General features: G+C 41.1%; 1 protein-coding gene across 4 annotated transcripts; it reads left to right on the top strand.

Annotated features, from left to right (window-relative positions):
* Nucleotides 1-60203: 60203 nt before the first annotated feature.
* Nucleotides 60204-137815, top strand: SLC22A4 (solute carrier family 22 member 4). Of its 4 annotated transcripts, none has more exons than XR_014174127.1 (10): nucleotides 60204-62299; nucleotides 99335-99438; nucleotides 100811-100965; nucleotides 110488-110659; nucleotides 117546-117672; nucleotides 120576-120673; nucleotides 122291-122505; nucleotides 130492-130595; nucleotides 131561-131696; nucleotides 134337-137815. XR_014174127.1 is itself a non-coding variant. In XM_081938737.1 (10 exons), exons 1-10 carry the CDS (start codon nucleotides 61907-61909, stop codon nucleotides 134416-134418), a joined length of 1665 nt encoding a protein of 554 aa, XP_081794863.1. In that variant the 5' UTR covers nucleotides 60204-61906; the 3' UTR covers nucleotides 134419-137815. The 4 variants fall into 4 exon arrangements, 2 of the variants coding, with proteins under 2 accessions (XP_081794863.1, XP_081794864.1); XM_081938737.1 differs by having other exon boundaries at nucleotides 130492-130674; XR_014174126.1 differs by lacking the exon at nucleotides 120576-120673 and having other exon boundaries at nucleotides 130492-130674.
* The last annotated feature ends 6364 nt before the right edge of the window (nucleotides 137816-144179 follow it).

Here is a 144179-nt window from a genome sequence, read left to right as displayed (position 1 = left end):
TTAAAACCCATGCAATCCATTAAGGACAGTCAGCACTGAGATCTACAATCTAATGTTCGAGAGGTAACACAAAAATCAACTTTGTGATGCAAACCATGTGTTCTTTCTCTAACCTTGTGTCCTCTTGAGAATACAAATCTCACCAGAGCTGTCAACAAGATATACAGGTAACCCTTGACTTACAACAGTTCATTTAGTGACCGTTCAGTTACAAAGGCACTGAAAAAAGTGACTTATGACCATCTTTCACACATATGACCATTGCAGCATCCCTATGATCTCAAGAGCAAAATTCAGACCCTTGGCAACTGACTCCTATTCATGATGTGTCCCAAGGATATGTGATCCCCTTTTATGACCTTCTGCAAGGAAAGTCAATGGGGAAGCCAGATTCACTTAACAACCATGTTACTAACTTAACACCTGCAGTGATTCACTTAACAACTGTGCTAAGTTGTAAAATGGAGCAAAGCTCATCTAGCAAACGTCTCACTTAGCAACATAAATCTTGGGCTCAATTGTGGTCGTAAGTCCAAAACTACCCGCAGAGCTTTGATCACACTATCATACACAACATCTTGAACTTAGTTCTTGTTGAGAAGAGTCAAGGGTGAAGACTGAATTCAGTCTTCTCCACAAAATGGCTGTTTCTTCATTGCTAAGGGCACCAGAGAAGCCATGGGAGGGAGGGAAGGAGGGAGGGAAGTAACATTCTTCTTAATGCCCCAAGAACCTCTTAAGTCACTTTATGCAAGGCAGAGCCATGCATCCATGTGTGTACACGCACACCCCAAGAAGTGCTCTCAGACACCTACACCATTAAATGTATCTATTGAATTCAGTATCTTACCCAGCGTTGTGGCGCAGAAGAAACATCCTACAGAAAGTACTGTAAGCTTTTACCACAAGAATAACAGCTTGCATTCCCTCTTACTTTTGATGCAGTTGATAAGTGTTGCAAACACACACCCAAAATCCATGTTGTATTTTCTTCTGCCTTGAATACTGCATGTGAGTTTTATTATATATTCCTATTTGTAAGCCACCGGGATTCACAAATGGGAGTGGGCAGCATAGGCATGTTTCAATCAATAACTAACCCCCAAATTCACTTCTGCACCTTGAGCTTTGTGCTGGGTTGAGAGCAGCTTTTCCAGGCCTGCACAGCACAGCTGCAACAATCCAGCCAGCTCAGTCAGCAGCTGTTGCTGGTTTTTCTGAAGAATATTTTCCTCTTACCACATCTGTCAAAATGTTTCTCCCCAAGCATGAAGTCACCCTCGCTTAGTCATTGAAGCACATCATATATCCCAGACCAATCTTCTGTGATAAAGTGTTCTAAATTTAAAACTGAAATGGAGGCAGTGACATGAGGAGGCCTTTATTATTTGTCTTCATGCTTTGTCATCAGCTGGATTCCACCATGAAAACTCAAAGAAAAACATAAGTGGATAGAAGAGAGAGATGGACTTTTTGAAAAAAGATGCTTCGTGCGTTTTCTTTGAGGAGTGCTGTTTCTCTTCACGCAAATGACTGGAACTTTCAGTGTTTCTCATCTGGGAGCACTGCTTCTGGTTTATCAAAGGCAGTGAGGACCCTTCACCTCCTAAGATCCTCTCATCACCATTAGTGCTGTACATATTTTTACCCCTAAAAACCTAGATGGTGAAACACTCTCTTTGGCATGATTATCCTGAGCAGTTAAAATATATATATATATATATAAAATATATATATACAGCAGTGGTGGGTTCCTGCCGGATCGCACCGGATCGCGCGCGCTCCCTTTCAGCGCTCCACCTGGCTCGCGCGCTCCCTTTCAGCGCTTCACCTGGCTCGCACGCTCCCTTTCAGCGCTCCACCTGGCTCACGCGCTCCCTTCCGGCGCTAAAACCGGAAGTACGGTCTTGCCCCGCCCCTGGCGAAGCGACGACGCCTGCCTGCGCTCCACCAGCTCGGCTGGGGTAGCCGAGCTGGTGGAGCGCAGGCAGGCGTCGTCGCTTCACCAGGGGCGGGGCAAGACCACTGATATATATATATATAACCTAGATGGTGAAACACTCTCTTTGGCATGATTATCCTGAGCAGTTAAAATATATATATATATTATATATATATATATATACATGCTGGTTTTGTTGTATTCGGGTCTTTACAACCTTACACGGGAAAAGACCCAAATACAACAAAACCAGCATACCTACACCCGTGAAAATCTACGAAAACATTATATATATATATATATATATATATATATATATGTATGTATGTATGTATGTATGTATGTATGTATGTATGTATGTATGTATGTATATATATATATGTATGTATATAATTTATTTATTATATTTCATCGTGCCTTAGGTTATGTTTACCCTCTTGAGTTACTTATAAAGTAACTCAAGAGGGCAAACATAACCTAATAGTCTTCCTCTTCCTACCGGTATTTTCCCCACCACAACACAACCCTGTGAATTTGATGAGGTGAGGGTGGTTTGGCCAAAGCCAAAGCTGGATTTCATGCTGTTGGAAGAAATGTCTGTCTGGGTTCAGTTCCAAGTGGGAGAAAAAACACTGGAAACATGCAAGCTGTTTGGAAAGACGGTTTAATGGTGGACATGATAACATGCCTTGGAGCTCCTGGATGAAAAGGAAAGCGATGCTGAGAGTCCCTGAGTTTTTTGCCCTCTCTGGGCTTTGAACTTTCTGGGGCACAGGAAGAGTATCCTGATTGGTTGCTGTCAGAGGTCATAGCTAGCTTTGTAGGTTGTCTGTGTGCTAAGTTTGGTTGAAACTTGGTGGGTGGTGCCATGAAGGGCAATGAAATGGCTTTGCCTGAAGGGGTTAGATCTTTGTTATGTATTATAGACTGGCCCAGGCCTTAATGGTGGTGGTGGGGGGGTGAGTTTCTGCCTCTCTGAGTTTCTACTTCTCTTTTTAGGGGAAATATTCTGCCTTTTTAATATTTCCTAAAATATTTCATTTTCTAGGAGAGGGGTGGGTTTTAACTTCCTACAATGCCTAAGGTGAGACTAGAACTCACAGGCTCCTCGTTTCTAGCTTGATGTCTTAACTACTGCACCAAATTGGCCACTACACCAATAGATTATTAGGAGTTAAAGAAAGGTGCTCTGGTTCATTGTACAACAGTATACGTATATATTTCACCTATCTTTTCTAAATAATCCTGCGAGAGGCAGAAGAACAGAGATAGATCACAGGTCTCGATTTTAGCTGGAATCTTTGAACCTGAACTGGATGTTCTAAAGATACTGGAGCACGAGTTCTTCCCTTGGCTCCCTGCAGATTCAGAATAATTTCAACTATGTGGTCATCACCAAAGCCACATGACATACTTCTTTCCCTGCCAACAACAAAGCCTTTAACTGAACTGAACAATCACAGGAGGCATGGAAAGAATTAAAAGTAATACAACGCCACTCATATGTGCCTGTGTGTTCATTGTCAACTTGCCCATCTCCTTTCTCCCTGCTATTCTCATTTCTGCCTCTTTTATCATTCTGTTCCCTCATATTTATTTTTGTAAGGCACAGGAGGCCTGTTTTCATTTTTTTGAAAAGAAACAAATAATGCTCATGTTTGTAAAAATATACATTCTCATTCTTATGAGTTTAAAGTAACCTTTTCTTTTCCCAACATTTGGTCCCTCTTTATATTATAACCCCTAAGGAAGGCTTAAGTCTCAAGACCACAATTGCTTAATTGTGTCTTACTTGGTTCTTATGATGCCGTGTGTTTATTATGTCTTAGACAAAATTCTTCTACATGGACATGGTTTCTGCACGGTTTAAAACTCTAAAATATGTTAATAAATAAACCAGGGAAAACAGGCTTCTTCTAACATTAACCTGAAATAATGCAGGGGACACAGCTATTTTATCAAAATGATGTTGGCAAAAGGAATATATACTGGGAAGTCCTGAGTTGGGCATTGCAGGGCAATCATGGAGACTCATTTCGTGTGTTCTATGGTTTTAATTTTTCTCTGTATGTACATTTGCTTTGCATTGTTTTTTTATTTTATATTACACTGCTGGAAATCTGCTGGATTGTGACAGGGTAAAAATCAAATCAATCAAAGAACACCGGGTAATAGACACAAAGACTCCCTTCCAGGTAACATCCTCTGAATTAGCATATACATTGATGAAGGCAACAGGAGTCTTGATTGTTTTGTTCAGCTTAGTATACCTTTTCATAAATTCTTCAGGCAGTTTTTTTCATAGTCTCCTAAGGTCTATGCTTGTCAAATCCCATTATGGTTTAATGTAATGTGAGGTTCCCAACACAATGTGTTACTCTGATTAAATCTTAAGACTGCCATATTGATTTCCTTTCAAAATCTTGCGCTAGATCAGACTTCCTCTTGAACAGTCCAATTAAAGTAATGGGATTTATTTTAAAATGGTAAATGTGAAATAATAGTGTGACTATTTGCACTCGTGAGAAAGTTTAGAGGAGGCTGTTACATTGTCAGCTCATTAAATGGAGACCCATACTATCACCATATCGCATTCCTGTTTTAAACACCAATGCTGTAAATTTCAAGCAAGTGTTAGAAATGAGGGTATTCTAGTTATTATAAAATGCATTATCTTGAACAGCAAAATGGGGCATACAATCAATATTAGTTTCTATAAGGAAATTGTCAATGGTTTTGAAATATTATTGTCTTACATATTTTTGAGATGGCTAAATGCTGGATTCATCCATTACCTTAATTCAATATTATTGCAATGAATTTAAGAGCTACCCTGTTGAGTTCACGGAACATAAGATTTTGAACAGTGAATACCACTGAAATAAAGCACGATAGCCAACTACTTATATTGCATTTAAATGTATATGGAGATTCTCAGTCATCCAAGTGATGATTGTTTTCAATAGGCAACTGGACTTTCTGGTTTTTCCTTGAAGACATTTTGCTTCTTTATCCATGAAGCTTCTTAAGTTCTTGGATGAGATGAAATGAAGAACTTTTGCTTCTCATCCAAGAACTCTTCAGCTTCTTTAAGGAAAAACAAGAAAATCAAATTGCCTTTTGAAAAAGCACTTTTGAGATTACCTTAAAGTGCGCATTTAAGATGTTTGTACCAAAAATATAAATCATAAACATGACAGATTTACTTGAAACTACCTAGGTCCCTCAAACCCCCACAGCTTCAACCTTAAAGTCTCTAACGTGGACATCACCCCATTCCTAGGAGGTCCGTAAAGCGGGCGTGCATAACTGCACCAGCGTGCCTACCATCCCTGTCCTACTGTCCCCACTTACTCATATTCATTTCCTTTGTTCATGTCCATGTTCATACTTATGCCTACTATCCTGTACACGTTTAATAAACTAATAAATAAAAATAAAATAAAAAATAAATGGAGGCATATACTATATATTGTGTATTTACTGGTGAAGGTATTCAAGACTGGTTGTGCCTACCAAAACCAAGGTAGATGTTGTGCACCCCTAGAGTTTTATTCTTTGATCTACAGTGATTTGCTACCTGCATGCAAGTAATCTCATGAGGAACCTCTTGCTGGTAACATTGTGCACAATGAGATTAAACATAACAGTAAAAGCAATCTCACATTTCCAATTACAAGTAGGAAAGCAAGAGAACTGACCAGACCAGGTGATCAAAGAATTGACTGCTTATCTGGAGATACATCAATTTATATATCTCAGAATTTCCCTAGAATAACAAAGTTGTCCTCAAGTCAAGCTTGACTTTCCTTGGTAGCATTTTCAAAGTGTTTCGTTGTTGTCTTCCTTTAGAATTCTTCTTCTTCTCAATCTACCAGTTGTTGAAAGCAAAAGCACACACCTCTGAAGACATCAGAGAAAATGCAGTAGCAGCCAATGAGCATGATATAATCCAAACTGGTGCACTTCTCCTCAACTCTATTCAGAAAAGGCTGTCTACGATATTGAAGGGTTAGGGGGAAGGCTCTGTTTTAAAATAAACAGTTGAATGTTCCTGGTTACACATCTACCTTGACCGCTCTGGTAGATGGAGGGAATCTATAGTACATTTTAAAATAAATATTAGGGACGCTCAGTAAGTATGCGTTTTGAAGAACAGAGCTATCAGATCTGGACTGAAAACTCTAAACCAATAGAGGAGAGCATACAGCTAAGATTTTCTGTATTGCTTTGCTGCCACCATTTGGAATTTTGCAGTTCTGATCTGGTTGCACAGCCAAAATAGCTTCACTTCCTTCGTCTTTTTTTAAATATTCTGCTACTTCCACTTCTGCACTAGCATGTCCTGCATGTTTTCTTTTGTGTAGATTATCAGGGGCTCCCTTCAATCTCTCTGTTCTGGCTTCACAATACATTTCTCAGCCATATAAAAGCCTTCATAAAGCCACACCTGGAATACGGTTTCCAGCTTTGGTCACATTACCAAAAAGATGTTGAGACTTTGGGAAAAGTGCAAAGAAGAGCAACTAAGATGATTAAAGGCCTGGAGACAAAAAACATATGAAGGACAGTTACAGGAATAGGGTATAGAGAAAAGAAGGACTAGTGGGGACACGGTAGCAGCATTCCAGTATTTGAATACTGCCACAAATAAGAAGGGGTCAACTTATTTACCAAAGCATCTGTAGGCTGGACAAGAAACAATGGATGGAAACTAATCAAGGAGAGAAGCAATCTAGGACTAAGGAGAAACTCCCTAATAGTGAGGACAATTAACCAGTGGAACAGCTTGCCTTCAGAATTTGTGGGTGCTTCTTCACTGGAGGTTTTTAAGAAGAGACTGGACAGTCACTTGTCTGAAATAATATAGGGTCTCCTGCTTGAGAAGGGGGTTGGACTAGAAGACCTCCAAGGCCCCTTCCAGTTTGACTCTGATTGATTGAATGATCATAGATTGCTCCTAGCTTATGGGGTGACCCAAACTGGCGTAGAGCCACAGCAGAGGTGGGTTGCCAATTTTTCCACTACCGTTTCGGTTGCGCTCCCACACTTGCTCACACTCATATGCACTCACTCTGCATGCGCAGAAGCATCTGGGTAGGTGGGCGGAGCCTGCCGCTGCCGCTACTACCGGTTCACCCGATCAGAGCCAAACTAGCAGCAACCCACTTCTGGGCCACAGCTAGGTGGAAAGCAAAGCAATGATTCATTTCCCAGCATATTCAGATACAGCCAAGGGAAGCCCCTTCTGAAATCCAAATACAGCCTGTGGTTTGATCTAAAATCAGCTGCTCTAAAATCCGAACAAGCAGAAGGACATTTTCCATATACCTGGGAAGACTCATTGAAACAGAAAATGTAGCTCAGAATAGCTGCAGTGCCTTGTTGCTGTTACCATGTAAATGGATACTATCTGAAAGTATAATGGCGCAACATCACACAGCATAGCATATAAAATGAAATGAAATAAAGTAAACACACACACACACACACACACACACACACACACACACCTCTAGCTCTGTGTAGGCTTGCTGATCTTGGAGGTGGGACAGTGCCAACTGGACTTCTGAATTATTGGAAGTAATCATATTTACCATTATTTTGGAGAGAGAACAATAAAGTTCACTTTCACAGAAAATAATTTGGAGAAGGAACCTTGAAACAATCAGTCCACCCAGGCTTGCTGCTTTGCTATTTTTCAGAGGCCAAAAGGGAAATATTAAATGTCATAGTTGAAAGGATGGAATCTTGAATTTGTGGAAAAAAAACCTTTCATTTATGAGAAAAACATTGGATGCAAATGTGCAAAGCGGAGACAGGGCCCAAATCCCCAATGTTGTTAGGGAAAACTCCTCCGCTTACAAAAGACCGTCTGCTTTCAGGAAACCAGACTAAATATTAGTATCTTTTTCCAAAGGAAAAGGTGGAGAAGGAGAAATAATTGGCATGAAACAAAAGACAAAAAAGAAAATACTCCAACCTCAAGTGTTCATTGATCCAATCCACTCTAATCCAGTCCTTTCTCTCCAGCTTTAATCAGCCTTTTGAATGGGCAAAGAATTCACTGATGGATGGCATTGTGGAACAGAATGGATGAAAGAAACTGGGGGACTCCTACGCCTCTTCTACATAATTAGACCTGGAGTTAGAACAAACTTTGAAAAATACTGTAAATTGATTTATTCTAAGTGGCTTTGCAAACCGCAAAGTGACACACAGCAGAAAAATATATTGACTCTAAAGAATGTACTCAGTTGGCATTCTTGACCTTAAGGAAACGTGTCTTTCCATTGTACAAGCATTACAAAACAAGTTTAAAATGGAATTGCCATCATTTAATCTTGGATGATGCTGGGCTGCTGTTCAGATTTTTTAATATACACAAGCAACAAAATAATACTTGGCTCAGAGATAAATCAAGACTTTGTCTTTTTTTTTCCTCATGAGATATTATACAGTTTGTATTCTGCCTCGGTTACATTGTCTTTCTGGGCAACACCCATCTAGTTTACAAAGCTCTTATTGCTGTCTGGACCAGGTAATGAAATGGAAGTACATCATCTGCATTTATTTCAGCTAAAAGGCCAGAAAAAACAGAAAGAAAGAAAAAATCTACAAAGTGAAACTATAGACTCAACTCCATTACATTCAATTATGTGTTTGAATAACATCCTTGACTTTAATTCACTATAGTTCAGCGGTCACCAACTGGTGGTCCTTGGACCACTGGTGGTCCACGAGCAAATTTCGGTGGTCTGCAGAAAAATATTTGCATTTTTTATATTGCACTAAATCACGGATCCTCAAACTACGGCTCCTGGGCTAGATACAGCCCGCCAAAGCAATTAATCCTGCTCCTAATCCAGCACTTCAGTGAACGGCACATGAAACTTCAGCCGGGCTCCTCAAGAGACAGAGTTTGAAGGGGGCCGATCTAGCGCCCAAGCTAGACAAACAGTCATTCTTGGCCTTATTTGAGATTCCTAGCTGCAATGGACAGCAAAGCTAGGATTGACCCCGGGCGCTTTTCTCTGCTAACAGGCAGTCAAGCTAAGTGCCTGAAGGACCCCATCCCGTCACTAATTCATATTAGTTATTAGTGGTCTGCAGGATTTAAAATTATGAATTTAGTGGCCCCTGAGGTCCGAAAGGTTGGTGACCCCTGCTATAATTGATTCAATTAACCTAATTTGGTTGGTATATACAACACGTAAAGCTAAAAAAGGTTTGACTAATTAATGGTTTATTGTGCCATGTGAGCACAACTTCTGACACACATGCAAAGCAATCAATTATTTGGACTGGCAACACAAGGGATATTGGACTCCATCTTGCAATCTGAATGCAAACTAGCCAAGGAGTATTGGATGAAAGTGCATATTTTGCCTGGCACCCCTTCGCCAAAATGGTCTTTCTTGACAGTGACAGACAGAAGTCTTCTCTTTCCTTCCCTGTTATGGAACTAAATGCTACTTCGGTGCTTCTCTTGGTCTCTAGTGTTCCTTGAAGCACCGAGGGTGAATCATATTGATAAGGAACATAAGATTGTTAATCCAAAGAGATATAATGAGGAAAACCTGTACAGGTAGTCCTCAACCTTCAACCACAATTGAGCCTAAAATTTCTGCTGCTAAGTGGGACAATTGTCAAGGGGAGGGTGGGGCTATGACCTTTCTTGCCACAGTTGTTAAGGGAATCACTGCACTTGTTCAGTTAGTAACACAGTTGTTAAGTGAATCTGGCTTCCCCATTGACTTTGCCTGTCAGAAGATTGCAAAAGGTGATCACATGTCCCAGGGACATTGCAACCATTCTTTATATAAGTCAGTTGCCAAGCCTCTGAATTTTGGTCACATGAGCATGGGCATGCTGCAATGGTCATAAGTGTGAACAACAGTCAGAAGTCAGTTTTTTAATGCCATTGTAACTTCAGATGTTCACTAAACAAAATGTTTTAAGTCAAGGACTTTCTGTATGACACTCCCCACTTGCCTTTCAGTATCTATGACTCTTTTCTCCAAAGGTATGTCCATATGATCCTTCCTCCAAAAGTGAATGGAAGCATTTTTGCCAAAATGTGGTTTTCATTTAGTTGTCTGTTTATACTCCCAACTAAGCTTGGCCCACCCAGATTTAATTGTCACCATTTTCAAACACAACAAAATGGAAGAGGGTTGTATTAAACAAAATTCCCTACAAAGGCCATAACTATGGTATCAAAAGGCCCAGTTCAAAACTCAGCTGCGTAAACTGTTTTAATTCTGGAGAAAAGTATAGTTACAAAAATGCCCTGAAATCCAATCCCCAACGCCACTCCTCTCCTTCAGCACATGTTCCTCCTTTTAAACATTTAGACTTCAAGGTTCAGATTTCCCGAGTTGGGCAGTCTTGTAATAAAAATAGATTAAAGGCTTTGTAAAAAGTGGGCCTGGTTGCATTTGCTCTCATGTACACATGAAGTCATTGTAATGTGCTTTTTCTTCCTGACTAACTCTATACTTTCCCTGGTCAGCTTCTGCTCATCTGGTAAGGATCTCTCTCCAAGGCTTCCAATGCTCCAAAAAGATGGCTTGCCAAACCCCTTTGCTAGGAGTAAACCAGTTGTTGTTGTCTAGTGTGAATCTAAGACTAAGATGACATAATGCGAGTGGGACTGATTTCAAGATACAAGCAGTAGAAATACTAGATATATCTGTCTGACATATCTAAGCCTGGATCACCCATGAAAAGAGCAAATATCTCTATCCTCAGCAGATGGAATAGGTTGAAGTGTAATTTGTGATAGCAGACATTCAGACTACAGAGTTTTGCTATTCACCTCACCACAAGATGTGTGAGGTACTAATCAGACTTGGAGGGAATTTTGATTGATCACATTTCTATTAATTGTGACTTTAATTTTTCATTTAAAAACCTCAAATTTTCCATTGGTTTTTTTAATTAGCCAAATGTCTTTTGTTTCATAGTGTTTAACTTTTCTCAAAGCTATTGGAAATTTTCCACACCAGAGCCTTAAAACCATTTTATTCCAAATCAGATGAGTTACTGGTACCAACAGATAATAGTAACAGTGATTCCTTGCCTGTCCCAAGGCCCAAATAATTTGTGTCTTACTCTCTCCCATCCATTTTTAAAAATTATTTTAAAAGAAGGGTTCTTTTGACTTAAGCAATAGATAATGGAGAACACAATAGCTTTTCTGAAAAGGTTATCTTCCCAGAAGACAAAACCAAGATTGCCATTCGTAATTTAAGACAGTACGAAAACATATCTTCCTTTTCTGTAAGTTATTACTCTCTGGAAATTGTATTTGCTTTAAAAATAGCTGGTCTTTACTGGCTCATTGACACATTTAAAGACTAATTGGGTTATTAAGATGTAGGCAACAGTCCATCAGGATTTCAATCCACTGTTGAAAGAAATGTCCTTCTGGGTTCGGCTCCAAGTGGGGGAAAAGACACTGGAGACATGGAGGCTGCTTGGAAAGATGGTTTTAATGGTGGACAAGACCACATGGCTTGAGTCCTGAACAGAAAAGATGATCACATGCTTCAATGTTGGTGGAGAAAAAGAGAAGGAAGGGGCTGAGATGCTGAGTCCCTGGTTTTAAGCCCTCTCTGGCCTTTGATCTTGAGCTTGTATTCTGATTGGTTGTATTCTGATTGGTTAGACTCCTATGGGGCCATGCAGGGGCAACTCTCTAGGCTGTGTTTTGAATCCCAAGTTTGGTTGAGTTCTCAGATGCCATGTGGTGAGTTTCTGTGAAAAGCTGATACTACCTTTATTAGGTAAAGTGGACTAGCTGGGGCTTTAATGGCTCATTGACAAAGGGGGTGGGGGCAGGAAGCTGCAGGGAGCTATTCTATCTTTAAAACATGTTTCTTCCTTTTCACATCCAGGGAAATATTCTGCCTTTTCAATATTTCCTAGGATATTTCATTTTTCTGGGAGAGGGCTAGGTGATAACTTCCTACACCACAAAAGCCCTTGTTACACTTACTACTGTTTAATGTGGCACGAGTCTTTATTTTTTTGCAACATAAACCGAAGTGTCATATGAGTCTTGGTTGCTTTTTCCTGGTAGCTACTTTTCTTATAAACTGTCCCTTTTGGGGGAACATCCAAGAGACTTCATCATTAAGCTGTTGTTCTCCTGAGCTTTCCTCTTTTTTTTTTTTTTTTGTTCCTTTTGAAAATCCATAGTCTTCTGATGCATTTCTTTAAAGCAAACTGCATGCAAATTCTACCACAGGAGGCTCCTCCACCCCTTTTCAAGTGGTACAATGTTAATGTGCCCAGCCATGTCAAAGCCCATATGCTGAAAAGTGTTTTTAAAAACTGGGCTCACCCCTTTGAGATGTCAGTTTGAATAAAATGATCCGCAAAGGTAGATGCAAATTGAGGCCAACATAATGTAGAAGTCAAACTGTTTTTTGCTGTCTAGGCTTACATGATGTTTGGCATCCATAGGAGCCGCTGGTTGCTCACACCAGATGACCCACCTACTTGTCTGTCTCAAAGAGTAGCACAGGAGGAGGCTTTCCCCAGTTATACTGAAGACCCCAGTGCCTGTAGGAAAGGAAGACATTTCAGTGGCTTAAGCAGCAAATGCAGGCCTGGACTGAAAGCCTCTGAGATGCTCAGTCATCCAAATCACGGTTTTCCCAAAGGTGTTTTTTCAAGAGGCAACTGGATTTTCTGATTTTTCTTTGAAGATGTTTCGCTTCTCATCCAAGAAGCTTCTTCAGCTCTGACTAGATTCTGGGAAATGGAAGGATGTACACTATATTGCCAAAAGTATTCGCTCACCCATCCAAATAATCAGAATCAGGTGTTCCAATCACTTCCATGGCCACAGGTGTAAAAAATTAAGTACCTAGGCATGCAGATTGTTTTTACAAACATTTGTGAAAGAATGGGTCGCTCTCGGGAGCGGATCAGTGAATTCCAGCGTGGAACTGGGATAGGATGCCACCTGTGCAATAAATCCAGTCATGAAATTTCCTCGCTCCTAAATAGTCCACAGTCAACTGTCAGCTGTATTATAAGAACGTGGAAGTGTTTGGGAACGACAGCAACTCAGCCACAAAGTGGTAGGCCACGTAAACTCATCCAACATCAGTGTGTGACCTCACAAATGCGCTTCTGGAAGAATGGTCAAAAATTCCCATAAACACACTCCTAAACCTTGTGGACAGCCTTCCCAGAAGTGTTGAAGCTGTTATAGCTGCAAAGGGTGGACCGATGTCATATTGAACCCTATGGATTAGGAATGGGATGTCACTTACAGTAAGTTCATATGCGAGTAAAGGCAGTTGAACGAATACTTTTGGCAGTATAGTGTATATTCCTTGCAGACAGCTGGTCATTTGCATCCTTTTAGAGGGTCGTTAAGGCCACCTGGAGATTTATCTGTGTCAGGGTCACCTTTGGGACTGGACTGAAAGGCTCCCATCAGATTCCCATGAAAGGAACCAATAGTGACTTCCAGGATAATAATCACCATTCTTCCAAGGGGAGGGGGGGCTCATGATAGAGGTAAAAGAGCAGAAAGGATGCTGAAAGCGAGCAAGAAGCCATCAAATCATTTTTAGGAACATTCATGATCTCTCCAATCCTCTTCTCAATACTAACCAGATTTTAGATTTCCAGGTATCTTGTATATTAATACAAGATGGGTTTGGTGTTATATCCCATAACTAATTACATGTGAGCATATCCTGCTTGTTGTATAAACCATGAAGGAACAACCGGTTTTGTGTTTTGTCACAGGCTGCATCCCTTCAGGGCTAAGCTGTTAAAAGCCACAAGATGGATGTCTTAGAAAAGGGGGCTCGGTCACCACGCCTATACTCTCTTTGATTACTGTCTTTTTCTCTAGTTGTCACTAATTTGCTGACTTATTTTTCTTGCTCTCCCAAAAATAGATGGGTAAATCCTATTATTAGTGGACTGAATTGCTTGCAGAAGGATTTTTTTTTTAAATTAAGCAAATCAATTTAAACATCACTTCCAAAACAAGGGATGTAATAATTCCATTGTATTAAATTTAGTAAATTATATAGGTAAAGGAAAAGGTCTCCCTCCCACATATGTGTTAGTTGTTCCCAACTCTAGGAGGTGGTACTCATCTCCATTTCAAAGCCGAAGAGCCAGCACTGTCCAAAGACGTCTCCGTGGTCATGTGGCCGGCATGACTAAATACCAAAGGTGCACAGAATGCCGTTACCTTCCCACCAAAGGTGGTTCCTATTTTTTCTATTTGCATTTTACATGCTTTTGAACTGCTAGGTTGGAAGCTGGAACAAGTAATGAGAGGTCACTCCATTATGCGGCACTAGGGATTCGAACCGACGAACTGCTGACCGTTCTGATCGACAAGCTCGGTGTCTTAGCCACTGAGCCTCCGCATCCCCTGTTAATTATATATCTGAATATATATACAACACACAGACCTGAACCAGAGGTGGTATTCAACAGGTTCTGACCAGTTCTGGAGAACCAGTAGCATAAATTTTGAATAGTTCAGAGAATTGGTAAATACCACATCTGACTGGCCCCACCCCCATCTATTCTCTGCCTCCGGAGTCTCAGCTGATTGGGAGGAAATGGGGATTTTGTAGTAACCGTCCCCTGGAGTGGGGTGGGAATGGCTATTTTACTGTATCCTTCTCCTGCCACGCCCACCAAGCCACACCCACAGAACCAATAGTAAAAAAATTTGAATCTCACCACTGACCTGGAAAAACACAATTATTATATCAATTAATTGCTCTACATAGTAGGGATATATAAAATTCACAATGCAATTCTGAGCGCAGATCAATGGTTTCCAAACTTTTTGTTCTACTTCTATTTGGAACATTTACTTCCAGAAAAGCCTGTACTGCCTCTGAGCAGCATACTACTGGAATGGGGGTTCAGCATCATCACAAGGGGAATAAAACACTCTCTGGAATTTTCTGAGTTTGCACATCAATAAAAACATTTCAATTATTATCTTCTACCATATCTTAATTAGACATTTTCTCTCATACCAATTATGCAACATCTAGTAACCCAGTCTTCCTGATCTAAGAAAAGAAAAGAAAATGTGTCCCTGCATCATTGCTGGCCTTTTTCTTAACTGGGTGCTGTAGAATCATATTAGCAATTTAACCATTATAAATCACAAACACTGAAGCAGAAACTCAGTGTCATTTGACTTGCAGGGACAGAAGTGCTTTAAAACCCAAGTATTCGGAAGCCTGTCTGTCAGTAATGATGACGGATAGGGCACTGTAGAGCACAAATGGTTGTGACAAAGATTAAAATGGGAGACTCACAAATGGTGTTGGTCCACTGGAGGGCAAATGTCCTGGCTGGCTTTCCAGAGGAAGCTGCGAAAGGAACTGACATAATAAACAATTGCCGCTCTAAGACGCTGCAGCACTCACTCTCCTTAATGGGCCAGGCATTCCAGAGTTATGCTGGAACACACACACACATAGAGACAGACACACAGACACACACCAGGGAAATATTACCCTCCCAGTATTTGTTTCCAGAGGGTAAGTCATCTGTGTACCAAGTTTGGTTGAAATTGCTCGAGGTGCTCCAGAGTTATTCTGGAACATACATACATACATACATACATACATACATACATACATACATACATACATACATACATACTGTCTACAGACAGACAGACAGACAGACAGACAGACATCCGATAGATAGATAGATAGATAGACAGACAGACAGACAGATGGACGGACGACAGATTGTGGACCTGGAAGACATAGGTAAATCTATATACTTGTAATGGGGGACTAAGACCTCTTCAATTCTGCCTATCCCCAGTGATATAAACATAGTGTGCAAAAGGCAGCAACTGTTAAGATCTTCTCACATAACAGACAAGAGTTATTCAAGGTCAAGGATGCTGGGAAGGCTGGGGAAGGTTTTAGCCACTAATCAAAACGTAAAACCTCTTATTTCAGTTTAGGGCATACCAGATTCCAGTCAGAGAATGACTTTTTTTAAAAAAAATAGTAGAATGGTAATTTTAAACAGTGAATTTAATTTAAACACTAATTTAAAATATATATTAAAACTGCAGGAAAGAAAAATAATAGAAAAAGAAAAATAAGGATATAATAAAGAAAAATTAACTGACTTTCCACCCTGATCACACATATAAACAATTTTAGTAACTTATAACTTCTCTTAATATATAGCGAATAATCTCTTCTTCCAATATCCCATCTCTCATCTACTACATAAACAAATCCTTATAGCCTCATTGATCAGCAAAAGCCCATGAAGGATTACAGAGATGACAACCTATCTGTTTCAAATTTCATCAAAGTAAACCTAGCATTAAAGTATTGGAACCGCCTTCATTTTTTAATATCCAGGACTGGGTATACCTACTTTATCACTTAGCAAAAACCAAAGCAAGTACTTTCATCTTATAATTCATCAATGGATCTTCTGCTTCCAATTAGGATGCTAAAGGCTTGCAATGTTCTCATTATCCTGAGTAAAAAACCACAGCAGCATCTGTAGAGACCAACACTGCCATTAGTTAACCCGCTATATCTAGGGGAGGTGCTTTTCTTTGGTGAGTCTGTTCTGTCCCACTGATTGAAAAATTGAACAACAGAGCGAAAATGCATCCTGCTGCAGCCTGTTTTACACAGCAACAGGGGAAGACAGCTGTCCTAGATTGTTATATATCTTTTAAATATAGGTGTCCTTGTGGAGCTGTTTAATCAGCGCAAGCAGCCAAGGATCTGTTGAGGAGACTTCGAGTTCTTCCAAAGCTTATCCCTACAAACAGCATCAAAGGCCAATTTTAAATCTATGAAGATAACGTAAAGTCTCCCTTGGACATATTGGACCAAAGACATATTTCTTTGCTCAGTGTTTGAAAATCAGTTAGTGGGCCATGTTAGTCATAATTTCTCTAGCTCCAGGCATTCTGCAGTCTCCATAGGAAGTGCCTGACATAAAGATTATTTACAGTAGAACATTTAGCAAGCTAATAGAATGACTGTTAGGGGCGTCTGCTTTCTTACTTTTCAGATTGGGACAAAGACAGAATCCCTGGGTATATATAGCGATCTAGCCATATAGGAAAAATTCTGCCAATGGACTGGATTTCCCAGTCCATAATATATTTTAACAATTCCAATCCAGACTGTTAACTCCCCTACTCTGGCTTAATTTATATGAAGCTTGTTAATATACTTCAGATTCTTCACAATTTCTTGGAAACTGGTAATATTCAGCACAGAAATTCAAATCACTTATGCCAGTTCCAGGTTAGTGAATAGGTAAAAAAGAAAAAAGAAAAAAGCACAAGCAGCCAAAAACACGGTTTTCTCTAGCTTTCTGTGTCAAACTGGCTAAATACTGTGACAGAATCAACAATTTTTTCATATTATTAAGTTGCTTTAAAGAGTCTCTTAAAACCTTTTTGTTTTTATCATGCAGGGTTCTTGCAGAGATAGGTGGCCACATAAGCTCTTTAAACAGAAAAATAAAATAGATAATTCTTTGTGTAATCTAAACTGAAGTTTAAATTGCTCTCCTTCTTCCTGGCGTAGACTTTCTGTTAGATATTAACATATATCGGGATAAGTCTTCCCTCTGGTCCGCTCCTACAGCGGGAAACAGGTATCCCTCTGATTGGTCGAGGGGCGTGCCCAATCCCTATAAAAGGGGAACCCTCCGACTACCAAACAAGCTGGATCACTATTATTACTAATAAAGAGCTGTTAAGTCACTTCGTGTCCGCAGTCTGTCTCTCGTTGCCCAGATCCAACATTGGCGACGAGGGTGGGATCGAGAGGCAGATAGGACGAAGAACGCTACCTTCAGAATCTCCGGATTTGATCCAGCCCAGGAATTCGGCAGCAATTCCGACAGCCATCTCAGATCACCGCAGCGCGGCAAATTCAAACAGAGAAGATGGCGATGCATGCTCCCCCCGCTCCTTTCGACCCAGCAAACGACGAATGGGAAGCCTTCATGATTCGTTTCGAGTGTTTCCTCGAAGCGAACGAATACACGGGGATCACCGATGCGAGGAAGAAAAACATCTTCCTCGGCTACTGCGGAAAAGAAGTCTTCAATACGGCCAGAGACCTCACCGCGCCTACTCCAATACAAGCAGTATCGTGGACAACGTTGCAACAGACTCTGCAAACTCACTACGCGCCAAAACCTTCCCGCCATGTCTGCCGCAAAGAATTTAACATGAGGACTCAGAAGGCGGGAGAATCCATTAATCAATATGTTGCAGCCCTACGAAAAGCAGCAGCTCACTGCGAATACAGGGATCTGGAAGAACACATTTTAGAGCGGCTCATCTGTGGGATAAGAGACATTTCGTTGCAAAAGAAGCTGTTGGCAAACCCGAGTTTAACCCTACAGACAGCGTTAAACGAAGCAAGAGCGTCAGAATCAGCGGAGAACTCATCGGTGACCATACAACGAGGGGCCAGCGTAAACCAGCCAGCACCAAGGCAAACCAGAGTTCACTACGAGGACACAAGCCCCGACTACGAGAATCCCGAGTTCGAGGACAGTCACCTAATGCAGAGCAGTCACGTGAGGCCTGGGGGGAGACCCGGATCCCGTTTGCCGCCCTGCGCAAGCTGCGGAGGGAATCACCCCAGGTCTACTTGCAGGTTCAGGAACGTTGTTTGTTCGCACTGCAACAAACTTGGGCACATCGCACGAGTGTGCCGGAGCGGAGTCCCTACCTCACGGCAGCCACCCATGTACCGCCAACAGAAGCCCAACCCAGGGGCTTGGCGAAATCAAAAAGGGCGCCCAGAGAGAAATCCACAAGTGTTTACCCAGAGAGAAAATTTCCAAAGAGCTGAACGAGCGTATTCCCAGAGAGATTACTCACAAGGAAGTGAGCGAGCGTATCCCCAGAGAGAATACACACAAAGAGCTGAAAGAGCGTTCTATCAAGACGCTCAACGAGAGTATTTTCAGGATGTTGACGATGAGATAGAGTTGACCCAGAGAGAGGAGTTGCGAACGTATCTCACCACAATACATCAGGTCCGCCCTAAGCGGCCAAAAAGGCTGAGAGTCACAGTCCTCTTGGAGGGCTCACCCTGCGAACTAGAAGTTGACACAGGATCGACCCTGACGATCATTTCATGGGCATCCATGAAACAGGCTATTCCTAGCCTCAGAAAGAGCCAACTACACGCTCCAGACGTCCTTCTACGAGACTACCAGGGGAACCAAGTCCCCATCGTGGGCCAAGGCACATTCCACATCCGTTTCAAGGACATCGAAGCCCAGCTGCCCGTGACCATCGCCAGCGCGCCATTGCAGAACCTTCTGGGGCTTGATTGGTTTGAAGCCCTGGGGTTAGAAGTCACCGGGATCAACGCCGTAAGAAACAGCAGCGCTGAACAGATTTTTAAGGAATTCGAGGATGTGTTCAGCCCCGGTCTTGGTAAGTATGTGGGTAAACCAATATCATTCAATTTAGACCCTAAAGTGGCGCCAATCCGACTTAAACCGAGACGAGTGCCTTTTGCACTCCGCCCTAAAATAGACAAAGAGATAGATAAGTTAGTGGAGCAAGGAATCCTTGAACCGGTAGATCACGCGCGCTGGGAAACGCCCATCGTGACCCCAGTCAAGCCAGACGGATCAGTCCGCATCTGCGCGGACTATAAGTGCACAATTAATGTCGCGCTACAACAGAGCGCATATCCTGTGCCAGTAGTACAGCACTTATTGCACTCGTTGGGGCCAGGAAAGGTATTCGCAAAGTTAGACATGGCACAAGCTTACCAGCAACTGCCAGTTGATAGCGCCACAGCGGAGGCCCAAACAATAGTGACGCATAGAGGAGCATTCAAATGCAACCGGCTACAATTCGGCGTTAGCATTGCCCCAGGATTGTTCCAGAGCGTCATGGAACGACTGTTGCAAGGGATACCAGGAGTCGTCCCCTATTTTGACGACATCTTGGTGTCAGCTGCAAACGAGGAGCAATTAAACAAAAGAGTCAGATCTGTTTTGGCCAGAATCAGAGAAAAGGGTCTCCGCCTTAAAAAAGAAAAATGCCAAATTAACGTGCCTAGCGTAGAATTCCTGGGTTATAGAATCGATGGTCAGGGAATACACCCCACTTCAAAGAAAATTAAGGCGATCCAGGACGCCCCCACACCACGAAATCAGACCGAGTTGCAGGCCTTCCTCGGATTACTTAATTTCTACAGCGTTTTTCTGAGACAGAAGGCGACCGTTGCTGAGCCACTACACCGTCTACTCCAGAGGAACGCACCATGGAAATGGGGACGATCCGAAGCTGCAGCTTTCGCCGGAGTAAAGCGTCTACTCACCACTGACTCATTGCTTGTTCAATACAGCCAGACCCTACCGCTGGTATTGACCTGCGACGCATCACCTTTCGGAGTTGGAGCAGTCCTCAGCCACAGGATGCCCGACGGAAAAGAAGCACCCATCGCGTTCTACTCCAGAACTCTTTCATCGGCCGAAAGAAATTACAGCCAAATGGACAGGGAAGCGCTGGCTGCCGTCGCGGGAGTAAAGCGTTTCCACGAATACCTCTACGGCCGCGATTTTGAACTGATCACAGATCATAAACCGCTGTTGGGACTTTTGGCGGGAAACCGCCCCACTCCGGTCTCCCTTTCTCCTCGAATGACCAGGTGGACTGTTTTCCTGGCTGCATATTCATACAAACTGATACATCGACCGGGCTCCACTCTTGGACACGCAGACGCACTCAGCCGTTGCCCATTACCTGACATTCTGCCAGACCCCACTCCAGAAGTACCGGTATTGCTCATTGACTGTTTGGATTCGGGACCGGTTTCTTCCTACGATGTTGCAAGGTTCTCCTCTAAAGACAATTTAATAAAACAAGTTCAAACTTGGGTTTGGAGGGGGTGGCCAAAGGGAAATGTGGGCCCGGAATTCAAAATGTTTTGGTCGAAACGGGACGAGCTCTCAGTACTACAAGGATGTTTGTTGTGGGGGGATCGAGTTGTTATTCCGCATGCTTTACGTAAAAATGTATTAGATGCTTTACATATGGGTCATCCGGGGATTGTTAGAATGAAGGCGTTAGCAAGAAGTTACGTGTGGTGGCCAAACATGGACAAAGAAATAGAGGAGTGGGTGGCCACTTGTGACCCATGCCAGGAATCGAGACCAGCACCCCCGGAAGCGCCCGCCACAGAATGGGAGAAACCCAAAGCACCCTGGTCGCGAATACACATCGACTTCGCAGGGCCATTCCAAGGTCAGACTTTCCTTATAGTTGTGGATGCATACTCAAAGTGGCTAGATGTAGTCCTAATGACTTCAACCACGGCAGAGGCAGTCATAAAGGTTCTACGGCGACTCTTCGCCACCCATGGCCTGCCAGATCTCCTCGTATCCGATAACGGGCCCCAATTCACGGCCATGCACTTTGAAACATTTTTAGCAGGGTTGGGAATCCGGCATGCCCTCATCGCGCCATTCCACCCAGCATCAAACGGACAGGCGGAGAGAATGGTGCGATTCGCAAAAGAGGCCCTCGCCAGGATGGGTCCAGGTGATTGGCAAACACGCATTGACCATTACCTCCTCATTCAACACATTACCCCGAGCGCAACGACGGGTAGGAGCCCCGCTGAACTACTCATGGGCCGTCGCCTACGATCTCACCTAGACCGGCTCCATCCGAATTACTCTGCCACGGCTCCCCCAGACTCTACAAGTAAGATCCGGTCTTTCAGAGTAGGGGATTCAGTATACGCTCACAACTACACAGGGGGGACATTGTGGATGCCGGCAAAGATCATTGGCATCACGGGTCCACGATCGTATTTGCTAGAGCTAGAAGATGGGCGGAATTGGAAAAGGCACATCGATCAACTTCGGGGTCGCCTAGCACACTCCAACCTTCGAAATGAAGACGAAAGTTTCCTGTCTACAGAAAGTCAGCCACAAGAAAGCCCCATCATAGGAAACAACGACGCCGGCGAGCCAAGCGTGGGACAAGACAACACGCACGTAGCAGAGCAACCCCCTGACAACGCAGCCGAACAAACTACTGAACGCCCGAGCAACGAAGGCACAAGACCTCCAGAACGGGAAATAGAAAAAGCACCCGATCCTGCAACTACTTCAAACCAACCCGCACCCAGTCCTGCAACCACTTCAAGCCAACCCGAACTACGACGTTCCTCCCGAGCAAGACAAACACCCACCTACCTAAAAGATTATGTTACCTACCGCAACGTCCCATCTAGGAGGGGAGGGGTGTTAGATATTAACATATATCGGGATAAGTCTTCCCTCTGGTCCGCTCCTACAGCGGGAAACAGGTATCCCTCTGATTGGTCGAGGGGCGTGCCCAATCCCTATAAAAGGGGAACCCTCCGACTACCAAACAAGCTGGATCACTATTATTACTAATAAAGAGCTGTTAAGTCACTTCGTGTCCGCAGTCTGTCTCTCGTTGCCCAGATCCAACACTTTCTGGTTGATATACAGTAAAAGATGGATTACAGATAGTCCTTGATTTATGACCATAATTGAGTCCAGCATTACAGCTGTAAGTCATGAATGGTTGTTAAGTAGGTCACTATGTGCCTGCATTGAATTTCACAATCTTTCTTGCAACAGTCATTAAGTGAATGTGGCAGTCATTAAGTGAATGTAGCAGTTGTTAAGCGAATCCAGTGTCTGCAATGGGTGTTTTTTTGCCAGAAACCAGAAGTAAACACTGGTTTCCACCACCACCACCCTCAAAAAATCATAAATTGCAGTTGTGTGACTGTGTGACACTGCAAATAGCTAGTTACAGAATGTCCAAAATGCAATCAGATGACCACGGGGGACAGAGCAGCTGACAGAACTTTGGATCCAGGTCATAAGTAACCGAGGAGGTCTGTTGTAAATTTGACAAAATGCTAAGCAACTGTCCAGGACTACCTGTGATTTTGCAACAGCAGGGATTTCAAGAGGCACAAGAGAAGATGCACATGGGATGGTCTCAAATGTTACTGGCACAAATATGGGAGCAGAAAGCTTCTCTTTGTCAAATGCCAGAGAACTCAGGATATTCAGACAGTTCAAATGAGTATAAAGATTTATTGCAACTGGCCATCAAGGGAAATGAGTAGGAGATAAGAGAGGCATTTAAGGTGGACTGGACTTAGCTCTCTTGTGGGCACGCAAGGACTTGTGACGCCTCTGACCCAGTGGTGGGATTCAAAATTTTTTACTACCGGTTCTGTGGCCATGGCTTGGTAGGCGTGGCAGGGGAAGGATACTGCAAAATCCCCTTTTCCTCACAATCAGCTGGGACTCAGGAGGCAGAGAATAGATGGGGGCGGGGCCAGCCAGAGGTGGCATTTACTGGTTCTCCGGACAATTCAAAATGTCTGCTACCGGTTCTCCAGAACTGGTCAGAACCTGCTGAATACCACCTCTGCTCTGCCCCCTCTCTCGGGCTCAGCCTGGTTATCTCCCATCTTGTCCCAGGCTTTTGGAGGCTATTGTTTCTATATCAAAATGTAGGGGGGATTGCCGAATTCATTGAAAAATTATCATTTGTGAACTCTGAGAAATTCTGCCACAGCTCCTCTAACCTTGCTCATTCTGACTGTGAGAAGGAATGGTAAATGGCTGACATTGATCATGCTAATCTTTTCTAGCTATTAGCTTCTCTGCCGAGGATAATAATTTTGGCTGTCTCATTCTCCACGCTACCATGGGACACCCCATCATAATCACAGACACTGTCATTCTCAGGCAGCACTTGAAAGTTTTAAGAAAACTATAATAAAGTAGCATTGATTTATGATTCTGGTATGGACCCTCCAAATCCTTTCTTTCTTGAGAAAATGTAGACACAGTCATTTAAAGTGTTCTTGCTTTTCAGAGACAATATTGATGGGAGAGATGTATTGTGTACGATGACTCAAAAGCAAGGTGTACTCCAGGTAACTAAAAATAATCTGTAGTTGGCCCGAGAGAGGGGGGCAGAGGGAATAATCCAAACTTCACCTCATCTAAATCATCCAAAAGATTCCTTCTTTTTATCTGCAAAGTTTTATTTGCTTGTTGACATAGAAAATGCAGTTATGCATTCAAGTGCATTATCGTCAGAAATCTCAAAACCACAATGATTAACTTCTTCTGTGAGAAGCAGCCAAACCACTGGAAAAACACAAGTTGGCATATCTTGGATAAAGAAAAGGAGGTTTTTCATTAGTAGAAAGAAGAGTTAGACATCAGATTGGTAAACAGACAGTAACGCTATTTTTGCATTATTCCAGCTTGTTTGCCAGTCAGTAATGACAAATCTATGGTTATACAGGTAGTCCTCAACTTACAACAGTTTTAGTGACCATTCGAAGTTACAATAGCACTGAAAAAAGTGACTTACGGCCATATTTCACACTTATGACCGTTGCAGCATCCCCATGGTCATGTAATCAAAATTCAGCCACTTGTGAGGGATGCAGTGTCCCGGGTCATGTGATCATCGCCTTTTGCAACCTTCTGACAAGCACAGTCAACAGGGAAGCCAGAGTCACTTAACAACTGTTTCACTAACTTAACTACAGTGATTCACTTAATAACTGTGGCAAGAAAGGTTGCAAAATGGAACAACATTCACTTAACAAATGTCTCACTTAGCAACAGAAATTTTGGGCTCAATTGTGGTTGTAGGTTGAGGACTACCTGTTACTGGAAAGTACCATATTTTTCAGAGTATAAGACGCACCGTTTTCCCTCAAAAGAGGGTGAAAATCTGGGTGCGTCTTATACACTGAATACAGCATTTTTTGCCTCCCGAAGCCCCGCCCCTTCACCAAATGGCTGTGCAGAGCCCTTAGAAGGCTTTCAGAGAGTGCCTGGGGGCTGGGGAGGGCAGAAATGAGTGAAAAACGGGCCATTTTTTGCTCAATTTTGCCCCCCCCCCCACCAGTACTCCTCTATAAACCGCCCAAAGGCTATGCATGCAATTTTTTTTGCTCATTTCTGGTGCCCCCCCTCCCCCAGGAGCACTCTGCAAGCCCCTAAAGGCTATTAATGCCTTTTTTGAAAAAAAGGGGACCATTTTCACGAAAAACAGGCCATTTCTGGGAGGTTTGTAGAGTGCAAAAATCTTTTTTTTAAAAAAATTGCCTCTTCAAAACCTTGGTGCGTCTTATACTCCGGTGCGACTTATACTCCAAAAAATACAGTTAAAAAGTTGGGTTAACAGCTAAACTGTTTCTTTCGGTGAATCCTAACATTCCTGTTCTACTCACTATTATATAGAGTGCAAAATGATTTGTTTAGTTGGTTTATTAAATATACTCTCACAGACCACATAAATTAAAACAATACATTATACAGCATCCAATAACAGTTATTCATGTCTGCACAAGACACACCTCAGGAAGCAGTGAAGTCCAGAAACTAATTGTCTCGGAGATGGGACACGATGTGAATACGTTTTTGAGACTTCCCATCCCTGATCATTCAGTAGGCCATGCACAATTGCCATAACCTCTCTTAGGTGGCTGAATACTATAGCCACAGCTGTTTCCTCTTGTCCATGACTTCAAGACAATCCACCCAACATACTTCCCTCTTGATGGTTTTGTGATGAAGTTTCTGGCTGGCCTGCTTGCCCAACTACTTCTTGGCAAGCAGTTTGAAGGAATGTTTAAGGTCAATTCGTTTTATCGCTCATAGTCAGAAGTTATTCAAAAAAAAAAGCAGTTGTGGTTTGAACTGACTGGAGACACTGATTAGCAACAAAGTCTATTTAAAATCCCTCTTGACATATCTCATTGTTCTGAAGGTTGTTTTTTCATGAGTAAATCAATTTTAAAAGAAACAGAATCAATGCCATTTACTATTCCAGCTTGAAGTGGTGATAGACATGTCCACTTTGTGTTCTTTCTAGTGCTGATTCCAGTTTTAACGTTTTACATTTGTTGGAATTAGTGAAGCGATTAAAAAGATTATTAGACCACACACTGAGTCTTTGGCTGCAGGTTTTGAGCTTGTCTGAATGCCTCTGAGTTGTATCATTTTTTTCCCTGTGGTTCCTGCATAGAATCTCCAACAGCATCAAGTTATAGACACAACAAATGTTAATGAATCATATTACAAATCTATGACAAAAGAAAATACAATTGACTGACATAATAAAACAAAACTACAATAAGGGGAGCAGCCAGTTATTTTCTATTTTCATGGTCAAACTCCTTTTTCAGAATTGTATCCAGTTTTGGTGCCATACATTTTTAAACATGTTTAATAATTTCCTAAAACTTAAAAAAAAAACTATGAGACATGGGTAGATTGTTGTCATATGTGTTGTGATGACACAATGAAAACCCCAGCTCTCTTAAGTTTGTTGGAAGTCCAAATTTAGTAGTCCATGTCCTTTGGGATCCTCTGGTCTACAGACCACAAGAAAGCCATAGACTATAGATAGTAGTAAGGAGTTACTTGAATGACTCCTTCTAACTACAGTTCTATGATTGTATGAAATTACTCTGAAGGGCTGCACTGATGTATGCAATGACACTGTTACTTCCAGGGAAGCTGAGCATATGTTTTCTTGCAGCTACTAGTGAGGCTGGGTTTGCTGATGTAACATAAGCTAGAGAGCTATCAAGCCAAGTCTGCCACAGTCATGAAAACATGAAAATATAAATGTACAACGATTCAAGCTTCTCAAAGAGCTCCATGTCAGCATGCAGGATTAGAAGTAGAATTAACCTCCTCAGAAAACATCATCCTCCACCACAAATGGCAAGGTCTGCTGAAAATAATTGCAAGGTCACTTGGCACTAAGATCAGATCACACCACATCCCCCTATCTTGACAAAACAGGGATGAAAGACATCCAGATAAGGGTGGAATGAATTGCTTAACTGCCTTTGTGATGTTATTGAGCTGGACTGTTCCATCCCATTCCATTCAGATGACATCATAACTATGCTTTGGTGTGGGCTACAGCAGACACGCTGGCACGAATACGAAGCCTTAGAATCACAAGGTGGCTTTCACCTCTGAAGAGTTGCTTTAAATAAAAGGAAATGGAAATCACCCCAAGCTGACTAAACCTTCTCTGCTTGCTTCCATGAAATTGGCCAGTACATTCTCACAGCAATACCTTGCTTCCATATTTACTTGGCTCTGTGAACCATCAGATTCAACGGGACTTCTTTCCAATAAATATTTTTCATTTAGTCAGAGTTTTGTTCCATATAGCATCAAACCTTGATTAATAATCTAAAATGGTACAAGGTTTCCTGCCTAGGCAGAGGGTTGGACTAGAAGACCTCCAAGGTCCCTTCCAACTCTGTTATTCTATTCTATTCTATTTGTGTGTGTGTGTGTGTGTGTGTGTAGGTAGGTGTGTGTAGGTGTAGGCGTGTGTGTGTGTAGGTGTATGTACATAGCATGTGTATATGTGTGTTATGTATGAGTTTGGGTAGATATATAATTTCTCCTGGGAACAGGCAACAGAATTTCATTTTTAATGTTGGCCAGTGTCCTCACAGTAAAAAAAAATGACAATAAAGCTATCTATCTTATTTAAATATGGCTAGGATTATTCTATTACGGGGCCATTGTATTCATGTTCAGTCAAAACTAAACCTTAAAATTATGGCTACGCTGTTCAAGATTGACTAACAGGTTGTTCAACTGAGCCATGCACAATGACAAAAACGCAATATTGCTGTGAAAGAAAAATGTCCCTGAACTTACGAAAATTCAACCATCATCTCTAAAAACAAGTACGCAGAAGCAAAATTAGACAAAACTCTGTGTATATCCGCTTAGGATGCAAACTGCAGATTTGTTCATAACCAACAATGTGTCCATGCAATGTACTCGTGTTTCTGTGCATCTCTACATATCTGCCTAAACTCAAACATTAAGCTGGTTTCGGACTAATAGTATTAATCAATTATTAAACTAATGATTACACTTAGTTGCCTAACATTTAAAATGATTTCATCCGCAATCTGCATTATGCTTCCTAATCTCCCTTCGTATACAAACAAACTAGTGTTACTTAGAGAAGCACAAAAGTATTACATAGACATGTTGTTTTTCTTTCTTCCAGTAGAAATAGAAAAAGAGAATAAATCAAGGAAGGGGGAGGAAGGACACCTATACCGGAAACCGAAGGGAAAGTATTGGGATGAAATTGGATAGAGAGAAGAAAGATTGACTTAACAATTTTTGCTTTAAAAAGGCACTGGCTAGGTATTGCAGAAAAATTTAAAATCTCTTTAAGTAAACTTCCTCCCACCAATTGTGCCTAATCTTTCAACTGATTTTTCAGAAGCTTTATACACCTCTTCAACAGTAATATCGTTGTGATATATAACTGATAAAGAAGTAATATACTTCCTGCTCATTTCTTGATTTTCATTGGCTTCTTCTTTTCTTATCAGCAAATATAAGAATCTCCTTGCCCTCAATATATGTCTCTACATCTTTCAGGTTAGTCAAATTAATTGCTTACAGAACAAGTAAGATAAGTAAGTGTTGTCTCAATTGGAAATAGGTTTGATTCTGGGCAATACATGAACCATTAAGCAATTTGGCACCATTTTATAGAAAAAGGGAATGTTGCATGAGCTTAAATTTCATTTTCAATCTCAGCTGAACCAGGTTTCCTGAGATACTGCTGATCTTTGTTTGTTTTCTCATTATGTTTGCTTTGAATTCTTAAGAGGCATATCCTATGCCAATAAAGCCATGGAGGTTTCAATTCCCCTTGTGATACCAGAAACAAACAGTAGGCTACAAGCTGAGGTGGATAACTGTCAAATGACTTCTTGCAGAAATGGAAAACAGCTGGGATTTTCTGGGGGGACTGGCACAGCGATAGGAGTCTAGATCACCTCTTGCTTTTCTGCTCTAAGAACTTCACACTTTTTCTCTTCTTCACTAGGAGATTGTTTAGGAAAAAATTCTAAATGTGAAGCAGTTACAGGAAGTGGTCAGTAATTCAAAGGAATGGCTAATGGGGAGCTGCAGAAGCCCCGTTATGTTTGTCCTTAAAACTGAAAAACCAAGCTTTCTCTCCAAAGGTCAAAGGGGAAAAAATAAGCCATTCCCTACCACTTCTCTTACAGAGTTGACAATACCTGTCTTGCCTTAAAAGTCACAAAAAGTTTGCATAAATAATTTGGGCTTTAAACCCAATCTGACAATTTCCAGATATGTTAGGTTTGCACGTCCCAGAAATCCTAGTCAAGCTTAGCAAAAAGCTTGTGTGAGAAAAATGTTTGAGGCTTTATGTACAATAATTTTGATTATCCTAAGCATTTCAAAAATTATGCATGTTTTCATATTTATGCACTGAAGATGATGACACACTAAAATCCTATTAGCATTCTTCTTCAAACCACACTGAAAATTGGACACAGTTCTGGAAAGAAAGTCTGCAAGGGATAAGACGCATTATTTGAATTCACTTTGCAATAGCTTTAGATGATTCTAGACTACAACAAAACCCCAAATTGATGGCATCATAAAGGCACTGACCTAGTCACTGCAGTTCAGGCCACCTTATTTTTTTTTAGCAAGGTCCTTGGTCATAAAAAAAATTCACCACTATTCTTTTTCTGCAACTAGCTGGATTAATTCAACAATGGAAGAGAATCCCTGAAGGGAAGCACGTGATTCTAAAATAACTAAGCATTATTTTACTTTCTGAAATAAAAGAAGTCTCTCTATTTTACAGCACACCCTGTTGGGCAAACATTAGACAGCAGCAAAGAGATACCAAACTTGTAATGCTATGCTGCCATCTAATGGTTAGATCTTGATGTCCTGTATCTGGTAACCTTACTCAATAAATAACAGTTAATGGGGTGTTTCTGGCAATAAACACCAGGCCACACATATAATTTCCTTTTGGAGGCATTGCCATTGGCTCAAAGATAGTATCAAAGACAAAAAGCTCAGAAACCTGATTGTGGAAGCATCTCTCAGAGGTTCAACCATGTATTTTGATTTGAGGAGATAAATTCGGTGATCTTAAACAATAAAATAGTTGCCGGCTTTTATATGAAGTAGTGAAGGTGAAGTGTGAAGTTGGGTCCACAACTTCTAAAAAGTTGGGAATCCAGATTTATATAATGACAAAAATGGAACAACTTCACATAAGACAATCATTGGTAATGAACAATAAATCAATTACTGTGAGATTTACCCCATGGGCTGCTTAGCAGATGACTATGCTATCCATTCTAACTTCTTCATCTAAAGGGTTTGAAGAGGAGTACAGAGATAGTTTTGAAGACAATCCAGCAGCTATTACAAAAATATCAACTTAGTCTTCAACAGGAGGGAGGAAGAAACCCAAAAGTTTGCCATTTTGGATAAAAAGAGGAAGGAAAGGAAAACTCTCTCAGCTTTTGAACATTCTATCATCTTATTATCACGTGAATCAAGATCACGTGAAGTGTTAATACCACTTTATAATGCCTTGGTAAGGCCACACTTGGAATACTGCATTCAGTTCTGGTCACCACGATGTAAAAAAGATGTGGAGACTCTAGAAAGAGTGCAGAGAAGAGCAACAAAGATGATTAGGGGACTGGAGACTAAAACATATGAAGAACGGTTGCAGGAACTAGGTATGTCTAGCTTAAGAGAAAGAAGGACTAGGGGAGACATGATAGCAGTGTTCCAATATCTCAGGGGTTGCCACAAAGAAGAGGGAGTCAAGCTATTCTCCAAGGCACCTGAGGACAGAACAAGAAGCAATGGGTGGAAACTAATCAAGGAGAGAAGCAACTTAGAACTGAGGAGAAACTTCCTGCCAGTTAGAACAATTAATCAGTGGAACAGCTTGCCTCCAGAAGTTGTGAATGCCCCAACACTGGAAGTCTTTAAGAAGATGTTGGATAGCCACTTGTCTGGAACGGTATAGGGTTTCCTGCCTAGGCAGGGGGTTGGACTAGAAGACCTCCAAGGTCCCTTCCAACTCTACTATTGTATTGTATTGTATTGTATTGTATTGTATTGTATTGTATTATACAACAATAAGTAAAGTTACATTTGTTCTTGTGGTGTCTATTTCCTGACCTGACCTAGCAAGGTCAGAAGAAACATCAGCTTCAACTGCACCCATCATACCCATACTTGGAAGGTCAACCAAATCCATACTGGCCAGCATCTTGACCCATAATCCTGTTATTGCTCTTTCCCAGCTTCTAGCCTCTGGCCACTCTTTGATAGGATTAGAACTGATGATCTGTGTCAACTGAGGCCTTCAATCTAGCAGGAGAACAGGCTTCCTGGGAGAAGCAGCCAATTATGTGAACACCCACATTTGGATGAGTGTGAACATTTAAACTTTGCTAAATGGCACCATTTGTGGCCTTGGATAACGCAAGGCCTGGAGGCTTCCAGAATGTAGTAGATCTGCTACTGGTAGAATTGCCTTTTCATTCTAATATAATTGGTTTTGTTGTAGGGATGTGTGGCTATGGGGTTATGGGGGTGGGGCTAAGGAAAGTTAGAGTGCTTAAATGGGGTGTTGTAGAGGCTTGGACCCATCTGTCTCGAATTGTAGGGGCCAAGCGTTGCATTTGAAGCAAAAAAGGTTGCTTCCCAATGAAATCCTGTCTTCTATGAATGCTAAAGGACTGAATAATACATGCATAGTGCCTACACTAGCCACCATGATGGAGACAGGATGAAACATGCGTGGTGACATCATAGCATAACCATTGCAACGCCAGATCCAAATATGTAAGCTGTGGAGTCTGCATCGTGAATCATGATGCATGTTTCATCACTTGTCTCCAGCCATTGCGGATGCCTATGAATCCGATTGGGTCAGATTGCATTTCCCTGCTCAGCAATTGAATGTTGATTTACTACAGTGAAGATAGGTCATCCCTACAGTGGATCTATCTCTCCATTTGCTCTTGAGGTAGGGAGATGTTTTGGTCACGCTTCCAATGGGAGAAGCAAACTAATTTCCCATTTTTGGAATGGCAAACACCAAAGGGACCTCAAAGCTCATGAATCTACACAGGTTATAAAAGGAGGAAAGAAAACATAATTTATTACAGTCATATAAGTCAAAACAAACAAAAACAGGGTGTGTAACCTTTCAGCAGAATTCTGAAAACCACTGGTGTAAACCAGGTGTATCCAACCTTTTGATTTTCCTGGACCGCATTGTGTGAAGAGGAATTATCTTGGAATATATATGTATGTATGTATGTATGTATGTATGTATGTATGTATGTATGTATGTATTTGTGTTACAACCCCTGGTATGCCCAAATATGGGAGGAAGATCACTACTCCCTCTTTCTATCCTTCGGCTCATCACAGAAAACCATCCAAGCAGAAACCCATATTTTTATTTTTAATGTTGCCTTTTTATTTATTTATTTATTTTATTTATTTATCAGCACAAATACAACACACACACATTATATATATATATAATTAGTAGATATAAATCATATAATAATGATAAAAGTTTACAATCTTGAACAGCTGCACTACTAGCTATTGGGGACCACAGGCAGCCTGCAGGTAGTGGACTTGGACTTGCTTGTTCTAAACTCTGCAGGATTTTTTTTTTTAAAAAGACTATCAAGAATGTTTGAATTCATGTCTGTGGCAATGCAAAGAAATGGAAACTTAATGCAAAATGAAAATCTGGTTTCAATAGAAAGCAAGCATTCATACAGATATTTTTAACGGTCCAGGAATGTTTTTACTGAGCAGGAATATCTGTTATAGTTATTAATAGATTACCTATAAAATTGGGTGGCCGGTATAAGTCAACATTTAGAAGGTATCTTGGAATTAAGATACGATGTCACATGTCAGCTGAACTGTTCTTTGGAAACAGAAGAAAGAAGATGTTTAAACAAGCCGTATAATAAAAACCAGGGTTTCGATAATTGGAAAAAGGAGTACAAAAAGCATCCAGCAGACAAGAGAAAGAGTTTTGGTTTTGCTGGATAATATCACCAAATGCTTTTATGCTCACATCAGGCAGAGAAAAGAATATTTAGCTAACCGATAGCAGATATCATCCCATCTTTGAATCTCTGGACGGTGATTCAAGATTATGAGATTTAACTTGTTAATGTCCAAGAGAAAAGATCCAACTAAAGAAATACTACACAGAATACATTATATTGTTGCAAGCAACAGTTTATATGCTAACAAGTTCTTTCACCACGAAGATCTAATAGGAATTGGTCGCCCTCTGGTGGCTTCTTTATTAATTTATGGTGATTATTTTTCACCTTTGAAGGTAACTTGGTGGGGGGAAACCCTTTCTGCAATTAGAAGACCTCTGTGCTTGGTATTAAACTGCACTGACTTTTCACAGTTTTCCTTGGAGGCCTGTGGGAAGAATATACACTGCTGCTGCATTAAAAAAAACCATTAACATAAATGTGATTCGTAAGACACCAGCACCAATTTTTCAGGATTGCATAGGAGTAGACTTGCTTAATTAATAGCAGAGGAGTATATGCGGGGGCAGGTTTATCTCTGTGCCTGACCCCAGGAATAAACAGTGGTCAACATGTTAAAGTTTCCTGTTCAGTCTGAGCCTCTTAAGGTTCCTCCCAATATGCAATGTCTTGCACTGGTCAAGCCCAGGAACATATGGGACTGCTTAGTCACTCATTTTTGATTCAGAAAAATCTGTGGGTCAGCTTCCTAGCTTCAGTGATTATCCTGGATGCTTAGCTGAATACCTGTCCCTAAATGGCCTTTGAAATCTGTGTCAGGAATTGCTCGATTTCTATCAGGACCAAGAGGCCATCTAAGGAAGTTACTCCAGCCCTATCCAGTCACATCTAAATAACTATGGTAAAGGTAAAGGTTTTTAGGCAAATCAATTTAAACATCACTTCCAAAACTAGGGATGTAATATTTCCATTATATTAAATTTAGTTAATGATATAGGCAGGGACGTGCGGTCAGGGGAGGCAGGGGAGGCAGAGCCTCACCGCTCTCATCATGAAAAGAAAAAAAAGGGAAAATGCACACGTGGTCCCATTCCCCGCCTTCCTGAGTCAACATGAAGGGGACCGCAGCTCGCACTCTGCGATCCCACAGCTCACGCTCCGCAGTCCCCTTCATGTTGACTCAGGAAGGTGGGGAATGGGACCACGTGTGCAGGAGGCTGAGGTTGCCTCAGCCTCCTGCACACGTCCCATTCCCCGCCTTCCTGATGACGTCACCAGCCTCACCAGCCATAAACCTCACCGCACTTCACTGGATATAGGTAAAGGAAAAGATTCCCCTTGCACATATGTACTAGTTGTTCCCGACTCTAGGGGGCAGTACTCATCTCTATTTCAAAGCCGAAGAACCAGCACTGTCCAAAGATGCCTCCATGGTCATGTGGCCAGCATGACTAAATGCCGAAGGCACAAACAACACTGTTACCTTCCCACCAAAGTGGTCCCTATTTTTCTGCTTGTATTTTTACATGCTTTCGAACTGCTAGGTTGGCAGAAGCTGGGACACGTAATGGGAGCTCACTCTGTTATGTGGCACTAGGGATTCAAACCGCCTAACTGCCAACCTTTCTGATCGACAAGCTCAGCATCTTAGCCACTAAGCCACCACATCCCTCTCTAAATGATTGCATGGTGCTAATTACAGACCTGATATTGAAGATTAATAAAGAAAAACAAGAATCTTTACCTAAAGCAACAACATTGCCTGCCAGCTGTACTTCCTTGGTACCCTTTCTCTCAGAGCTTTGGGCTTGTAGTCCTTGGCTCCATCATAACTGATCTCTTTCTTAATTTCCTTTCTTTGCCCAGGAGACCGCATCCAAGAGCAATTAAACTCCCAATTTCCTCTCCTCCTGAATCCCATCTCCTGCCTCACATTGGAAGAGAAGCAGCTCTGCTTATGGAGATCTCCTGAGGCAGCCACTTGTAAGAGTTCCCAGTCTGCCAGAAAGGTCCCTGGATCACTATGCTTGCTCAAATCCTTCCACAACATAAGCAGGCCCATATAGTCAAACAGTGTGGAAGGCATAGATAATGGCCTTGAAGGACAGTGGGAAGATCTGTAACCAAGGCAACGATGACAAGCCCATTCCAAGAAGCTAACTTGAGAAACATGGTTCAGACAGGTTCCTTTCTAATTCACTATAAAAAATTTTTTTGCAAATTCTTTTTATTTTTTCCCTTCTACAACACATTACAGTCATTATATCAACATTGTTGTCATCATATCTGTACATGTATATAATATTTCGCTTCTATATTTACACACCTTTATACACAGTTCTATATGTATTTATATATGTTTTTCGGCTTAATTAATGTTCTTGTTTTGCAGCCATTTGTACCAATTGTTCCAAATTGCATAATATTCCGACTCTTCTTTATCTTTTAATTTCAGTGTTAATTTGTCCATCTCTGCACAATCCAAAGGTTTTTTTTATCACTAATTCGTCTGAGGGGGTATTATTTTGTTTCCAGCATTGGGCAAATGTTATTCTGGCTGTAGTTAGCAAATGTGTTAATATGTACTTAATTTTCTTTGTATATTTCCCTTTGATTGTTCCCAGCAGAAAGATTTCAGGTTTGTATTTTATCTGTTCTGCTGTAATTTCTTGCACCCATTTCCAGATTTTTGTCCAATATTTTTGTGTTTCCGGGCAGGTCCACCAAATGTGATAAAAAGTCCCTTGTACTTTTTTACACTTCCAGCAGGTCGGCTTCATGTTTGGGTACATTTTAGCCAATTCACTATAAATTTTTATGGGGGAGAAAGCACTTGCAAGGTCCTGTTACAATATACAGGTGAAACTTGAAAAATTCTTCCTGGTTTTTTTGGCCAGAATTAAAGAAAAAAAATGGCAGAAAAATCCAAAAACAGATGGAATAGGAAGAATTGAAAATCATGGTTTTCCTTTTCTTCCCTCTGTTCTCTGGACAGATTAACATGGAAACATACAATTGACTTGCAGCCTAGTCGATTTCAGCCTTCAAATGTGGTGCAAAAGAAGAGAAGTTGGTAGTGGAGGAGAGGTGACATCTCTTTTAACATAGCTAATGCCTGCAGAAGGTTTTTCATTTTCATAGCTGCCTCCTTTCAACACAAACGTCTCATTCTGCTACCCCTCTGCAGGAATTTGTTTTTCTTTGCAACAAATCAGGTATAAATCCCTTTTGCTCACCAAGCACAACAGAGTATTATCCTGTTATAAGGGGACATGGAGAATAACACGCCATGAAATGAATGGATGAGATCTTGCTCAGCCAAAACAGATACCACACCTGGGACTTGGATTCAAGATGCCAGAGTGAACTGATAAAGAGCAGGAGACATCAGGGGACTACAAATGAAGCTATGGGTTGTAAAAGGAGTAGCTCCAAGGTTGTTTTCAATTTGCTCCTAAGCCAGAGTATGGATTCTCCTGGAGTCCAAGCCAAAATAGCCATGGAAGACAATAATGGGTGAATAAGGTGGGTCATACCTGGAGCAGCAACTGATTCTTGATTGGATCATCCTCAACATCATTGATAAAGCATCATAGTTTATGTCCGCAGAAAAATATTTATTTGGAGAAGAGATAAAGAGCACTTCAACTGCAGAAGAACTAAAGAAAAATGTAAGCTGCATTTATGGTGGGCTGAGGATACAATGAAGATAGCACAATGTATCCTGTCCTTTATACATTGTTAGCAAGGTATTTTTATGGCTTAAAGGAATGTAAGAAAGACTCCAAAGATCAAGAGTCTTGAAAGAGTCACTCTTATTATCAGACTTTTAAACCCTACAATTTGGGACATGACTATCAGAAAGACTGTCTCTCCTTTGAGGATTGCATTTATGCACCCACCCTAGAAATTATTTTATTAGGTTCCTTTGAATTGTTTTTGTGAGACAGGTAAAGTTGATGACAAAAAAAAATCCCCTCAAGCTACCTGTTTGAACTTTGATATAATTTAATCCTCTGATTGGAAGATTCTACTCAACCCAAAAGTTTAAAAGTTACAGCTTTGACCACATGCTGTCAAGGGAAGCATGAACAGGATCAGGTCTGGGATTGAAGAGGCAGCCCAGAGATGTCCGTTGTTGTTAGTTGCGAAGTCATGTCTGACTCATCGCAATCCCATGGACAACGTTCCTCCATGCCTTCCTTTCCTCTACCATCCTCTGGAGTCCATTTAAGCTCACGCTTACTGCTTCAGTGACTCCATCCAGCCACCTCATTCTCTGTTGTCCCCTTCTTCTTTTGCCCTCAATCTTTCCCAGCATTAGGCTCTTCTCCAGCGAGTCCTTCCTTCTCATTAGGTAGCCAAAGTATTTGAGTTTCATCTTCAGGATCTGGTCTTCTAAAGAGCAGTCAGGGTTGATCTCCTCTAAGACTGACCATTTTGATCACCTTGCAGTTCAAGGGACTCTCAGGGGCCTTTTCCAACACCATAGTTCAAAAGCCTCAATTCTTTGGCACTCAGCCTTCCTTATGGTCCAGCTTTCACAGCCATACATTGCAACTGGAAAACCATAGCCTTGACTTTACACACTTTTGTTGGCAAGGTGGTGTCTCTGCTTTTTAGTATGCTGTCTAGATTTGCCGTAGCCCTCCTACCCAGGAGCAAGCATCTTTTAATTTCTTGGCTGTAGTCCCCATCTGCGGTGATTATGGAGCCCAGGAAAATAAAATATGTCACTACCTTAATTTCTTCCCCATCTATTTGTCAGGAATTGAGAGGGCCAGGCACCATGATCTTCGTTTTCTTAATACTGAGTTTCAAGCGAACTTTTGCACTCTCCTTCTTCACCCGTATCAAAAGGGTCTTTAGTTCTTCTTCCCTTTCTGCCATTAGAGTGGTATCATCTACATATCTGAGATCGTTGATATTTCTCCTGGCAATCTTAATTCAAACTTGTGATTCATCTAGCCCCGCCTTTCTCATGATGTGCTCTGCATATGTTAAATAGGCAGGGCGACAGTATACAGCCTTGCTGAACTTCTTTCTCAATTTTGAACCAATCAGTGGTTCCGTGTCTAGTTCTCACTGTTGCTTCTTGACCTGCATAGAGATTTCTCAAGAGACAAATAAGATAGTCTGGTACTTCCATCTCTTTAAAAACTTGCCAAATTTATTGTGATCCACACAATCAAAGGCTTTAGCATAGTCAATGAAGTACAAGTAGATGTTTTTCTGGAACTCCCTAGCATTCTCCATAATCCAGTGTATGTTGGCAATTTGATCTCTAGTTACTCTGACTCTTCAAAATCCTGCCCGTACTTCGGGTAGTTCTTGGTTCACATACTGCTGGAGCCTAGCTTGTAGGATTTTGAGTATAACTTTGCTAGCATGTGAAATGAGTTCAATGGTACCATAGGTTGAACATTATTTGGCATTGCCCTTCTTTGGAATTGGAATGTAAGATGACCTTTTCCAATCCTGTGGCTACTGTTGAGTTTTCCAAATTTGCTGGCAAATTGAGTGTAGCATTTTTACTGCGTCATCTTTTAAGATTTTGAATAGCTCAGCTGGAATACTTTCACCCCCACTAGCTTTGTTGTTGCTCAGACTTCCTAAGGCCCATTTGACTTCATTTTAGACTTCCTAAGGCCCATTTGACTTCATTTCAGACTTCCTAAGGCCCATTTGACTTCATTTCAGGAAGTCTGGCTTGAGGTCAGTGATCACCCCATCGTGGTTATCAAGGATGTTAAGCTCATTCTAGTATAGTTCTTCTGTGTAATTTTGCCACTTCTTCTTAATCTACCTGAATGGCCTAGTGTTTTTCCCCTACTTTCTTCAATTTAAGCCTAAATTTTGCAATGAGAAGCTCATGATCTGAGCTACAGTCAGCTCCTGGTCTTGTTTTTACTGATTGTATACAGCTTCTCCACCTTTGGCTGCAGAGCATATAGTCAATCTGATTTCTATATTGACCGTCTGGTGATGTCCATGAGTAAAGTAGTCCTTGGGTTGTTAGAAAAGAATGTTTCTTATGACTATCACACTCTCTTGACAAAATTCTACCAGCATGTGCCCTGCTTCATTTTGGACTCAAAGGTCAAACTTGCCTGTTTTTCCAGTTATCTTTTGGCTTCCTACTTTAGCATTGCAATCCCTCCCTGATAATAAGGACATCATTTTTTGATGTTAATTCTAGAAGGTGTTGTAGGGCTTCATAGAACTGGTCAACTCCATCCTCTTCAGTACCAGTGGTTGGGGCATAAACCTGGACTACTGTAATGTTGAATGGTTTGCCTCGGATTCAAACTGAGATCATTCTGTCATTTTGGAGATTGTATCCCAGTACTGCTTTCCATTTCTTCTGAGGGATTCTTGCCTGCAGTAGTATACCTAATGGTCAACTGAATTAAATTCACCCATTTCTGTCCATTTTAGTTTGCTGATTCCTAAGATGTCGATGTTCAGTCTTGTCATCTCTTGTTTGACCACATCCAGCTTGCCTTGATTCATGGATTGCCAGTCGCTTCATTCTTTCTGGCGCTACTAGTAGTAGTAGTGCTCTGCTCTTCCCCAGTAGCATATTGGCACCTTCTGACCTGGGGGGGGGGGAATCATCTTCCAGTGTCATATCTTTTTGCCTTTTGGTACTGTCCATCGGGTTTTCGTGGCAAAGATACTGGAGTGGGTTGCCATTTCCTTCTCCAGGAGGATCACATTTTGTCAGAGCTCTCTGTTATGACCTATCCGCCTTGGGTGGCCCTGCACAGCATAACTTATAGCTCCATTGAGCTACGCAAGCCCCTTTGCCACGACAAGGCAGTAATCCTTAAAGGATAGGGCAGGTTAAAAAAATAGTCCTGCCAATGTAATGGAAGCCCTGCTCTGCTTTTATCTCTGTTGCACATTAAAAGGGGGGAGGGAACTTTAGTTGTGCTGATATGGATGCCACTGTGACCCTTTTGACACCCCAACAATGATCCTGCAACAAACCCTGAAGCTGTGTTTGAAGTATCAAATCAGGTCTTAAACGCAACCCAGGAACTGGTATGTAACTTAACTTCTGTTGTAAAAACCAGCCTGACGTTTAGATCAGACTATTTGGAAGACTGCCGTTTTTTCCCACATGAATTGGTTTGCTTTCAGGATGGATGAAAAAGCTTTCTTTTGTCCTATTATCAGCAAAAGCGGGCATGATGAGAATGTTTTGAGTATCAGTTCTCAAGCTGCCCCATTTTTTTTCGTTTCGTCCAGCCAGGAAAGACACTTTTGACCGGGCACATTTTTGGCATCTGAACTAGCCTGTTGTTAAAGTAGCCTTTAATCTAGTTGATGCTACTAATGCTTTCTGACTGCTGGGTTTTTTATATGACAGATTGTGAAGCTTTGTAGATAACTTTGCTCTGTGTATATTTCTCCAATTTACTTCAATAAATCCTTCTAGAGATATAACCGAATCTGATGTTTTTCTCTCTCTTTTTTTTAAACTGAAGTGTGTGTTGTTTGATGCATTTTGCTGAAATTCCCTGCAGTAGGTTTTTTTCCCCCTTTTGCTCCCTCTGATGGTCTCAAAAAGAAATCAACTGGTTTTTTTTTTATAAACACGCAAAGAGACAGTTTCTCTCACAGAAGAATGTGCTAATAGCATTTACATAACTTCATTGGCATATTTTTAGTCTACGAACATCAGTATTATTTTTGTCAGTTGAAGTCCATGTGGTAACATTTATTGGAATTAGCAACATAAATTTTTAACTCAATTGTGATCATAAATCGAGGATTACCTGCAGGTTTTCCCCTCCAAAACCTCAAGATAGAATTGTTCTGCATCACTCATGATGGATGGTTGGAAAATGCTCCCATGAATATTCATGCATAAAATAATATGTTATACAGTCACACGTTTACCAAGCCCCGTCTGTCTGCGCACATGCGCTTGCGCGCGCACACACACACACTTGTTATCTTGATCTAGAGGAATGAGGAAGAATCCTCCTTCCTCTTCCTCCAGGACATCTAGTTTCTGGCCACACTTCCCTAATACTGTTAGAGCTGGGGTGTCAATTTTGATTTCATTGAGGGTTGCATCAGGGTTGTGTTTGACCTTGGGAGCCAGGATGGGCGTGGTCAGCTTGACGGCACTCATGTCAGGGGCATCTGTGGTGACCCGATTCCTTTGCCAGTGAAAATGGGCTCCCGAGCTCTGTTTTCAGCCACGACGGCCTCCTGCCACCCTCTGATAGTGAAAATGGAGCTTGGGGGTGTGTGTCATGTGTGGCAGAGGGCTGCAGGAGCCATCATGGCTGAAAACAGACCTGGGGAGCCCATTTTCCCTGGCAAAGGCACTGCGGGCCGGGCCTTTGCTGTTTCTAGGGCGGCCCAGCAAGCCAGATCTAAGCACTCTGTGGGCTACATCTAGCCCCCGGGCCTTGAGTTTGACACCCCTGTGTTAGAGGGCAAACAGGGTTGCTGAGATGAAGAAATGTTATCCTTCTTCCTCTCAACCACATTGTGCAAGTATACCTGTGCAACTAATGGGTGCCCAGGGAATGAACTGCTCTTCTTAGGATTGATGGACCTTGTGTGCATATTCAAAGACAAATGTTACTTCACGCAATGCCTCAAAGCAACATAAAGTATACATTGCAAACACATCTTTCTTTTTGTTTTATGCAGTCACATTCTAGTTTGCCCAAGTGGTATTGCAAAATCAAAATATTTTCCTAATCGGTATGTAACATTGTGACTAAACAGAGAGAACTACTGTTATAAAATTCCAAAATTACATTTGCATTTGCTTTGCTCTGGCTCTTGTGAAACTGATCATCAGACACTGCGGAAATTTAATTAGATGTAGCAAGATGTTTGGTTCCTGTTTTTTATGAAAGCCAGTTTTAAAGCTCAAAGATTCAAATACCACTTAGAGAATATCCTATTCCAAAAATGCAAGGGTGCACCCCACATGCGCATGTGCATACAAAACCCCACACACACCTCCCCCCCACGTGTGCCACACTGCATGCCTCTGCATGGTATTTTACAGGAGGGGCGGGGGAGGCCATTTTTCACCCTCCCCGGGCTCCCAAGGTTTTCCTGAAACCTGAGGAGGGTGGAAACGGATCATTTCCAAACTTTTGGTTGGCCCGTTGGGTCCATTTTTCATCCTCTCCAGGCTCCCGGGGATTTCCTGAAGCCTGGGGAGGGTGAAAATGGCCTCCGTCGGCTTTCCGGAAGGCCAAAAATCAGCTGGCTGGTGCACGCAAGCACACTGGAACTGACAGCTTGTGTGCCGGTTCGCCATCAGTCCTATGCTAATGCTGGTTTGACTCTAGATTGCCTTAAGAAAATCTACAGTGGTTTAAGAAAATGTCCAGGCATAATTTTGAAAACTTTCAATGTATTACATCCAGATTGCAAGCTATTACATCAGTCAACTGCTCTTCCAACTTTCTGTTCCATGAAAACAGTGGCCCATTGCTTTTCTTCCTTTGGGAAGCAATCTTTGCATATATATAAATATACTTGTCTGCCTGTATTTGACAGTCATTTGAAGCCACAGTGGAGCTCCCCAAAGCTACTTACAATCTGGTCCTGAAGTTGCAGATGCTGCAGCGCTCCTGCAGCCGTTCATCCTTATGACCAACCGCAGGAAGACTGCAGTCATTTCCCCTCCACCCCCAATGGATCCATGCAGGTCTTTCTCCCTCGTACCAACAGTGGTGGGTTGCAGGCGGTACGCCCCGGTACAGGCGTACCGGTGTCTGCTGGGAGCGCAGAGTACCATTCTGATACGGTGCTCCGGAGGGCCCACCCACCCGCCCTCCTTATGTATTTGAGCTCTTTGGCACTTCTGTGCACGGAGCATATGGGCCGTCACGGAGCATCGCAGGAGGTAAGGATGCATGCGTGCAGTTCATGTGGTGGATGCCGGGCCCCATTGCACTGGGATCCGGAACCCATCACTGCATACCAGGTCCTTCCAGAATGCTTTAAAGTAAACCTTCCATTCTTTCCATCCTGCTCTACTCTGACAGGTTCCATCAGATTGTATGTTTGATGAAAAGAAAATTGAAAGGCCAAAGGTTTCCCACAGAATGCAAGAATTTTTGGTTAATGGAAAAGCCAGGCATAAAATTGGATTAAGACCCAGCCATATCCAGCAGACTATAATCAAGGAGAATCAGCTGCTTTTTATTAATATCAGAACATTTGGCTGTGCAGAACCTAGCTCTCTCATGCGTTGGTTCAGGGCTAGTATCACACACACACACACACACAAACACACACACGCATACACACGGTTCTCTCTCATATTAGGATAACCAATTTTGGCTTGAAGTCCATGCAAGAAACCAACTGTATTCAACAGCAATGTACATAATAAGATTGAGAGGCTACAGAAATAGTGCTGTGGGTTTTTTCAGACTTTGGGCATAAATTGTCACCCTCCCCCCCTCCAGCAGCAATATCCTTGAGAATACAGCATTTTCCAGAACAACTGCTTAACCACAGTCATCAGGCAGCTGCTACCTGAGATTAGGGACAAGGCTCCTAGACCTCCGAGTCTAGAATCTATAGGCAGGGTTTTCTTTTTCTGAGAAGCATTCTCATTTCACATATTACTAGATCTATGCCTGACCATGGAAGTATGAATGGATTCTTAAAGTCTTTGCACTCTACATGAGAAAGGGCCTTTAGCTGGCCTTTTAGCAAACTGGAGCACTGAACAATGGTCTAATCCAGAGTTCCCCAACATTTCTGGCTTTGCAGACAGGTAGGGGGAGGGGAAGAGATTTGTACAAGCAGCATGCACGCATACCTGCCACTCACTTAAGCAGAACGCTTTTATAGTGGTTTCAGTGTCTCTGGGTCATGTGATCCCCTTTTGCAACTTTCTGACAAGCAAAGTCAAATGGAAAACTAGCTCACTTAATAAACAGGTAACTAACTTAACAGCTGCAGTGATTCACTTGACAACGGCGGCAAGAAAAGTCGTAAAATGGAGCAAAACGCACTTAACAACTATTTTGCGTAGCAACAGAAATGTTGGTTTCAATTGTGATTGTAAATCAAGGACTACCTGTATATAGATGAGATTGCTGCCACTAGCTTTTGGAATGCTATTACGTAAAAAGTGGGCTCATGGTGGCTCAGTGGCTAATATGCTGAGCTTTTTTATCAGAAAGGTTGGCAGTTTGGCAGTTCAAATCCCTAGCGCTCGCGTACCGGAGTGAGCTCGTGTTTCTTGTCCCAGTTTCTGCCAATCTAGCAGTTTGAAAGCATGTAAAAAATGCAAGTAGAAAAATAGGAACCACCTTTGGTGGGAAAGTAACAGCGTTCTGTGCGCCTTTGGCATTTAGTTATGCCAGCCACATGACCACGGAGAATGTCTTTGGACAGCGCTGGATCTTCGGCTTTGAAATGGAGATGAGCACTGCCCCCTAGAGTCGGGAACGACTAGCACTTATGTGCGAGGGGAACCTTTACCTTTTAACGTAAAAACTATTATTGGATGTAATTTACTTTTTGTTAAATTATTTTTCGATTTGGTTGAAGGCCACAAAGGGCAGGCAATTACACGATCACATAAAGCAAGTGATTTTTGGAACAGTTCTCAGAGATGTTCTGTTTTCCTTTTTAAGGTGTGTGTCGAGTTTTTCCAATGAATCACCTACCTGTTTTGTTTTAAGACATAAAATTGAGACAAAAACCACACCTGCACTTATTGGCAAACAGCTGCTCTATTCTAGCTGTGTCGTTTCAGGATCAAAGTTTGGCAGCTGACAAAGGAAACAAAAAGATTTGGGAGCTCTATGTATCCCATGACTTGTTTCCCCACCAGGGTGTATATAGTATGTAATTATTAGCCTACCAAGAATTCTTAGGAAAACATACTCTGATTAATTTGAGCATGTACAGCATACATAACCACACGTACAAGCGATTTCAGCTGAAGATATTTGCTATTTGTGTTTGTACATAAAATTGGACTGCAGGATTTATCTTTTCTGTAACTAATTTAGATGATTTTCTAAGGCCAACAGCCAGTTCCAGCTATTGTGAAAAGTCCCACGGGATGCATCATAATAATTTTCTTCAAAAAAGATGAGTCAATTTGGCAGAGCCAAATCGTTCACTTTACATGCCAATGTTTTTAGTTAAATAAGAGGCTGTCCTTAAAAGTTGATTTTGAAATTTCAGCTGGTAATCAGTAGGGTACCTGGTTATTTTATGATAAATGCCAATGTAAAAAAAGATATACATATTAGGCCTAAATCCATTGTAAGCCTAACTATGCTGATTGGCAAAAGAGCAAGTTTTTCAGGGCTGGTCTCATTTATTTATTTATTATTTATTTATTTATTTATTTTATTTATTTCGATTTATCAGTCGCCCCCTCTCCGCAAAGGGACTCGGGGCGACGTACAATTAAATCAAAATACAAGTGTGGCATGGAGGAGGTAACACCAATATTTAACAGTCAAGTTCAAATAAATAACAATAAATTAAAATTAGAGGACTATGTTCAGTTTAATCCCTTTTATGTTATCATTACAGATCTTCAAGCAACTTATTCAGCTGGCCTGTAACTGAATTAAAACACCACTGGGATTGATTTATAAATTCTACCGGCTGCTTAAAAATACTTAGCAGTTCTGCATATACTTTTTGTTTTGGATTTTATGCACGGCATGGCACTTCGTGGAAGTTTTTCTTAAAGAGTAGCTTGTTATTTTCTAATGGAGCAAAGGACACCAGAAGAAAACAAACATAGACTATCGAAATTAGGACCAATAAACACAGTTTAGTTTAGCTCACTATGTTGCCTCCAGGGGTGAAATCCTGGATTTTAAAGAATATAATGCATAGTTGAAGGGACAGTGTCCTCGGATGTTTAATTATGTCATTCCAAGTAGCCAAATTATTATTATTATTATTTTACCGTGCTTCTAGACCGCCCCCTCTCCCGAAAGGGACTCGGGGCGGTGTACAGTCCAATGAGGATGAAGCCTCACGTTTTTATCAGATTCCTGTGAAAACTGATTTCTTATTACAGAACTATTCTTTTGAAGGAAAGAAAAATCCCCACTTTTATATCATTCAATCAATCAGAAAATAATTTTTAGATCCCCCCACCCCAAAAATATCTGTCCAACAAGCCTGCATTTAAATTAAAATGGTCTAGGCTAGAAAAGTGTAGTGAGCCAAGGGAAGAGGAAACCTTTCCATCCAATTTGTATGTTCTAAGGCTATGGATAGATTTGAATAAAAAGAAAAGAAATAGATTTTATTATTCATAAAATCCACATTGCTTTTATGTGGTAAGAGGAACTCATAATTGCCAGGGTGCTGTTCAGGCATGCCACTTCTTTCTGAAGCCCAGGGGTGAGTTCTAATATCTTTTATGTTTCAGCAGGAATTTATAAGCTAAACATCAGCCCAAAATCACCCATTATCCTATTCTAATCAAATGATACAGTTTAGGCTGACTTAGAGCCAAATTAATCCTATATAACACAGTTAAGATTTTAACCTGACCTGACATAATTCAAAGCCAGTTAGCTACAATATTAAGAAAAGTTTTATGTTGACCATTTAAATGGACAAAGCTCAGGATTACTACATGCAAGGTTCAAGTTTCAAAATGGGGAGGTAAAAATTCCCACGTGCACTAAGTGGTACTGTTAAACTACATAAGTAGTTTACATAAGATGTTGGATAGCCATTTGTCTGAAACGGTACAGGGTTTCCTGCCTAGGCAGGGGGTTGGACTAGAAGACCTCCAAGGTCCCTTCCAACTCTGCTATTGTATTGTAAGTATGTTACAATCACAATCACTTTATTCGTATTCTATTTTTAATCACGCTTCTGAGGAAAGTAGTTTAAAACACAGAAGGCATCTATGCAGGTAGTACTCAACTTACGACCACAACTGAGCTCAAACTTTCTGTTCCTAAGTGAGAAAATTGTTAAAGTTGAGTTTTGCTCCATTTTATGACTTTTCTTGCCACATTCGTCAAGTGAATCCTTGCAGTTGTTAAATTAGTAACCCCGTTGCTAAGTGAATCTGGCTTCCCCGTTGACTTTGCTTGTCTGAAGGTCGCAAAAGCTGATGACCCCGGGACACTGCAACCCTCCTTCAGTTGTCAAACATCTGAAGGGAAATCAAGTGACCATGGGGATGGCACAGAGGTCATAAGTGTGAAAAATTGTCCTGTCACTTTTTTCAGTGCCTTTGTAACTTTGAATGGTCACTAAGTGAACGGTTATAAGTCGAGGACCACCTGTATTACTATGCATGTTTTTAAAATACTTGTAATGTGACAATCATGCTGCTTTACATGAATGGTGCTCTGTGTAGTTTGGTGAAAAAGAGAAGAAAGTACAGGCAGTCCTCAACTTACAACCATTTCTTATAATGACAGTTCAATTAGGGCACTGACAAAACTGACTTATGACCAGTTCTTACACATATGACCACGGTAGCATCCCCACAGTCATATGATCAAACTTCAGATGCTTGGTGACTGGCATGTATTTACGAGGGTTGCAGCATCCCAATGTCCTGGGATTTTGATTTGCGATCTTCCTAGGACCAGGGGTCTCCAACCTTGGCAACTCTAAGCCTGGCGGACTTCAATTCCCAGCAAAGCTGGCTGGGGAATTCTGGGAGTTGAAGTCCTCCAGGCTTAAAGTTGCCAAGGTTGGAGACCCCTGATCCTAGGGAGCTTCTGACAAGCAAAATCAATGGGGGAAGCCAAAATGACCACAGAATTCGCTGAACAGCTTTAGCAATCTGCTTAACGACCATGGACAAAAATAGAGTGTGACTTACTTAACTGCTACCTTGCTTAGCAACAGAAATGTTGGGCTGAATTGTGGTTGTGAATTGAGGACTACCTGTGGTCTGATCTTCCAGAGCCTAGCGTTTCACATCCTGGCTATGCCACAACAGAAAGGCCTCCCCTGAACATCTGATTGGATACAATAATACAATACAATAGTAGAGTTGGAAGGGACCTTGGAGGTCTTCTAGTCCAACCCCCTGCCTAGGCAGGAAACCCTATACCATTTCAGACAAATAGCTATCCAACATCTTCTTAAAGACTTCCAGTGTTGGGGCATTCACAACTTCTGGAGGCAAGCTGTTCCACTGATTAATTGTTCTCACTGTCAGGAAATTTCTCCTCAGTTCTAAGTTGCTTCTCTCCTTGATTAGTTTCCACCCATTGCTTCTTGTTCTACCCTCAGGTGCTTTGGAGAATAGTTTGACTCCCTCTTCTTTGTGGCAACCTCTGAGATATTGGAATAATGCTATCATGTCTCCCCTAGTCCTTCTTTCTCTTAAGCTAAACATACCCAGTTCCTGCAACCGTTCTTCATATGTTTTAGTCTCCAGTCCCCTAATCATCTTTGTTGCTCTTCTCTGCACTCTTTCTAGAGTCTCCACATCTTTTTTACATCGTGGCGACCAGAACTGAATGCAGTATTCCAAGTGTGGCCTTACCAAGGCATTATAAAGTGGTATTAACACTTCACGTGATCTTGATTCTATCCCTCTGTTGATGCAGCCTAGAACTGTGTTGGCTTTTTTGGCAGCTGCTGCACACTGCTGGCTCATATTTAAATGGTTGTCCACTAGGACTCCAAGATCCCTTTCACAGTTACTACTACTGAGTAAGGTATCACCTATACTGTACCTGTGCATTCCGTTTTTGTTGCCTAGATGTAGAACCTTACTCTTTTCACTATTGAATTTCATTTTATTAGATAGTGCCCAATGTTCAAGTTTGTCAAGATCCTTCTGTATCTTAAGCCTATCTTCTGGAGTGTTGGCTATTCCTGCCAGCTTGGTATCATCTGCAAATTTGATGAGTTCCCCATTTATTCCCTCATCCAAATCATTGATGAAGATGTTGAAGAGTACTGGGCCTAAAACAGAGCCTTGGGGTACTCCACTGCATACTTCCCTCCATGTAGATGCAGTTCCATTGAGAACTACACGTTGAGTGCGGTTGGTCAGCCAGTTACCAATCCATCTGGTGGTGATGCTGTCTAACCCACATTCTTCTACTTTATCTAGTAGTAGGTTATGGTCTACCTTATCAAAAGCCTTACTGAAGTCCAAGTAAACTATATCAACGGCATTCCTCTGGTCCACTAATTTTGTCACATTATCAAAGAATGCAATAAGATTAGTCTGGCATGATCTGTTTTTGACAAATCCATGTTGGCTTTTGGCTATTACTTTGTTTGCTTCTAGGTGTTCGCAAATTCGTTGCTTGATTATTTTTTCCAGAATCTTTCCTGGTATTGAGGTTAGGCTGATAGGTCTGTAGTTTCCTGGATCTAATTTTTTCCCTTTTTTGAAGATGGGAACCACATCAGCTCTTTTCCAGTCCTCTGGTAGTTCCCCGGTGTTCCAGGATCTCTGAAAGATATAATTCAGTGGTTCTGAGATCTCGTCTGCTAGTTCCTTCAGAACTCTGGGGTGTAATCCATCCGGTCCTGGTGATTTGAACTCATCTAGGGTAGACAGGTGCTCACTTACCATTTTCTTCCCTATTTCAATTTGTGTTCCTAATTTTGTGGTGCTGCTTTTGATAGGTTGGACTGTTTTATCCCTTTGTGTAAAGACAGATGCAAAACATGAGTTAAATAGTTCTGCTTTCTCCCTGTTGCTTGTCACCTTCTTGCCACTTTCTCCTAGCAATGGACCAATTGTTTCCTTAACTTTTTTCTTGTTTTTAACATGTTGGAAGAAGCTTTTTTTGTTAATTTTTACTTTTGTGGCAAGCCTTTCTTCATTGTGAGCCTTAGCTTTCCTCACTTCATCTTTACAGGCTCGGGCTATTTGCTGATATTCTGCCTTAGTTATGTCCCCCTCCTTCCACTTTTTATACTTACTTTTTTTGTCTTTCAGTTTGTCAGATAGTTGTTTATGCAGCCATGCTGGTTTCTTTTGGGAGCTGTTGTTTTTCTTCTTCATTGGTATTGTGTTAGCCTGGGCTTTTCTAATCTCATTTTTCAAAATTTCCCAAGCTTCTTGAGTTGTTTTCCCCTCGAGGATTCTCATCCATGGAATTTTTCCCAAGCTCTCTCTAAGTTTATTGAAATTAGCTTTCTTAAAGTCCAAGACTCTAGTTTGACTTTGTTCTACTACTTGTGTTTGGATAATGTTGAATTCCAATATTGCATGGTCACTTGCCCCCAGGGTTCCTATGGCTTCAACACCTTCTATCATTTCCTCTCTGTTATGAACAAGAACATGTGGGAAATATAGCCCTTCAAATAATAAAGCCATGAACTTTATTACCGTATTTTTGGAGTAGAAGATGCACCTTTTTCTCTCAAAAAAGAGGGTGAAAATCTGGGTGCGTCTTATACACTGAATACAGCATTTTTTTTGCCTCCCGAAACCCCGCCCCCTTTGCAAAAATGGCCATGCATAATCTTTAGTGAAAAACCAGCCCGTTTTTCACTAATTTTTGCCCTCCCCAGGCCCCAGGAGCACTCTATAAGCCTCCTAAAGGCTATGCATCCCCCCCCTTTTTTTTTTTACAAAAAACAACCCCGTTTTCAGGAAGTCTGCAGAGTGCAAAAGTTTTTTTTAAAATTTGCCCCTTCAAATTCTTGGTGCGTCTTATACTCCAAAAATACGGTAATTATTAGCAGTTTCAGTTAGGATCAGGAATGAATTATCTAAATTTAGTGCAATTATAGGGAGAACTTTGGGAACACAAGCTAGATTTTTTTTCTCTGTATTTCTACCCATTCATGTTTCCTGAAACTGATATCCTTGCAAATCAATTCTATATATATATTCACTGGATGATGGCAGGGAAAATATAAATTTCAACCATACATGCATGCATCCATTCATCCATCCACCAATTGGAATCACAAATCACTACGGCCTCTCTGAAAAACCAGGGTTTTAGAGCTTTTCTGAAGGAGGCATAGTTGAACCTCCAGGTCTGGATTCCAGAGGACGGAAACAATAACATGGAACACAACAATTCCCATATCTATTACATCGTACTATTTATTCAACTTGCAGTGTGTCCTGATTAATGCTATGGGATGGGAAAAGGCAATTAGATCCAATGCCTCGCCCTATTTTTTCCCCCACGGAGCCTGCAACACTTAAATAGCAATAGCACTTAGACATATACTTTACAGCCCTTTATAAGTGGTTTACAGAGTCAGCCTATTGCCCCCAACAATCTGGGTCCTCATTTTACCCACCTAGGAAGGATGGAAGGCTGAGCCAACCTTGAGCCGGTGAGATTTGAACTGCTGAACTGCAGCTAGCAGTCAGCTGAAGCAGCCTGCAGTACTGCACTCTAACCACTGTGCCACCTCAGCTCTCTATACAGGTAGTCCTCAATTTATGACAACTGAGGGCCAAATTGCTAAGTGAGACATTTGTTAAGTGAGTTTTCCTCCATTTTACACTTTTCTTGCCACAGTTGTTAAGTGAATCTCTAAAAAGGGTTAAATGAGTAATGCGGTTAAATGAATCTCGCTTCTTCACTGACTTTGCTTGTCAGAAGGTTGCAAAAGAGGATTGCATGTCTTGAGCACACTGTAATCATTATAAATATGCCAAGTGTCTGAATTTTGATTGCATGACCAGGGGATGCTGAAATGGTTGTGTGAAAAATGGTCATAAGTCCCTTTTTTTCAGTGCTGTTGCAAAGGTCTCAAAGTGAACTATTGTGGGTCTTTATGGAGCAATGCTTCTTAACCTCAACAGTTTTAAGATGTTTGGATTTTGACTCCCAGAATTCCCCAATCAGCATTTTGAGAGTTGAAGTCCACATATCTTAAAAGTTGTGGTTGAAAAATACTGTCATAGAGGATAGCCAGCTTCCTGATTTGCACTTGGAAACCCACTGCTAATCAGGGTTTCTCACAAAGCAGAGGTATCACACGAGTGTGCCAAGGTACAACCATAGAAATGCTCGTGGCTACTTTTTGGCTGAACAGTAGCTTCTAAGTGGTCTTCAAGGCCAGTCCCATGTAAAGAGCACCATGGTTAATGGTTAAGGTCACTCCTGGGTGTTATCGAATGGAGAAGTTCATCTAAAGCTATATTTCTAGGCTGGGAGCTATACTTTCTCTCAAACAAGAGCTTCGCTTTTACTATTCTTTGATAACCTTTCAGAAACCAGAATATACCACATGAGCTAGCAGCCAGTTAAACACAATAATCCTGTTTCCTGAAACAACACATTAATATTAGGAACTGTCTGTTTCTGACAGAGTAAACAAAAGTTTGATCAGCGGGCAAGAGATTTTCAGACGTGCCAAAAGCAGATTACTGTCCACAATGATATTGTTAGGCATGATTGTTCACTCTGGGCTAATGGAGCTGATTGTATTGTAGGGCATAACTTTATGAATACCATAAAAAATAAGCAAAAGACATTTGTGATTTTTTTCTTGTTTTCTGGCTGCATTATTATCTCCTTTTGTGAGAAACATTCTGCAGCTTGCCTGAAGCTCTGATACATATGAAAGATTTGTAGGTTTTCTTTGTGAGATGATCTTGTGTTGCATGAACAGATGGCTGCAATGCCACCATGTTTATTAAAATGGGGCAATATGAGAGTGCTGTTCTTTGGATCTGTGCCAGAAAAACCATAAATTAGGCATGGAAATTACCCAAAAATTCACTGCTTGGGGAGACACGGCTCCTACGCTTAAGGGAAAAGAGATGTCTCATTGTTTGGGAATTTGTTTTCTGGAAACCAAGAAAACATGCCTGGTCTAGACATTGCTGCAGAGTAGGGACTGACCACATTTGTTAAAATTTCTTTGGGAAGTCCTCAGTTAAGGCAGCAAAAAACTAAAATCTCATAGGAAGCTATTTAAAATGGTCAGATCTTGATCCCCAAATCCATATCCAAAAAGCCATGTTTTTTAAAGCTTCCTGATGTCAGAATATGATCCTTATATCTCATGGAAGGGCCTCCTAGAGATGGGGAGCTCCTAAAGAGAATGTTCCTTTCCAAGTCTTCTCTCACTGAACATCTCATGTAGATAAGGTCTCTCAGCTGACATTCTCCACGGGGTCATCTTGGGCAACCTCCAAGCAACAATGGTCACCACCAGGGCTTTGAACTGTAACCAGAAACAAACCATAACTAAACAACTCTTTGTAGGTTTGCTCCAGCTAAATGCAAGATTCTAACTCGTTACAACTCCTAAATGGCCTTCAAGGCCAGTCCCAGGTACAGGACAGTAGTCCACCTATGACATGATAAAAGTGGTTCTTCTGGTCTAGGAATGGTCATACAACTGGCATACCAACCCTCCTTGCCAAGGCTGCCACTTCCTATTTCTAGCAGGAGAATGTTGCTTGGGTACTAGGTCTTTCTAGAGGAGCATAACTCCATCCAGAGTTAATATTGGTATTGTTCCCAAGTTGACCATTGGCTTACCTGAAGGGTCCTTTTCTGTACGCTGCGAGGAGAGTCCAAGCATGGGTTAAATTCTGTCTGACTTCCCTGGACTGAACTGAAAAATCTTTAGCCACGCCTCCTCTTCCGGTTCTTCAGATTTTTCAATGAAGGCGTGGACCTGTAACACTGTTCAAATGTGGTTCCATTGAGTCTGATATTAGTTCAAGTCAAGATAGATTGTAAAGTCAAGTCCGGTAATAAAGTCACAATCCACATCAAGAAATGCAATGCGTATACACACAGAAGCTGTGAGAGAGAGAGAGACCCTAGGATGGGGTTGGACTCTCCTCGCAGCATACAGAAAAGGACCCTTCAGGTAAGCCAATGGTCATTTTCCTGTACGGTGCTTGGAGAGTCCAAGCATGGGACATACCCAAGCTAAATGTCACCAGGGCGGGAAGAACCTGATTCAATGGTCTCCCCAGCGGAATGAACACCCCGAAGGACTTGTCTCCCAAAGGCTGCTTCCGCTGACGCAAACTTGTCCAATTTGTAAGTATGGACAAACTGGGATAGTGAAACCCACGTAGCCGCTCTGCAGATCTCTTCTATGGGCGCTTGTGTCTCCCACATCCAGCTTGTGCCATCTGCGTTCCTTAGGATGCCTTGGGTGTGGACAAAAGTCCGGAAGGATGACTTCCTGGCTCCGATAAAACCAAGAGTTGACCTTTGGGAGAAAAGAAGGATCCAAGCGGAGAACAACCCTGTCTGGATGTATGATGCACAAATCCTCTCTGACTGACCGGGCCGCCATTTCCGAAATCCTACGTGCAGTGGTGATCATGGTGAGGAATACTGTCTTGAAGGTTAGGTGCTTCAGATCACGGGTACGAATCAGCTCAAAGGGAGCCTCGACTAGAGCCCAAAGCACAACATTCAACTCCCAGGTTGGGTATCGATGAACGACCGGGGGCCGCAAGTTGGAAGCTCCCTTCAGGAAGTTGTGGATCTTGGAATGATGTGCTAGGGATAGATGGTCTCTGGGAGCGAGAACGGTGGACAGTGCCGCAACTTGGCGATGCAAGGTGTTGGCTGCCAATCCCTGGTCCAACCCTTCTTGCAAAAAGTCCAAAACTTGTGGAATAGAGGCTGAAGCGGGATTCATCTGCTTAGGTACACACCATTTGGCAAAGGCTGCCCAGGTGGCCTCGTAGATTCTGGTAGTAGATGGTCGACGTGCTGCCTGGATGGTTTGGATGACCTTTGAGGAGAGCCTATCCTTCTCTAGGAGGACCCTCTCAAGTGCCAAACTGCCAATTGCAGCCATTGGGGCTCCAGATGTGATAGGGCTGAGAGAGACCTCCTCTGGAGGAATCCTCCATGGCTTAGTGATGGAGAGGCTCATGAGGTCGGCAAACCAGGTCCGTCTGGGCCAAAATGGTGCTATGAGAAGAACCTCTGCCTGTTCTGCGAGGATCTTTCGGATGGCACTGGGAAGGAGAGGCAGAGGTGAAAACGCGTAGAGGAGACCTGGTGGCCAGTGGCATAGCAGAGCGTTGACCCCCTCTGCCCTCGGGGACTTGTACCTCGAGAAGAAGCAAGGGAGGTTGTTCTGTGGGATGGCAAACAGATCAACTGAGGGAAGGCCGAACCTCTGTGTGATCTCAAGGAAGAGGTCCGGATGCAGGCGCCACTCTGAATGATCGATCGTGGCCCTGCTCAACCAATCTGCCTGGACATTGCTCTATCCGGAAATGTGCTCCGCTCGAAGGGATGACAGGTGTTCTTCTGCCCACTTCCCTGTTCCGCCTCCGCCATCAGGGACTTAGAGTGAGTGGCCCCCTGGCGGTTGACATGTGCCTTGGTGGCCACATTGTTTGTCAACAGCATCACGTGTTGGCCCTGGATGGCCGGTTGAAAGTGAAGAAGAGCTAGCCTCGCCGCTTTTAATTCCAGCCAATTTATGCTGTGCTTGAGATCGCCTTCGGACCACCTGCCCTGGGCGACCTGAGTGTCCAGATGTGCCCCCCATCCAAATAAGCTGGCGTCCGTAGTGATGGTCAGATGATGTGGTTCGCAGAAGAGGCTGCCCTTGAAGGGAATCGTGATCGGAGATGGGGAGTTGCTCTTCTTGGCCCATTGATGGGGTAGAAGGCACCATTGCAAGTGTCGTGAGTGCAGTCTCACCCATGGTACTATCAAGAGGCAAGAGATCATCTTGCCTAGGAGTTTCGACAGCAGGACTATGGGTGCGGTCCGTGAAGCTCTCACCTGAAGAATCAGCTGTCTGAGGCTGGAGATCCGCTGCTGTGATAGAAAGACTTGGCAACCTACAGTGTCTATGATGGCACCAAGATGCAGCAACCTGGTGGTGGGGATGAGGTGGCTCTTGTCCATGTTGATTGAGAACCCATGGACTTTCAGGCTCTCATGGCTATCTGGAGGTCTCTGACTGCTTGCTGGTGGGACGGCAATTGTATAATGATGTTGTCCAGGTACGCTTGAAGTCTCACTGGACGCAACCTCAGGGACACCACCACAGCTGCCAGGACCTTTGTAAATGTTCTGGGGGCCGATGACAGGCCGAAGGGCAGGGCCCTGTATTGATAGTGTGTTCCTGCACAGTAGAATTTCAGGAACCTGCGATGGGCCTCCGAACAGGGATGTGAAGATATGCTTCTCTGAGATCTATTGAGATTAGGAGATCCCCTGGCCTGATGCAGCTCAAGATAGACTGGAGGGACTGTATTTTGAAGCATTGTATGCTAGGTGGTAGTTTAACCTTTTTAGATCTAATATCCCCCTCCATCCTCTGGAGTTTTTCGGGACTAGGAACAGGATTGAATAAAAACCTGACCCTTCTTGACCTGCTGGCACTGGTCCTATTGCCCTTATCTCTCGAAGGTGCTGAATCTCTTGCTCCATTAGGGACCTCTTGGCTGGGGAGGAGGGGGTGGGACAGTGGATGAAGTGGTGGGGGAGGGGAAATGAAGTCTAGTGTCAGACCCAGACGGATTGTCTGAAGAACCCACTGGTCTGATGTTGTCTGCTCCCATTGGGCCAGAATAGTTGCAGGCACCCTCCGATGGGAGCCGTCAGCTGGCTGTCACTTATAGCGACTGAAAGGCCTAGAGCCTGATCCGCCACAAAAGGACCACTTGGAGAAGGGCTGTTGTCCCGAAAGGGCTGACAGTCCTGTGACCGGTCCTGTCCTTGATTGTACGGACGGTGGTACTGACCGGTGCTAGTGGACGGTTCTGAGGAATGAAAGGATTGCTTCCTGAAATAACCAGAACTTTTGTGCTCTGTCTTCTTAGTGACAGACGGCATGACTTTCTTTTTGTCCTTGTTTTCGACTAGAACAGGTTCTAGGGCCTCCCCGAAAAGCTTCCCTCCCTTAAAGGGGGCAGAGGCCAACTTCCACTTGGACCCAATGTCTGCGTTCCAGTGATGAAGCCACAAGAGCCGCTTGGTGGTGACATTAGAAGCCAGAGCCCTGGAAGCAAATTTGGCAGAGTTGAGGGTGGCATCTGCAGTGTATTCTGCTGCCGCTAGAACCTTGTTAAACTCCTGCCTCAATTTGGTGTCCCCTGCCGGAAGCTTTGCCAAAATCTGAGCCAGAGAGGCCCTGGACATAAAGGACGCTGAAGTGGCTGTCTTGATGGCCCAGGCAGCCGCCTGATGGGTCTTGTGACAAGCCCTTTCAGACCTCATCCTCCGCTTTCAAGCCCTCTAATAGGTCAGGAGGTAAGACTAAGGAGGATGTAAGGGCCTGTCCCGGAGGATCCACCTGAGGAAATTTTAACAATTCCTCCAGGGAATCATCTACCGTATAGAGGTTTTTATCACTGCTACCAGGCATGGCTAGAGTACCCGGTTGAACCCACTGGCGCTGCACAACATTAAAAATTAATTTAGGAACTGGCACAATCTCCTGGGGAACTACCGGTTCCTCAAAGAGACCTTCGCTAGAGACTGACGGGTCTATTGTTGCCTGATCGGTGGCAGTTACTCCCATACGGGTGGCTGTTTTGGCCTTATTCAAGATTGTCTTGAATGAAACATGTTTAAACAAGCCAGTGAAGGCTGGTTTATCCGTGACCGCTCCCTCGTCCCCTGAGAACTTCTGCTCTAGAAGGACTTCCTCATCTACAGCTGAATCCTCGCTATCCAGCGAGGAATGGGGAGAGGCAGATCCCTGGGGAGCCTCTGAAGGGGCTGTCTTAGAGGAAGAACACCTGGCCCTGCAACATCACTTGGCACGTTGCTTGAGACCCTCTACAATACTCTGGGATATGGCCTTGGTGATAACCTCCTGCATTTCCAAGGAAAGGGCCGGCCTTTGGTCTTCCACAGGCCGCCTACGCTTAGTTGCCCGACAGGGCAGAGGATGTTGTGGAGCCAGTGATAGAACTGGAGGAGAATCCTCTGCTTCCAAGGAGCACTGGAACAAATCAGCATTCTCACCCATGGATGGCCTGGGGGAGTTGGCTGGCTCGTCAGAGTATTCATCTGAAGAAAATTCATGGCCCTCATCCTCACTATCTGACCGTGATGGGTCCTGATAAGTAGGAGTTGGGGCCTCTGGTAATTCCTCTGCAGGAACTGGAGAACTAGCCACCGGTTGTTGCTGGGCTTGTTCAGGTTGTTTCTCTGGTGTCCTTTGGCTCCTGGGGGCAACTTGATCTTGGGACTTTGATCTTTTCTTCCCCCCTGCCTGCCTCTGTTTGTTGATGGCCTCTGAGGCTGCTTTGCTAGCCTGTATGGTAAGGCTCCTGCTGCTAGAGGGCCCTGGCTGCATTGCCTCCTGATGGTTGTCTGCCATTGTGTTGTGGGCAGGTGTATTCTGATCACCACTTACCACCTGGAACACAGTTGGAGTAGCTGCAGCTGCTGGATCAGAAGCGGAGAGGTTGCTGGCTGAGTTAAGTCTTAAGGGCGCCTCCACGAGGGAATCTCTGGCACTAGATCAGATCCTCCAAGTGCCTGCAAACTGAACAGCTAGAGAGAGGCATCAGGTAAGGACCAACATCACTGTTATTTAGTAATTGCCACTTAGTGGGGGGGAGGATTGTCCGCCCGATTGCCGGACAGAGAAGTCACGTTGCCACCACTCTCCAAGGCTCGCTCCAAAGTGCAGGGAAAAATGTTGCAAAATTGCCAAACAAAATTGCCACCGGAAGTTTTCCCTCACTCAAAATGGCCACCGCAACTACTACTGCTGACAAAAAACGGTGCGAAATTCAAGCCTGCAGAAATGCTGGCACCAACAGTTGGGCCCTCGCACCACTGACCTTTGCGCCGAATGTTTCATTTAGTGACAGGCAATGGCGCAACGACTGGGTCCTCGCACCACTGACCGTTGCACCACAACACTGAAACGAGTGCCAGCGGCTGGCCCCCCTTGCCACTGACCACTGTGCTAATACAAAAAGTGAATGCAGTGGCTCCCAACCCGGCTCGCGTCGCACAGAGTTGGAGAAGCTGCGCACACCCGGAGAAGCCTGGAACAAGTGCCGGCAACAAGCAGAAGCCAGGAAATTAAAAGCAACTTTAACAGACCTTATTTCTTTGCAGAAAGAAAAAAACATTTTTTTCTGGTTGGAAAGTCCAAGTAAAGATTAAATTTCTGTTGATATGATGGAACCACTGAAAACATGTCCATTGGGCTAGAACTGAATTGAAAAATCTGAAGAACCGGAAGAGGAGGCGTGGCTAAAGATCTTTCAATTCAGTTCAGGGTAGAATTTAACGCATGCTTGGACTCTCCAAGCAGCGTACAGGAAAACAGTTGATTTCTGAAGCTATGGCATCTCCATCTTGCTAGAATCTCTACCCGTTTCTTCCCATCTAGATCTTTATAGCTTTCAGACTTCGAGACTTCCATTAATCTCCTAGGCACCCTAGGGTAAAGATGTATCACTGTGTATTACTAATGATACTGATCCCTAAATTGCTGGATGAGGATTTTGTTCTTTACCTCTAAGCCTCACCATATGTCATCAGTGATTGTGACCAATGCAGTTTCATGTCTGTGCTTGAACCCTGATTAAAAAAGATGAAGATACCGTGCTTCGTCTATTCTTTTTGCAGTAGTCAGTTCCCCTCCTCCTCCCTTCTTCTCCTCCTCCTCCTCTTTTACCGCTTCAGGTGGTGAGGGAGACACAAAGTTCTGGCTCTTGCTCTTCTGGCAGCCTCAACCATTGTTAATTCATGTTGTATTGTGTCTTTGATGTTGTCTCTTCATCTTCTTTTGGGTCTGCCTCATCGAATGTTCTTTTTCCTTCTCCTCTTTTGGTATATGCCTTGTATGTTATGGAATGACATCACTTCCTATTTCCCTAAAGGAGCAGATTAGAGACCTGGCAACAGTTGTCCAATATGGCTAGATTTAGGATCTATTGAGGAAAGGTCACACTAATATCCTCTTCAATCGTTCCACTACCGGTCCCTCTCATAATGAGATAAATCTAACTGGTACCATCTCCCTACAGAGGTTTGTGGTACCAGTTAATCCATAGTCACTAGAAAGTGATTTGTCCATGAAAAAGGTGAAATTGTAACGTCTCCTACCACCAGGCCATATTTTAACCATTCCATGGTGTAAAATAAGTGTAATGTGTAGCCTGTTTTGTGTATTAGGGGTATGATGATTTGGGGCAAACCAAGGTTGCTATGAAATCCCAACTAGCCTAAGTAGCCCAGGCAGATTAAATAGAAATCACCCAGTACTATCAACCTAGATGTCTCACCTAAATCACCTTACAACTAGGTTGTTCTAATTATAATTCAAATCATATAATTGGAAGCAAAAAGATTTAAATTTTTCATTATTTGTTTATAAACACTAACAGAGCTGTCATCAACAACATCAACTGGAACAAATGTATATATTGTGATTGGGCAGAAGGATAGACAATGTATCAAGTAGTTTAACTGTTAATGGTTGAAACTAGCTGTATATAATGTGAATGTATGGTCACCCCGACTCCGCGGTATTGCATTGTTTTTAAATGTAAAAATAATACAAATATATTTTTTTTAAAAAACATCAACTGGAGTGAAATAATTGGCAAGGGAGAAGGTAATGTTTTATATACAGTAAAACTCAAAAACAAGTTGATAAAAAGAAACAACGTGGCTTGATGATGAGCCAAGGTGACACAGTGGTTAGAGTGCAGTACTGCAGGCTACTTCAGCTGACCGCTAGCTGCAGTTCAGCAGTTCAAATCTCATCGATTCAAGGATGACTCAGTCTTCCACCCTTCCGAGGTGGGTAAAATGAGGACCCAGATTGTTGTGGGCAATATGCTAAGACTGTAAACCCGCTTAAAGAGGGCTGTAAAAGCACTATGAAGCGGTGTATAAGTCTGCTATTGCTATTCCTATTGATGCTAGCTCTTGATTTGTAAGGCACTGCATTGAACATGAAATACTGCTCTTGCGCGTAAGCAAAAGCTAGTGAATTATGTGAGAACCATTTTCTGTATCACATGGATAATACTTAAGTCACTTGCAAATACAACAGCATTAAGTGGAAACAATTGTGGGCAGTAGGCTTAGCACATAATACCAAGGCATTACCCTTTACTAAGCAATTCTAAAGTCATTTCGTCACAATGAGAGATGAACAGAGCATTTTTACATGGCACTCTTATCGCTGCTTAATTTAAACCAGGGTTTGTGGAATTAACTATTTTGGGGTTCGCGTGAGAGATTGAATCACCAACTAAGCACCAGGGTTGGAAGCCATTATACAATACACAAGAAAAACCCTGATTCAATTAGGCCTATGGAAATTCTCAGTCATCTGGGTCATGGTTGTCCCAAAAGTGCTTTTTACATCAGGGCTGAAGAAGTCTTAGATGAGAAGCCAAACGTCTTTAAAGAAAAACAAGAAAGCCCAGTTGCCTCTTGAAAAAAGCACCTTTGCCATTCAATGATCTTTGTCACAACTAGCTACGGCTGACTTCCAGCAAACTAGCCAGCCACATTTTAACCTCAGGCATTGGGTGAACCCAGACCAAAGGTTAGCTACTAGTAGCTCAATTGTGATGTAAGCCTAGACCTCTGTCTGAGCTAACCAGGAGTAACCACGCCAAGCCACACTTCAGCTTCTGTCCATTTCTCCTGCAGAGCCTTCGCGGGCACACGCGAGTCCTTTTAGCGGAAGAAAGAGCAAGAGGGGCGAGTAACCTCTCTTTCTCCGGGCCCACCGCCGACACATAAACCGGTTTGTTTACCAGCGTTTCGATGCCTTTTCCCGCCCAAAGCCTAGGCGTCGCCATAAGGACGCCTCCGGGCGGGCTCACAAGTGACTCGCCTTCCGGCAGGATGAAACCTCTCCGATCGGCTGAAGGTTGTCTCGGGCGGGGCCGATCAGAAACCAGCTCGGTGGGGGGTGGCTGTGGGGAGGCGAAAAAGGCGGAGTCTGACCGGCAGAGACCCCACCTCCGGAGGGATGCCAGAACCAGTCAGAAGGGCGCAGCGCGGGCTCCTCTGTTTCGCACCCGGCGTGGGGGGTGTCGCTCTTCCTCCGCCGGCCGTTCTTTGTGCCCGTAGCCGCTATGCGGGATTACGACGAGATCATTGCCTTCCTGGGCGAGTGGGGTCCCTACCAGCGGCTCATCTTCTTCTTGCTCAGCGCCAGCATCATTCCCAATGGCTTCAACGGCATGTCCGCCGTTTTCCTAGCCGGCACCCCCGAGCACCGGTGCCGGGTGCCCGCCAATGCCAACCTGACCGCGGAGTGGCTGAACGCCAGCATTCCCCTGGAAGAGCGCGACGGGCGGCAGGTGCTGAGCCGGTGCAGCCGCTACAGCCTGCAGGCTCTCATCAATTTCTCTGCCTGGAACCTGGTGCCCGGCCGCGACGTCAACCTCAGCCAGGTGGAGACGGAGAATTGCCTGGATGGCTGGGTGTATAGCCGGGAGGTTTATCTTTCCACCATCGTCACGGAGGTAAGCGAGTTGCCCGAAGCTTCGGGGCGGGGATGGCGGGGAGAGGAATCGGGAGGTCGCGGCCCGCTGTGTTGTTCCGGGGTTGGGCTGTGAGGCGTCGGAGAGGTAGGTGGGTGGGCAGCCGCGTGGACCGGAAAAGCGGCGACAGAGATGCAGATGCACGCATGGCCGTGTGAAAATAGGAAGCCGCCGAGGTGGAAAATGGAGTAGGTAAGGGTCGGGGCGCAAAGGCGAAGGGGAAGGGAGGGGCTTTACTGGGGCCATGTTGGACGAGGGTTTCCCACCAAGATGATGTCCCCGTCTCCAAAAAGGACCGCTTGGGCTTCTCCTGTCTTTTCCTTTTGCAAGAGAGAGAGAGAGAGAGAGAGAGAGAACGCGGGGTTTGTTGCCAGAGTGTGCTTGAGAGCACGTGGCACGCCTGCGATTGCGTAGCTACAGTGCGGTGGTTTTCAATTCGGCGGCGCCGATTAATCATTGCCAACCTCTGAAAAGGGAAGGGTTTTCGGAGCTAAGATCCTTACTTAATAGAACGGCTTTCTTGTGGGTTTTTTTGGGGGGGGGAAGTCCTCTCAGAGGCATTTGTTCTGGCATCGCTCGGCGTTTTTTTTTTTAAATATTGTAACTTAACGGGTTTTTCTCTCTCGCTCCTCATTCAGGAATGGTGGGTTTGGAAATAGCAATGCTTTTGTAATGCCTGTTAAGTATTTGAACATTAGCTGTGTGTGATATTACTCTGTTTGCCTGATGAAGCCTGTCTGAATGAATGTATAGTATTTCATACCTCATAATGCTGGCAGATTGATGTTATACAATACATATAGTAATACCCGCATTTCTACTTACTTGGGCAATGAAAACATCAAAATTACTAATAACTAGCATTTTTCCATTCAATGGTATCCATATGTGCAGAACTACATGATGCTTTTGTATATAACTTACATATCCATATACAAACATGCAACTTATACAGAGAGAGGGGGGAAAATACGGTAATCAACCATAGATCAATCAACTTCATAAATTTCCAGATGAACAGAGAAGTCTTGACCTTAACCAAGATATGCCAATCGTCAGTATTATGTCAGGGCCTTTTCTCACTTGACCACCGTTATTTCTAATGGTGGAAACAGCTTGGTCTGCAGGGGGAATCACCAGTGTCAAAATAGCAATGTGACTTGATAATTGCACCTTCATCTCTTTTTAACATGCATCAATCTGTTGTGCTTGCCATTTAAAAGTCGTTGACACAAACACATCCTATGAGCATTCATGGGTAGGGTCCTGAGATGGACATGATATTGTTCTAGGTCCCATTTAAAGTAGATCACAGTATTTGACATGGAAAGGTTGACCACTATCATCCTTATGCTAACCAAATACATTTCACTATTTTGAGTTTCTTTATATACTTCTTATTTATTGGATCATGACTTAAATATACAAAGAAGTTACACTGATGTAAGATGTAGTAACAGGTAGCAACAGAGTGGGAACTGGCTGTTGGCAGAAGTTAAATAGTTAAATAGAAGTTAAACGTTAAATGGTCTAATTAACATAATTAATTACCATAATTCTTTGCACAGTAGACATTTCTGGAGAGCATATGATGGGACTTTAAAGATTCCTGATTGGCTCAATGAAGATGCTGCTAAGTTTCTTTAGCATCTTATTCCTATACAAGGAAAAACTGATGGATGCAGCTCTGCAGTAGATGGACTGTATCTTCACAGGTGTACAGATTGACAAAGATATCAGAAGCATTGATGTTATCTTGCTCTGCGTAGGAAGAAAGGCGCTTGGTTAAAGCCAAAATATATGTCCTATTTGCAAAGTGCTTGATCAGAATGAAGTATAAATCATCTAATAAATGCAATCCTTGATGATTTAGTATCTTCTGTTATGACATTTTAATGTAAAATTATGGGGTTAATTGATAAGCGTAAGAGACTTTAAATCCATCTCTATACCATTTTTTAAAAAAGGAATGTTGTAAACAGTTTCTGTACTGTTGTTGCCAACTGGATATCTGGCTCATTTTCTAAGGTGTGATTCACTATCTGGAGACTTCCAGAGCAAGTTAATCTCTCATACACTATGTGCATGTCACAAGGAATCAAGGAGTCTATTTTTTATTTTTTTGTTCTGACCTAATTTTGATTATGACTAAATGTTTCAGTAACATGAAATGATACAAATAAAAGCATATAGATTTCTAGCCCACGTCTACCCCTATAGTCATTGGAGAAGCTAGAAGGTTCAATTTCTTCTGACAGTAATGGTCCCAACTGTAATTGCACTATATGCAATTCCAAATAGTGATGATGATAATAATAGAAAACATTGACACAAATGAAAATTTCTTTTTGTTTTATTTATAAGATTTGCATGTCTGCCACCCTCTGGACTTCTCACAACAACAATAAAAAACCTGAACTATAAAAACCATAACGTTACACACAACCAAAACCTAGTACCTATCTTATGGTGCCCCAGCAACCAACACCAATGACACTCACTGTACCCCAGCATCTAGTTAAAAATCCAGGTCTTGATGGCCTTTTGGAAGACTGCAAGTGTGGGGGCAGGTGGACTCTACTAGTAAGAAGCTGTTCCGTGAGTAAAGGTAATCTCAGAAAAGTCCTGCTTCAGAGGTCCGATGAGATGGCAACATTTTAGGGAGGAGACCTAGAGCTTGCCTATTCAATCTGATATTACAATTAACCTGATTCCATTCCTGGTAGTGCTTTAATTCAAGCTGATAATTAGCAGCTTGAATTACACTGAAATTAATAGCTAAATATATGTCAACCTTTCAAGGTATATCAGGTCAACAGATTATAATAGATTCTTGAAACCTATCAGAATTTCTCCTGGTCTGATATATCAAAGATAATCAAGGCATGGTCATCTTGAGTTTCTTTCTCACCGCCTCCACTTTCTCTGAATTGAATTAGTATTTTCATAATTGCTCTCGCATTCCTTCTTCAAGGTGATGTCCACACTGTCATATAGCTTTACAATTTTTTTAAGAAGATGACTCTAAACAATATCTCTAAAACTTTTGCTTTTCAGTAAGATGGAGAAGAGGTAAACTCTTACCAGCCATAGGTGTACCTGTCCCCTTACAATACTCTCTCTAACAGTAAATACAGCATTGCTCAGTTTTAGCACATTGGGTCAGTATACTACAAACATAACCAAAGCTCAGTTGTTGCTAAAGAATGCAGGTAGTCCTTGACTTACAGCTGTTTATTTGTTTAATAATGGTCCAGAATTATGATGGCCACCCAAAACATAGCATTACTATCCCCATGGTCATGTGTTCATGATCTGGATGCTTGGCAACCTGTTCGCACTTGCGACTGGTTGCCAAATGTCCTGGAATCATGTGATCGCCACACAATCTTTTCTGCCAGCTTCCCTAGAAAGTCAATGGGGAAGCCAGCAGTGAAGGTTGTAATATGCTACTGCCTGCTGATAGGATTTCCTCTTGTCTCTGGGGGCTGACTGAAAGAAGTGCCTGTCAAGGGGAAGTGAACTCTTTTGATAGGGTGAGAAATGGAGCTGAAATCCTGAAGATATTCAGCCGTGTTCTTGCACCCTGCTTAAGGAGTTCTCTTCGATGCACAGAGGGAAAATGGACTCTCAGAAGGCAGCTCTTATCAGCCCAGCCCCCAGGGACGAGATGGAGCCAAAATCCAAGGAGAGATGCAACATGATAAGGAGTGCAGGATGCCTTAGGCAGACTTAGGAAGCTTGGTACAGGCCAAACATAAGTGCCTCTTCGTTCACGGACTGAAAATCCTACTTGGATTTTGGCAAGGAGGATTTTCATCTCCCGAGTGGATCTTCCTAGGATTTCCCCCATCTCTGAGGCACCCTGTGCTCCTTACCTTGGACTCCACTTGCTTAATGACTCTTAGAATCATTTAATGGCCACAACTGGTGCCAAGATTGGTTTGTTGAATAGCAGTCACATGGGCATGAAAAGGAAAGGAAGCTAAAATGAAAGTACACATCAGGGTACTGTGTTTCCCTGATGGTGACTATCTTAAAAAGGTAAAGGTAAAGGCTCCCCTCACACATACGTGCTAGTCATTCCCAACTCTAGGGGACAGTGCCCATTTCCGTTTCAAAGCCAAAGAGCCAGCGCTGTCCAAAGACGTATCCGTGGTCATTTGGCTGGCATGACTAAATGCCGAAGGTGCACGGAACACTGTTACCTTCTCACCAAAGGTGGTTCCTATTTTTCTACTTGCATTTTTACATCCTTTCAAACTGCTAGGTTGGGAGCAGCTGGGAGAAGTAACGGGGGCTCACTCTGTTATGCGGCACTAGGGACTAGCCAAACTGCCAACCTTTCTGATCGACAAGTTCAGCATCTTAGCCACTGAGCCACTGCATACTGGTGACTATGTTAGGTTGTGACATAAAAGGTAAATATTTATTTACCTTTCTATATTTACATTAAATATACATATTTATATTTATTTTCAGCTGCATTGTTTCAGTATTTCACTATTTGATCTAGAGTCCTGAAAACAGGATCAACACTATTGTATTGGCTAAGTGCACAGTAACCTTAAACGAGTATTTTTAAAGTCATTTGGACTTTTTATAATGGTCTGGTTTCTACAATGATGCAAATAGATAAATTTTTGTTCCCACTTGCAAAATCTATTAAAGTTCTGCTGAACTGAAAGAAATACCTAAAATACATGAAACTCTGTTTTTTTACTGATTTGAATGAGTAGCAGACTCTGGATTTTAGACGGCACCCTTTGTACTAGCCTGCATGGTGTTTAAGATTCTGCTTAAAACAGGTAGGTTGGAAGCACCTTTTGGTGATTTATTAAAGCACTTTTTCAGAAACAGAAATCCAACTGTTTAGTGGAATCCTGTATGGTTGCAAATCATTTCATAGATTCAAAGACCAGAAGCATGAAAGCATGTGCCTTTCCAGGTTCATGAATCCAGCTCTACTTTGTCTTGAAACTAATCATTATCTTCATTGCTGCAACTACAACATATTCTTTTTAATTTTAAACAAATGGATGCATAATTCTTAATTGTCATGGTTCTTACTGAAATCATCTATGGAAGACCTGTCAAACTGATACGGCCCGTGGAGGCCCCACCCACCCCAGCTCTACAAAGGCAAAAGACGTCGCAATCCAGCCCATGCTACGATTGAGTTTGACACCCCTGATCTATGGTACATCACTAATAGTGTATGCAAAGCATAATGTGCTTTATTCACTGGAAATAAAATAGTTTTTCATACACATGGATGAAAAAAAGTGAGGAAAGCTCTATGTGAACCTTCCACCTCACAGGGATGTTTTAATGATTTGCACAGATGCCTCATTCATACTCCTTCACATTTTGAAGCTCTTCATTTGAATACTTTGCACAATGCTATTTATAATTATTGTACAAAGCAAGAATTGTTTGCACAATATCACAAAAAAAAACCAACTTGCAAGAACTGAGTACAGTGGTTTCCTATTATACAATAGTCTTTTAAGCAACCCTGAAATTATTTGGTTGACTTGGGATTTTGGGAGTTGTGTTCCACTGTCGCTGGAGGGCACAAAGTTGCGAAAACTGTCTTTACCTAACTGCATTTAACATTTTGAGAAATATATTTGCATTGTTGAAAGAATAAGAATACTAAGCCTGCGCAGCTTGCTTGACTAAGTACTCTTTGATGAATTGCTGAAATAATTTTCGGGACATGCAAAATTGGAAATGGGTTAATGTTAGGGCCTGTCAGTCAAAAGACAAGGGTCTGGTATATAGAGGTTTTTATAATAACAATAAAAGCCTCTAAGTAATGATGGGGGAGTTGGAGTGCGTTGCTTTCCAATAAGAATAGTGTGTGTGTGTGTGTGTGTGTGTGTGTGTGTGTGTACAAAATATCCTTAGAGAATCGATCAAGCTTTCCTTGATACAAATTCTGTTGAAAGGGTAGAACAGTAAATACTCTGTTTATAGGAGTCATTTTGTCAAAATGAGTATAAAATCTAACAACATGACTGTGAGTTAAGCTGACCACGGCCATAAATTCAAGGACTGGTCATAATTACCATTAATTCAGCATCATGATAAGTTCAAATAATCACTGAATAAATGATCAGTAATCAAGGACCACCTGTACAACTGCTGCATGCTGTGTTGACATGTTAATTAAACTACTGGTAATCTATTATGAAATTTTGGAATGCTAATCAGAAAAATGTTGGTCACTTGCAGTTGCAATATTTGGCACAAATATAAATCGGATGTAGGAATATGCTGTTACCCACCCAAATAAAATGCTTAGGGCAGGGGTGGGTTCCGGCAGAGACGCAATACAACTAAAATTGCTCTGTGCATGCGCAGAAGTAAAAAAAAAAAGCTGTAGGGGCCACCGGAAGAACTGGTTCGGAGGCATGACAGGCCTGGGTCACTGCCGGTTCCAGCCACTGGCAGTTCTACCACTGGTTTAGGGTAAACTTTGATACAGAGAAAGAAATCAGGGAGGCATGAAAACAGACACTATGAAGGGTAGTGAGTGGTTGGCATGATAGGCAAAAAAGCATTGGGAGCAGGAATTGTTTGTAACCAGCCATGTTGCTATTTAACATTGGACAGTCACTAAACAAGTGATCATGTAAAAGTATATGGGAAAGACCTTGGGAGACTCAGCCAAGAGACAGAGTAGCCTTCAGCTGGATTAATATGCCAGGCAAGAGGCTTAGAAGCTACTCTCTAGAGTTTACTGGGCTGTCAAGGGAGATGGGTGGGGTGGAGGGGAGATTGTACTTTCAGAAGCAAGATTCTGTCAATATAGTATTACAATAATGTGGAATTGGCACGTCTGCTTGTGATTCTTATCTGGTTTATCTCATGAGCCTGACAAGTCATAACCCAAGGATTACCAGTAATCCTGAGTGGTAACTACGGTCTAGTGTAAGACGTAAGTGCTGTGGAACCAATAGGAATCAGTGACCATACTATTATTAAATTGAGCATGTGTGTGGGTCGGAGGGAAGTAGCTGATGGAACCTATTATTACACAGTCACATTTTATTACGAAAGGGAAATTTCCAAAATGTGGATGGGATTGATAAAAAATATTGAAAGGTTAAATCAAGACAGACATTTCCCCCTATAATGCATGTATAATTCTATGCAAAAGGAGGACAAAAGGGGGGGGGGGAAGCTATAATATGCCTATGTAATACATAACAAGCAGAATCGCAGTGCACACATAAAATGGTAGAGGTTATGCTGGATGCCCCAATGCAAATTTTGTCATTTTGATGTCGTTATAGTTAGGAATCGTCATGCTGGCCACATGATTGTGGAAATGTCTTTGGACAGCACTGGCTCAAAGGCCTCAAAATGGAGATGAGCCCCCCCCTCCCCCTTATAGTCAGCAATGACAGAACAAAATCCATAGGGACTTTTTATAGTTAGGGATGGATGCCTATGTTTAGAATGTAAGAACATAATCTAATTTTTTTTTTGCTAAGAAAGCTGCAAAATCTAACAAACTTTTCTTTGATAAACAGAACTTGTTATAATAAGAGAACAAAAAAGCACTAATTTTGGCATCATAAGGTGCCAATTTTAAGGTGAGCAAAAGGAATGATAAAACTGAGCAGATGGTAAGCACCATTTCAGGAAACAAGTATAACTTTTTAAAATATATCTTTTATCTTCTTCACAAGAAATATTTAGAATGCTGTGGGAGTCTTGTGCAGAAAAATAGATGTGGAAACGGAGATATTCTACCTCAAAACAAAATTAAGGAATTATCCAATGAAGTTGGCTAGTCCCTTCCAAACAGTCAAATCCCAATGCTCAATTCACTTATTAAAAAGATGACGATAGCCACAAACTGGATGTCATTAAAGGGAGACTGGACATATTCATAAAGGACAGATATGACAAGACTATTGGTCTTAAAAGAACCATGTTATATATTGGGATTGGGGCGGCATTCCTCTAATTGCCGATTGCAAGAATATTATCAAGAGAGAGGTATCTAGTCAGGGAGAAGATTACTGTCTTACGCATCCCCCACTTCTGAGCTGGTCTGCCTCATCCCTCACCCCCCTGAAATCCCCCTCCTCCTGGTTTCCAGCAGCTGCTCCATGCCATTAATAAATGAATCCAGAAGGATATTTTACTGAAATGATCTGCACACGTTAAAAATAGTATTGTAAAATACTGTCAAGTTTATATCGGCTTACATTTGCTCTACATGCTTCTCACTATATGTATGTATGTATGCATGCGTGTATGTATGTAGAATTCACTGGTAAAATATCCCTCTAAGATAATGCTTTGAGCCAATGATACACAAAAACAGTTAACATTGGATAGGTGGTCCTCCCAGTTTCCCCCCCCCCCCAACAATATTGTTTAGAGTGGGTGGGAGGAGCTACCATTCCAAAAATTTGGGCTCCAACATGAGTGGCCTTGCTATTTATTTTTGAGTTGGGGTGGCTGTACTCAGATCAAAGTCATAACCACGAGATTGGACAAAATTAAGGTGCACTTAGCAAACCCTAGAAGGTATGGAACTCTGGAATAACCTTGCAACTATACTGACTCTATAAGGAAGCAAGGAAACTTCAGTTTCAATATCTAAATTACCTTATTACAAATACTCTCTAGAGCAGGGGGAGCCCAACCCCCAGTTCGTGGACCAGCACCGGTCTGCAGCATGCCAGCAACTGGGCCATGCGAATAAGGGAAGCCCCTTTTGCAGGATGCAGGCAGCATGCGAAACCACGCCGCCTCTGCTCTGTGGAAAAACATCTCCCCACCAAACCTGTTCCTGCTGCCCAAAATATTGAGGGCACACATCAGGTGTCCTTGCCTTGCAATATGCTCTATTTGCACAAATGACCCTGTGCCTTTGATGAAATTGAATCTAAAGCATAACTTTCTGAGGTGTAGATTTTATAACAAATAGCACTCCCAATTCAAGCCTTAAGATATAGATTGCCTAGTCACTTAGACCAGGCATGTACAGCCCGCAGGCTACATGTGGCCCTAGACAGCTAGTAAATTGGAGAGGTTCATAAACTTTTAACGTTATTATATGCATTTATATACATCAACTGTATAATATATTTTATATGCAGCCAAAGACAATTCCTCTTCACTCAGTGAGGCCCAGGCAAGTCAAAAAGGTTTAAATCAATGGTATTTAATTTTTTTCCTAAAAGATAAGCATGCAGAGATTACTCATACAATAGCTAAACTCTGTGCCCAAGTCCTAATATTTCACTGGGTTCAGACCCAACAATAGCATAGGTTATTTATATAAATAATGAGATTTTATTATATTCTCAAATTGTATTTGGTTGTTTTAACTGTAAGAATTTTTTTTCATTCCTCCTTTTATAACCTATACAGATTCATGACCTTTGAGGTTTCTTTAGTGCTTGTCATTCCAAAAATGGGAAATTAGTTTGTTTCTCCCATTGGAAGCATGATCAATACATCTTCCTACCTCAAGAGCAAGTGGCGAGATAGATCCACTGTAGGATGACCCATCTTCACTGTAGCAACATTTGCAATCAATCCCATGTACCATTTCTGTATCAATTTTCAGAACAGAACAAGGACCGTTGGCCATTCCATCAATAGTTAAAAGTTTCAGAGGATTTAAAAATAGATCGTTCTAATGTTTGGGGATATACAGTAGCACTAATCTTGGGATAATGACCTTAACAGTATTAGATTACCAACTAATTTTCAAGAAGTATGTTTTGCAAAATTTTATAACTACAGAAATTTCCAATAGGAAAAAAAAAGAATTTGGTCAAATTTATTTCAGTTATTTCACAGCTTCTCCCCTTTTTATAATTCAAGTAGAGTATCTTAATTATAAGTTGTAGTTAGGCAGCAGCCAACGTTGAGATGAAGATCCAGAGAATATTGTAGTTTCCAATGCAGTCTTGTGTTTTCTGCAAGATAATATTTCAAGTGATCTTTCAAACTTACAGGATAATTAGTTTTCTAACATGTCGTGCAAATCATTTTTTAAAACTGAGAAATCCCATAGGGCTAATGATAAGACTTAAATTCTTCTAAAGTACAGTTACTCCTCACCTTATGACCACAGTTGGGGAATTTTGGTCACTAAGTGATGCAACCATAGAATAGGACCACATTGCTTAACAACCGCAATCCCAGTAATCCCTGTTGCTGTTGTTAATCAATTTTTACCAGTTTTTAACCAAGGATTTACCTCAATCCAAACCATTCCAGACTTGGGCCTCTCCACTTCAACTCATCTTTGCCGTCTTCTCCCAGCCCTGAGCTTCAGTAAGATGCTTCCCCACTTGCCTATCTCACCATGTCCATCTCTGCCCTTTTGGCCACCAAAGCCCTATCCACAGGATGGATCGGGTACGCAATTTGGGCGTCCTCCTAGATGCCCGGCTGTCAATGGATGACCATGTGACAGCCGTGGCAAGGGGGGCGTTTCACCAGGTTCGCCTGGTGCGCCAATTGCGTCCCCTATTGGACCGGACCGCCGTCCGCACAGTCACCCATGCGCTTGTGACGTCCCGGCTGGACTACTGTAACGCTCTCTACATGGGGCTCCCCTTGAGATGCACCCGAAGGCTGCAATTGGTTCAGAATGCAGCCGCTCGGGCAGTTTCGGGAGTCGCTAGGTACTCCCACGTAACACCTCTCCTGCGCGGGCTGCACTGGCTACCTGTGGCTTTTCGGGTGCGTTTCAAGGTGTTGATTATCATCTTTAAAGCGCTCCATGGCACAGGACCTAGGTATTTGCGGGATCGTATCCTGCCCCATACAACCCTTCGGCCGATCCACTCACACAGAGAGGGACTTCTCCGGGTGCCGTCCACTAGGCTGTGCCAGCGGGCGACGCCCAGGGGAAGGGCCTTCTCTGTGATGGGCCCGACCCTCTGGAATGACCTTCCCCCTGATATCAGAACAACTACAGACCTCCACTCCTTCCGTAAGAAGCTTAAAACCCACCTGTTCAATTCAGCCGGCCTGGCCTAATCCCAGCTTACCCACCTCAAGTCTGCATTTTTAAATTCTATGGGTTGGTTTTAGGCCGAGTTTTAATTTTTATCAATTTGTACAGGGTTCAAGGTTTAATTTGATTTTAAGGGTATTTATTATGTATATGGTTTTTTTAATGTGGTTCCTGTATACCGCCCCGAGTCCCTTCGGGGAGAGGGGGCGGTCTAGAAATCAAATAAAATAAAATTGAAATTGAAATTGAAATGAAACCACACACCCTCCAGTCCATGGAGAAACCTCTCTTCACAAAACTGGTCCCTGGTGCCCAAAAGGTTGGTGGGCACTGGTTTAGACAGTTACTGAATGAATGGTCATAAGTTAAGGATACCTGTCCTATCTGTTTTGTCCCTAGAACATTGAGTATATATGCTGCGTAATGTAAAAGTGTAGTTAACTCTGGATTTCATCTGTCCTTTCAATTCCCATTAATTTTCAATATATAGTCCAAACATGCTGTATTTTGAAACTAGCATTTCTGCAAAGTTACATTATTCATCCTGATAAGAGATTTGCAGGTCAAGCTTGTAAAAATGTTTTATTTAGTTCAGTGAACTTTAGCAAGTTTGTGTAGGATTGTTGCAGATGGCAATATTTGAGAGGTCGGAGACTGTAACTCAACTTCCCAAATTTCAGGAAACCATCTGGCAGCCAAGAAAGAGCAGGCCCATCACTGGTGATGGTGAGATAACAGTAAGGATGAGATAAGAGTAAGAGGCCCAGGCAGGGTAAATCATTACTATGAGCACCTTTAAAACACGTAAAAACAACCTGAAAACAGATACTCAGTGGCCATTCTCACCCTTACTTTTACAAAATGACAACAAGAAAAAAAATGCACTCCATTTGTAAAGCAAAGAGAGGTGCAGTCTTTCTGAAGCTGAATTACATTCCTGGTGATTTCATTGACACGATTATATTTTCTTGGCAGCAATGCAGAAATAGTTTGCCACTGGATTCTCCAGGTTGTTATTCCATCTTTCCAGTCTAGCCTATAAGCTGCGGTGCCCTGGAGGTCTCCCATTCAAGTCGAAATAAAATTCAACCTGGCTTTATTTTGAGAGATGGCTCCTCCTATAGACAACATAATTGGGGGGGGGGACCATATTCAGTTGGGAACTGATGTTGACAGCAGAATATGCAATGCACAGAGGGCTCTTAATTCTGGGCTGGCCTAGAATCTGGATCAAGTTTCTACCCCACAGTGATATCATATCCCTCACATTTCTCCACATTTTTAAAATCTTGCTGTTGTCTTCTGTGGTTCATTGTCGAAGTTCGAACTGTCTATCAAGGAGAAGAAAGGCTTTTCCTCAGCTTTGGATCAGATGAGGGTAGAATAGAGGTTGTCATTCTTCCCTTTAGCTTCAGATATTAAAATACCATTTGGCTTTGTCACATATGCCAGTAACTGGCTGAATACTCATCATAGCTGTTGAGATTGTCATATATATCTTTTTTTTGTATTTCTGTCAGTTTCATTTGACAATTCAAACTTATAATTAGAAGTACTCTTCCCAAGCATAGCTGAATATTTGCCTGGAACCTTAATACATATAATAAAAAGCCATTGAGTTCCCTCAGGGATTTGTATCACTATATAAATTATACTATTTTTACTTTATTATTATATTTTATAATATCGTGTTTTCCCCAAAATAAGACAGGGTCTTGTTTTATTTTGACCCCTGAAATAAGTAATTGGCCTTATTTTCGGGGAGGTCTTGTTATTTTTGATGTGCAGGAGGCGGCGAGCATGGTCACCTCATGGCTGCTGCTGGGTTGCAATATTTTCGGAAAGGGCTTATTTTCGGGGGAGCGCATGCGCTCAAAAGCCCAATTGGGCTTATTATCAAGGGAGGTCTTATCTTTGGGAAAACAGAGTATACTAATATTTTATTTACATTATTACATAAATAGTGATTAAATTATATTTGTAGAATTATTACATAGCAGAACTTGAAACTTTAAACACTTTGAATTTTTTGAGGGGGGGGGTCTTGGAAAAAATATACATTTTTACTTATTTTTCATTTGGTAAGCTTTGAATATATCCAGGTTGTTAAACTTGATCCAGATGGAAATATTAATACAAACCACAGGAGATCTCCTTTCTCCTATTAGAAATTAAGCACACATTCTCCTGAGTCAGTGCATAAAGCATCCATGTGTGGGTTATTCTCATGTACCATCCAAAAGAACTGAGTCTGCAAAGTTTAAGTCCCGCCTCTTCCTGCTGACTTCCCCAGTTTTTGTGACTCAGCTACCCATCGAACCAGACATGCTACCCAATCTCTCCTTGAATATTGTTATTTCTTGTCCTTTTTCCTTTCCCTTACCTTGTTTTTCCTTTAATCCTAAGTTTTTCTAGTTTTGGTTTGGTTTCTCTTCACCCAAGGAATTTGTTTCCTATGGCTGCCGATCAGAGGCTGCTGATCGCAGGAGGGCATCTGCAGCCGCAGATGCCCCAGTAAGTCTCTTAGCGAGCTCCGGGGAACGTGGATAGCCGGGGGAGACGTATTTTTGGCGTTTGGAACCTCCGAGGCCACTTTAGAGCGCGAAAAAGACTTGCGGTCACCATTTTGAGTGCAGTTTGGGTGCGAAGGAGCCACGGCCGCCATTTTGGGGACCTATTCAACCTCCCTGTGCCGCAGTTCCCTATAGGGGCCCTTCCACAGTATTCCTCAGACCACCAGGCTTCTGGCAGTACCCAGGAAGGACTAGACACCCAGCTTCCCTTTACCTCCAGCGTGGCTTTTGGCACAGGGCCCTTCCTCTGTATTCACCAGGCTTCAGGCAGGACCTAGGGAGGGATAGACAGATCCCCTTCAGGTCAGGAAGTAGTCAGCCCAGCCTTGCCTTACCACCAGCAAGGCTTTTTGGCACACGGATCCAGTGGGCCACCTGCTGCGGGCTAGAGACAGACCCAGGTGTGCCTGTCTATAACAGGGGCCACCTCTGCTCTCTCGTTTACCCAGAATCTGGGCCCTGGTGTGCCCTTTAATTGGGTTAGCTACCTCCATAGCCTTGCTCCTCAGTATACCTTCAGTTGCTGCCTCAGAATTTTAACTGCAGACAGGCAGCTGGAATCCAGGATGGAAAGAGGTGAAAGGGAGGTCTCACCCCCTTTGTCGGATGACCGTCTTGAAGGGCCGTCCACCCTTTGCCTGACTAGCAGGCGCAAGTCCCCTCCCCCCAAAAAAGAGGGGTAGAACCAAGAGCAAGTTGAAGGCCATGCAGAGAGCAGAACTCAGGAGACAAAAAGCCCTAGACAAACAATTCGCCAAAGCCCAGAAAGAGGCGCAAAAACAATCAGAGGCTGTCACCCAGGTGGTGGCAGAACTCTTTCCTTCTGAGACTCCTGTCCAGGCCAAAGTCCCCTGCTCAGAGGAGGACCTATCACCAGACAGCAAGGGCTCTGAGTTAGGGGACCAGGACACAGAGGAGGCTGAACAGCCCTCTGCTCTGGAAGGGACGGACAGTCCGGGCCCCACAGGTTCTGACATCTCCCCTATGGCACGGGTCGCTGCCGGCCTGAGTAGTGGTTCATCTCCTGTCATGGCAGCCATCATATCTAAGGCCATTAGGCAGGGAATTGCGGTAGGCCTGCAACAAAAGGCTTCCTCTGGCTCCAAAAAACACAAGAAACGAAAGAAGTCTGTTTCTAGGGAACAAACCAGGGGGAATCCTGTCCAAGAGGAACGATCACTAGGGTCATCTGATAGCTCTTCTTCCTTGGGGGATGAGAAGGACCAGGCCCTTAAGGATTCCGAACTATTTGAGTATACAGATTCTGACCTAGATCAAACTCCCTTAGCCAGCCTTTTCAAGCCTTCTATGTTTAGGTCTCTCTTGATTAAAGCCCAAAAAATAGCCAATCTAGAGGCAACCTAAGCTACTAAATCCCTGACAGCCAAGAGGGACTTGGCCGGTCTAGTATTCACCGAACCCACTTCAGAAGGAGGTGGTTCCCTCCCCTCTATTTCTGGATGTAGTCCAACATTATTGGAAATCCCTGGGGTCAGGCCCCTTTCCATCAGCCAAAGACAAGCATTTTTACAATATAGGTCCCAATTTGGCCAAGGCTTTGGAGGTTTGGCCAAGGCGCTCTGGATGCTCCGATAGCAGCTTTGTCCTCCCCCAATGTAGTTCCTAGCAATCCGGAGAATGCCTTAAAGGCGGAGGATAGGAGAGTGGAACAGGTCCTCATTAAGGGCCACCAATCAACCGCCTGGGCGATCAGGGTGTCTACTACATCCTCTTTCTTTAATAGGACCGCCCTCTTGTAGCTCCAACAACTGCGAGATAGGATCCCTGTCACGGATTCGAGGTCCCACCAGGACCTCAACAAGTTGAAGGCGGCCTTTCAATTTTCAGCGGGCGCCTCCCTTAACGCGGCTCGATTTGTGGCCCAAACAGTGGCTCCTCTGTAGTGGCCAGGCACCTACTTTGGTTACGTCGTTGGCAGGCTGATGCAAAAAATAAGTGGCGTCTGGCCTCTGAACCATTCGCAGGGGACAACCTAGACCTATCAAGTCAAAGGATAAGAGGAAAATTCTCCCTTCTGTATTCCGCAGGACAGAGAACCGGTCTGCCCCTTATCGTTGCCGGTTGTCCTTTTGCAATCTGGACAGGGGATACGGGTTCTCCCATCCGGCCAGACAGTATTCAGGAAGACAGGGTCCTCAACAACAACAGGACAGAACTGGTAGGGGTTACCAACAATTCCCTCCATCTAGAAGATCTTACAGAGGTGCAGAAGGGGCAGGGGTTCTATGCTCTATTGTTCATCGTCCCAAAGACTTCGGCGGGCTAGAGAGCAATCCTCGACCTCAAAGCCTTGAACCACCACATTATCTATTAGTGGTTCAAGATGGACTCTTTAATGATCATCTTGGAAGGTGTCCAGAGGGATGACTTCCTCACCTTGATAGATCTAACGAAGGACTACCTCCATGTCCCAATCCATCTCAAACACCAACAGTTCCTTCAATTTTGCTATCGAAGGAGCCACTATGTATCAGGCCCTTCCGTTCGGCCTTTCACCAGCGCCCAGAGTATTCACCAAGCTGCTGGCAGCCTTAGCAGCTCATCTGCGGACCCATCCCATAAGGATAATATGCTACCTGGATGACATTCTCTGCAGGGATCTGGAGGACACCTTAAGCTTCCTTAGAACCCACGGCTTCTCGATAAACCTCACAAAGAGCCTCCTGGTACCAACCAAGCGTATTATACATCTAGGTGCCCTCATAGACACCCGTCTAGGCCGGGTCGTCTTATCCAGGGAGCTTCAGCAGAGCCTTCAGGAGTTAGCACTACTAGTAAAGAGACAGCGTCGGGTCCAACTTCTACAGCTGTCTCAACTACTAGGCAAATGTTTTCTTGCTTTGCAATAGTGCCCTGATCTGATCAGATTTCACAGCAGGCCACTCCAATGGCTGCTCCTGCCGTTCCAGAAAGACAACAGCAGCTGTTCATCAGTATGAATCTGCTTACTTCCAAAGGTATGCAGTTCTCTGACCTGGTGGTCATCACAGGCCATAGCGAAGGGATGCTTATTCCAGGAGCCCCACCGGGTGACAATAACCACCAACACCAGCCTGCTGGGCTGGGGGGCTCAATCCAGAGTGGATTTGGCACAGGGCCAATGGACCCATTTAGAACAACAACAGACCATCAACTTTCTGGAACTGAGGGCGATCCGTCTGGGGCTTCTTCACTTCCAGTCAGCCGTCGAGGGAAAGCATGTGTTGTTCCTTATGGACAACATGACGGGAAAGCCCACATCAACAGGCAAGGCGGGATCTGAGCTAGATGGCTGATGACAGAGGCTCAGCTACTGTTAGGCTGGGCGGAATCACACCTCCTCTCCATAAGGGCTGAGCACATTGCGGGCACCGCCAACGTCACAGCCAATTGGTTGAGCCGATCCCAAGTGGATCAAGCAGAATGGAAGATCCACACATCGCACTTCCGGGAGCTGGCCAGGAAGTTCGGAGTTCCAGTGGTGGACCTCTTCGCCACCAGCCGCAACAAAAGGTGCCCCAGTTCTACGCAAGGTACACATTCCCGGGTGCAGAAGGGGTGGATACCCTACGTTGTCTCTGGCCTCCGGGCCTTCTTTCTGCCTTCCCACCGTTTCCCCTCATCCAGCAGGTCATCAGGAAGATGCTGGAGGAATGGGCGGAATTGATTCTACTAGCACCTCACTGGCCGCGCCACCTGTGGTTCGCAGATCTCCTGTCACTGTCTGTCGCTCCTCCATGGAGGATTCCTCCCTCCAAAACTTCGCTCTCACAGGGAGCTATAGCACATCCGGATCCTCAGTGGGTCACGTTGACCGCCTGGAGGCTGAGCAGCAATCAATGACAGCAGAAGGCCTTTCCCCAGCGATCATTAAGACGATTCAAGCAGCAAGGAGGCCCTCTACACATAGAATCTACGACGCCACATGGAAGGCCTTCTGCACATGATGCCAGACCAAGAAGGTGGCCCCTCCACATGCACGGACATGTCACATCCTCAAATTCCTACAGGACAGACTGTCTGCGGGCTTGTTACCCAACACCCTTCGGCACCAGGTTACGGCCCTATCCTCCATTCTATGTACCAGGCCCGACAAGTCCCTGACTCATGAGCCGCTCATCAAAAAATTCCTGAGGGGTGCCACCAATTTACACCCTCCAACTGTACATCACTACCCATCATGGGACCTTCCCCTCATCCTTCAAGCTCTCACCCAGGCTCCGTTCGAACCATTGCGAGACACAACTCTTTTCTACATGTTGCAGAAAGTATTATTTCTGGTAGCCATGACATCCGCTCGTCGGATTTCGGAGCTAGCGGCCCTTTCCACGCAACAAGATCTATGGACCTTCTATTCAGACCGGGTGGTTCTCAGAGTGGATCTAACATTCATTCCCAAGGTGAACTCCATCTTTCACCACATGCAAGAATTGGTTCTTCCCAATTTCTGCCTGGATCCAGGCCACCACCTGGAGCGTAGATGGCACACGCTAGACGTCCAAAGAGCCTTGCGAATCTATTTATGTAGGATATCAACCTTCTATCGCACAGAAGCCTTGTTTGTTTCTTTTCTGCCGAACTCTATGGGCCACAAGGCATCTTCTTCCTTGTTGGGAAGGTGGATCAGGGCATGCATTGCAAAAGCTTATCCTTCTCAGGCACAACCCATTCCAGAACACATTACAGCACATTCATTGTGCAGCCCGGCCGCTTGGGGTAGATGGTCCACATTACATGAGGTGTGCAAAGCAGCCATGTGGACGTCACCGTCCACCTTTATTAGGCACTATCGGATTGATAGGTACACATGGCTGATGCAGCCTTTGGGAGGCGAATCTTACAACAGGTCAGTGTCAGTCAGGGGGCTTCGTCCCGGCCAGTTTCCCACCCGTAATTCTGGACAATCTTTGGTATGTCCCATACATGGATGCTGTCTACACTGACTCAGGAGAATGGAGCATTAGCTTACCTGATACGCCCATTCTCTGGAAGAGTGGAGACAGCATCCAGCCCCACCCTTCAGGTCTGGTCCGTTATTCAGGGAGAGATCGTTTCTATTTGAGCACGTCTGTCTGCATATTAGTCTTCGTCGAAAAAGCTGGGGAAGTCAGCAGGAAGAGGCGGGACTTAAACTTTGCAGACTCAGTTCTATTGGATGATACATGAGAATAACCCACAAATGGATGCTGTCTCCACTCTTTCAGAAAATGTGCGTATCAGATAAGCCAACGCTCCATTTCTTGGGAAATTGTTTTGGAAATTCATCTGGAGAGACTGTTATTGTGGAATAAATTCCTGTTTTTGCTTCTTAGTTTTCTTTGTCAACAAATGCTTGTAAAAGTTGAAGACTAGCTACTTCTTGGAATATGTTCTTTCGTGCCATAAACTAATTAAATTTTTACCAGATAGAGAGCCTCTCAGAAACCGAAGAACTTCCTTGAACCTCTTTTGTGAATTCTTAATAAATAGTTTAAGGATGTCAAACCTTAAACTTTGCCAACATACATAGATTGCTTATGTAACTAATGTTAAATAAATAGAAACATCTCCCTTCTGTTGTGTTTGAATATGTGCATGTATGGAAACAGACAGAAAGAGAGGGAATGAGAATGTTTTCATGGTACATAATGCAATGTTTATTATGTAAATATGTTTGGTAATATTTTTTTCTTCTGCCCTGACAACTGACTACTATTAAGAGTTTCATGTTGCCTACATCACAACTGCTGCTTTCTTAGACACCGGATGTTAACATTACGTTTCTCCCTTGAGCACAGGTTGAATGCAGGGGTGAAATCGACTTACCTTCACTACCAGTTCGCAAATGTGAGTGTGTGTTGGCTTCACTAGCATGTGCCACCTCCACGCATGCGCAGAGTGTCAAAAGTGGGATGTGATGATGTGCGGGTGGGCGGAGTCTCCCGCCACCATTACCAGTTCGCCAGAACCAGATAGAACTGTCTGAATAGCACCACTGGATGAATGATTATGGATCAGTCACTCTCTCACAGCCCAGCCTACCTCATAAGGTGGTTATTGTGGGGAAAGTTAAGAGGAGGGAGCACTATGGATGCCACCTTGTAAAAAAAAAAAGTTGTAAATAAAAAGTAAAGGCAGGATAAAAATCAAATGATAAAATAAAAAAGGGTTTTGACAATTCACTGGCTAATTGGAATTTTCAGAGTTACATTTAAGTTTTACCTTTTTTGTGCATGCAGTAATTTAATTTGAATATATAAATTTAGAAACTTATTTATTATTAACAGTATTTTGCAACTGTGGCTTGTGAAATTCTTGGGCAAAGAAGTGGGCTAATTAGTAACATTTGTTTGAGAAGTGAAATGCTGTGCTAAATAGATTGAGCCAAAAGTAGAAATACTGTGCTAAGTGGAATGAAGTAGAAATACTGTTAGAAATAGATTGCGCTATATTGAACATGGTGCTAGTGGAGAAACTTCTGCTTATTCAAAAGAATGATAACATATTCTGGTTATCTCCCATACAATGTAAGTACCCACGGCACAGTTCTTGCAGTCTTCTATCTCCTGCCAGTGCCGTCTTCATGGCTAATAATCTCACGGGCAGCTGAAACAAACTTTTTTTGTTTTGTTTTTTACAATTTCCCAGTCCTCGCAGTGAATGCATAAAGGCATATAAGACACCCCAGCAACATGTCAAGATACTCTGAGCAATTGGGAGTTGTTAAAAATATCTCTTGTTTACATGCAGTCCTTCACTGCTCACTCAGGCTAGTTAAATTCCATAACTTGAATAATTTGAACGAATGATGAAAGGGGGATTATGGGACATACGTGGTACTCTCCTGTTTCTGAAAGAAAGAAGACGCAAACAGCTTTGGAGGAAGGGGGGGGGGAATCATTATTATTTGCAAATCTAAATCGTGTTTTTTTTTCCTAATTATTTGCAAATCTAAATCGTGTTTTTTTTTCCTAAGAAATGCCACAGCTGTATCCATGCAGGTCTAAAACTGCATGGATTACTTCAGGAGCCCAGGTTGGAATATTTTATCTGTTATACAAAATACAGTAAACAAGCAATGTTCTACTTTTCATGTTTCTGCGCTGGCTTTCTTATATGTAAAATATTAGTTTGTGCAGATTCCATTATCGTACCCTAAACAATTTGATTTTTTAAAGTTAGTATTCCATAATTAAGTTCATATTATCCAAGCTGTAAATAACTCCATCCTTTTCATAATGTGAGGTATATGCTGAACAATGTGAAAACTAAAGTTAGTCTTCAGGATGCCACAAGTGTTGCTTCCTTTTGCTCTGACTGAGCAACTGGTCTCAGAAGATTCTGTAATTCTATAAACTGACCAATTCCAGCCCTGCTTCAACATTAATAAGGGTACAGTATCTTTATTTCAGATTTCTAAAGACTTTGCCCTATGATAATAAGAGAAACCTTCTGGTTAATTAATGGCTAACACACACACAAAACTCTGATACTTCACAGGGGCAGTTTACAAGTGCACTGTAAAAAAGTAAAACTTCTATAATTTGTATGAGACAATCATTTGAAGATTTGCAATGAGCTGGACGGGATGCACATGTTAAGAATTCATTTATAAACTGGTAATTTAGAGAATTCTTAAACTGGATGTGGTATGCCATCACTTCTAAGGCTAGCTGGCTGATTCTAGATAGAGCAGGAGGTGACAAGGTAATTTTCTTGAACTTTTCAGCCTAACTCAGAGTGGTAAATCTGAGGTCAAAGGGCTCTTCCCAATTCCTATTGTTTGCATTCCTTTGAGTCTTCTGAAAATAACTGGCAGAATTTCCAGCTATTTTTAGCAGCAAACAAGTCAAAAATTGTAGCATAAGTTCTGAAATAGTGTCACCATAATTAAAGTGCAAAAATGTCCCCTTAAATCTCTCCCAAAATCATTTTTAAAAACCCTCAAAGCCATGACTTTGGCTCCCCAACCTGTTTAATTGCCCTCCTGGCTACAATCCTCATCCTTTTAAAAATAGGTTAACTGCCACTCTAGCTACCAAAAAAATGTTTGTCTCCGATTTTACAGGTGGAATATGGAATTATCCTGTCTGTCTGTGGATACCTGCATCTGTATGGGAAAACTAGCTATCCATGGGTATATTTGGGTGATGAATATACTTTTCAATAGAGCAGCTTCAATCCTTTTACTACCCATAGAAGCATGCAAATTGGGGGCTTAATACAGGACCACAAAAATACTTTTGGAAATTGCTACAAGTTTTCAATGGGATCCCTAGGTTTGACATGTCATTAACACTGGTGGAAACCCTTGTCTACTAGCAGGCAGGTGTCGGTCTGTCATCTTACCCAGTTCCAACAAGTCGGAAGGTGAAATTACTGTACCTTTTGTTCAATTGGTCTTGTTCAGTTTTTGTTTTATTTTTGTGGGAGATTGCACTTCATCAGGGCAAACTATTAAAAACCAGCAGCATTGACAAATTCAAGTTCTAGATTTGCAAGCTTTAAACCACAGAAGCAATTAAGGACATAGTTATGTGAATCGTTCCAGAGGCCTAGCCCAATCTTATGAGTCCAGGAAGATGCCAACAAAGAACTCACAGATTGAAAATAAGTAAGGTAGCACCTTCTCACCTAGGTTACTTAGTAATTACTATTGAAGTGCTTATTGTTTCTGCTGTAACAGCCATGCTTATATAACAACCCATATACATAGTTTGTTGACCTCTTTGCTAGTTTCCATTTTCCTCCAAGCAGCCCGACAAAGAAAATCACCATTTAGTCTTAAGTCTATTGTAATACTTGATGTGTTCATCTGGGCAACAACTGGTCATCATCCTGGGAATAAGTCCATAGTAAAACTGTAGTTAGTAAAAGCTGCAATTAATCTACAGGCAATGTAAACTAAAAAACAAGTTTCCTAGACAGGATACAGAGGGGGTGAGTATACACTTAACTTGAAAGTGATGCTTATCATTTGTCTTTCTGTCATGGATGCATTTCAAGTATATAGTATATGAGGAGAAAGTTCCTCTCCTAGGTCCGTCACCTTATGGTTTCATTGAACGATTCTAGCTTCTAATTATGGGTTTTCCATTTTCTTGTTTTTATGGGGCTATACAGTATTCACTTTTTCATGACATTATTTTCCCACAAGCTAAAGCTTCTCAAACCTTAAAGTCTCGTGAGAGAAATACTCTAGATTAAATTGTGGTTTCCTTTTATTTACCTTGTTTAAAGTTTTACTGTGGCTAAGGTATACTAACCAAAATTATTCAAAGCATTTTCACTGCTCTGAGAACATAGATTTCTCCATAGTGAGGGGGGAGGAGTATCCAGGATGGGTTGACCTTATCCTCCAGCTGATTGGACTGAGTCAGATAAACTCTTGGGACACGCCCCTTGCCCACCAGGCTCTCTCCATTATTTGACTCAGTCCTCAACTGGAGGGATTGCCATCCTGGATCTCCAAGAGCAACTTTAAGAAGAAAAGAAGAAGAAATCAGCAAGCAGCCACAATTGAGCTGGAAAGCTCCCAAAGCGGCAGGAAATATTTGCCAAAAGCCCCCTTAGGGGGGCGGCAAGCTGTCCAGGCGTCTGAGTGAGACAAGGATCACTCAGGGATCGACTCTGCCGGGCAAGCCACCAAACAGGGCACAAGCCTTCCATAGGCAAGCCCTGCTGCGCTGAATCCAGAGGAAAAGGAGCGCAATCGGCTGGAAGGACAGCGCAGGATCCCACCCAGAAGGTGAGCCCGCCGCTGGAAGCTCTGTGAGGCGCCGGAGCGCTCCGCTGCTCCCCACCGGGTTGAGCAGCGAACCACGGCTTCCCCAACGCCGTGGAGCGCCCGCACCTGCATCCACGTGGCTCACCTCACCGGAGGGAGCCACAAGCAGAGCGTAGCTCCCCCAGCGCCAGAGAGAGGCAGAGGGGAGCAAGAAAACAGCGTGGGAGGCGCGCGGCAGCTCCTAGAAGCACAAGCTGCAGGCAGAGGAAAACTTTTTTAAAAGCGCGCCCTTTCTACTGCTGGCAGGCACCATTTTGACACCGGCTGGGACCACGTGTTCCAAGATGGCGGCGCCCTGCAGCCAGGAAGAAGCCGGCAGGAGTCCAGCACCTGCAGCAATGGACAGCAGCCCTGCCAGAAGCCCTGAGGAACAGCCAGAGGTAATCACCACCGCTAGGGCTGCCCAGGGAGGGGGGGGAGGAAAGGCTAAGGAGAAGAGAAAGCACCTTCCCCCCAGGGCAGAGCTGGAAGAGGGTGGTCACAATCCTGCCAAAGCCTCCAAGTATGAGACTAGAAGGCACAAGAGGCTGGAGGAGATCTATAAGAAGGGAAGTGGGCACCAATCCACCCCAAGCCTGGGACAGAAGGGGAAGGCCCCTGGAGCCCCCCCCCTCAAGAGGAGCCACAGGGGAGGAACCCCCATTGCAAGCTAGGATCCCAATTGACACCTCAAGTCTTTGGGGTCTCTCTCAGGGGTGGCAGTCCCCTCCACCTACAGCCTCTCTGGGCCCAGCCCTGCCCATGGGAATCCCACTGCTGGCTTCCCCCCCTGCACAGGTGGGCATGGCACCCAGTCAACAACTCCCCATCAGGGGTCCCCAACTTCCAGGACCTAATGATGCGGGCTTTCCAACAATGTATGACAGCAGCCTTTCAGCAGCCACAAAAGCAGCCCCAGGCGGTGCCAGCACCCAGGGTACCTGAAGACTGCTGGACCAGGAGGAGGACATCTCCAACTCCTCAATCTCATCGCAGGACGACAGCGACCTGGATTGCGAGGAGGGGGAAGTCAGGGAGGACAAACTCTCCGAGGATGAAGGTATGCCCCCTCCTAAGCCGGCCTTCACGGGGTTGTTCCAGCCCTCATTGTATAAATCGCTCCTGTTCAAGGCCAAGGCAGCAGCCAAGCTGGGAAACAGAGCGACAGAAGCCTCACCCCAATTCCAAGGGTTCTCGGCTGAGAACATCTTTGATGAGAAGGCCATTGAGACTGACACAGTGCCAACCCCCAAGGCCTTCCTGGAGTCAATCAAACGACAGTGGACAGCCCCCACAGCAGGCCCAACCCCCACATCCACTGATAAGACATTTTTCAATGTGGATAAGGACATGGCGGGGGTGCTGGCCCAGCCCTCCATCGATGAGCCGGTGCGGGCACTGCACACCCCAACTAACCTCCCAGGGGAACCAGAGGAGGGCCTGAAGTTGGAGGACAGGAAAGCAGATCTTACTCTCCAAAAGGGACATCAAGCAGCGGCCTGGGCGGTGAAGGCAGCCACCACTGCCTCCTTCTTCAACCGGATGTCCCTACTTTGGCTACAGGAGCTGCAACAGCGGATTCCCGTCACCGAGAGTAGAGCACACCAAGACATCAATAAACTGGTGGCAGCCATCCAGTTTTCGGCAGACGCCACCTTGTCCGCGGCCAAGTTCGCTTCCAGAGCCATCGCTTCTACAGTCGCATCCCGCAGACTACTGTGGCTGAGACAATGGCAAGCCGAGGTGCGGCACAAGTGGCGCCTGGCGTCAGCTCCCTTCACAGGAGACTCCCTCTTCAGGACAGCCCTGGATCCATACCTTGTAGAGAACAAGGATAAGAAGAAGGTGCTTCCCACGGCTGCAAAGGGTCAGTCCAGAGCGACACCTTACCCCAGACAGTCCTACTCCAGGGGACAGGACTTTGGGACTTCCTTCCGGGGTCAGGACTCTTTCAGGGGTTCTGAGGTGGGGTACTCAGGGGCCAGGCAGTACCAGGGGTTTGCTGCCAGACAAAGGTACCCAGATAGGCCGCAGAAAGGCAAACAGCAGAAGCAGCCCTTTCGAGGGGGCGGTGGGGGACGCTCCTTCAGCAAACGCTGAGGCTAGACCAGACTCACCTCCCATTGGGGGGCGCCTAGCGTATTTCGCAGATCGCTGGGACCGCTCCACCTCTGATAGGTGAGTGCAACACACCATCAGACATGGGCTGGCCCTGGAGTTCCTTTCCAGCCCCCCTGGGTTCTTCCGAATCTGCCCGGTGTCCAATAACCCGGCCAGGAGGAGGTGAGAGCCACGGTTCCCATAGTGCTGGAATTTCTCCAGGCAGGCCTGGACAGGGGGCTGGCCCCCAACACTATTAGGAGACAAGTCTCGGCCATCTCCTCAGTGCTGCTGTGCGGCAGAACTCAGTCACTCAACCATTGGTCAGGCAGTTCCTGAAGGGAGCGTCCAACCTCAAGCCACCTCCCGAACATAGGTACTCCTCCTGGGACCTACACAAGGTGTTGGAGGCCCTGATGGGGGAGCCATTTGAGCCATTGCGAATGGTGTCACTAAAATTCTTAACCCTTAAGCTGGTGTTCCTGGTGGCCATCACGTCCGCTAGACGGATATCAGAACTGCAGGCCCTATCCATCAGGGAAGACCTCTGCATCTTTCATCAGGACAGGGTGGTGTTGCGGTTGGACCCCTCCTTCATACCCAAGGTATTTTCGTGCTTCCACAGGGCACAGGAGCTGGTTCTGCCTAATTTCTGCCCAGACTCTTCCCATCCTCTGGAAAGGAAATGGCACACATTAGACGTGAGAAGGGCTCTGAGGATCTACCTCAGAAGAACCCAGCAGCATAGAAGGTCTGAGGCCTTGTTTGTTTCATTCCAACCGGGGTCTCTGGGCAGGAAGGTGACCTCCACCACCATAGGCAGGTGGTTGAGATCCTGCATAGCTATGGCCTACCAGTCTTAGGGCATTCAGCCACCAAGCCCCATCACAGCACACTCCACAAGAAGTGCGGCCACCACTGCGGCCTGGGCTACCCAGGCGTCATGGACAGAGATATGTAGGGCAGCCACGTGGTCTTCCCCCTCACCCTTCGTGAGGAACTACAAGTTAGACACCTTTGCCTCGGCGGAGGCTTCGTTTGGGCGCAGGGTCTTACAGACTGTGCATAGGGCAGGGGACACACCCCACCAGGCTTAGCTGGCCAGTGCCCTCAGTATGTGACCCTCCCTAGGAACGCGCTAGCTTTGGTACGTCCCATCCTGGATACTCCTCCCCCCTCACTATGGAGAAAGGGCATTGGTACTTACCTGATACGCCTCTTCTCATAGTGGGGGGAGGAGTATCCAGACCCCCCTGGTATGGTTATGTAACATGTGTTTGTTGAAGGTTGCACTGGTATGTTAAGTTATTCAATAAAAGGTTTGAAACCACACTAAGAGTCTGGAGTGGATGGCATAACAAGTCGGATAGAGTTCTTCGCCAAATAATGGAGAGAGCCTGGTGGGCAAGGGGCGTGTCCCAAGAGCTTATCTGACTCAGTCCAATCAGCTGGAGGATAAGGTCAACCCATCCTGGATACTCCTCCCCCCACTATGAGAAGAGGCGTATCAGGTAAGTACCAACGCCCTTTTTATGAACAATTCTTTTGTTAGCAGCTTTTTTTCTGATTTATTTCCTAATAATCACTAAGATTGCCTTTTCACAATAGCTATACACTTGTTCAGAACTATTCACCACTTGGAGCTATTCACTGCCAAACATCAAACCACTGAATAGAGTTCCTTTAATTCATTATTACCAGCTCAGTTCCTATGTACATAGAAGTAGTTTGGGATTTTTTGCTATAACTGATGTACAAATTGAGCCATTCTATTTTTCATCCAAATTCAGATTGTTTATGGACAAATGAAAATACATGGTCGGTAGACTCTTAAGTGATTCCACTGTTTCTGTTCTCCATTATGAAACCTATATTTTTATTGATATTTATTCCTACCTTATGTTTTCTATACTTGAATTAATTAGCAATATGGAAGAGATTTTCTCCTCTTATTCCATGATTGTTATGGACAATGAAGAATCTTAAGTGAGGGACTTTATCAAAAGTCTTTGAAAGTTCAGGAAAACTGTGCAGTAGGTTTTTTCTATTCAAGGAGTGTTGGCAGTCAGAGAAGAAAAAAATTATATTTGCATTAGCCATGTTGACTCTTTAGAAAAAAAGTTGAATTAGATACTATGCTAATAGAAATACAATACTTTAGATTCCCTCACTTCCTTTTAAAATAACAAGTGCATTCCTCTGCTATTGACGCAAATCTTAGGCAAATGTTTTTTGAAACATGCTAATTTTTAAAGGACCAGATTTTGAAAACAATTTGGTTTTTGTTGGAATTATTGTCACCAGTTATTGTGTTAAGCATTAAATCACTAGGATATGTAATAAGCTAAAAAAAATAGTCACAGTTTCTTTCAAGAAATGGTTTTTGAAATGTGTCAGCATATTATTTTATGAAACCCGGGTGCATATTATCTTGTGTTGATTGCACTTATGCTCATTCTACAGATAGGCCTTGTTTAAAAATTCTGGGACCAAAATTGTTGTTGTAACTGTGCGGTCACGAAGCCCTGTGCTCTGAAGCCTCTGCTGCCCAACTGACCTTCACTGTCTTTTTCCACTGCTGATGAGGCATGCCATGCAAGGCCTTCTTCCCAAGGTTGTGCCTGGCTGTCTCGAAGTTGCTGGTGGCCTTCCTGAAGCATCTTCTTATGAAGGTCAGCAGGGGCAGCAGAGCTCTAGGCATCTTGCACACCCTCCTACCTTGGCAGCAGCAACTCCCAGCCCAATCGTACTCCTGAAGGGCCGGGCCAGTGCATCCCTTCAATAATGGGAGGTGCAAGACAGCAAAGGGACAGCAAGGGCAGCAGAGCAGAGGGCAGAAAGTGGTGGTGAAGTATAGGGCAGCCAAAAGAGAGATAGGGGGAAATTGAAGCATGCACACTCAGTTGTAAATGCAGGTGGGTTGCCAAGCACCCAAATTTTGATCGAAGTTGCCCTAACTTTGAGAATCGGTCATAAATACCATTTGTTCAGTGCCGTTGTAACTTCAAGCAGTCATTGAACCAGTAGTCATTGAACACGGGTTGTGTGATACCCTGTTTCCCCAAAAATAAGACCTCCCCGGATAATAAGCCCAATCGGGCTTTTGAGTCCATGCACTAAAATAAGCCCTCCCCCGAAAATAAGCCCTCCCTGAAAATATTGCAACACAGCAGTAGCCATGAGGTGACCACCCTCGCCCCCTCCTGCACCTCAAAAATAATAAGACCTCCCCGAAAATAAGGTCAAGTGCTTATTTCAGAGATCAAAAGAAAGTAAGACCCTGTCTTATTTTCGGGGAAACACGGTAGCATCATGACCCTAATCTTTTACAATTGATCTGGGTATCAGATGCAAGTAGTTTAAGTCATGTAGTTGCATTGCACTCTTGGTCATTTGTCTCTCCAATTCCGCCTTATCTCACTCTGACCCCATTGCAGAAGTTTATGACTAAGCCAGGAAACTCACAAGAAGCCAAGAAGCTTGTGTGATCCAGATGTCAGCCTTTGCGAAGTAGACCAGACAGGAAGAATTTGATAAACTAATTCTACTTTATTGTAAGGTTACGTTAATGGAATCTTGCAAATCTAAATTACATTTCTCCCCCGCCCATCCCCCCTTTTCAGTCTTCCCAAATAGACCAGACAGGAAACACACTGGATTTAATAATTATATTTTATCACAAGGCTACATTAACAAAATCTTGCAAGTTTGAGGGCACAAACTTCCTGCTGCCACTTTTAACTGCTTGATCTATTAGGAAGGGTGGGTCCTTCCCAAGTTTCTTTTTCTGGTTGTTAAACCACTGGAGGTTCTTCCTTCTCATGCCTGAATATTTCCTATATAGCATCGCTTCTCTTCATCCCCCAAGGTCATCCATACATTTCATTACAACGCTACAATTCAAGAAACTAGATAGGGTTCCATCTGAACCGTTTGCCCTGCCCATATTCCTGCTGTGGGCTAAGTTGCCTTTTATCTGACCATTATCTTGACTCTGTTTCTTCTCTCTGTCTGTTAAGGTCATTCCCATATACCATTATACTGGAAAAGAGATGGCTGCTTTAAAGAACCCCAGACCTGTCAAACTGGTGGCTCGCGGGCCGGATGTGTAATGCGCAGGCCACACCCACCTCAGTTCCACGAATGGGAAAACTGTCACATGACAACAATGTGACGCCACGGATTTGACAACCGTGCCCTAAACAAATGCTATATTCTCATTTCCATAAGTTCTGAAGCACTTGTTCCTACAGGATCAAAGTATATTAATGAGGCATGAACTGATTTTAGCTAACCCTTAATATAGTTCTGGGGAAAAGTCATCCTGTTGCTTGACTAAAAAAAAGATAACAGATCAGCAATCAAATAGCAATGGTCAGCTGGAGGCAACAAGGGGGTTGGTGGGCAGAGCAGCCAAAAAGCAGAGATAAGTAGGTAGAAGGAATTGAAGTGGAGGTGAGTGTGGCAGGGCAGGAGAAGCAGGAGGTCTTTGCTTAATGACAGTGCAGTCCTAATAATTGCAACCAGTACTAACAGAACTAGTGTCACTAAGTGATGCAGTTGTGATGTTTCACGTTACAACCAATTCACTTAGTAATAGAAATGCAGGTCCCAATTAGGGTTGTTAAGCAAGGCCCACCTGTAATGTGTGTGGGTTTTTCTCATTTTCATGTTATGATGATTTATACAGCATGCCTGTGGGCTTTGCATTAGGACTCATATAGTTATCATTGGCTCTTGTGCTTTGTATTTCCTTTGCATTCACCCATTTCTTTCTAGGCATTTTTGTGTTTATCTTGTTTGTAATCTTATTTTTGGAGTTCGTTGAGAAATTAGCCTCCCAGATAACTGCATGATGACTCATCATGTAAGAAATATTGCAGATTTCATTTTTTCTTGCTCTAGATGGCCTAACATTAGAATCCATGGATGAAAATGGTAAGAAAGTAGATTTGATTAAATAAGAGGGCGGGGGAACCCTCTTAATATAAGAGCTGTTTAGCCATGATACAAGTTATACTAGATGATGGTGGGCTGGATGAAGCTGGATGGCAAACCATTGCAACATCCAACATGTTGTAAATGCCCAACCCCGCTTTAGCAAAAGGGGGGAAAGTTGCAATATGTCACGTGACGACGCAAGTTTGACACCCCTGCTCTAGTTCTATCTGTTCCTTTGCTATTAGTTTGTGTATGTGTGTCTCTGTGTGTATGCACACACACACACACACACACACACTTTGTTTGGTGCAAGATGAATGAAGTGCATGCAAAGGTCTGCAGATGTAGGTAAAAGATTAGCAAATTTTGGACGGAGGTTGCTTTTATAGGAAATGTTCCCATCTACACTTCTATTTTGTAGAAATGTAAAGAATTGTGTTTCGTGATATTATGGTCACCCATTCCTGGAAGCAAACTGAAATTCTGCATAATATGAGAGATAGGAGAAAATCTTTTTTGCCTATTTCAGATATTGTAATGATCTCTGTGAGGCTTAGAAGAAAGTATGTAATTCTGCTAACTGCTCCAGCTAGAGGGAAGGAATTAAGTAGCTTTCTTATCTATTTCCCGCTGAGCCAGTTCCTGAATTAGATCCTTCTTGATATGTATTCCGATTTGATGGCATTTATGGCAAAGAGAAATTGCACTGCTATGTATTCCTATTTATTGGCAGCTAAGGACGTGTTTCTCATTCAGAAATCCTTACAGTCTATATCTTATCTCCTATAGGGAAGGGCCATGCATACTGTTTGAAAATTTTGGCTTTAGTCTGAAAAGGAACTTGGATATATCATTGTTAGACTGATAACATCTCATCCATGTTCGATTATTGGTATCCCACAGAGTTTTAACAATGATCTTATTTAGGCAAAACCTAAAAGGTTATTAAATGGATTGTTATTTTTATTTATGATATGTTATTTATAGGCTGTCCCCAATGGAAAGTTCAATAGAGGCATACAGTATAGTATTACAGAAAGAGCCCATATATTTGTAGTTGAGAAATTAATTTGTAGTAGCTTCACTGTTTCAGAATAACGTGATCAGATCACACTGCCGTTTTGGTTTCTTGCACCTGACAGCTTCCCTGGTTTTTAGGATTGATTACATAAGGCTTACATAACATACCATATTTCAATCCCCTTTTTATATCTATATCTACATCGGAGTGGTTTGAAAATTGGTGTAACTAGTAGCAAAAACAAAAGCCTCTGTAATGTAAAAAATAAATTATGTGCTGACCTTGTTCACACATCTTCAGTAGGGTTCAGAGGCATTTATTTAGGCATGGTTGGGAACACACAGGTATCATGTAATCCCTAGTTTCTCTGCAGTCTTTCCACAGCCAATTCCCCTGGACTCCAAATTTTGGCAATGGGTCACAAAAATTCAGCTGCAGTGTGTTGAAAAAAAAGGTAACATTGAGGCATCTAGGTTTCACATATGGGTTATCTAAACACCTTCAAAAGTTGTCCTTGCTGTGAGGGGTTACTGCATAATCATCACATTATTTGAGACCTTTGGAATTTTTTTTTTTAAGTGAGGCCCGTTAGCACCAAAAATTCACCGCTCTTGCTTTAAAATAAAAATAAATAGGCTACTTTTATCACTGTATGTGCAGCCCATAGCCTCCTTAGCAAGGACCAAGAATGTCCTTCATTCCAGATTAAAGAGAAACAACCTATTCATTGCTCAACGAGAGAAGTATTTTGTTGATCTTTTTCCAAAATATTTTTTTTTCTGTGGAACCATGTGTAAGTGAGCATTATCAATATGTGGCAAGAGTTAAACTTACTTGCAGCCTGAATAAACCTCAACCTAATATGCTTTGTAAGATGGAAAAAGGAAGTATCGTAGCAGTAACTTTGGAGACAGCTCATCCGTTTCTGTTTAACACAACTCATCCGTTTCTTGTCTTTTGTATTCCCTTTTAAGAAGTCTGGGTTTTCAGGGGGAAATGTACGCTTTTTAAGAGCAAAAATAAATTCCAGAGTATTTAATCCATTTGTAACTTTCCTATATTGTCCCAGCACTTTTTCCAATTATTGTATTTATCAGTACAAATTGTGTATATTAAAGAAGAAAAGATGAAATTGCTGCACAATGCCCATAGCTTTAGGAACCTTCCATATTAGCCTGGAAGTCTAAAAGAAATACATTGCACACACAGGCTCTGGATAAAGATTTAGTACATTTAAAATAAGTTCTATATTTTTAATCAAATTTAATTAAATCAAAACTAAATTAAATCCTTAAATTAAAATCCATAAGCAACAAAGACGTTTTCCTTCTCTTTGCAGTCTTTCAGTGCTCATAATAGAAAGAACTTCTATCTTTAACCTCCCTTGCATTTCTTAATGAAAATGTGATATAAAGATATTTTATTTAGGTGTCCATTTCAATCTGACAGCCTGGTGGCATTAAGAGTTTGGGAATTCAAAGAGTTATAAAGCCTTTTAGCTGGCATGGGAGGGAATTAGGATTCTGAGACAGACAGTATTATTTGGTAGACATAGGAGATGTGCCACCGTGAACTGGGTAGCAAGCAGTTGATACTGTAAAGTCAATAAGGTATGAGAAAGAAATTCAGGAATAAACCTTAGGACAGATAAGTAGAGCAAGCTAGATTCTTAGACCCTGTATAATTTGACCTTTGTCGCAATTAGAACTTCCTGATATCTGTAAGAAAGTTACTTATTTATCCAAAGCTTGCCCTTGAATCTCTTGCTAAGGCCATTAATAAATATTCTATGTTCCATCAGTTTCCACAAAGTAAATGGCTTCATTTTAAGTTATCATCTGGCCAAATAAACCTACAAAACAGGGTGGACACTTGTTTGCTTTGCATGTTCTCTATTTCAGCCTTCATCTTGGCAACAATCAGATCTAGAATAGGGATAATTAAGTGTTTTTAGTTCAATGGATTATATATTTGTTGTCTCCTGCTGGCTGCAAGGGCATAGACATGGACATATAAATGGCTTTGGATTATTTTGAGTGATGGGAGTGTCAGTAAATAGTAAAATGCCAAAAATACCACTTAGATTTGAGTAGTTATAAGCCTATAAACAATTTTCATTGCTAGTTGTATTATTATCACTTACTCATGTCTAGGATTTTTTAAAATTTCTCTTTCAAGCTGACCAAATTGCTGCTGGGTTTTATTCAGGTAAAAGACTTGGAAAAAGGATCATGTTTATCTACTGAAAATGCACAATCTGTAGGTTTCACACAGCCCAATACTTTTGATGTACTTTCATAATTTTAAGGTGGAAGTGTGGGTCTATCAAACGCAGTATTTAATAGACTTTTCCATTCATCCTTGACAATATATGCCGACTTCAATTTGGTCAGTTGTTTATTTGAAACTTTCACTGTTTAAAATGAAAGAATTAAAATGGTCAAGTAGCCTTGTTTCATTTTCAGATTAATGCTGCTTAATGTACAGTTCATTTGTTTGTTTTTCTGAGATGGAAATATATGTGAAAAATACTGTTCGTATGGGACAAATCAACCTTAAACAACTAAGGGGAAACATTTTAAATGTACAGTACTGGGATGCACTCATTTTAGATAGTGACACACATGTCTTTTAGCCAGACACTTGATAACCTGATAGAAAGTTAGGAGTTGATTCGAAAGTCTATATGTCTTGACTACGAGAAGTAGTAATATAGTCAACGTTTATGCCTCCTTAAAAGTAAAAACAAACTACGTGGATGGTAGCCAAGGCTACCTGCAAGCTATTGCTACTTTACTGAGAACTGGCCGATAACCCGGCATTGCCTCGATATTTATTTATAGAGGGAAAATGTCCAGACCAAACATAATTTCTAATGTTGGATTTTCCCCATTACCAGAGGGAGCCCCCTTGTGGAATACTGTGAATGCATTACCATGGCATCTCCACTGCGCTGTACAGTAGAAGCCAGTAGGGCAGTACAGCACAATAGGCTGCATCTTAACAAAATAAACCCCCCCCCCCCCAGTATTTTTCTCTAGAAAAAAAGTTTTTCTCTGTATCAAGTTTGGTTGAAATTGCTCCAGGCGTTCCAGAATTATGCTGGAACACACACACACATGCGTTTTTATATGTATAGATGTTGAAAGTGGACTTGTGATGCAACCTGTACACTTTTGAGGAATACATGCAATGTCTTGATGCATTTATAAGAGGAAGGAGGCCTATAGGGGACGTTATGATGCTGACACAATACATCTATTCTTGCGTAGAAGCCATCTGCTATAAACAGGTTGTGCTGGGTTTTTTAAACAACAGGACTAAAGCAGCAAATGGAAATTATTTTGTTCTAATTCTTGCTTTCATCCCCACCATTTCTTGAGAATGAAGCAACTTATGTAGATTCATAACAAACTGTCCACCTACACTGATAACTCTTGGTTGATAAAATCAGCTACACACTGTACATACTAGCTGTATGAATTTACGTAATGTTTCTAACAAAAATGTGGTATCACTCAGTTTGGAAAGAAATAATGTATGTGTGTGTATAAGATCTGTACCCAGATAATAATTACTGAACCCAGTTTAAAGGGCTAGCGTTCCCCTTAAACATCCTAAAGGATTATAAGCATTGGATTATTTTAAAGGCAGGTCTCCTGGTATGAACCCACCCAACGCATAAGAATGATCACAGCCTCTGATCCTTTTCATAGTAGCATGCCGATAAGCGGTTGCACCATGATTGTAGAATTCCATTTCTGCTATGCTCCCTCTCTAAATATTTTTAGAAAACACTCGTTCCAGACAATACTGGTTTTAATTTCCTGTTGTTGGCTTTAAAATGTTTATCATTGTCCAGTCTGCTTCTCATGTGTACTTTGTTTTTTTCCTGTTTTCTGGTCCCTTAATTGTTTTCATCTTGATTGGATTTTTTTTTTTTTTTTGGCTATGTATTTTTAGGTTTGGGAATCAATCCCCATCCTCCCAAAGGCAAGAAGTTTTCATCCAGTCTACTGAGTTGATTTCAACTAAAAGAGACATTTTGTAAAGAAAGACAGACAACTTAACACTTGCTGCCCTGCACAATCTTTTTTCATAAATAGCCGTATGTTAGTTTTATAGAACATGAATATGAAATTCATGTGTAAAACCTAGATCTCTACCTGATTCCCTAGCACAGATTGATTCTTCTTCTTCCACATCTGGGTCAGACTTTGAACTGCTAAAACCACCCTCCTGGTTTTGTTGTTGGTCAAAAATCAGCCATTATCGATACATGTTTCTGGTAGAAGCCAACATATCAGCAGATGGGCTGGAGTCTTTGTCTCTCCACATTCGCACAGCATATTGTTACCTGCAAAGAGCCTCCACTTGAGCATATTGGTTTTACACATAGGTACACCAACTCTCAAACAATCCATGGGTCAGTGTAAGAGAGGGCAGATGGGTTAACAAAATATTATTTTAAACAATTTGACATGAGAATTAATATGTGAGACCCTCCCCTCCCCTTTCCTTTCCTTTGGGTGATATCCTCCATCCTGAGATCAGATATAGATTGATAGTATATATATGTCAGGCGTGCCTCCATCAATAACCAAGAAAGAAAACTCCCAACTTCATTGTGGAATTAAAGATACTTTTACTGGTCATGAAAAGATAGCAGCGAAAGAAAAGCAAGATCTGAGCCAAAAAGGCACGAACAAGTGCATATCAAACTTTTACCCAGCACCCTCCCCCCCGACGCACCCCAACCCAATAACCAATCTGAAACCCCCTAACGTGTCATGTGAGTTGCATCTTCAAAACTTCTCATTCAATTGGTATGCAGAGACAGTTGACCTTGACCAAGTCCAAACACAGCCATCAGCATGCGCAGAAGATGATGAGACCCAACCTCCCCTCTGATAACTCCTCCAGCACCATAAGTATCCCATCCCAAATACCTCAAGCCTCCACCCTCCCCGTTTCTATGGCAGTCGATAGCAAGCAAGTAAAGTAGAGGCTGACAATATATTTATTCTGATTACATTTCTGGCTTTAAAAAAATAATAATCTGGAATCTGGGCGGTTGTGGAAATTGGAAGCAAACCCATACTTTTCCTCCTATAGTACTTTTTATTGCATCTGTGGAAAATTCTGGAGGTAGAACATCCAAGCAGGATATTTATCCAAAATAGAAAGGAGTGGATATTTTCCACTTTGTTCCAAGTTGACCTCTGGTTGATATTTCCAGCTGTATGTATTCTGCAAACAAGATTCATGAAAAGTTGTAATCCAAGATCTATGGGAGTAAAATCTGTGGGTTAGCAATTCTCTACTTACTCTACTTCTATTGAAATACATTTGGCCCAGATTCCTGGAATATTGATTTCATCTTCACAGATGTAAAACAGGCAAATAAATGTTAATAAGGAACTCATTTTTTAAAAAACATTTAGGTGCTGATTATAAGATGTCGCAATAATCAAATTATTTATCTGTTCAGAATGATATCTTTATTTCTTCAATAATAGTTATTTTCCTTAGCTTTCTCTACTGCCAATTCATACTCCCATTATTGTACTTTTTAAATAGTTTAAACCATTGCAATATGACATTAAGTTTGCTTTGTTTTGTTTTCTTACAGTGGAATCTCGTATGTGACAACGACTGGAAAGCTCCTCTAACTACATCTTTGTTCTTTGTGGGTGTGCTGCTTGGATCCTTTATATCTGGACAACTCTCAGACAAGTAAAGTACACATACTTAAAAATAGCATTGGGGTGTGTGGGTTTTAAGTATTTTTGTAATGCTCTTAAGAGGATGCAGAACCATACTTAACTTGATGGTTAACTCCAACTTTGGAAAAAAGGATCTGAAATCAAACATTCATGGGAATATAAGTTAGTAGACAACCAAATTATATATGCATCTTCATAAACTAGTAGCATTCTACACATCTATAAGTGTGAGATATTTGTACATCTGTATGAGAAATGTGTGCTCCTACGTGGGAAATAAATGCATGCATTTCAATATTAGTGCTAGCAATTAAGGTCAAATAAAAGAGATTGCTATAAGCCATTGTCAGAAATTTTTCACAATCTGTCACTTTCTATAGGGAAGCTGTGAGGATAAAAAAGCATTAAACATTTCTGATGTTTTTTATTCTGATTGAAGAAGAATCTTGGAATACTGGTTTTGGACAGATGACTAAATAAGAAATATATTCTTAACCTTTTCCCTATTGCACATTTTCTTTTTTAAAAAAAGCTGTTCTCCTCTGGGACATTAGTATATTTATTTCAATATAAAATATAGTTTTCCCTTTAGGTTTCTGGTGTAGGGGACAATCAGTTTGCAATTCTAATACAAACCAAGCACACTACATTATATGCTATTTATTTCTAAGTTCCAACCAGTCCTTTGTAAGACTGCCTAGCACAGAACAGTCTTATCAGAAGTAATGGACTACACCTTTAATCTTTCCCATCTAACATAGAGATGGGAGTTCCAGTACAATGCTTCGGGAGGTTAGATTAGTTTGGCTGTTGGAAGTGCTGGATGATTGAACCCTCTACCTAAAAAACTAATCATATGAACAGTGAAAGTAATATACTGCCACCATGTGTTCATCTCAATACATTACAGGTAGTCCTCAAGTTACGAATGTAATGGAGCCTGCCCATTCCATTCGTACCTTGGAGGATTTATGGGAGTGAATCTCGTACCTTGAATAAGATCACTCCCTGCTTTTGTCCATGCATTTAATGTAATGCATGGGTGAATGCGCAGTTCGTTAAGTGCACATGAGCTATCTCAAGGTGGGGAAGACCATGGGGGGGGGGGCTAGTGAGGGAACAGGCTCCCAAGGCCTAGCCAACTCACTAAGATACCCCATGCTTCCCACTCCCTGCTGCGCCAGACTCATCTTGCAGAAATCTGTTCTGTTGCTAAAGTAGAAATCTGTTCACCTGATAATGGGAATATATCTCTTTGAGATCTACTATCTATTGAAAATAAAGGGGAGATTGGGTGGACCTATTTGTTCTCCCTAAAAGCAAACAATTATATTCTGATTTCATTTATAATCTTTTGGCTTGCTTGTTTTTTCCCCCAAAAGGTTTGGCAGAAAAGCTATTCTATTTGCAACCATGGGCGTACAGACAGGTTTCAGCTTCCTCCAGATCTTCTCAACCAGCTGGGAAATGTTCACAGTGCTTTTTCTTATAGTTGGCATGGGGCAGATTTCAAATTACGTTGTGGCCTTCATATTAGGTAAGATTTTTTTTCACTCTTAAACTTTACTTGCCTATTTCAATATGTTGGAGCGATCACATTTCAGAAGAAACAATACTCCCACATAAGTATCAAAACTATATTTAGGAAAAATAGCTAAATTAAAAGAAAGGCTGATAGAACCTGGGAAAATCCAGAAGTTAAAAGAGAATAAAATTTGCCAAGTGAAATAAAATACTTTCTGTCAATTTAGCTAGCTGATTCAGTGACTTAAATGACCCATTCCCATTGTATAGTTATATTGTTTTTGAGGTTTAACATAACTTAACAGAATATAACAGAATTGGAAGGGATGTTGGATGTCTTCTAGTCCAACCCCCTGCTCAGACAAGAAACCCTTTACCATTTCAGATAAATGGTTGTCCAATCTCTTAAAAACTTTCAGTGTTGAAGCATCCACAACATCCGGAGGCAAGTTGTGGACTTGTCTGGACAAACATAGACATTTCAAAAAAATGATTTCAGATTGCTACAGAGGTAACTTTCACTAGCTATTCTGAAACCTTTGTTAATTCATCAGAAGCCAGGGAAGCATAAACAGCAGGATTCTTCTGAACTCCCTTAGCCATCTTGCCATGCTTTTTTTCAGGTAGCTCACCCCCTCCCATCTTGAATAACATGAACTGGGAGTGGTTGACATATACTGGAACTCCCACCTTCCAGCAATCATAGTTAAGAAATTCATTCTTTGCTATTATGATATTGAAGGCTGCCAAGAGACTAATGTTTAAATCAATAGTGGCACTACTTAGAAAGCCTTGGTGGCCCGGCACGGGGAGGAGAAGAACCGACTTACGCAAGTTGAACTGCACATGTGCACGCCAGACCACTGCTTACGCAAGTTGGTTGTGCGCACACATGCGTCGACCAGCCACTTGCAAGGTCCGGTTCCAAAAAGACCACAGTAGTAGACCACAGCCTGGGGATTGGGGACCCCTGCCATAAAGTCTGAGGTAAAGTATATCCCCATCATACTTTTTATGCAGGCAGATCTACATAGTATCATACTAAGCTCTAAGCAGGTCACCAGTTTCAGATTGTTGCCTTCCTGGAGCCTGATGGTAATTATTTGGCTTCATGGTGGTTTGTGAGTTCAGAGTTATGTTTAGATACAATAGGGAGTTAATTTCTTGCTATTTTAGCTGGACCTAAAACATGCTCCTGGGAGTTGAATTGGCTCACTAGTTTTACTATAGCTATTTCTTTACTATGGCATTGCTTTTTTTAATGCTCTCAGCCATCAGATGACTACCAAGCATTAGCAAATTTGCCATGTTGAATGCTGATGGTTCAGAAAGGGTGTTATTGGTAGTAAAGAATATTACACTATCCCTATTTAAATGACAGTGTTTACAATTAAAGAATAAAGAGCAATGATATATATTTTGTTCCTCTTTTATATAGAAAAGGAAACCACCACTGCTTTGTGGAATAGGAGAAAAATTACAGATGATAACAGTACTGAAATTATGTTTCCTTATCAGATATACTTAATCCTCTAAATTTATGCATAGTCATCAAAATAATGCAGTTTCTTTCCCTTGCCATTGATAGAGATAAACTTTGAATCTCAGCAGGAGCATTTTTTTTTGTTTTGTTTAAAAAGCAACAACTACCAATTTGGCCATGAACTAATTAAGCAGCTACTTATTAAAATAGAAATATTTTAGTAACTTATATTTTATATTACTTTATGTATTGATATTTAATAATGGAATATTTTAAAGATATTGTTTGTCCTTAAAAACTAGTTTTCCTCTGGAAAATTTGAATGACTTTTTTTTAAAATCAACTTTTCTCTTCTTGTTTATGGATTTTTAAGCTATAAATATTTACCAAAATGTGTCAACCCTGTTCATGAAGTTCTACAGAATTATGTAACTATAATGGTGAGGAGCCAGGGAGGAGGTGAAGGGAGGACATAGAGAGGATAGTGAAGTCAATGGCTTACTATGCAGAATAAGTCTTCTATGAAGTAATCTGCAGGTGGCTACCAGATTGTGGTTGTTTACAAGCGATTACCCTCAGACTGGGTTATTTGGAAGTGTTTGAGAAAAGTTTTTAATTGTGAACAATATTTGCCTTATGAACTTGGTCATAGTTTTGCTAGTAATTCATTTAAACTTGCAATTTTTTTAAAAAAAATTATCTCGTGTTTTAGAAACTTTGACAGAAAATATATTTAAATACACTAATCCCTTTGGGATGAATAAACATTTTGGATTTATAATATAGAAAGGGCAAACTGATGTGTTCGTTTTCAAGTGCAATAGCCAAATTTTATCTCCTTGAACTGTATGACACTATTTTTTCCACAGGAACAGATTGCAAAGAAAAGGAAATGTAAACATTTCTAGAATACTTGCACAAAATGTACAAAAACATTAAAATGAATTTTAGCACCTTCTGAAACACTTTATATTTGTTTAAATAAAATGTTTACTCATTTGTAGCTATTTGGAGGCATTTCTAAAGTGTTCTCTGTAAGTTTAAATAAAATATATTTAAACTATTTTTTATTCTCTAATTATGAAATAAACTGTAAAACAATACACTTCTCTTAATAACAAATCTCTTGTATGGATTTTTCATATATTTTTGATGACCTTAAATACCAAGCATCGGAATCAATAATCAAACATGTGTGTTAATATCCTTTCCCCAAATGGGAGAAAATACATATATAGAATAAAATCCCAAGCAAACAGTCCATCATTTTAATACTTTTCCCTACCATTTCTTATCATAATAAATCATATAATAATTTACAGTGCTTGCCTCAACACCTCTTATATGCCTGCTGGGCTGTACTCAAACATGAGTCACAAGTAATTGCTATGCAATAGGGTGCAGCAATGTTTACAGGAAGGTACAGGTGAAACTCGAAAAATTAGAATATTGTGCAAAAGTTCATTTATTTCAGTAATGCAATTTAAAAGGTGAAACTAATGTATGAGATAAGACTCATTACATGCAAAGCAAGATAGTTCAAGCTGTAATTTGTCATAATTATGATGATTATGGCTTACAGCTCATGAAAACCCAAATCCACAATCTCAGAAAATAAGAATATTACATGCAATCAATAGAACAATATCAGACCTCTAAAAAGTATATGCATACATATGTACTCAGTACTTGGTTTGGGGCCCCTTTTGCAGCAATTACTGCCTCCAATGCGGTGTGGCATGGAAGCTATCAGCCTGTGGCCCTGCTGAGGTGTTATGGAAGACTAGGATGCTTCAGTAGCGGCCTTCAGCTCTTCTGCATTGTTTGGTCTCATGTCTCTCATCTTTCTCTTAGCAATGCCCCATAGATTTTCTATGGGGTTCAGGTCAGGCGAGTTTGCTGGCCAATCAAGCACAGTATCCCATGGTCATTGAACCAGGTTTTGGTGCTTTTGGCAGTGTGGGCAGCTGGAAAATGACAAAACCTAAATAGAAGTTTGTTGGTAAAATTTATAGGGCTTTTTCCCAGGTCACAATTTGCAATCTATATCCAGATTTCTTTTACTAGTTTAACAGTACATAGAATATATCATTAAGTTGTATCCATTATCATTCCATTATTGTTAATTATAGTTATTTAATTGTTAACAAATAAACATTTAATAACAATCTAAAACAACCTAAAAATTACTAAATTCCTACTTATTGCTCAACCAAGATTAATTAATTAATTATTAAGAACTTTCATTGTCAACCTGTATCTTTCCAATAACAAAACAGTCTTACCTCTCTTGCCAATTGTGGTGTCAGTTTTCTTTTTAACTCCTTTATAAGGTTTTTATAGATTTCTCTCCGCACTTTGTTGCTTAAAGGATCTCTCAGGTAGTCTCGTTGCCCTCCAATTATTTTTAAAATTAGCTTGTTTTTGGTTATCAATCGTGTTTCTGAAAGAGTTTCTCTTTTTAAATCCATCATCATTACCCTTTTTTCCTCTTCTGTATCTTGAAATCTGGGGTAGAGCTCCAATTCGTCGAAATCCCTCTTCCACGTTCCCTTCATTCCACTTTCATCCACATTTGCTCCATTAATAAATTCATCAGTTGTCTTATCTTTATCTTCTTTATCTTCATTCTCCCCTTTAATTTTTGGGGAGCTCCTTCATCTTTTGATGTGAGAAATACTAGTTTTTCCAACTTCTTCTCAATTCTCCCATATCCTTCCAATAAATTTTGAATTCCAGCCAAAATATTTTGAAATTTTAAGGTTTCCTCCTCTGAATATTGATCCATGTTTCCAAAAAAAGAAAGACAAGAAAAAAAACTAATAGCCACTGCCACTCTAGTCTTCCAAGCCTCTTTTATTTTTTAATTTTAGGTTGATTTAAGCACAAGGTTGTTTTTTTTTTTTTTTTTTGTGCTCTTCAAAAGAGAAGGGTTCTATTTTATTTTGTTTTTCCCCCCTTTCTCTCCCCTGCCAAAATAGTTCTCACAGGCACCTGCAAAAACAATTCGTGCCCTTGGCTCTTTATCAGTTTGTATAAACAATTTACAAACCCTCTGCTACAAAGTCAGTGAAAACAAAGAGAAAAAAAATGAGAGATACATCAAAAACTCCAGCTTCCGACTTTCGAGTGGCTATGTTGCTACTTTCCACTTTCACTATCTCAGGCTTAAATGAAATAAAGTTCTTTAATAAAATTTAATAACAAGTAATAGGAAGAATTGTTAAAAACAAAAGGAAGGTTTTAGTCCAAAAATCAAAAAATAAAGTAACAAAGAGCAGTAGACAAAAAAAAGGTTGATCCGTTCACTTTAAGAGAAGAAACGAACAACGTTACGAGCATTTCAATCCACAAAATATGGTTACAAAGAAAAAAAGCTTCCCAATGCAATCCAGTATTAATTAATTTCGCAGCTTAATTCTTGCTTGAGGATCTAATTTGGCTTTTTTTTTTTAAAAAAAAGGTTTCTTTGGGCAGACTCACATTCTCTTTTCACTTCCTTCCTTCCGGAGCGTCCCGACTTCATCAGCCTGGGTCTGCCTGTTTACCGCCGGCTTGAAGAACTTCCCTTGGGTCAATCAGGGACTTTGCGATGTCTCTGAGACCAGCAAGACTTTGTGTTCCTGGTCACTGTCTCTACGGGACGGTTTAGGTACAGCTGGACCGTCCAGTGGCAAAAGTGTCAACGGCGGTCTCAGAGTGTTGAGACCGCATGTTGTGTCATCACGACATGGCTCCTCCTTCTCCAGGATTACTGTGCTTGATTGGCCTCTCCATTCTTCCTCCATACTCTGGGTCCTTGGTTTCCAAATGAGATGCAAAAGTTGCTCTCATCAGAAAAGAGGACTTTGAACCAAGGAGCAACAGGACTTTGGACCACTGTGCTTCATTAAGACCAGGGTAAATGCAGCCGTCTGCCAGGAGATTTTGGAGCACTTCATGCTTCCTTCCGCAGATGAGTTTTATGGGAATGCTGACTTCATTTTCCAGCTGCCCACACTGCCAAAAGCACCAAAAACCTGGTTCAATGACCGTGGGATTACTGTGCTTGATTGGCCAGCAAACTCGCCTGGCCTGAATCCCATAGAGAATCTATGGGGTATTGCCAAGAGAAAGATGAGAGACATGAGACTGAACAATGCAGAAGAGTTGACGGCCGCTACTGAAGAATCCTGGTCTTCCATAACATCTCAGCAGTGCCACAGGCTAATAGCTTCCATGCCACGCCTCATTGAGGTAGTAATTGCTGCAAAAGGGGCCCAAACCAAGTACTGAGTACAAATGCATGCTTCTACTTTTCAGAGGTCTGATATTGTTCTATGTACAATCCTTGTTTTATTGATTGCATGTAATATTCTAATTTTCTGAGATGGTGGATTTGGGGTTTTCATGAGCTGTAAGCCATGATCATCACAATTATGACAAATCACAGCTTGAACTATCTTGCTTTGCATGTAATGAGTCTTATCTTATATATTAGTTTCACCTTTTAAGTTGCATTACTGAAATAAATGAACTTTTGCACGATATTCTAATTTTTTGAGTTTCACCTGTATGTCTATAAACAGATTAGTAGTGCTGGGACAAGAGCAAGATTAATACAAGTCAGTGAAAACTAAGGAAATTATGCCATTTTCAGAAGTCTGGAATTTTTGGTATACAGTACAGGTCAAATTGTGCAATTTTATAAGCATGTTCAGTAGAAAAGAATTATCTTTAGTTTCTTTTATTTGGATCAAACATAGATTTATGACTGAACTGGCTCATAAACTTTATTATACTAATTTCTTTAACACTGTACCTTATCTGAAAAGTATATTGTACTGTAGTGTTTTTCCAAGAAATCATTTCCAGAAATTATGAAGTTTGTACTCTGTAATGCGAAATAATTTTCAAAATGAGAATGAGTGAGAACATTCAATATCCCTTTATCATAGTTGAACAGAGGACAATTCTGATGTTTTTCCTGCTGCCCTGCCATATGGGAATGTTTTTTCCTATATATGAGCAAAGTGTCATTGCACAGTTTAGAAAAAAAAAAACTGAAAAGTTTCCTTTCAATTTTCATTGGAAAAGGAAAGGGAATCATGACACCATGTTTAGTTGGCTTAAGTATGTTGCAGTATGTGAGATTTTGATTACTTTGATTTTTTTTCCAAGTCCAGAACCACATTATTTTCTGATGGGTTAAACATACAATAAAATAAGGGAAGCAATTATCTATATTCCTCGAAATGCTTCATGAATATTAAATGGAATTCTAAAATATTTTTAAAATACTATCCAGTGAATGTAATATCTCACATATTCTGCATGGTTGTTCATGGCTTTCTAGTCCAACCATATGATTATGTTTGTAGATACTGTAAATTATTGATTACTTAGTTTAATACTTACTGTATTTTTCAGAGTATAAGACGCACCAAGGTTTTGAAGAGGCATATTTTTTAAAAAAGTAGGTAGGTAGAGGGAGAGAGAAGGAGAGAGAGAGAAAAAAAACAGTAGGTAGGTAGGGAGAGAGAGTGAGTAGTTAGATAGGTAAGGAGATAAAGGGAAAGAGAGAGAGAAATAGAGATAGAGAAATACAGTAGGTAGGGGGCGAGAAAGAGGGTAGGTAGGTAGGTAGGTAGAAGGGTAGAGAGAGAATTAGAAAGAGGTAGAGAAATGCAGTAGATAGGTAGGGAGAGAGAGAGTAGGTAGGTTGGTAGGTAGAGGGATGGAGAGAAATAGAGAGAGAAATACAGTAGGTAGTAGGGGGAGAGAGAGTAGGTAGGTAGATGTTTCCAGGTGTATTTATCCATGTGCTTGAGAAGGAAATCGCTGGAGCACCTAAGATTTTGTTTCTGCTAGCACAGCACTTGATCAATGTAATTCTCATCAACCAGTTAAAGAGCTTTCCAATAGAAAAAAAAGGTTTTGCACTCTGCAAACCTCCCAAAAATGGCCGTTTTTTGCGAAAACGGGCCTGTTTTTTTTTCAAATAAAAGGCATGAATAACCTTGGGGGGGGGGCTTGCAGAGTGCTCCTGGGGGGGTGGAGGGGCCACAAACTAGCAAAAAATGGCCATTTTTTTGCAAAAACGGGCCCATTTTTTGTCAAAAAAACTGCATGCATAGCCTTATGGAGGCTTATAGAGTGCTGCTGGGGGCTGGGGGGGCAAAAAGCAACCCATTTTTTGCTAATTTCTACCCTCTCTAGCCCCCAGGAACTCTCTGAAAGCTTCCATAAGAGTATGCACAGCCATTTTAGTGAAGGGAGCGGGGCTTCGGGAAGCAAAAAATGCTGTATTCAGTGTATAAGACGGACCCAGATTTTCAGCCTCTTTTTTGAGGAAAAAAGATGTGTCTTATACTCCGAAAGATACGGTATGTAATATTCCCTAAATAACTGGTCCAAGTGAGCATTCTCCTTCAAAGAACTCAGGTTTAGTATGTCTTAGATAGTCATTTACATATTTCTGTGAAGTGATCTGATATGAACATTTTTTATTGGAAGGAGTTAATTTCTTTTCCTAAAGATGGATGGACGGACGGACAGATAGATAGAATGAAAACATATGAGTAAATCATTTAGGCTCAGAAAACATTCTCTTGTTGCTGAGATTATTATTTTGTACAGCTTTGTGTATAGATAAGGCTATCTTCTAATTAGTCATAAGATGGCTTACTAAACAGTTTAATCAGTCAACTTCAAATGCATTAAAGTACATAGAAATAAAAGCAATAATTTTTTTAAAAAACAGTATTTTTACTAAAATGAATTAAACAATTAAGAGTGAATGAAAATAAAGATGTCCTATCCCTAATTATAGAATGAATGCATTCTTGAATGCAAGTTTTTTTCAAAGAAAGTTTTTGGCTTGTTGGCTGTAGGTTTTTTTAGCACAAATTTAATAATGAGGTTGATCCCTCAGTGATTCTTAGCAGGGCTGGAGTAAGGTATGTAATACCCTAAGTATAGCTCAATAATGGTGTCCCTTGGCCCTCCCATTGCTTAACTGGTTTAAGACACTTAATAAGTGCTGAAAACCAAAGTCAAATGTAGCAGTGAATGTGTTACAGGCATGTTGCATGGAGGATAAAACTCTGTGGTACCTTTCTTCAAGTCATATCTTAAGCCTATGCTTATTTTGCTTAATAGTTAATCCAGGGCTGATTGTTAGCTAAAACGAGTAGTTTGGCCTTTCATTTATGATAGCTAATGCTTGAGTTGGATATTTTTGTTAGTTTGTTTATTAGATTTATACCCCACTTTAATTTTGTGCTACTTAAGGTGAGGCACATAACGCTTGCTTCTTTATTTTCCTACAACAACAACAACAACAACAACAACAACAACAACAACAACAATATGGTTGAGAGAAAGTGAGTGGATCTAAGTCACTCAGCTGGCTTATATAGAGAGGACTAGAAGACCTGGTCTCCTGGTTTCTAATCTAGCATCTTAACCATTACATTTAGCAGTAACATCAGACTGTGTAGTGATTGCCTAAAAAGATAAAGACTCCATTTGTGGGACTTCTCTTTCTGGCAGCCCCAGTCAGTATGGTCAGTAGTCAGTAACTACAAAAGTTGTACTCTTAACAGTCTCCAGGAGACTGCAGTTCCATACACCAATGTAGAATTAAAACTGATGGTTATTGAAAGTGCAACCATGGACTAACTGAACCACTGACCTGCTCAAGCTAAAGCAGTTCTAATATTCTTATGCATATTACAATGTATTTTCAGTTGTGACATGGCTATATTTCAATAACCTCTTATTTCTCTCCAAAATATAACTGAAATATATCAATCGGCTAAATATATCAATTCTGATGCACAGTGTGTATTGGTGTGTAATTTAAATTAAGTTAAAGTTATATCACGCATCATATTATGCCTCAGAATTCCCTGCTAATCTTGTTCAACTTTAGGCTAAATTAATGCCATACCTCTCTTGAAAACTAGGACATGGCTCCATTTAAAAGACTGTATTTATTTTTCAAGCTGCAAAATAACATATTTTGGGTAAATAGAGTTAAATGCTAACAACACTCCTTGTTTTAAACAGGCACAGAAATTCTTGGCAAATCAGTTCGTATTATATTCTCTACGTTAGGAGTTTGCATATTTTTTGCAATTGGCTACATGTTGCTGCCACTATTTGCTTACTTCATCAGAGACTGGCGGATGCTACTACTGGCTCTTACTGTCCCTGGGGTGTGCTGCATTCCACTGTGGTGGTGAGTTTAACTGTTCTGAAAGTTGTTCAGCTTCAGAAATGACCTCTCTGTAGCTGATAACCTTCACCCTACACTATTATATAACCAGTGGGCATTTTACAGCCTTGAGTTGATGTAGATAATATTTTCCCACCTTTGCCATTTGATTGCAGAGAGCAGTGGATTGTTTTGAATGTTCTTTTAAATTATCTTTATTTTGAGTCTGATTTGGCTGATTCTATAGGACTTACCCTGTGCGAGTTCTGGATTGTGTTACTCTGACCTCCAACTTTTAAAAAATAGGTTTTTTTAAAAAAAATGCAAGTCAGATGAGTTCTCCTATTCAAATTTCCTCTTCTCAGTTATTTTTGATTCCACTTTTTTCTGTTAAGGCACCAACAGAATTTTTTGATAATCAAAAACAGCCCATAACATTTTTAAGAGCAGCTGCAGAAAGCAATACTAACTATTGTATGGCTAAATCTCTGCATTTTTTCTAGTTAGTTTTGTACGCATCAAATGTTCACAGTCATGTTTATATTTTTACGAGGAAAAATTCTAATAAATTAACTTCATGAAACTATTAAAACAAATTACTGCTTCAAAAGAACCCACTTCCAATTGCTAGTGCCAAGAAATATTGAAACTATGAAATTATATGCATTTTTTTCTCGTAAAACATTCTGAAGGAGAACTATATTACCTTACGATAACTAAAACTTGGAAAGTATATGATAGGATCTATTAAAAATAATCAATTTTATTATAAGTATAAGTATAATCTTTATTGTCATTGTACTTAAATGCAACGAAATTGGTTAAAGCCTAAGCATCTGTTAAACTGGGATCCACTTGCAAAATTTTATGCCTTATAATAAAAATTTATTAGACTTAAAAAGTAGTTCCAGACTTCTGAGTTTTGTACAGCACTTGTATCTTAAAGATCTGACTCGCACATCTCCCTCAACATTCAAGTCTCAACAAGTTTTGACTTGTTGGCCTGAAAGAATGATTCAATAGTACATTCTGATATCATATTACTATTGGTATTTAATATGTCATTTTAAAGAATTTGTTTGCAATTTAAAAGATTGCTTGCAAAGGTATAGTTCACTAATACTTACATAACAAGTTTTAGAGATTAAAAACATTGGAAAGTTACCCATTTTACATCGTTCTTAAGGAATTTAAGAATATAATCCTTGTTTCTGCATAAGTGTTATACAATTTTAACTCAAAGGAAATACTGTGGTTTCTAATATGAATATGCAATCTCCCACAGTTTACTTGATATTAAAATAACTATGTTTTAGATCTCAGTTCTTGCTTTCCAATGTGTTAGTCATTTTGTTCAAATGTTTATATTGAATTTGCTGTAAAATATATTAGAAGTGTATTTGGGGATTTATAATGTTTAAATGTCTTTGTGATTTAGGCTATATTCTGTAGAAATAGTTGTGAATTACTTTAATCAAAAACTTGATTAATTCCTACATGCATTGTTTCAAATATCAGTTGTTCTGTAGAGACGATTTCTCCTTTTTAAAAATTTCTTCCTATACTTTATTTTTCTTCTTAGATTTTTAGACCGCCCCCTCTCCCAACAAGGGACTCGGGGCGGTGTACAGTCAATGCAAATAAAATACAGTCATAACAATGAAATACATTTAAAATACATTTGGAGGGGGAGATAGACTGTACAAGAAATAAATTATTCTAAAACCCTAAAAACATCCCAATTAAAACCCCAAACCCAATTAAAATAAATCCCCGGGAGGTAAAACTAAGAAAGTGCCAGGCCAGCTGATTGAAATAGGTGAGTCTTTAACTTTTAACGGAAGGAGCGGAGGTCGGTGGTAGTTCGAATGTCAGGGGGGAGGTCATTCCAGAGGGTTGGGCCCATCACAGAGAAGGACCTACTCCTAGGTGTCGCCCGTTGGCATTGCCTAGCGGACGGCACCAGGAGGAGCCCCTCCCTGTGTGAGCGGATAGGTCGCAGGGACGTGTGTGGTAGGATGCGATCCTGCAGATAACTAGGTCCTATGCCATGGAGCGCTTTAAAGATGGTGATCAATACCTTGAAATGCACCCGAAAGGCCACAGGTAGCCAGTGCAGCTCGCGCAGGAGAGGTGTTACGTGGGAGTAACGTGTACTCCCCATAATAACCTGCGCGGCTGCGTTCTGAACTAGCTGCAGTCTCCGGATGCGTCCCAAGGGAAGCCCCATGTAGAGGGCATTGCAGTAGTCCAGGCGAGACGTCACCAGCGCATGAGTGACCATGCGCAGGGCACTCCGGTCCAGTAGGGGGCGCAATTGGCGCACCAGGCAAACCTGGTGGAACGCCCCCCTTGCCACGGCTGCCACATGGTCCTCCATTGACAGCCGGGCATCAAGGAGGACGCCCAAATTGCGCGCCCGCTCCACAGGGGACAGTTGTTCGCCCCTTATGACCAGCAATGGAGTCAGCTGGCTGAACCGAGGTGCCGGTACCCACAGCCACTCGGTCTTGGAGGGGTTGAGTTTGAGTCTGTTGTCCCCCATCCATTTATTGGCCTTTTTATTGCTTAACTATCTTCACAGTTAGCTCTATGACCCGGGAACCATATTTTTGTGATCAGTGCTATCAATAGAAAGACACAAAAGTAGAAATGTTTAGTTTTCTGTTCCAGTTTTGCAGACAAGAGTGCCAAAAAGATAATGCAGCTAAAATCTTTTTTTTATTTTATCTGAGACAGATGGGAAATATTTCTTTGGATCAGAATAAGAAAATTTTATTTCACAATATCTAATTGCTAATAATGACAGGAGCTACTTTTTGATTAATATTTCAAAGAGTAGTTGTTGCCACATCAGTATGCTTCGAATAATGTAAATAGAGATATTAATATGAATAGAATGTAAGTTATTATCTTTCCTCCACCTTTTAAAATGGATTCTTTTTGTCTTGCTTGGCCTCGCCCCTCCTATTCAGTTCTTGCTCTATTCAGTTTTAGATTTATGCACTCAACACTTCTTTGCAATAACCCTAATTCTTTCTCTCCTCCCCCCTTCTCTGTTCTTGGTCATTGTACTTCTGGCTTTTAATTGAATTTTCTTCTTAAGAATTTAGTTCACTTCTAAAGTTGGTTTACATGGTTGCAGTATGGAGCAAAAACAAATATTACAAACTTTTAATGGTGGGATGAAGGGGAGACCTAGAAGGTGGGGATCTATTTTCCTTCGCTAGAGCTACCAGCTGTAATTTGCAAAAATTCCATACAACAACTAGATTGAGAGCAAAACAATACAGAACTCTCCCTCCTGTATCCCTGCTGCTCCTATTGTTTGCTTCTGTCTAGCAATTTTTTGGATTGTTGTAGCCCAGCAATTGTCTTTTTACCCTAATATACTTTAATTCTACAAGTTACTTAGTCTGTAAAGATCCTAACCAGTAAATATCCTCTTTTTCCTAGTATAGTTATAGATACTGGTTTATAGATCAAGGAGATTATATTTTAGTGAAATCTCTTGTAAATATATTGTTCCTTCCTGTGAGTAAAAAGCTGCATACAAAGGACATATGTATCACTACAAACAACCCTGTGGTTCATGAATATTAAAATATTTAGATGAAATAGGAGTTTAGGGTTTACAGTCTCTTCTGTTTTGGTCAATTAATGAATCAAAGGTTGCTTTCCTTGAAAATTCAAATCAGAAAGATTCAGGTATTTTAAACATAGATTAAAAGAACAGGGCCATACCACAAGCTTCTGTTTCTGGCTACTATTATTGAACAAGAAAAAATCAGGTTCATAAATATAAAGTTTTAAATTTCTTCCATTCTAGCTAGTTTGAAAATTGATCGTATTAAATAAATTATATATAAATTTGGTAGCTAAATAAATATGCCTCATAATATATGTATTTAAAAAACAGTGCAATCCCAAAAAAATTTTTACCTTTCTTGAAGCAAAATAAGTCAGTACTTTTATTGCATTTCTGTGCACATATCTAGATGTAAGCCAGCTTGAACTTAGTGGAACACATCTGGATCCTCATACATACCATAGGATACTCTGTTTTGTACTGCTTATTTCAATAGGTTGTCTTAGGACTTGGGTAGTTGTTTTATTAAGTTGCGGGGACACAACTTAGATGTAAACATTGGCATATAAATTAAATATTTTTTTAAAAAAGATATGCCCATGGGCTTTAAATCCTTGCAGGAAATAGGGTGATTTTAAAAATAGCGAACAAAATCTGTGGCTTGAAATCAGATCAGAAGTGTGGACAGTTAGATTTTCCATGTGCGACAGGGATGGATGTGTCCTCTTTTAGAAAGCCTCAGATGATAGATGCATTTATAGCATTATAATTTGTTGGTATCCCTCTTAACATTAATTAAATCAATTTAATATTTAAAATCTGATATTTTGCAACACTGTGTTTATGTTATGTTGTTGTGGCAAAACTGAGCTGTTAAGATGGAAGTCGGGAGGTCTTAAACTTGCTTTCCTAGCAAATTCTAGCTCTGCCCACCTGTATTTTGAGCAGTGCTTTGGTAATTCCTGCTGCTACCCTGTTGTTTCCTGGGAACATCTTATTTGGCGTTATCTCCTTAATCCTATTTATGAGACAGAGGCCTCCCACAATCTGGGTTGACTTATTGGCAACTAAAAGGGTTTGGAAAAAAATCTATACTGTAAGCCCTGGATGTGTGGTGTAGTGACTTGAGGTTTCATCAACAACATCGCCCAAAAAAGGACCGGTTTTATCAGACTTATACTTTTTTAAAAAGAAATGCTAAAAATGTAACAACTTTAGATTATATTAAATTATACCCAGTTCAGAGATGCCTCAATTATATATGGTTCAGACATGCCTTCTGAATTATTAAGAAGAGAACTGTTGTAAAATAAGATGCAAGCCAGAACACATGATGACACTGGTTAACAACAAATACTATTGCTGTTCTTATAATGGCTAACAAATGGATTTTAGAGGCAAAACATTACATTTATGGCCAGTCTGAATTATAAATGAATGAAAGTTGACACTGAACACCCAACTTCCTATAGTTGTCCAACAAAACAAAGATATTTAGGAACCCATTAAACAAATCGAAGAATCATAATTTGTGTACTTCTACAAAAATAGTCATCTCTTGAAATTTCTGTTCCTTTTGCTTCATTTTACCTGGGAAATTCCTTTCTCTCTGAAGGCCCACTTTTTATTCAGAAGCTGCAAACTTCCTGCTCACTCCTGTTCCTAGTCCTCCATATGTCTTCCTCATTCTCTGTTCCTTTTTGACGTTATTTTCTTCTGAAAAGCCCTCAAAGTTTATACAGGTAGTCCTTGACTTACAACAGTTCATTTAGTGACCATTCAAAGTTACAATGGCACTCAAAAATGTGACTTATGACCGTTTTTCACATTTATAGTCATTGCAGCATCTCCATGATCACATGATCAAAATCCAGATGCTTGGCAAGAGGTTCATATTTATGACAGTTGCAATGTCCCAGAAACATAGCTTTTGTGACCTTTTGACAAGCATAATCAATGGGGAATCCAGATTCACTTAACAACCGTGTTACTAACTTAACAAATGCAGTGATTGATTTAACAACTCAGGCAAGAAAAGTCGCAATATGGGGCAAACTCACTTAACTAATGTTTCACTTAGCAACGTAAATTTTGGGCTCAATTGTGGTTGTAATTTGAGGACTACTTGTATCTCTAGTTGTGGTAGGGATTGCGAGTTGTCTCCAAATTTGCCTCACAAAAGGGAGGGCATTACTCCTGATACTAATTATACATTTGTCAAGCACATAAATTGAAAATATTTTTCCTTGCTAATTTTTCAGTAAAATCAGAAGACCCTATAAGATTTTGTTAATATTTCTCAACATTTTGAAAAAGTAATATTAATAATATAGTAAGCATTGTAATCTTTAGAGGCACTAGATTATTAGATTCATGATTTATTTTTCTGGACATTTTAATAATTTTCTTTCCAAGAAAATACTCTTATGAAGAAACAAACTATCATCAAGAAGACACACAGTTAAAGATAAGACCTTGCTAATTGAATTCTTCACGTGAAATCAACACACGGCTCCTAATGTATCAATTTGCATAAAATAAATTGTGATATGTTTAGTGTGGATTTCCTGTATACAACAGATTTTATTCAAATGAGTGTGATGTCACCTGTTATTTTAGTAAACTAAATCTTCTTTGAAGCTTTGAATTTTCACTACAGAGAATTAGTATTACAGGTTTTTATATATATATTTCAACTTTCTCCAAATAATAGAAAGCAGCTAGATCTATACAATGTGTCTGAATTGTTTATGGAATTATTAATCAAGGAAAAAAATTAGGATGTAAAGAAGAACATTATATTTACATATGTTAGCTCTTATACAGCATTTATATAGGTCCCAGTTGACTTACAGTCTAACCTACTGTCATGTCAAAGATACACTGTCTGTATTGTACTCACTTCCAAGCAAATATATTTATTACAAACACATTCATAGTCCACCTGCCCAGTTCAGTGGATTATACACACATTAACATAAATTGTTCTATTAGAATTAGCAAGTATTTACTCAAATGTTTGTCTGTTTATATCGAAAGTGAAGTCTTTTTTTTAAAAAAAAAAAGAGTTGCCTTGAAATGATAAAAATGTAGCAACTACATATTATATGCTTTTCTGAATTTAGTTCCCCAATCATTAAAGAACAGCACAATGCAGTGAGTGAGTCTCCCTGACACATTCCTTTCCATGCTTCCTATAAGCAAATGGACCAAACCTAAAGGGCTTCTCATATCACACTTAAGTGAAAACCCTTTCTGTCACCATGATGGAATTTATGAAAAAAAAAAAAAAAGCAATGAGATAATTTGGACTTGTTACAGGTTTATTCCTGAGTCTCCTCGGTGGCTGATTTCTCAAGGAAGATTCAAAGAAGCTGAAGCAATTATTCGGAAGGCGGCAAAAACAAACAAGATCCCAGCTCCAGCAACAATTTTAGATCCAGCGGATGTAAGTATTAGGAGTTGGTGTAGATGTTAAGGTACCTGGCTAGAAAGCTTAAGTTCTAGTCCCACCTTAGGCATAAAGCCTAGACATTCACTCTCCACCCTAGAAAGCAGGCAAGAACAAACCATTTGTCCAGGCAGTCACCAGTCATCAACAATGATTTGAAGCTATAGACTCAAAAAAGTGTATGTTTATATTTTTGTTGTACTTGCTGTAGCTCAATATTATAATAGCGACTGAGCTGGTGACTTTGGGCCAGTCAACACCTCGCAGCCCAACCCCCACCTCAGGATTGGAAAATAGGAGAAGGACATATTACATATGATCACAGCTTTGAGTGACTTATAAAGTAATAAAAGTGGGATAAAAATCAGATAGACTAAATACTGACAAATAGATAGCAGGTCTCACTTGTACCACTGGTCATGTTAAGAAAGCAAAACTCTTAAGGTAGAGCAAGTGATAGTTTGCCTGCACCAGTACTTATATCTTGAGTTAATTATTACTTATTATTAGTAAGAACCATTAGTAATTCAGATCTTCAGAAGCATTAACAATTTTTTCCAGGTGAACTTCACTATAAACCCAGTTATATGTGCAATAAAACACTATGTCCTTGAAAAGAACAAGAGCAGACAATATGCCATGGACATTGGCCTGAAAATACAAAAAAAAAACTATATAAATCTAGCTAGCTCAGTAACACAGCCAAGATCACCAACAAACCTTCCTGATTCTAAATACAATGTTGTCTCTCTTGCTTTCTGCCTATGTTCCGCTTCTATCCCCCACTGCAGGCATTTTAATATATTTCAGAGACAGCTTGGAGCTTGTTCAACTTCTATTATTCTATTGTCAGTAGTAGTTCTATCCTTGCCCAAATGTTGTGGTTTAATTACATCGCCAGGGTTTATCATTCAACCATAAATTATTATAGATTGTGTTTCTGGCTTGGACAAACATGCTGCCCATTTGTCTTAAAAGTTTCAGGATGGCTTTATACTGTCTACCTGGGGGGGGGGGGTCACATCCCTCCTCTTTTGAGCTGTAGACAAATAATGAACCACACATATCTGAACTTGATCGGGCCACCGACATGGTTGTGAAATGGACATTGGACAAATTGCATTTTCCCTGCTTCCCAAATATTTTAACAATAGAAAAAGTTGAGAAAATGTGCAGTCCATCTACTGTAGCTCATTTTCATCTTCGTTTTGGAATAAAGTTTGCTATATATCTATGCTATCAGTTTATTCCCCTGTAGCATTTTTTTAAAAAGGCTCTGGCCACATGGTGTGTCTCAGTTTATTTTTTAAAAAAACTTGGGAAGTGTAATGATTTTTGGAGTCAAATGGAACAAAAGTTGAGCAACCATCTCCAATGTAATTATTTACCAGCTAATGTATGAAGTTGTTTTCTCTCCCAATTATACATTCTTGGTGGTAGGTGGCGATAAAGCAGAAAATGGTGCTAAGAGAAAGTAAAAATTGGCAATGCATTGCTCGGCTGTTGTGTGTTTCTTTGTGGTTCAGTTTGCAATGAGTTTTAACTCCATTTAACTTTGATATGCCTTTTCTCCGAATCCAATCCAATCAGTACTTTTAAAATAAAGATTATAGAAGGAAACAGAAATGAACTCCTGTAGAAGGCCACAAACTCAGTTTTTATAGTTAAAGAAAACTCTTGACTTTGCACTCAGAAGTCCTTTAATTTTACAAGTCACATGCAAAAAACAAAGGATTTTTTAAAAAATTATAACCTAGGGACACACTTTTCACTGACATGCCCCAATCAAATTCTGGAATGCAAAATTCCAGGAGAATGTTAATTCTGCTCTAAAAATGAAATCAAATCGCTGTACCACATTACTACAGTAGTTGAGTATCTAGTCATCTCTCCTTGTTGATTGCTCTGGTTTCGTGGACACTATCTGTTTTCTCTAAGGAGCTAATAAGGACTTGCAGTTGTAGTAATTAATGAAGAAAAGAAGCTAATCTTTCAGTTATTTTTCTTTTGTTCTGAACTTATCTTAAGGACAAAAGTTTTACCTGGACAGTTTACAAACATATATCTGTTGAAGGAAGCTACAGTAGTACTCACTTTACGACTACAGTTGGGATTGGAACTTCCATTGCTAAGGGTAGTGGTCATTAAATGAGTCATGCCCAATTTTATGGCTTTTTGCTGTTATTAAATAAATCATAGTCATTAAGTGAATCTCATGGCTGAATCCAGCTTTCTCCATTGACTTTGCTTGTTGGAAGCAACTGGGAAGATTGCTGAATACCCCTAAATACATGGTGGTTGCCAAACACTCAAATTTGGATCACATGACCATGGAGATCCTGCAACAGTCATAAGTGTGGGGATCAGTCGTAAGTGCAAGAACCAGATCTTTTTCAGCACCGTAATTTTGAATGGCTATAAGTCTAGGGCTATAGTAGCTGTACTTCCTAAGGAAACTCTCCATGAAACTGGGAACCACATCAACTTATTGAGTATTTTTTTTTCATATCTGGCCAATTTTTAATATGAAACTCTTGTTGCTTAAGTATGTGTCATGTGTTCCTCAATAAACATAATTCATTAGACCTCTTTTCCCAACAATCCTTGTTAATTGATTGTTACTAATTTAGGCTAATTCTCAAACATAGACTGTCATACGATAAAGAATTTTGAAAAATAAATCAATTTTGAACTGGTCTCCAAAACAGGTTAAAATCTGTGCAGAATGAGAATGAAAATACATAAAATTGTCAGAATGAAAGCGATCAATAAGTCTCCATCTTCTTTAAACCAATGGCTTGATTTTTCTTTTCTTTGCCTAGTATGCTATCCAGGACATTTATGTTTGTTTACTTGCTTGGTTTTGGAATGTTCCCTTTTTCCTTTCTTTTCCTCCTAAGGTAGAAGATTTGAAAGCCAAGCAACATCAGGGTGTGTTTTTGGACTTGTTCAGATCACGAAACATTGCAATTATGACTTTTATGTCTCTTCTTTTATGGTAAGGTTCCGACAGCAGGCTCATGAAATGCAGAGGCCCATTAAATGCAGAGACCCGATGACCTGTTTTTTGTTCGGGGCAAATTAGGCTGTTTGGGACATTCCAATCCTTATTTATCAAATGAGATTTTATTTTAGATTTTTAATTGATCATGTTATGTTGCTGCCCTGCTTGGCGTATTCAGCTGCCCTTAACATGTGAAGTGCCATTAAAATGTGATATAGGTCAGAAAATTGTGAATGTTTTTATAAATAATTTTCCATGGCTAGAGGACCTTTATTAGATTGCTTGCTGATGCGTGTAAGTATGAAGGGATTTTGGAGTTGTGAGCAACAGAGTTCATACAATCAGAAGCACTTCAGTAACTAAACTGCATCAGAACACTTTTGCCTACTTCTTTACCGTAACTAGCCAGACAAGGCTAATTACTAACAGGATTTGATGTAACCGCAGACTAAGCAATATCACACTATTATTGTTTCCAGCCCTACAGATCTAATAGAAAAATAATAATAAAAAACAATTTAACCAAACAATGAAAAGTCAAGAAAAAAGGAAACAATTTACATTTAAGCACCGGAGATGTCCTAGTCCAGTCAATTTTTTGCAGGGTTTTCTTTTTAATAATTTTATATTATTGAAAATACTGAACTTTATCAGCAAAGGTAAAATACAAAAAGAAAGTGCCTATTTAAATAGCCATTTGGACATTAATTTTAAAGGCTACTATTAATGCAAGCACTTTTAGCACCAGATATTAATGAACATTGTCACTATACTGTAGGTTATCAGGAGATTCAGATACAAGCTATTGCATAGGCACCATTTATTGTATTATACTTTCCACAATCATATACATTTCCTAAAAAGAAGGAATCAATATCTAACTCTTGGTTCAATTAAATCTTTAGCATTTCATATACTGTATTAGATAATTGAGAGTCCTAAGAAGATTCTTGTCTTCCCATATGAGCAATCAGCATTTAAAATTTGATAGTTTTATTGAATGGCTTGCCTCTAACAGATACATGCCATAAAACAGCCCTAAAGATATTTTAGGGCAGGAATGTCAATCTCAAGGCCCAGGGGTCTGATCCAACACAAGTGATGTTGAACTGGCCACACTCCGTCCGCCCCCCCCCCGGGGGGGGGTCAAACATAACCCTGTGGGCAGCCCTCCCACGCTCCATTTTTGCTGGCAGAGGGTTGCAGTCAAAAACAGACATGACCACGTCCACCTGAGGTCAAACAAAACCCTGATGCGGCCCTCAATGAAATTGAGTTTGACACTCCTGCTTTAGGGCAAACAGTCAGCTTTTCCCTGTTGTGATTAGAAGGACTAGGTTGTATTTCATCCAGGGATTTTATGAATTTAGCCCTGTTTGATTAAGGTACCTATTTACATAAATTATTGAAGAACAGAAAAGCAGCATCGAAACATAAATGTCCAGAAGGTTGTATGTGTAATTTCCTAATGCATATTTTAGTCCATTCCAATTCAAAAAAGTGCCATCTGAAATAGTAAAATAGGAAATAAGCCTGTTCTGCTATTGGGCTGATTGTGCCAGATTATTGTATTATTGTTGTTTATATTTGCTAATTTCTCTTTTATTTCAGGATGTTTACATCTATTGGCTATTTTGGCTTGTCACTCAGCACCCCCAATCTGCATGGAGATGCCTACTTCAATTGTTTTCTGTCAGCAGTCATAGAAGTCCCAGCCTATGTGATTGCTTGGCTCCTCCTGCGGGTCTTTCCTCGGCGTTACACAATATCTGGTACCCTTTTCTTGGGAGGAGGAGTTATTTTGTTCATCCAGTTGGTACCGCCAGGTAAGATGTGTCCGTGTGTGTTCATTCATTCATTTCGTTTCATTTGTGCTGTAGTAATTAACAATACTATATGAGGAGGTGGAACAAGTGTTAAACACTTATTTTTTACACCTATATCTTATGAATTCTCAATTTTCTATTCCAGGAAAATTCATTAAGATTACGTGTAGATAGAGATCTGCATTCACAGAACATTGTAGGAATGTTTTATCAGTTTATTTTTGTGACCTCTGTGTACCACACATCTAACAAAATACGCCCGTGCCAAAAATTTTTGAGGAAATGTCCAAATGGTAGGGAGAATTTGGTGGAAAGCCAACCACAGTTGCTCAGCTTTTGCATGCTGTGATCTTCTTACTAACCTTCGTTGGATTTAAGGCTGGGCAAAAGAATAAATATATAATTGACTTTTAATAATTACATTTGACTCTAAACGCAAAGATGCTTAAACTTTGCAATTCTGCAGCTGCCCACTAAAGGGCAGTACAATCCATTTCTGGTATCAATAACATGCTTTTAGTATGTATGTATGTGTATATATAAAACTTTTTATTTTATCAATGTATTAAATACAATGAGAAATAAAAATAGGAAGTTAGGGGTAGGAAAAAAGAAAGGAGGAAAGAAAATATGAAGTATAAGGGGAGAAAGAAAAAGGCATTGAATTCTGACTCTCTTCAGCACAGTCCAAGATAACATTACAAATATTACTACATGATAGCAATAATATTCTAACATCATACTCATTTTCCCTGTAAAAGAGCCCTTTAATGCTCCAACACTGGAAGTTTTTAAGAAGATGTTGGCTAACCACTTGTCTGAATTGGTGTAGGGTTTCCTGCCTAAACGGGGTTGGACTAGAAGACCTCCAAGGTCCCTTCCAACGCTTGTTATTCTATTCTATTCTATTCTAATTACCCATGACTCTCCAAGTGACTTCAACTCACATTTGAGATACCTCAGTAATACTCTTGCAGTACCTTCAATTATTCTGCAGCTGTCATACAAGCAGTCCCTACTTATAACTATTTGTTTAACAACTGTTCAAAGTTACAATGGCACTGTAAAAATTGACTTATGAACAGCCCTCACATGTGCCTCTGAGTTTTCAATTTTTTAATAATTGCATTTTTGTAAAAGCATTAAGTGTGGAAGTGATTTGCTTCTAACCAGTGATTTCTTTACAGAAAGGAAATTACCACAACTCCTTTTACCCTTCAAGTTCTTATTCCTTTCCCAAGTTCCAGAGTTATTGAGACACAATTCAGGTTGCCACCAGGATGCCTGTTTTTTCCGATCCTTCTTTAATTCTTGCTTCATGCTCAGCTCCAATAGTATTTTCAGATCCAGTGCTGAATTTTATTTATTTATTATTTATTTATTTATTTATTTATTTATTTATTTATTTATTTATTTATTTATTTATTTATTTATTTATTTATTTATTTATTTATTTATTTATTTATTTATTTATTTATTTATTTATTTATTTATTTATTTGCATTGCCATTGTCTGAGATCCCAATGGCCATGACTTTCTTGGTCTTCCGGAAGGCTGTGAACACCTGATTTTTCCTCCAGGTGTTGGGCCAAGAGAATAGATAAACCCAACATAGATATGATTGTGTAATTCAGTTTATTCTATGGTTCCTTGGTTAATGTTATGTAATTATTTTACCTTGTTTGCTTTTAACTACCCAGAGGTGGGTTTTTTATGCTAGAGCAGGGCTGTCAAACACCATTTCATTGAGGTCCCCATCAGGGTTGTGTTCGACCTTGGAGGCCAGGTGGGTGTGGCCAGCTCAACATCACTCATATTGGGGGCATTCCTCCCAGGTTCCATTTTCGGCTGTGATAGTCTCCTGCAGTGCTCTGCCAGCAAAAACGGGCGGTCCTCCTGAGCTCCGTTTTCACTGGCAGAGGCATTGTGGGCCAGTCCCTTGCTGTTTCCAGATCTAAGCACCCTTTGGGCTGGATCTGGCCTGCGAGCCTTGAGTTTGACACCCCTGTGCTACTCAACTATACACATTTTCTAAGTACCGTATTTTTCGGAGTATAAGACACATCTTTTTCCCTCAAAAAAGAGGCTGGAAATCTGGGTGCGTCTTATACACTGAATACAGCATTTTTTTGCCTCCCAAAACCCTGCCCCTTCACCAAAATGTCCGTGCATAGCTTTTAGGAGGCTTTCAGAGAGCTCCTGGGGGTTGGGGAGGTCAGGTAAGAGCCCATTTACGGACTTACCTTGTGGCGTTAAGAGTGGCCAAGCATCAGTATTGTGCCACTCTTATTGCGTCCGCAGAGAACCGCCCTGCTGCCCTGTTTGGGGTGACCCGCTCCCTCCTCCAACAGAGGCCACGGGAAGCTCCTCTGCAGGGCAGAGCAGAGGAATTTGGGGAGTATCTGCAGGACAAAATCGCTCAGATTCGAAGTGAGTTGGTCCCTACTAGTGGTCTGGAAGGGACGTTGGAGGCGGGTCGTGAGGTCCCATTCTGGGAGGAGTTTGACTCTGTTACTTCCGAAGATATGGACAGGTTGCGTAGGCGCCTGCGAGCCACCACATGTTTATTGGACCCGTGTCCCTCCTGGCTTGTACTGGCATCCTGGGAGGTCACACGAGGCTGGCTCCAGGAGTTAGTCAACGCTTCCTTGAGTGAAGGGTTTCTTCCGGCCGCCCTGAAAGAGGCGGTGGTGAGGCCCCTCCTCAAGAAGCCTTCCCTGGACTTCCGGTTCCGGCGGCTACGGCGACGGGCAAGGACTTTGCCCGCTCCCGCTCTTCGGTGGGCTTCCCCCGTCTTCGGGGGGGCACAGGACGCCCCGAAGAGGTGCCCTGCCGAAGGAGCGGCTCGCGGAAGGCTCTGGCACCGGCGGCGGCTGGTGGGGGCTTTTCCGCTTTGCTCCAGGCACCGGGGAGCAGTTTTGGAGGACGCGCCTGCGTCTCGCCCCATGCCGATCGGAGAATGCAAAACTGAAGGAAGCAGCGGCGGTGCGGTGAGATGCTTCCTCTCTTCATCCCCTTACTTTTGAATTGAAAGGCTTTTCAGTACTTTTAAAAGTTAACCCTTCGGAGTTACTCTTTGAGGAGCGGCTAGAGGGGAGGGGGATTCCCCCCCCTTGGACAAGCGGCTTGTTAAAATTCTGCTCTCGCCCCCTGGGGAAGGAGGAGGGGGGAGAGCCAACTAACGATGCCTCACCCCAGTAAAAGTGCGTTTCATGGGACTTAGATCCAGAACTTATTGATGACCTGAGAACTTTTTGAACTTTTAAATTTTTCTATGCCTCTGAGCCCAAAGCTGGCAGGGCAAGATGGCACACTTCCGTTGTCTTCATGAACTGTGAAACCTGACTCCACCTTTAAAATTCAGGCTTCCGGTCTTTGTCTCCGAGTCACCCAGAGGAATCTCTTGTGGATTGTTATTTTCTGAACTCTTTGGAGAAAAAACTTTCATCTATTGCTAGAGTGATTAAAGAAACTCCCACCTGTTTGGATCCTCTGCCTTCTGGACTCGCCTGCCTGCTCTACTTCTCCAGCTGCCCAGTTCCTACACTGACTGATCTCTTTGTTTTATAAACCATGTCTCCAAAAAGACCACCTCCTGGAAAACCTGGCTTTGCCACTTCTGCTCCAACATCTGCAACATCCAGCCCAGCCACACAGTCAAAGATAACAGAACTGATGCAACCTAAGACTACAGAGATAGACCTTCAACAAATGCTTCAACAAATTTTACAAGGCCAGGAGGAAATTAAGAAACAGCTAAGGGAAATGAAAGATGAAATTAAAGAGAATCAAGTTCAAATTTATAAGAACTCACAGAGACTGGACCTTGTGGAGGGTGGGGTGGCGGATGCGAAAGGGGGGGGTAGAGGCTTTACAGAAGGGGAACAAAGAACTTGATATCCAACAAATGAAAACAGAGTTTGAGAGAATGTCCTTTTATCTTAGATTTCAAAATGTAATAGAAGCAGATGGGGAAAACATAAGGGACATTATGACTAATATTCTAGCTGAATACATACACAAAGATAAACAGCAGATGGAATGGGAAATAGATCTGGTCTATAGAGTGAATTCAGCATATGCCAGAACACACAATGTACCCAGGGAGGTTCATATTAAATTCCTTAGGAAAACCACAAGAGATGAAATTCTGGGTGTACAAAGGGGGCAAACACTGACACACCACGACAGGGAGATAACCATTCTGAAGCAGATTCCCAAAAAAATTAGGGAAAAAAGGAAAAGCTATTCGCAATTGGCGAATAAACTATACCAGAAGGGGGTGTGGTTTAGATGGTTGATGCCTGAAGGTATGCTGATATTCTGGGAGGAGACAAGAATCAGAATCAACACACCCATAGAGGCACAGGCCTTTATGGGAAAAAATAAAGCGAACCTAGAAAAAACAGAAGATACCACAACGGTCACACAGGACACGGGAGGGGCCGGAGCTCTGCCAGCGGGGGGTGAAGGGGAAACACTAAGAAAGCTCAGATCACAAAAATGAATAAGAAAACCACAATGTTATAAACAGACCGAAAGTAATAATGAAATTATATCTAGACTATATATCATAACTATATAAATTGATTGAAAATTATTTTTTCTAGAATTAATATGCTGATTTTTTATCATTATGTATTAATGTTTGATATTTAGATGTAACCTATGAGTTTGGAGGGAGGAGGCGTCTGCCACACTTGCAACTGCCAAAATTTGTAACCATTCCACTTACCCTTTTCCTTATAAATGTTTTAAAAAACCAATAAAACTTTTTGGGGAAAAAAAAAAAAAAGAAGCCTTCCCTGGACCCAGCTCTGTTAGCCAACTACCGTCCCGTCTCCAACCTTTGCTTCCTGGCGAAGGTTGTAGAGAGTGTGGTGGCACAACAGTTTCCGCGCCACTTGGAGGAAAATGATTATCTGGACCCGCGCCAGTCCGGTTTCCGGCCCGGCCACAGCACGGAGACGGCATTGGTCGCGTTGGTGGATGATCTCTGGAGGGCCAGAGATGGGGGTTGCTCCTCCATCCAGGTCCTATTAGATCTCTTGGCGGCTTTCGATACCATCGACCATGGTATACTATTGCATCGACTGGAGGGGTTGGGGGTGAGGGGCACCGTTTGGCGGTGGTTTTCCTCCTACCTCTCTGGCCGAGTGCAATTTGTATTGGCAGGGGGGCAGAGGTCGACCTTGAGGCCGCTCTCTTGTGGGGTGCCACAAGGGTCGGTCCTCTCGCCTCTCCTGTTCAATACATATATGAAGCCGCTGGCCGAGATCATTCGTGGGTTTGGGGTAGACTACCATCTGAACGCGGATAATACCCAGCTGTACATTTCTACCCCAAACCACCCCAACGATGCTATCGAAGTGATGTCCCGGTGTCTGGAAGTCGTACGGATCTGGATGGGAAGTAACAGACTCAAGCTCAACCCATCCAAGACTGAGTGGCTGTGGCTACCGGCGCCCCGGTTCAACCAGCTCACTCCATCACTGGCCATTGGGGGTGAACGTCTGGCCCCCGTGGATCGGGTACGCAATTTGGGCGTCCTTCTGGATACCCGGCTGTCCATGGATGACCATGTGACAGCCGTGGCCAGGGGGGCGTTCCACCAGGTTCGCCTGGTGCGCCAATTGCGTCCCCTATTGGACCGGAGCGCCCTTTGCACAGTCACCCATGCGCTTGTGACGTCCCGGCTAGACTACTGTAACGCTCTCTACATGGGGCTCCCCTTGAGATGCACCCGAAGGCTGCAGCTGGTTCAGAATGCGGCCGCGCGGGCAGTCTCGGGAGTCTCTAGCTACTCCCACGTAACACCTCTCCTGCGCGGGCTACACTGGCTACCTGTGGCTTTTCGGGTGCACTTCAAGGTGTTGACCATCATTTTTAAGGTGCTCCATGGCACAGGACCTAGTTATTTGCGGGATCGTATCCTGCCCCATACATCCCTCCGGCTGATTCGCTCACACAGAGAGGGACTCCTCCGGGTGCCGTCCACTAGGTTGTGCCAGCGGGCGACGCCTAGGGGAAGGGCCTTCTCTGTGATGGGCCCGACCCTCTGGAATGACCTTCCCCCCGACATTACAATGACCACGGATCTCCGCTCCTTCCGTCAGAAACTTAAAACCCTCCTATTCCAACTAGCCGGCTTGGCCTAATTCCACCTATCCCACCTCAGTTCTATTTCTAAATTTTTAAGATTGGTTTTAAGGTTTGTTTTTTAATTTTTATAAATTGTACAGGGGTTGTTTAATTTGGTTTTTACCTATGTGTATGATTGTTTGTATGTTTTAAATTTATTCCTGTACACCGCCCCGAGTCCCTCCAGGGAGAGGGGGTGGTCTAGAAATTCAATAAATTATTATTAATTATTATTATTATAGAAATGAGAAAAACAGGCAGTTTTTTGCCCATTTTTAGCCCCCCACCCCAACCCTCAGGAGCACTCTCTAATAGCCTCCTAAAGGCTATTCATGCCCTTTTGGGGGGGGGAGAACCGGGCCAATTTTCATGAAAAACGGGCCATTTTGGGGAGGTTTGCAGAGTGCAAAAACTTCTTTTTTTTAATTTGCCTCTTCAAAACCTTGGTGCGTCTCATACTCCAAAAAATACGGTAAATAAATAAAAATAAATTTTACAGCATCATTGTAGATACCAACTTTCATGTGGCCTCAGTCTTGACAGTATCTCTAGCCAAATGTCTTCTCCTTCATATCTATCTGACTATACTTTGGAGTTGAATAATTCTTTCTTTGCATGCCTATAATTTTCATTTTCAGGCCCAAAAAGCCATTCCTTCAGACAAAAAGCAGAAAAGAAAGAAATCATATCGAACAATATTATGGTCACAGGCTAGCAACATATTGAGCAGTTATTTTGCGTGGCTTCTACTTCAGATTTTATAGTGCATGAAATCTCTTTACCTTTTGAAGACTGGTTTTTGGATCTGTGATAGATTTAACAGATTCTGTTAAATCTATCAACAGTTCCAGTGTCCTGGTTTATTAACTGTACTGTAGATGAATGGCAAAAAAAGCTAGAAAGACTACTAGTGAGTTATATGAGACCATCATGCTTGCAGTTTCACTCAGCTACAGTTGTACAGTTGTACTTTCACCCAGGTAGCATCCAGTGGTGGGTTCTGGATCTCATTCCAACAGGTACGGTTGGAATGGGGCCGGCAGAATCCATATGGACGTGCACGCAGCGCGTGCATGCATCTTAGCACCTCCACGACGCTCCAGCTGCTCCGCGGAGCTTCGCACAGGCACTGTACCCACCATGCGGTGCGCAGAAGCCCAGAAGCCTTAAAAGACTGGTAAGGAGCGCGGGTGGGCCCTCCGGAGCACCGTACCAGAATGATATCCGGTGCTCCCGGAAGGCTCCGGTACGCCTGTACCCGGGCGTACCACCTGCAACCCACCACTGGTAGCATCTTTATGAAGCAGTATTGTTTGGATAGCTATATTATATGTCCAATGCTTGCATTAGTTAGGTAATTTTAGCCAGTAGTGATTTTTCTCCCTAGCCTCTGATAGATTGCTCTAGTACCTTTTTTTGTGATGTACAGCCATGAAGACGTAAGATGGCTATTTGTGATTGAACAAGTGATCTTTCACTCTTTCACAGTCATCTTTGCATGCATAGCCACTTCTTTCTGGAGATGTCTATATTAGTATCACGATTCTCAAATATTTTATATCATTTTCTGAGAATTCATGGAATGATATGAATTAGGTCTTAAAAGCATGCCTAAGGAGTATTCTCAGCTTTGTATGGTAGGTATTCCAAGGCAGTCATAGAATGGTTCCTACCTGATAAAAAAGCATCTGCAAAAGAGGTCTTCATCCTGCAGTGCATAGACAATGGCTAAAATAATGGTGGTGATGATGACAATTATGAACTGAAGTAAAAGTAGGAGTTGTGCAAAGTTGATAATAAAAGAAGCACTGAAGTTTTGTTTCTTCCTTAACTTCTTTCCACAGATCTCCACATTCTGTCTCTCATCTTAGTGATGCTGGGGAAATTTGGGATCACATCAGCCTTCTCCATGCTTTATGTCTATACTGCAGAACTCTACCCAACGATAGTAAGAAACATGGCAGTGGGTTCTACTTCCATGTCATCCCGGGTGGGCAGCATTATTGCGCCATACTTTGTTTTCCTGAGTAAGAAATTTATCATTTTAAATGTGCTCAAAATAAAATGCTCCCTAGTTTAGTTTTTAGTCGATGGAGAAAAGCTCAGTAAGCTTTTCTGTGGTCTCATTAATCCTGTGTTTATTTTGTAGGCTTAAGTCACATTGTCTTTCAAAAGATCTAGATATTGAGTGCAAGCCATTATTATTATTCTAGAAGCACTTGATTCCTAGTTCTTTTCAAATGGTGGATTATAATTCATGACCAGTAATTATTACCGGTAGTAAAGAACTATTTGGGATGGTAGTTAAAGGTACCAGGCTCAGAAAGGAGGAGTTCGAATCCTTCCTTAGGCACAAAGCCAGCCTGGTGACCTTAGGCCAGTAACTCTCTCAGCCCTAGGAAGCAGGCAATGGCAAACCATTTCTAAAACATTGCCAAGGAATCAACACTGATTTAAAGGCACAACAATAAACTATTCTTAATAAGATTACCAAGAAAGATGTTATTGCATAGTATGCAACACTGAAACATGGATTTCAAACATATATACATTAATTGACAACCATTCATAAATCTTACTTAATAAATCACTCTCTAAATGTCTGACGTCTTTAAATCATACTTTCTATCTAATACCAAGGTAATGTGCAGTAAAAACATCAATTAAAACATCATAAAATGTGATTCAAAGGAGCAAAACCTGCACAATAAAATCTCATAACAAAACACTGCACATTGGATAGTGTAAAATAATATAATTTTAAGTAAAGATCATGAAAGATTGCTGTTATTAAGGTTAAAAGGAATACATCCAGATAAAATCCAGGAGGAAAGGACAGGAATCAAATAGATATAGTGGTTATGAATTAATATTATAACATATGTAATAAATCTACTTTTCATCTTTTACCAGGTGCCTATGGTAAATATCTGCCTTACATCCTCATGGGCAGCCTAACGTTATTGATAGGGGTTCTCACCCTCCTCTTACCAGAAAGTTATGGGAAACCCTTGCCAGAGACAATTGATGAGATGCAACAAATTAAAGGGTAACTTGATTTTACTAAAACAAAATTCCTTACTGTATTTCATACTAGCTGAATCCCCATGCTCTTCTATGAAACTATGTGATCGGGCTTGATAAATTGATACGAACAGCTTGAAAATTAATTAGTAGTTGCAATCCGCCTCTCCTCTCCCCTTCTCTCCTCAGGCTTGCCCCATAGAAGCCTCTCCTATCCCCCTTCTCTCCCTCAGGCCGGCCCCATTGATTCTGTCCTGCCCCCTTCTCTCCCTCAGGCTTGCCCCACAGAGGCCTCTCCTCTCCTATCCCCTTCTCTCCCTCAGGCTTGCCCCACAGAGATGTGTCCTATCTTATTCCTTCCTCTCCCTCAGGCTGGCCCCATTGATCCTCTCCAAACTCCCAGCCCGCAGGCTGAATGAGTCACCTACTGGCCACACCCAAGTGGCAGTTGGAACAAATATTTTCAGGTGGGGGGGAGTAGAACGTCTTAACTCCTTAGCATCAGAGCGTGTTAATAATAATATAAGAAATACTAATGATCTGATGGTCATTTCGAAAAATCCTTTCTTAGCGAGCACCTAGAAGCCAAGAGGAGTATACGTGCCACATTTCAAGTTTGTAAGCTTTACGGTTCTGGAGATTTCGTGATGCGGCGTGAGTGGTTTTTGTTTTTATATATATAGATAAACGCATTGTGAATGGAAACAAGTATGGAAAAAACAACTGGTAATTCATTCAAAAGATCTTGAGTTTCCAACCTCAAATTGGTATGCTAAAGAATGCCAGTGGACAAATAGTAAGAGGGATAAAGCAAGAATGGAAGATTAAAATGCTGAATGCTATGCTAATGACCAACATATTTTAAAAATAATTTTCTATTTATAAGATATGCTTTTGCCAAAAGATAATTAGATCAACATTTTGTCCATTATGAAATCAAAAGATTATAGGAACTGATGGAATATCTATATAAATATTGTAAACAACAGAAGAAGAATCAGTAAACATTCAAATCAAACTATGCCACCCAATCTGGATATTGACACATTAGTCCAACAGATGGGAAGAGATCATTCTACCAATAACAAGGAAAGGAATCTTAACAGAGATTACAAACTATTGCAAAAATATCCTTGATTTCACATAGTACCAAAACGGTGTTAAAGATTGTGACATCATAGGCCAACTTGGAAAGAGAAATATCAGATATTGAAGCTGCTTTTAGAGACATTACTATTACTCAGGCAATTGGATTTTTAAGAATGCCAAAGAATACCAAAAAGAAGTCAGTAAGTGCTTCATTGATTATAGAAAGCTTTTTGATCATTCAACTACATGAAGATATGGAATGCCCTTAGGAAAATGGGAATCCCAGAACATTTAGAGTCACTGAAGTTGTTAGGTAGGCAGCCAAATGAATCTATTGAAAAAAATAAACGCATTGTCCTCATGAGAAACATACATACAGGAAAGGAAACCAGACTGTATGGAACAGGGTGAAACGGGAGTGAATATACTCTCTCCTTATTTATTCAAACTTACATGGCATATATGTTGAGAGCCGGATGGAAGAAAATGATTTTAAAACTGGAGGAAGATATATCAACCTGTGCTGATGACAGGACTCTGATAAATGAAAATCAAATGATTGTAAGCTCTAATAATGAAAATAAAGACGCATAATGAAAAAATAAAGCAGACCAAACTAATGACAACAGATGTCATAGAATAGAATTGACAAGCCATTGAAGTGATAAACAGCTTCCTTTTAAAATCCATTAGCACCAACAGCGAGTGAACCAACAGTCGAAAAATACATCACAGGCCGCTACTTGATAGGAAAAGAAAAGTATCTTGGAGAAGTTAATCAGATATCATGATATGTACAAAAGTTCAGAAATGTATTAGCAATGTTTTTCCCCCTATGATACCATATGGAAGCAAAGGTTTTGCTCTAAAGAAGCAGTATATAAAGAACATTGAACATTGATAATTTTGAATTTTTAAGTTTGGGAAAATTCCTGATATAATGGATAACAAAGAAAGCAAAAGTTATCATACGGATAGACCTTAACTTAACAATCATTCATTCAGTGAGCATTTGAAATTATGATAGTATTGAATGAAAGGATTTATGACCCGTGCTTAACTTATGGCTATTGCACTGCTCCCATGGTTACATGATCAAGAAGCCAGGCACTTGGCTGACCTTATGGTCATGGGGTGCTTCAACTTCCCTATTCCCTCCCTCCCAGTTTATGACCTTTTGGCTGCCCTACAGAATAGCACATTCATTGGCAGCAGCACTGGGGCTGACGTAGAAACTTGAGGCTTTTAACAGTGTCAGACAACTGCCACCCCAACCTGGACTTTTCATGGTATTTGAAGAAGAACATGCAGAGTTTACAGAATGAGGCTTCCATTTTAGCACCCCATTCTTGAGAGGCCAGGTTCTCCAAAGTATGTATTTCATTCAGTTTGGTGGAAATAATTTCCTACTACCTGTCTTTGAGACTGATTTAATTAATCAGAGCCACTTCTTCCTTAATAGGTTCACATTTATACCAGAGGGTATTTTGATAAGACAACATTAGTCTTATCAGTAAGAAAACTAATTGTTTGCTGCCGTCATTTCTAATGTAAACAATTTCCTATTTGTTTTTAGGTTAAGCAAAAGAAAACATCTCTACAGGGTAGAGAAATCAGAGCAAAATGAACTGACCATCAAGAATATGACATCATTTTGATCATATCAGTTGAATGGAGGAGTTTGTTGTTAACCATATTTCTAAAGATATCTGAAAGTCAATAACACTATTAGAGAGACTTTTTCTAATGATCCTGCGGTTCTCAAAACACTGATGTACCAAATATGTGGAATTGTGTTAAATTGCTGTGTTGGCACAAGTTACTTTTATCAGTAACTATTTCTATTCCTTGGTTTGGGATTTGTATTTTTGTGAGGTCTTGAATATTTTCATCTCTTCTTGAGATGCAGGTATTACGTTAATGTTATATGTGTATTTATACTTTATATAACTTTTTAGTTTTGTGTTTCTTGAACTCCAAACATCATTTTTAAGTATTCTAAAGTCTGGATTAAGATCTATAATGTTTCGCTTTAGAAAATAAATGGCACAATGTTTGTGGATAGGGCTGTATCTTCTAAGGCTCGCTTGAAAAATCTTTAAAGGAAAAATTTGACTATAATAAAATGTAACTTTAAACTTTAAAAATATATTTTTGAAAGTGAAGCACATGTTTTGAAATTAGTTTAGGTATTAGAAATAAATTATAACCATATTTTCCTCTGTCAACTAGAAAACAATTCTGAAAATCCAAAATTTAAAATTCACTATCATTGGCTTCTACCTTTTAGAAAATTTGTCTGTCAGTGCACACAATATATAGTTTTCTCCACACTTTTGCATTCTACTTATTTATATGATCAATTAATTGACTGGGCCCAAGTAAAGCTCTTTATTTTCTTCAGTGAGAAATATGTCAGGTGTTACGTTGGATTAAGTCAGCCTGCCAGAAGAAACTGTTTTATGAAACTGGATTTATAAAACATTTTAGGTGGTAAAAGTAAGTATTAAAGATGACGGTGTGCATGAGCTTGTCAGCAAATCCATTGCTGAGTAAGTCATATGATAAGATAGTGATTTAAATCAAGTATTCAGACAATTGGGTCTTTATGTATAGATCACAATTTATTGCCCATTTAATACTGAAATTCTTTATCTTTTGTCCACAAAATCACATGCTTGTATCTATTTCTTGTTTGAAAAGCTTAAAATGGCATTTTATGAAAATGTAAACTTCTGTAATTCAGATTTTGCCTGCATCATGGGCGGAAACTGGCTTTCCTGCTTTTACTGCCAAGTAACATTCCTAGTAATATATTAATCAGATTTAATTCATTTAAAAGTATGCAATCCGCTTATCTTAAATATCAGAATCATAACTGTAGCAAAACAGCAGAAGATGCTGTGTTTCTATACCATTAATCTGAACACAACATGCTTTGTTGTAATACTACTAGTCCAGAGTAATTTGTTTTGTGACCTTAGATGAATCTTCTCCAATGTGATGATCCCAAGAAAATGCTGACTATTTATGAGAATGATGGAGTTTATATTCTAATACATCTGCTGGACAAGACTATTTTGGACATTATCTGTGAAGGTTTTGTGAAGGCTGCTTTAAATTTTACTTAGCAAAAGTTTTAAATATGGCAAAGAAAGTCTTTATAAAAGCAGCTTTTTCTATCCGCTCCTTTGAAAACTAAAGATTAATAACTTCACATTCTATATGAAACGTCTGTATCTACCTTGAAAAAGAATGGCAAAAGAGCAAAGCAGCATTTAAATCAACCCCTTACTTTCAAGTGACAAATTCAGGACTAGTACCTCTTGTTCCTTGTAGGAGAATACTTTGCCTTATGAAGCCTGTGCAGTGATGCTAACATTATATGAATGTATGCTATGTTCATTTCTTTTTCTATTTTTTTATGGTTCTGGTACAAAACATTCCCATAGTCTTTAACATGACTTTTCTAATATTCAAGTTATTTGCAAGATTGCCAGGTTCTGAATCGCAAGCTATCGCTGTGGATCCACAGTGTTTTCTCAGGTTTTTACCTATGGCAAACAGGCAGGATACTGAAACACCACCGGCGGGGGGGGGGGGTGTTCATGCTAATTACTTTCTCAACAAAATGTTAAAATTAAAATTGTTTAATAATGTATTGTAATCTGGCAATATATTATATATAAATATATTATGTATAAATATTTTAAACAAAATAATGGATTCCTATACAGTTTTACCCTGTTGTAATTGTAACTGTTTCTAAGACAATATTTGTGGTACTTTTTTGGAGAATCTAGTTTTTCTAGAGTTTTTTCATTGTTTGAGTGTTTCTTGATTTTTAGTTCAACACTGTCTAGTTTAGATAGGTGCACTTTCTAGAAGATTGTGACTTTGCAATTTTCTTTTTAATTTTTGGAGGGATCACTTCTCAAGACTATTACAGTATTACCTGACCTAGTGCAAGTTGTAAAGACATTTTAACCTCCTGATATATCCATAATTTCTTATAATATAGCTGCTTTCATCTAATGAGGTCCAATTTAGTAATTGAAGAAAGTCTACTAAAGAAAGCAACAATTGTATTTTTTTGTCTTTCATTGCTAAGTAGCTGAAGATTTATAACTTCCAGGCATGGTTTTTTGACATATTATGTTCTGCAGTATTAATAATTACTGCATAAAAATATTTTTCAATAAAATGTACATTCTTTGCCAATATAGATCTTTCTCAGGGATTTTTCAGATGATTGCAATCTTCCAAAGATAGGAAATGGAAGGACCATTTGGAATGGAGGAAGGCAAGTCATTGTTACATTTTAGTCCTTCCTTTAATCTGTTTTTTTCTGTAAAACAATTGTGGTGCTAGCCAAAGTTTTAATTATGTCTCCTGGTAAGAAGTATGCACAATTTTGTTGCATTCAGTGAAACACATTCTTCAGACATGCAAGTGGGGAATCAGAACTTCAATACAGCTCCATTTTTTGCTACTGTCTTGAAAGACACTAAGAAGGAAGGACTCTGGCTCCTATTAGGTTGCAATAAAAGGCTACAAGTTATAAATCAGGCTGAGCAAATTCCATTCAATTGTTAATTTTGTAAAGTGCCTTGTAGTCATGTTTGGTGTTCCTTATTTTTTAAAAAAGACAAGTTTCTCAGTTAACCAAAGTATGAGTTATCTATTCCATATATATCCTTTAACATCTCTTTTAGTTATGTTTTGGATTGCACTTATACTGTATCTGATAATGTATTGAATATTGATTGGAATCAGGTTCTCCAATTGAAAGAACTGGTTTTGTGATTAGAAGGGGGGGAAGGAAGTGCAGTGGTCTTTCTATTGAAGGATCTTCAGAGCAGATTGAGACAAAAGTGTAAGGCAGAGAGGAATTCCTATCTTACAAATTTATGTTCTATGTTGGACTCTTCACTGTTCATTTGGATTGTGCCAATTTGTATAAAGTTTATGGAATCTTGTCATGTATCACCCTGTAACAGTATCTCTTTATTTTCTTCATTGCGAGCAAAACATAAACAAAACCTTCAAAATGTATGCTGAGTTGTTTTCTGTGCTTGAAGAGTAAAAAAGGGAAATTCCATGTGTATAGTAATATAAAAAATACATTTCCTTCAAGTGCTGATGACATTGTTCTTATTTAGTACGAAGAACTAACAAATCAATATGAAACATGAATATATAGTGTAAGATGGAGGTTGGGGAACCAATGAAACTTAGCCTGAGAGTTGATGCTGATTTAGTTTTAAATAACACAGATATCAATAAATATGAATCACTTCAAGGGCAATTATGAGGACATTACAATCAATACTGCATTATAATTTCAAATTTGGGATAGGGTATCTTAATAACAAAACAAAGTAGCCATGATATCCCGAAGCAGACAAAATACTTTGAACAATTATCAAAGCTGTTAAATATTTTTGGTTCACATCACTACTTTTAATAATAATAATTTGTCAATGCACAACATATGTACAATGAGATTGGTTGAGCTCCCTCAGTGCACCCCCTACAACAAAACTCGCAGTAAAGACAAAATCCCTAACCCAATAAATCATATTAACAAACACCCAATCCTATTGCACCAATGTGAACAATTAGGGTTATATGCAAAATTAAAATTATATGCAACTGATTTGAGGACTGGGTCTCTTTAAAATAGATGTGCAATGTATTACTGAATTGAAGTATTTCAAAAAGCACAAATAATTGGAAATAAATTATCATTTTCTTAATGTATAAAAGTCTTCACAAAGTTAATATTTCAAAAATATCTTCCACTTGGAAAGACTTCAAATTATAGTTTTGGAGACAATTATGAGGGTCTCTTGGTGATCTCAAAATGATAAGCAGGTATGATTCTAGTTGGCTTTAGGTTACGATACTACTTTGAAATTTCAACACGTGTGAAAATTTTCTGGGTTTCTACAAACAGATTTTACATTTCTTTTCATATACCAAGACAACATATTTTGAACATGTTCCTCTAACGTTTTATTAAACAATTCAATTCAAATCTTTCTCCTTCAAGTTAGCTAGATGTAAGTTTAATATTTGTTTAGAAATACATCTGCAGCCTCGGGCCTTCTGATATCTTGCTAACTGAAGTAGATGAACACTAAAAAGTTCATCTGTTTCCTATGCAAGCAAACGTGCAATAAGGAATCATTCTCCAAGGTCATCTCCATAAAGTCATCAAGAGCTGAACTCAACTTGAGAGGCTTTATCTTTTACCCTATGAGCACTATCCTTCATAGGCAGAAATACATATTTGAGGTTTGTGATAAATTGCTTCTGAATTGGAAAATTTTTATTTTAATGATTCATGTGCCATGGCACATTCCCTTTCTGGAGTATGTTGAAAGAAAAAATCTACAGGCATGAAGAAGCCTCAAATATTGGTCTCTGTACAGGCTTGTATGAAGCTTCAAGTATTCACCAAGTGGTCAGCTGCAAGATAGCAAGCAAAAGTTAGATTTAACTGAAGTATAGTAATGTATTTCATTCCTTAATGCAATACATTTTGAGTCCCTCCTAGTATATGATTAAAACACACACACACTATATATATATATATAGTTTTCGTAGATTTTCACGGGTGTAGGTATGCTGGTTTTGTTGTATTCAGGTCTTTTCCCGTGTAAGGTTGAGATTGTCTTTGCAACGTTTCGGCAGGATCTCACCTGCCATCTTCAAGCGTGGGCTTAAAATGGGAACGGAGCTGCCGTCTTTCTGTACATCCTGGACCTGACCAACCACTGCCTAACCAACACATACTTCATCCATAATGGACAAAGATACAAACAGATAGAAGGAGCACCCGTGGGATCACCCCTCTCACCTGTCATTGCAAACTTATACATGGAACATTTTGAAACCAACGCCTTAGACAAATCTGAACACAAACCCAAACTCTGGCTTAGATATGTTGATGACACTTTCGTGATTTGGCCACACGGAAAAGAAAAACTGGACAACTTCCTCACACATCTCAACAGCCTACACCCCAAAATACAATTCACCATGGAAATTGAAGCAAACAACCAACTTCCCTTTCTGGATGTCCTAATCTACAAAAAACCCAATGGCTCCCTAGGACACACCATCTACCAGAAAAAAACACACACCAACCGCTACTTAAATGCACAATCCCATCACCACCCTGCACAGATCAACTCTGTAGCCAAGACCCTCATCTCCAGAACCAAAAGCCTAGCCGACAAAGACCACCTGAAAACTGAATTACACAAACTCACAAATGTATTAATTTCCAATGGATTCCAAAGAAAAACAATCACCAACCTTATCCAAAAGGAGACTCCCCCAAAAAACCAAGACACAGAACAGGACAATGGCATCGCCCTCCTCCCTTACATCAAAGGCACCACAGATAAAATCAGCAAAATTCTCCACAAGCACAATATCAGGACAGCCTTCACCACTGACCAAAAAATAGCCCTCATCTTAAGAAACCCCAAAGACAAAATCCAGCTAGAAAACCAAGGAGTCTACCAAATACCATGCAAAATCTGCCCAGCAATATACATAGGACAAACAAACAGGAGGGTAAATGCACGCATCACAGAACACAAGAACGCAGTAAGAAAAAAAGAAAAAACTTCTTCCGTTTCCAGCACCTTAAAGCTACAGGACATGAAATCAACTTTGAAGGAGCCAGGTTAATCTCCAAAACAGAACACCTCCACAAGAGAATAATCATGGAAGCCATCGAAACAGAGAAACACCTACAGAGCATGAACAAATGTGATGATACCTCCCGCCTACCAAACATCTGGAAACCAGCACTAGCCAACAAACGAACACCACCCACCACCCAAGCCGTTACAATACAAAACAACAATGCACACACAGCCTGCACCAATCAGCACCAATCTACCAATCATGATACAACCACACAACCAATCATTCCACTTACTGAAACAAAGCTAGCACCCCATCCCCTCCCACCAAGACTTACAGAAAGACGGCAGCTCCGTTCCCATTTTAAGCCCACGCTTGAAGATGGCAGGTGAGATCCTGCTGAAACGTTGCAAAGACAATCTCAACCTTACACGGGAAAAGACCCGAATACAACAAAACCAGCATACCTACACCCGTGAAAATCTACGAAAACATATATATATATATATATATATATATATATATAGTGTGTGTGTGTGTGTGTTGTATTTGTGCTGATAAATAAATAAAGGGAGACTAGTATAGATCTATTTCAAGCTATTTAGCTCTCATCAGCTAGCCATACCCTTACTGGGATTTGAACCTGGGATTACTGGGATTTGAACCATATTTGGGCATACCAGGGGTTGTAACACAAATAAATGCATACATACATACATACATACACACACACACACACACATATACATGTATGTATTTGTGCTGATAAATAAAGGGAGACTAGTATAGATCTATTTCAAGCTATTTAGCTCTCATCAGCTAGCCATACCCTTACTGGGATTTGGACCTGGGCTGTATTACATATTAGGCAGATGTATTAGCCACTAAGCCACAGACTCTCCTCCTTTATCAGCTAAGGGGTATAGCTAGCTGATGAGAGCTAAATAGCTTGAAATAGATCTATACTAGTCTCCCTTTATTTATTTATCAGCAGAAACACAACACAAATGTAACAAAGGCAACATTAAAAATATGGTACCCACAGTTGTGTTGAAAATGGAAGAAGCTGTGTTGGATATTTTTCAGTGCCTCGAGTTATTTGTAAAAATAAAGGACATAAGTAAAAAAACTATTCAAAGTATGATTTTCTTCTCTGATTTATTTTCAATTAAAATATCTAGAAGACTTGGGTTTTAATATGTGACTAGTTGAGTTCTTTTTACCTTTTTAAAAAACCTTCCTTATTCCTTTCCCAGCCACTATTTGCTTTACATAATAAGCACGTATTTAATTATTTTTGTTTACAAGGCTGCCTTGTGCTTCATGCCTCATACTCAATGATTTTACATGTTAATTTAATCAAGCCATTGAGCTTTGCAAAACATGATTTAAAGCTGTGTATATTGTTTGAATTCAGTCTTATCACATTTTTCACTTGTTATGTCGGGATTATATTTTGAGGTAGAAACTAAGGTTTTCTCCCATTAAATTTCTGCTTGTTAAAACTCAAGGTTAAAGGAAAATGAGGATCCAATATAGGAAAAGTCTTCAGCAGGATCCACATATTTTGCTGCTTTTGCTAAGAATGATAAAAGCACAAATGCAAACTCTGTCCCTTTAGGGTGTACATACATGTGAAGCTATAGAAAAAGGCTTGGAAAAGGGACAGAGCTTGAGTGATGGAGCTGCCATACTGTTCGTATCATTCTCATCACCTTTGTTCCACTAAAAATACACACAGTCTATCTCAAGCTTGATTCCTCATCCATTCATGAACATGTCTACATAGGGTTTCCTGGAATAGCATCAAAGTGATTTGCTTTTGTTTTCTAGGTGGGTTTTTGTGTGTGTGTGTGTGTGGTTTTTTTTTTTTTTTTTTTTTTTTTTGAGATCCCATTCATGGATAACCAGACCTACCTAGTTTAACTGCTGAATTCAGGTCAAGTCAGAAAACAGCTCCAAGCTAAAAGAAATAGCATACATTTTTAATTATCTAGAATAATGTTCTCACCTGGATTCCTGATTACACACACCCATATTGCGCATACTTAACCTTTGGTCAAGTAATTAACAAACATTTTTAAAAGCTTTTGCTAGATATGTGGTACTTCAAGATTTGACACTTGGTTTTATGGAAGCTCATTAGTGACATTCAGTTGCTACTTGTATCTACAATTAATTCACCCTGTTATTTGCCTATTAAGTAGTAGAATCTGCAATTCGATTTACTTATATTTTTCAATTTTATGTTCTGTCACTAGATTTATATAATCCACCAGGAGTCCTGATGGAGTTGAGAATACAGGTAGTCCTCGATTTACAACAGTTCATTTAGTGACCAAAGTCATTGAAAAAAGTGATTGGCCCATGGTCACATAATCAAACGTCAGACATTTGGCAACTGGTTCATATTCATGATGGTTGCAGTGTCCCAGGGTCATGTGACCCCCTTTTGCAACCTTTTGACAAGTGAAGCCAATAGGGAAGCCAGATTCACTTAACAATTGTGTTATTAATTTAACATCTGTAGTGATTCACATAACAATTGTGGCAAGAAAGATTATAAAATGGGGCAAAACTCACTTAACAAATGTCTCAGCAACATACATTTTGGGCTCAATTATGGTCCTCAGTTGAGGACTACCTGTATACAACATTTATAATATATAAAGAAATAATCTTCCTGGCTCATTTTAGGTTCTGAAATTTTAAGAACTAATCTATGTCTATTCAAAATATTTTTTGATAATGAGGATGCTAGGCTTACTTTACACTTTTACTTAGTTGTTTGAGAAAAAAAATGTTTACCCTAATTTTTTTTAAAATACCTTGTATCAAAATGCCTGACCATACTAACTTCAGTGCTTTGGAATTTGAAGTAACTTAGCTGGAACATTTTACCTGATGCTTCACCATATTGGGGAGAAAGGTCACATAAATTGTGACATGGGTCATTTCAGTAGTAATCGTCATCACAGATTTCATTGCTCCAAACAAATTTTGTATAGCAACTGGCAAATCTGAGTAACAAAAGTGCATCAAGAATTGAAAATATAAACAATTTTGTAAGTATCTATGGCACCCAATCTAAACTTTTGGAAATCTGATAGCAATTTGTGAACCAGAATCAACTTTTGAGTACAATGTTTTGTTTGTGTTTAAATGTATATTTTTTAAAATAAACCTGCAGTAAATAAATCTCAGAACAGTAATTTTAAAGCTACTTTAAAAGCTATGGAATGATTGGACTGGGTAGTACTAAATGCTTTCAGAATAGTCCATTTTGCTTGTTGCATTGCTTTCTAATCAAAAATAAAGGTTTATATCTATGTTCAATATTGGAATATATGGTAATAGATAGAGGGAATATTATTTTCCATTCCAAAATATTTGGGGGGGGGGATATAATTAGGTTGAGAAAGGCTGCCATAAGGTTGAATTCCATATAACTGATAATTTAAGTATGATTTGGTGAACATAATACAGTGGTCATAGTACAAAACTATAATCATTTATATTTTATGAGATGCCGGAAACAATAAACAAAATAAACACCATGGCTTCGTACTAAGTCTACAGAAATTGGAATGAGCGTTTAATTAGCCTAACTAAAATAAATCAAAATGGAATAATGTGTGGGACTGGGCAAGTAAGGAAATTGGGTAACTAACTTCTGTATTGTTTTTTGAAATCCAGAGCTAAACAGTACAGAGGCAGAGGGGCAGATGGGGAAAAGCTGGTTCACCATATCTAT

Source organism: Natrix helvetica (genome assembly GCF_964273705.1).
Source record: "Natrix helvetica genome assembly, chromosome: 1".
NCBI classification, from domain to species: Eukaryota; Metazoa; Chordata; class Lepidosauria; order Squamata; family Natricidae; genus Natrix; species Natrix helvetica.
This window is presented reverse-complemented; position numbering and strand designations above follow the sequence as displayed.

What these genes read in the sequence shown, in the direction of transcription:
- SLC22A4 (XM_081938737.1), top strand. Translation starts at nt 61,907, where the DNA reads ATGCGGGATTACGACGAGATCATTGCCTTCCTGGGCGAGTGGGGTCCC. An exon ending in TCTGGACAACTCTCAGACAA is followed by an intron (nt 99,439 to 100,810) that starts GTAAAGTACACA and finishes TTCCCCCAAAAG; the next exon opens with GTTTGGCAGAAAAGCTATTC. An exon ending in CGTTGTGGCCTTCATATTAG is followed by an intron (nt 100,966 to 110,487) that starts GTAAGATTTTTT and finishes TGTTTTAAACAG; the next exon opens with GCACAGAAATTCTTGGCAAA.